We start from the raw sequence: 127,414 nt of genomic DNA on the forward strand, positions 1-127,414 counted from the left end.
GCTCCGCTTGCTCTGTCCAGATGAATTTCTTCTTCTTGGAGCTGAGCGTGTCGGTGATGGCCGCTGTCTGCATGGCAAATCCCTTGATGAACTTGCGGTAAAAGTTGGCAAAGCCGACAAACCGCTGGACTTCCTTCCGATTGCATGGGCTTTTCCAGTCCAAAACTGCGCGAACCTTGGCGCTGTCCATGGCGAGCCCCTTGTCCGACAACTTGTAGCCCAGGAAATCCACCTCCGTCACGTCGAACTGGCACTTCTCCAGTTTGGCGTACAGCCTGTGCTCCTTCAGTCTCTGCAGAACTTCCCTGACATCCCTCTCGTGCGCCTCTCGCGATTCTGAAAAAATCAGGATGTCGTCCAGGAAGCATACGCACTTCTTGTAAAGGAGCCCCGCCAGCACGTGATGCATAAAGGCTTGGAAAGTGTGAGAGCCATTTTGTAATCCGAAGGGCATAACTCTGTATTCGTAGGTGCCCAGTGGCGTGAACATGGCCGTCTTCCACTCGTCGCCGTCGCGCATGCGAATCAGGTTGTACGCGCCACGTAGATCCAGCTTGGTGAAAACGCGTCCTTTCCGCACCGTCGCGAGCAGGTCGTCTATCTTGGGCATGGGGAAAGCTGAGGGCTTGGTTTTCGAATTTAAGATTCTGAAGTCCACCACCAGCCTCCGTTGGGGCGTGTCCCGCTTCTTCACAAAGAATACGGGACTGCCTCCCACCGCTTTCGACTCCCGGATGAACCCACGCTTCAAATTGTGATCTATGAACTCCCTGAGTTCTTGCAGTTCATCCTCAGACATGGAGTACAGTTTCCCAGTTGGCAGCGTCGCCCCCGGCAGGAGGTCAATCTTGCAATCATAGGGTCTGTGAGGGGGTAGCTTGTCCGCCTCCTTCTCGCAGAATACCTCCAAAAACTCCGCATACTTGTGGGGTACTGCTTGCAGCGTGCCCAACTGTAACTGCGGATCCTCCTCTTCCCCTTCCGGGCTGGGTATAATGCAGTGTTCTGCACAGTAGGAGGAGCCAAAAGTCAGTTGGCGCTGGTACCACGCCAATGCTGGGCTGTGTCTGTGCAGCCAACTCATGCCTAATACTATAGGCGTGTCGGACAGTTGGGTGACATTGAAACTGATGACTTCCCGGTGATTCCCAATTTGCATCACCATAGGCGGCGTCTGCTGCACCACCTGCCCCCCTAGCAGTTCCCTGCCATCCACCGTGACAACCTTCAGGGGCAGTGTGGCTGGCAGTAATGCTACGTTGTGTTGTTGAATGAACTCCAATCCTATAAAGTCTGCGTTACTGCCAGAGTCAATTGTAATAGGCACTTCTAAGGTGAGTCCATTGGGCAGCTGAAGCGATGCGGTTAGCTGCACCACTGGCTTGGGCGGGAGGGGGTCTGTGGGCTGCAAAATCTCTGGGGACTTCCTCACTGACTCGTCTGGCTGGGCCCCAGTGCCTCCTCTTCCAGCCAGACTTGGTCGTTTCCCTGCTGTGGTGCTCTCTGCTGAGTTGTTTCCAATACTGTCACTGAAGCTGCAGTGTGCTTGAGAATCCTCTGGGGACACTCTTTCGCCATGTGCTCTGCACTCTCACATATGTAACACTTCCTGTTCCTTCTAGGCAGCTTCGATTTTACTGCTCCCGGCGTTAAGGCTCTGGTAGCTGAGTGAGCCCTAGCACCGCCAATCTCCATCTGCTCCTCGCCCCCTCCCTGTGGAGGCGTGGACTGCGCACGCGCTGCATCTCTGGGCAAGAGGGAGGGCACTCTCGCTGGTGAGCGTCCCCAACGCCCTTCTTCTTTGCTCCACGGGCGTTCTTCCTGCCTCACCCCAATAGACAACGCTCTTTCAACCACTTGTTGAGTGGTTGTGGGTCTCTCTCCCCTTGCCATCTCATCCTTGATCTGTGCATTCAGACCCTCCCAAAAAAGGTCTCTAACCGGCGGAGAATCCTTATCCCAATTCAGCGCGTTGACCAATGCAAAAAACCGGGAATGATACTGCCTTACGCTGGCTTTCCCTTGTCTTAGCCCAAATATGTCCCTCCGGGCAATGTCAAGGTCTATTTTGGATAAGAAACAGGAGTCCATCGCCTTAATGAACGCATCTGCGCTTTGGAGCGCTGGATCCTTATCCCTCCACAAGTTGCGCAGCCATGCTTTCGCGTCCCCATGCAAATGAGACAAAATAAACCCCACTTTCTCCCGCTCATCTCTAAAGTCTCTTTCCAGCAGCTGCAGCGCAAACAGCACATCTGCTCGGAAATTGGGGTACTGCTGCAAATTCCCATCAAAATGAGATACAATGCTGCCTCCTCTCTTCCCCAAACCGATCCCCTCGGATCTGGGTACTGGGATCCCCTGCTTTACAAGCCCTTCCAACCTGGCTTGAAGATCTCTGCAGGCAGCTGCCGCTTCTTCCTCTCTCTTCCTGGAAGCGATTATTTCAGCGTTGAGTAGTGTCACCGCTTCTTGCAGGGAAGCTATTTTCTGTTCTGTAGTCATCTTGCCTGACTCTTGTGAGCTCGCAAGGCACCAGTCTTCTACCCTCCCTGCCTCGCTTCCTTAGCGATGCTTGAGGCGAAGAAAACCGATGATACTTGAGACGAGGCTTACTGTCAGAGACTGCCTCCCGGTCTCAGCTCACAGAAGACCAACGCTAGCCATTAGAACTGTACAGAAGTCTTTATTGACATTTAGTTTCCATTTTCAAGCACTAGCGTGCGTCTCTACGTCTAGACCCTAGACCAGCGAAGCCTCGTCTGAGTCTCCGCCCCCTGTACACCAGCTTAAGACTCTAGCCTTACTCCACCTTCTACGTTTCTCCTTCCTCCTCTGGGTCCTACTACCCCCCTGGGTGCCTTCCTTCCTGGATGCCTCGGAAGCGGACCCTTCGGACTCCTCCCCTTCTCTCCGGCGGGCTTTGGGACCCGGCTCTCTCTCCGGACTGCCCATTGCGCCCCCCTCTTGTACATTTGAACTTGGCGCGCGCGCGCTGCCCCTGACCTTCCTTTTGACCGTTACCTCGCTCTCTGATGCAGGCGTGGCTAACCCTGACTCATGTCCTTCCGCTGACGGAAGGCTGCCTGCTGCCGATGTTTGGGACTCCTCCCCCTTACTGCTCTCCGGTGGGGAAGCTGGTCCCGATTTCCATCTGCTGCTCTCTGAGTCCCCTCTGGCCCCTCCTTCCTGGGGTGTTCCCTCTGGCAACCCCCTGGCTCTGACCACTGGGGCCCCTTTCTGTGAATCCTCTGATTCACTGGAGAGACTTAGAGACCTCGGATGGCTACCCTCGCTGACTTCTCCCTCAGATTCCTCTCCCTCGGTCTCTACTTCCTCCCTTTCCTGTCCCTCTGCTCCTGAACCCCTGACAGGAACCCTCTCATAATTTGAGTGTGGACTTCATACATATCAATGTAACAGGTGAAGACACACTTCTTCCAGGATGCTTTGACTTTTGTAATTAAATTTTGTAATTAAATTAAATTATTTTTGATTAAAATAATCATTTTAAGTGTTTGAGTCACACAGTTACAGTTTTGTGTTATTTATAAGATTATTTAGGTTCAACATATCTTGCCTCTTTCCATACATAAGCTTTTAATTATTAATATTCCCTCTTGGTACTTCTGCCACCCTCAGAAACCTGGGGGATGGTAGTCTAGGAAAGGGAATTATGTGTGGCAGTTCTCAAAATATGTCCCCTTCCCCACAGTGGGATGTCAAACAACCTCATTTATAGTTACTATGGATTGGTGAAAATGCACCGCTTTAACCTGGCCACTGTTAACAATTTTCGAGTCAAACCATTTCTATTGTTCGACGCACATTCCTTTGTTTTGTTTTTAAATATTTTATTGATTTTAATGACTTTTTATGTTTTGATTTAATAACATATATATGGACTATATATATGTTGCTCACTGTTTTGTTGGCCTTTGTTGGCGCTGGGCTCCCGCGGCTTGCAGGGAGTTGCCTGCATGCCGAAGGCTGGGAGCCCTGAGCTCAGCGTGCCCAGGCTTCGTGCAGCTCTCCGCAAGGCGCGGGAGCCCGGCGCCAGGCTCCCACGGCTTGCGGAGAGTTGCCTGTTCTGGGGGCTGGGGTTGGGGGAAGCTCGGGCTTCCCCCGCCCCAGCCCCGCACCTGGGGGAAAAATAATTTCCCCACCCTTTATTTCCCCCCAAAAAAAACTAGGTGCGCCTTATGGGACGGTGCGTCCTATAGGGCGAAAAATATGGTAAATAAACCATACCATACCATAATATGAGCCAAGGACTCAAGTTCTAAAAGTCCACTGCATTTGTAATACTTTCTAGTGTTCGCAATATTTCCTAAAACATTATATTTTAATATTTATGGACAGACCCGGCCCATTTCTATATGTAATGATCATTGCGGTTCAGGTTATAGTCGGACCAAGAAGGAAGGGAAGCCATTTTGTTGCTATGATTGCATTCCATGTCCAGAAGGAAAGATTTCCAACCAGGAAGGTAAGAAAGGTTAAAAAATGCACACAGATTCACCCTTAAAATGAGCTGAGTAACAGCTGCAGAATCAGAAAGTGTGGAACCACCCATTCGGGTCAGCGGTTATTCTATTGAATTCCATCAAAATACTGAAGTAGTTAACAAAGTGCACAAGTATTTGCATTATTCCACAGAAATGACATTGAGTCAGAAATGATAAAATGTGGGGGGGGGGGGGGAGCGGTGTGGCCTTGTCTTTGTGAGCCAACAGAGACTTTGGCGAGTCAAATAAAAAAGAGGGATATAAAGCAAAAAGACTGTGGAAGCCTTCCGACCACCTCTGACTCTCTTTAAGAGCGTGTAATTAATATCTTCCTTCCTTCCTTCCTTCCTTCCTTCCTTCCTTCCTTCCTTCCTTCCTTCCTTCCTTCCTTCCTTCCTTCCTTTCTTTCTTCAGACATGGATGACTGTTTTCAATGTCCAGAAGATCAGTAAACAAACATTGGCCAGTCTTCCAAAAGATAGAAGCTTCCTGTATTATGGTGAACCTCTGGGAATCAGTTTAGTCACGTTTGCTCTTTTATTGACTTTCACTACAACTTTGGTGCTTAGGATCCTCATCAAGCACAAAGAGACTCCCATAGTCAAAGCCAACAATCGGACCCTCACCTATGTTCTCCTCATAGCCCTCATTCTCTCCTTCCTTTGTCCTTTGCTATTCATTGGCCAGCCCACAAAAATAATCTGCACCCTTCGACAAACTGCTTTTGCAGTGATCTTCTCAGTAGCAGTGTCTTGCATCTTAGCAAAAACAACTATAGTAGTTCTAGCTTTCATGGCTACCAAGCCAGGCTCCAGAATGAGGAGATGGGTGGGGAAACATCTGGCCATCTCCATTGTTCTTTTCAGCTTCCTCATTCAAATGATGATTTGTAGTGCCTGGCTGATAGTTGCTCCCCCACTCCCTGATTTAGACAAGCACTCAATGACTAAAGAAATTGTACTGCAATGTAATGAAGGATCAGTCACCATGTTCTACTGTGTCCTAGGCTTCATGGGAATGCTGGCCCTTGTCAGTTTCACTGTGGCTTTCCTAGCTAGGAAGTTACCAGACAGTTTTAATGAAGCCAAGTTCATCACCTTCAGCATGTTGGTGTTTTGCAGTGTGTGGCTGTCCTTTGTTCCTACCTACCTGAGTACCAAGGGGAAGTACATGGCGGCTGTGGAGATCTTTTCTATTTTGGCCTCTAGTTTTGGGTTACTAGGCTGCATCTTTTCCCCCAAATGCTATATCATTTTGCTGAGGCCAGAGTTAAACAGCAGGGGACAGCTTATCATAAGAAAGAATTAAAGCTTGAACAAGTCTATTTGACAAAACTGTTCCCCAAATCCAATAGAGCAGCCCCTGTAGCTCTTCTCCCTGGACTTTCCCCTGAAAAAGTACTCTGATACCAACAAGGAACACAGACAACTCTGTGGGCATGAACCATAGCAGAGCCATCCTTCCAAGTTCATTCTTCTCTGAATTTGATGTTCTTTCCCCCTCATACTAAAGTTTAAAAAGGAACACTTCTGTACAAATATTTTAAATTATGAATTAAAAGCTAAGGGTTGCATTTCAGACTACTAAAGATATTGTTGTAAAATGCATCATATTTTATAAGTGATTTAAAAACCATGGAAGCGTAGTTCCAAGTAACTACTATGTGTAGGGTTGCAGTCATGCCACATGGCTGGTGTGAATCCAGGTCTGCTCATCCTGACTACACCATACTACATTTTGGGATCTCCATTGGTTCCAAGGTCTTCTATTATGGACTTCTAACTCCTAACTTCAACAATACATCACTGGTCCCTTATTATCTAATGAAAGGAAATTAAAAATCACAGTCCTGAATATGTGACAAACACATTTCCTTCAGCAGTTCCACAGGGAATCCCTAGCACTGAATACCTACATTTCTCCTTGGTTATTAACAGAGCTATAATTAAATCTGCTGCTCCTCAAAAAAAATCCCTCTGTATTTTCACTGGCAACTGGCAACATAACACAAAGGATAGTGCAACATAACCAGAATTACTTAAATAGAGTCTGGGATACTCCCAGATTGCATCCTATCAGGAAACTCAAATGAGACATTTTTTATCTTGCAGAAGCTGATTATACTATTGCCAGAGAAATCATGGTTTCTGTGTAGAAGAAACAGTTGCCCTTGCATGGATGGTGGTTTTAGTGGTCTTGCTGCTGAAACTGATTTCTTACAATGCATGTCAGGCTCACATAGGAAAATGCAGGCTTCAAAGTCCACACCGTCCACTTCAAATGTACCATCAGCCAGGAGAGTTCCTCATTGGTGGTATTGTTCTCCATGGTGGCTTCATCTCCTCTGCAGCAACATTCGCTGAGGAACCCCCACCAGCGCTGCCTGAAGATCTTGTGTAAGAACTAAGCCACTCATTCATTACAGCAGAGGAACGGTCAAACCTAGAGTTGTGACCTCAGCATAATGAATGCAAACTTCTACCCATTTACCTAGGGATAAACACTTTTGATTTCAGTGGGACATATGCTGATGTAAAAATACGTTGGAATGTCTTCTGAATTAAGAGAATACTCTATAAGTTCCCATTTCTCAATAGGGAAATGAATATAAATGTATTGAAATGTATATATTCGCCCTTTTGAACAACCGATTTTGATAGACTATCTGAGCAGGAGTGTTAGTGAGAATGAATTAAAAAATTTTTTTACAGAAACTGATTGCTCTTATTGTTTCATTTCCTGATCTTTGGTAAAGTTTGTTTCACAATGACAGCATATACAGTGGTACCTTGGGTTAAGTACTTAATTCGTTCTGGAGTTCCGTTCTTAACCTGAAACTGTTCTTAAACTGAAGCACCACTTTAGCTAATGGGGCATCTTGCTGCCGCCGCACCGCCAGAGCATGGTTTCTGTTCTCATCTTGAAGCAAAATTCTTAACCCGAGGTACTATTTCTGGGTTAGCGGAGTCTGTGACCTGAAGCGTATGTAACCTGAAGCTTATGTAACCTGAGGTTCCACTGTAATATGAAGTATAGAATCGTGTGAATTACAACCACCATCTCTGCATCATGAATAAGGAAGGGGTCGTTGCAGGAGAAAGCTCAGACATTTTGTAAATGTCAGGAAAAGACTTCAGATGTTTCATGGAAAAACCCCAGGGGTTCCAATGTTCCTATGGGCACCAAATTAGCAACCCCTGGTATAGATACCATTGGTCTTAACAGGCCTTAACTGAGGCAAAACTAACAAAATGAATTTCAGTAGGGACAAATGTCAGGTTCTGCACTTAGGCAGGAAAAACCAGCTGTACAAATATAAGATGGGGAACACCTGGTTTGCCAGTGCTATGTGTGAAAAGTCTGCATCAACAGAAGTATAGCACCCCAATAAAAAAAACAGACAGAAGAGCTCTCTTCTGCGCTGCACAGAACACACCTGGTATATTGTGTTCAGTTGTGTTCAGCACAATTTCAGAAGGATACTGACAAGCTACAACATGTGCAGAAGGGGTTGACACATATGATCAAGGGTCTGGAAGCCAAACCTTATGAGGAAAAGTTGAGGGGGTTTGGTATGTTTAGTTATGAAAATAGGAGACTGAGGGGATATAGGATAGCCATTTTCAAATATCTCAAGGGCTGTTACCAGGAAGATGGAGCAAACTTGTTTTCTCTTGCTCCAGAGGGTAGGACCTGAACCAATGGATTCAAGTTGCAAGAAAGGAGATTCTGTGTAAACATGAGGAAGAACATGCTGATTATAAGAACTGTTCAGCAGTGGAATGGACAGGGAGTACTATTGTTAATCATATCTGTTCCTTCTGATACTGTTTGCAAATCTCATTCTAGGGTGGTGCCTAAGCTTTACCAGCACATTGTGGCCTTGGCATTTGCAGTCAAGGAGATCAATGAAGACCCTCAAATCTTACCCAATATCACCTTGGGTTTTCACTTGTATGACAGCTATAACAATGCAAGGAGCACATATCTCGCCACACTGCTGCTTTTATCCAGGGTGGAGAAATTTGTCCCAAACTATATATGTGATGTTGAAAATAATCTGGCTGGGGTCATTGGGGGACTTGATTCTGAAATCTCCTTTTATGTGGCAACAGTTTTGGATATCTATAAGATTCCACAGGTAAGACACCCATGTACCATACCTCTCTAAGCTTGCATTGAAAATGCGGCTGAATTCATAGCACCAGTTCAGAGTGTGTCACCAGTTCAGGGCGAGGATGAAATTGGGGGCAGAACTATGCACACCACCCTCACCAGCCATTTTTGGATTTGCAGCATTTCCTGCTTGATGAGAAGGGTATCTCAATTGAGTTGCAGGGGAAGCGGGGGAATTGGTAATAGGATTAAAATTCACAAGTATTTCCAAGTACAATAATTATTTGTCTTCACAACACCACACCCAATATGTGAATATTTTTTTTGGGGGGGGGGGCTTTCAAATTAAACACACTCTGGAGTTATGGCAAATTACAGATACAGTTCAGTTCTGCATGAGAAGAGCAATAGTATTGAGCAGCTGGTTCCAAAGTGAAATAAATGTTCATAGATGAAGTCTGAGAAGTCTTGAAGGAGAAAAGGCAGAAATGGCAGTTCTGCTGTGTGTTGGGCATGTGCTTTGTGAAGACAAAAGAAGCTCCAGAGAAGAAATGTGTATCTGACCCAAGTGGCAGTTCTGAAGTGGCTGCAGTAAATAATGTCTAACGCAGTCTTAGGCAATCCTTTGTTTAGGACATCGTGTATCCCTCCATTCAGTTTAACCCTGACTGACAGGATTCACCACATGATAATGTATATGAATACAGTGGTACCTCAGGTTAAGAACTTAATTCGTTCCAGAGGTCCATTCTTAACCTGAAACTGTTCTTAACCTGAGATACCACTTTAGCTAATCGGGCCTCCCGCTGCTGCCGAACAATTTCTGTTCTTATCCTGAAGCAAAGTTCTTAACCTGAGGTACTATTTCTGGGTTCACAGAGTCTGTAACCTGAAGCGTCTGTAACCTAAAGCATCTGTAACCCGAGGTACCACTGTAGTTTGAAAGAACTCTGGAAATATTACTTTGTCTCTTCTCTTCCTCCATTTAATTTTTAGCTCATTTATGGCTCTGCTCCAGTGATGAATGATAAAAGCCCAGGGCTTCCCTTCTACCAGATGGCAGCCTCGGAAGCCCTTCAGTATGAGGGAATTCTCTCTTTGCTTCTGCATTTCAGGTGGACGTGGATTGGAGTCATTGCAATGGACAATGAAAATGGAGAAAGATTTGTGCAAACCATTTCGCCAATGTTTACCAAGAGTGGTGTCTGCTTTGAATTCATAGAAAGAATCCCCAATTTTAGTTTTCTTTCTGAAGTTGCTGACATGCTACAACAGGGTGCAACAATAAGCCAGAAAATTTTTATCAGCAATGCTAACGTAGTGGTTGCCTCTGGAGAATCTTACTCCATGGCAACTTTTATGGTGCTTTCACACATATCAAAACATGATGACAAGACCAAGTATGTAAAAAGTAAAGTATGGATAACAACAGCCCAGGTTGAGTTTGCTACATTCGTCTTTCAAAGGTACTGGGATGCAGGAATATTCAGTGGTGCTATATCCTTTGAAATTCACTTCAGAAACTCACCAGGATTTCATCAGTATGTTGTGCACAGAAACCCTTCCAGCACAGATGGGGACGGTTTTATCAGGGAATTCTGGCAACAGGCCTTTGAATGTGTATTCCCAGAAAACACTGCAGACAAGGCAGAGGGGAATATTTGCACTGGAGAGGAGAAGCTGGAGAACCTTCCTGGGTCTCTTTTTGAAATGAGCATGACAGGCCACAGTTACAGCATCCACAGTGCTGTCTATGCCATGGCCCATGCTTTACATGCCATGTCCACATCCAGACTCAGACACAGAGGAATTGCATATGGAGGGAGAGGGAAGAATCCGAATCAACCATTTTGGCAGGTAAAGGCTGAACTTCCACAACTGGCAAAGCCCTGCTACTTCCTGTCACTTTTGGGGTTCCCAAAATCCTATCAGCTTGCTCTTTCCTCTCAGAGTTCAAGCATTTGCACTAGTGTATGTGGAAGAAGAACCCAGAATGGACATTATAATTCTGCAGACAGAGTAGGAGGTGGCACTGATATGATGGTATCCTAGATGATTTCCTCATATATTTTTCTGCTTGCAAATGGCTGTAGAATCTATAGGGAAGGGAAATGATGGTTGTGTCCTTCTTTGAGCAGTTATTGCCCCATGCTTGAGGAGAAAGCATTTGTTATGATGGAAGCTTTGCAACCCAATGAGATCCCATGCCATTCATAGATTGGAAGCAGTGGTAATGGTTGAGAGAGATGTTCAGCACTCCCTCTATCCAATATCAACCAAATCCTTCCTTAGAGCTGGTGGCCACAAACCACTGACGTGTCTTCTGAGATGCTCAGGGAGGGAAGGACAGAGAGAGAGAGAGAGAGAGAGAGAGAGAGAGAGAGAGACAGAGAAAGAAAGAAAGAAAGAAAGAAAGAAAGAAAGAAAGAAAGAAAGAAAGAAAGAAAGAAAGAAAGATTGCTGCTTAAACATTTTTAATTTTTGGACAATCAGAAAAAGAATGATTCTAAGGAAGATTGAGAGAGATGCATGTGTGTGAAAGAAAATTGGTTGACTCTCTCCATGCTTGGGCCTGAATCCACTGACAATTGACTAAATCACCCCCACCATTTGTTGTAGGTTTTTCCCAGAGAGAAAAAATGCTCCTCCCTGCATTAGACTGCAGTCTTTTCTAAACCCCTTTCTTTTCTGCTTTCAATCTAGCTCCATCACTTTCTGAGAAGCATCTCATTTAACAATACAGCAGGAGATGTGGTCTTCATCAACCAGAATGGAGAGGCAGCATCAAGCTTGGATATTGTGAATTGGATCATATTCGCCAACCAAAGTTTGCACCAAGTGAGAGTTGGGAGGATAGATCCACAAGCTTCTCCAGACCAATCATTACTCCTTGATGAAGATGCTATCACATGGCACAGCTGGTTTAACCAGGTAGGGTTGCATTGTTTGCTAATTCAAAAGAGATTCAGTATTGAATAAGCAATCATTATCAACCTGCAGGTCTACTCACTGTTTTTTGAGCCACAAGTTGAGGAGTGGTTTATGACCAAACCAATGAGGTACCAGATTAAGAGCCAAAATCTTACAGCTAGAAGACACACATGGATTAAAGGCAAATATTTTATTATGGAGGTTACAAAACAGAAGAACACTTTTACTACAAAATACAGTTAAGCAAGGCTAACAGTGTAAATATGCCTTAGGGGATCCTAATTCAAACTGAAATACAGTGGTACCTTGGGTTACAGACGCTTCAGGTTACAGACTTTGCTAACCCAGAAATAGTACCTTAGGTTAAGAACTTTGCTTCAGAATGAGAACAGAAATCGTGCAGCAGCAGCGTGACAGCAGTGGGAGGCCCCATTAGCTAAAGTGGTGCTTCAGGTTAAGAACAGTTTTGGGTTAAGAACGGACCTCCAGAACGAATTAAGTTCTTAACCTGAGGTACCACTGTAACAAAAAATAGATCATCTCACCCTAATCTCAACCATTCACAGACCTGACTACAAGAGCATCCATGCAAATGTGGTTTTTGCATCACACAATTCATCATCTGAATGTGGGTCATTAGGTCAATTACCAGTTTTTCTTTGAAAGGGCGTGGATATAGTAGGGCATGTTTTCTTCCAGTCAAATGGAGCCTCTGTGTACATTTCCCCAGCACAAGAGGGTATACATGCTCAGAGACCATGAAGCTATAACGTGGATTTGGAATCAGATGGGTCCAAGAATAAATGTACCCACTGGCACCAAAATCAGTTCTAGAGCTGTCTACCAAGTGGACAAAATACTTAAAAGCAACAATCATAACAAAATAAACAGGGAAATTAGAGTAACTTCAAAGTGTATTTTAATGGACAGAAAAATATTTACTTAACAGATGGGGCACTGCACACACTACAGCAATATAGAGGGAACATCATATAATTTCAAACATTAATATTAATAATAAGAAAAGACGAAATGGCTCTTTGTATAGTCATTACATATTATGTATGTAATGTATGAAATGCTGTGTCAGCTTAGTAACATAGAGAAAGGACCAAGAACATAAAGGATTCCAAATTCATTAGTTTCTTGGTGAACCTTCTGCTGTTTCATTTATGGAATAGAGTCAACCTCTTTCTGTCTGTACTGAGAGATGTCTTCCAGGATCCAGCAAGAAAGTGAAGGAGGGGCAGCCACCTTGCTGCTACGATTGCATCCCATGTGCTGAGGGGAAGATTGCAAACCAAGATGGTAAGAGAAATAAATAGTTAAATAGATCCAGATTCAGTACTTAGCATTGAAAGCTGCTGTAAGGATGGATGACTTAATTTTCAAAAGAGGAGATGATCTACTGTGTGTGAGATCCTGCTACTTTGTGACCATTGCCCTTCAGATAGCCTTAATATGTTAATCTAATGGGAATGACTCTGCATTGAGAGTAGCAAGGTGGTATGTGGTTCAAATCATATCTAGAAGGGGCTTTTCATTCCTTTTGACTTACACAGGCTACACCCAGGCTAGTGTAATGATATGTTCCAAAATCATGAGGAGGAATGGCCCTGGCTCTGCAATTTACAGACCAATATCTCTGAACCTATTAAATGCAACAATACCACGTTACAGAGCATCAGACAGTATTAAACTTATGTTTGAAGGTGAACAGAGCTCTTTTCTTCTCAGACAGATAGTCAACATTTCAGGAAGCTGACGTGATATGAACTAAAGGTCATTTCCTTAATTTTTTCCAGATATGAATGACTGTCATAAATGCCCAGACAAAGACTATCCAAGCAAGAACCGGGATACATGTCTACCCAAGGATATCAGCTTCTTGTCTTATGAAGAACCTTTGGGCATCAGTTTAGCCTGTTTCTCTCTTTCCCTTTCCTTGATCACAGCTCTGGTACTAGGTACATTTATAAAACACCATGACACACCCATTGTCATTGCAAACAACCGAAACCTCACCTACACTCTCCTCATCTCTCTCCTGCTCTGCTTCCTTTGTGCATTGCTCTTCATTGGCCGACCTGAGAAGGTGACATGCCTCCTCCGACAAACAGCTTTTGGTATCATCTTCTCAACTGCTGTTTCTTGTGTCCAGGCAAAAACCTTCACGGTGGTTTTGGCCTTCATGGCTACAAAACCAGAATCCAGGATGAGGAAATGGGTGGGGAAAGGACTAGGCCACTCCATTCTCCTTTCCTGCTCCATAGTCCAAGTAGGCATATGTACTGTGTGGCTGGCAACCTCTCCCCCATACCCAGATGTGGACATGCACTCCGTGATGGAAGAAATCATACTCGAATGTAACGAGGGGAGTGTGGCAATGTTTTACTTTTATCTATATGAGCTGCCTGGCAACTGTGAGTCTTGTTGTGGCTTTCCTCACCAGGAAATTACCGGACAGTTTCAACGAAGCCAAGTTTATCACTTTCAGCATGTTGGTCTTCTGCAGTGTTTGGCTGTCCTTTATTCCCTCCTACCTGAGCACCAAGGGAAAATATATGGTAGCTGTGGAGATCTTCTCCATCTTAGCCTCTGGTGGTGGGCTGTTGGGCTGCATCTTTTCCCCCAAATGTTATATAATCATTCTGAGGCCTGAGCTGAACAATAGGGAACAGCTAATAAGGAAGAAAAATTAAAGAAATAATAACTGTCCTTTGCTGTATCTTGTGATTTTTTTCTTTGTGAGCAGTAGAAAATTTGCAAACACATGTTCAGGAGCTGCCTTATATGGTTTTTTCTAGACGTGTTGATTGTTGATAGCCATTCATAAATATAGAATATTGCATTCACGCCGGAGAAAAGTGTGAGCTGGGGATTAACCTCTGATGCTCTGAAAAAGCTGCCTTAATGCTGTAATGTTTTTAACACTTGATTGGAAGCAGCCCAGAGTGGCTGGGGAAACTCAGCCAGAAGGGTGGGGTTTAAATAATAAATTATTATTATTATTATTGGGAGACCAAGAAGCTGTCAGGTCCCAGGAATCCTGACAAAGTTAAGTGACATGACTGGAAGAATCAAATTCTCACCCCCAAAACACATAAAAACCCCAAGGGCATGGGGTTTGCCAAAGCCTCCCTTTTGTAATTATCACTGAGGTGGCTATAATTTATGACTGAGATGAGTTTTTATCTTTGCTGGTGGAAATTTACATTCTGTGATTGAGCTGCTTTCTGGCTTTTAATAGAAGGGAAGAGAAGTCGATCATGAATGGGCTGAAGTCAGAATAAAATGTATGCGCTAATTAAAAATGTTTTAAACAGGCTTCTGGTTCCGGCTGCCTTGATGGAGCCAGCTCCCACCATAATGGGAGATCATTGGCAAAGATGAAACAAGGATGATTGAGAGTAATTAACCTTGCAAACTCTCTCCCAGGATTGGGAAAATGGGCTGCACTCGCAGATCATCTCGGTACCTGGCTCCCACTCCAGCATGGAATGCGGGAGGCAGGGAGGCACTGAGTGCAAAAGGTATCCCTTTCTTGTTGGTATCCCTCCTATGACACCATTAAGGAGCAGAGGTTCTTCTGTTCATTAGAGATTATTTTGTTACATAAAGGACTCAGCAAACCCACCAAGAATACCAAAAACTTTTTTTGTAGCAAGTGAAGATGAGGGGAAACGGGAATACAGATATGGATTACAATTCCAAAGAGAACTAAATAAAATAAAATGGAATAATTTTTAAAGGGCTTGGAATTCATAACAACTGGGTGGAGTTAACTTTCACTTTATCTCTGGCTGAGCGGAGAAAAATTGGAGCTTAAGGACTTGCCAAGGCTTTGCCAGGTTGCCAGATCACTCTTCTGTGAGTAATAATAGCTATGGGATTTTTTTTGCTGGACGGAGAAGGGAGAACCTGGAGATGTGCCAGGGCTTTGGCGGGGAGGCTACTCCTTTTCCTAGACTGAAAAGAAATGGTGAAGAGCAGTGACAGAGCTTTGCTACTACATCCAGAGGTGTTGAAAAAAGAAGAGATTTCTTTAGAACGACATCGAGACAACAATGCCACAAGGCATGATGGGGATCAGGAATAACCAAGATAGACATATGATTTGGCAAGGACAAAGGGGAATAATTTGGTTAAAATAAATACCAAACACAGGAAGAATAAAGGAGAGCTTCACTTGCAGATTCATAAATTATTAAATGTGTCAACACGAATTGAAGTTAAAAAGATTGTAGTTTTGGATAAGGGATTATTATTAAGATTGGATTGTAAGTGGACTGAATAACAGTTTGGAAGCAGAATTAAAGGGAATTATTAAACCTTGAAATTTAGCACATGGGGGGGCCACCTAAATTGGGTAACTGGCTATCTGATTGATTGGTATTTGAATTGGTATTGTAATTTGGTCTTGATATAATAAAGCTTACATTCGATTTTTGTAACTGAAAAATAATAAAAAATATTGCAAAAAAGGAGAGGGAGTGTTTTAAACAAAGGAGTTCTGTATGCTAAGAAATTTCATTTTCTTCTTTTTATCAGTGAAAGTGTAGTCAAGAAATTGAAAGTAACTTTACCACTTCATGTTTCCTCTGTGGGAAATAAAGTGGGAAATATAAGAGTTAACTCTGTGAAAATCTCAAGGTGAAGATGGAAGATTTAATGCATATTTATTCACCATTTTATGCATCTCAGCTCTGAGCTCCTTCACTTGCTCATTCAATAATTGCTACATGATGCCAACACTCAGTGGGGATGTTCAACAGTATATTTGCCACCCTAGCAGTCTCTGCCTTGAACACTTGTGTCTCTCTCCTTATCAGAGGAGCACATTCCTTCCCACAGTTTCCCACAGATTTCAGTTTCACTTTGAAGCCAGCACTTTCACAAAAGGGATGAAGCGTTAAAAATAATACAAAATGAAAAGTTAACAATCAGAACACCTTTCCCTATTAATAATCTTTCTTAGTTGGAAATAATAAAAAAATGCTTTTTGTTTTGTTTTCAACCTGTTAAAAATGACCTCTTCTTGAGCTAGCTGTCACCTCACATACCAAGCGAAATTTCCAATTAGCAGACTGATCACATGTCATAATTTATCACCATCCTTAACCACCACATAGTTCTATCTAACAATGGAGTGTCAACAGTAGATGACTAGCCAACCATCTTTGCTCCCAGAAGTCTTCACTCTCTTGGTCTCCCGTTCAGAATGACTCTGAGAAGACTTTTACTGAAAAGCAATAAACATGTTTTCTTTAGTAATATTGCAAAGAATCTAGAACACAAGTCAAGTGATTACCTCACCTGTAATTATCCCATTATTCATAATAGCATCCTTCCCATACCCTCAGGACTTATCCTGGCCATATGCAAAGGAAGGTCTCATTAATAACTATTCAGAGCTGGTTATATAGACACACAGAGACTCATCAGTGTGGTGACCCCTTTTTATATATTGTACTATTCTGGCTTTGCATCATCTGAGGGAGTGACCGTTCAAGTCAGGCTTTGCTACTCAGGATCCTTTGAATAGCAATGGCAGAATAGTTAATTTTTTGCCAGAAATAAAGAATCCCTTGCAAGATGGTAGTATTTTTATTGCAGGTGGTATTACTGCCGCTACAGGGTTTGTGCAAGTTTCTTCCTCTTCCTCTGTGTTCTGTCAGAGAGCCAGTCCGTATTCTTCACAAATATTACCAGGCAGGTGACCTCATCGTTGCTGGTATTATTTCTCAGATCTATATCTTTTCAGACACCATGACCTTTGAAAAATACCCAGCTCAGGAACTTTCAGATGACCATATGTAAGTAGTTGAATTTTTAAAAGCCATGTTCTAAAATGATGCTATTCACAGCCAACCTTGTCATTGGAGTTGGACTTCTACTGGATATACTCAGTGGGCTGGCAAATTATTGGAGTTTCAGTGGTTCTACCAATTCATTTAATCTACCCCCATTGATCTTGTGTTTACGCATGTAATTCTAATATTTGTCTGCACATGGCCATCCTGTTTTGCTATGAGACACCATGCGTAAGTAGTGAATTCATGCAGCACGGGAGTTTAACAAGCAATTTTTATTTCTCTTCTATTTTTGATGTTGCTGGCAGATTTAAAGTGGTTTGACTGCAATATGAAGTCACATTTTGAATGGCACCTTTAAAAAAGAAATCTTACGATTCACTTGGGGTTCTGAAAAATTCCTATATTGATTAAGCCTGTAAACAAAGATATAAGAAATCAGAACAAAATAGGTATTTTTTCCAAGACATCTTAACATAAAGTGTGATTTTAATTCAAAGGGCACTGCATACATCCAGTACATGAAGTCATATGGATGTTCCTTGCTCATCCCCCTCTAGTCTGCAGGATTATCCTTGAAGTTTCACCCTAGTATTCTGCCTGACAAGATAGCTTTTCTAAAGATATGTCTATCACTGCTGAATTTTCATGATGATTTTTTAGGATAAATGCAACATGATGTGATCATGCAGAAAATTAAATTAGGAAAAAAGAAATGACAGATTGCTTCATCTCTAACACACAAATACACACAAAGAGAAACCATGAAGGAGTTGCTAGGGCTGTGCAGCAGATTCAGACAATGTTTGAATCTTGAAATGAATCAGGCAAATTTGGGTGGACCTGGACTTTGACTGAGTTAGGTGGAAGCAGCCCTAGACTGCCCCAGGTTGGGTCTGGCCTCTAGGAAGCCTCTGGGACAGTCAGAGTCAAGGTGTCAGGTGTCTTGCCCAACAAACCCTATCATAGAATATGATTTTGAGAACAGCAGCAGCAGCTGGGAAGAGATGAGTTCAGGGATATAGTATATTTTTTAAAAAAAATAGTTTCATATGTTTTGTGTCTTTGTTTCTCAATTGATCCTTTTACATGATTTTGTATGTTTTCAGTATTTTATGCATTTTGACTGGCTGTTATTTTTATTGATTATAGATTGGTATTTATTGTGATTGTTGTGCAAACTGTATTTATTATTGACTGAAGTTTAATTTTACTGTTTCCTATAAGATTCCGATGGATTGTTGAATATTGCTTTGTTTGATATAAATTGTTTATTTTAAAGTTATTGTGACTTTTATATTGGATCAGATTGTTACTATTAATGTTTGATGTTTTATGATGTTTTCCTGTGTTGGGAGCCAACCAGAGTGGCTGTGGCAACCTAGCCAGATGGGCAGAGTACTATATAGATTAACATTATTATTATTATTATTATTATTATTATTATTATTATTATTATTATTATTATGTTCCCTATATCTAATCTTATGACAATATACTGTGGTGCACCCTTCAACTCTCAATACAGGATAATGACTCAGCTCTACCAGCAAATCCTGGCCTTGGCATTTGCTGTAAAGGAGATCAATGGAAATCCCTGTGTCTTGCCCAATGCTACTCTCGGATTTCACATGTATAATAGCCATTTTAGTGAAAAGTGGACCTTTCAAGCTTCAATAGAACTTCTCTCAAGAAGGGCCAAATTCATCCCTAACTACAAGTGTGATGCTGAGAATACGCCAGTTGCAGTCATTGGAGGACCAAACTCTTATATTGGACCCCAAATGGCACCCATCCTGTGTACCTACAAGATACCACAAGTAAGATTTATATGTGGAACATAAATACACATGTTTAAGAAGCCATTTGAACTTCTCTTGCATTTCAGACATTATGCTATTTGTCTTCTAATATTCCTGTTTAATACGTAAAGCCAAAGATATAAATTGTAGAGCGAATCCATATGCTTTCAGGACACCAAAAGAGTGATTTCAATTCTACAGACACTTTTACGGATTCAACAGAAGTTATGGTCATGCTTGTCCTAGCCTATATCAGTTTTACAAGAAGGTGTTTGAATGTGTCTCTTTCCCAGCATTTTGAACATAGTCAAAGTGGTTTTGTTAAAGTCACTCTAGCATTCCCTCTGGCAAACTAATTGTTTGTCCATGCAATCTACAGTCGGTTCACAGCCATGCTAATAATTCTTATACAATTTTTTGTAGACATCGCAAATCCATAGTGAGGGTGGAGCAGAGGATCTAGCTGGTGGGTCACACCTTGAGTCTCCCCATTCCATAGACCACCTTCATAGGGACAGAGGTGCCCATCTGTCACCTGATATTTATCAAGCAGCTTCTTGAACTTTCCCATCCCTGATATAGTATATAATGTGAAAACATGAAAATGTGCTTATGGCTTGTCGAAGATGGCATGTTGAACCAATCTTGAAGGCCTGTTAGAACAGAGGTTTCGTGCTACAGATCTGTGGTGTGCAAAGTGAGAGTTTAACACAATTTAATGTATTTAAACCCATAGCTATACTCCATTCCAAGATATGTACCAAGCTCATTTGAATCTAAGGAGAATTCCCAGCATATGAATTCCCCTCGTATGAAATGTGTGTACTTTAAGCTTGGTGGGTGTAAGAATAAGTAGGTGTGCATTCAGTGTGTTCTACATTGTTTCAAGAAAAGGTTAGAGAATGTCTTCCATAGCTGATTCTATGATCTTAATTTCACTGAGAAAACTTTGAGGCAAGTATGTCATAGACCAGATTCCTGATGATGAGAGGATGGCACAAGGTACATTTGCAGACTTCCATACCATACTTAATTTTGTCACAATGAATAGGCACCAGAACATCAGTAGAAAGCAGGGCCAGAATAGAAGCACTCAGCTATTTTATCCCTATGCCTATCACCCTGTTTAACTTTATCACAAATTTCCAACAAGTGATCCACCATGTTGAGTAAACTTACTGTATTGCCTCCTGCTTATAAGGCATATTTTCTAAGCCTGTGACACGATTGCAAATTCAAATGTGGAGTGGCTATAAGTTTATGTTCAGATATAATCACATTTTTCCAAATCTAACCCAAATCTCTCTTACACTTATTATCTTAATATTTTTGAAATATTATTTAGCTCATATATGGCTCTGCTCCAGTCATGAATAAAAAAACTGAACGGATTTTCTTCTACCAAATGTTCCCAAATGTGAACCACCTATACAAAGGGATTCTCCAATTACTCTTGCATTTTGCATGGACATGGATTGGGATGCTTTCTCAGGATGAGGACACTATAGAGAAGTTTAAAGAGGACATGTTCCCATTGTTTTCCAAAAGGGGCATCTGCTTTGACTTCATAGAGAAATTCCCCAAACAAACTTCTTCCAGTGATTTTGGTGACATGCTAGAAGAGGGCTTGAAATCTATCAAAGTTGTTATGGAAAGCACTGCCAAAGTTGTGGTTGTATATGGAGAAATTCAGAGTATAATGGCAATGAGATCAATGCACCAGCTTTTACACTTTGCAAATATATCAATGAACATCCAGACAAAAGTCTGGATTATGACAGCTCAGATGGATTTCACATCATTTCCGATACAAAGAAGTTCAGACATAAATTTCCTCCATGGTGCTATATCTCTTGCAATTCACTCAAAGGAGGTGTCAGGATTCCATAAATTTATTCAGCATAGGAACCCTTACTCAGAAAACAATGATGGTTTCATAAAGGACTTCTGGGAAGAATCATTCAGCTGCACATACCCCAATTCTTTTGTAGACAAGATGAACAAGAAAGTCTGCACTGGGGAGGAGAAGCTAGAGACCCTTCCCGCATCTGTTTTTGAAATGTCTATGACCGGAAATAGCTACAGCATCTACAATGCAGTCTATGCAGTGGCACGTGCATTCAGTACAAGGCATTCATCCCAAGTCAAACACAGAGCAATGGCAGATGGAGTAAGATTGGACCAACAACCATGGCAGGTAATGTCCTGCTCACACTTTTAAAGATTGGGGTATACTCCCATATTTGTAGGTGGAAGGATAAACCATCCATCCTGGAAGGATAAACCATCCATCCTGTTGTGGCATTCTGTATCCCCCTTCCTGTTGGGCCCATTCCTGTTCTGCCTCTGTGTAGATGGGCTTTATTTGCTCTAAATCAACTGCAGTAGGAAGAAGAGATGCTGTTATAGAGGCATTTGGCGGTGGTAGCAATGCTGCCCGTTTTGCAGCCAGATCTGCGAATTGATTTCCCCTAGCTATCTTTGTGGTTGGTTTGCTGTGGCCTCGGCAATGTATGACCGCAACCTTCCTCGGAGCCCACACAGCTTCCAAAAGCGCTTCTAATTCCGGGCCATATTTCAGCGCTTTTCCTTCTGCCCCAATGAGCCCCCTTTCCTTCCACAAGGCTCCGTGGGCATGTAATGTTAAAAAAGCAAACTTTCAGTCTGTGTAGATGTTTGCTCTACAACCAGCTGCCAGCTGAAGTGCTCTGGTTAAAGCCACAATTTCCGCCTTTTGCGCTCCTATGCATTCTCATTTTCATATTCCTCCAATTGCGCTAATCCAACAAAATCTCTGCTACTTCCTCTGTTCCTCACATATCTTCCTGCTTGCATCCTTCCTCGCTGCGATCCCCATACACGTCCACGTTCCCTCTGATCCCTGAATCCCTGAACGAGCTGGCTCCTCCTTCCACTCCCTCTGTCTGTGTCTGCCAGACTGATATGTCCTGGTTGAATTTTTCCTCGGGAGGGGAGGGTAACGTTTTTTGATCTAAAGCAGCTGTTTGGGTTTGCTGGGAAGGCAAGTCTGGAAGGCTAGGCACATCCAGCGATGCTTGAGGAGGCGGGGCTGCCTGTGAAGCACCGTTTGTGGCTTGCAGAGAATTATTTATTGCTGGCTGAGATAGGCTGGGCATAGGGATCTGTTGGGTTTGTCCTGCCATTGCAATTTGGCTTGGCAATGCTTGCCTTGAAGGCGGCTGTATTGCTTGATTTGTGCTGCTATAATTGTATGGCGGTGGGGGAATTCCCTCCTCCTCTAAGGGTCCAACATAAATTTTCCTGTCAGCTGCAGAAGGAGTTAAGGGTTTCCTGGCTTCCTGTCTTACAGCGAAAATTTCACAGCTGTTGCTTTCTCTTTTTATCCTGAGCCAGTCTGGATTTTTCAAACAAACAGTAGTCCATTTTGAAATATAATAAAACTGCTCCTTTAGTAATTCTGGTCTCTGCATTATTGAGTCCATAACTGCTTGACATGGCTCAATCCTGAAGGTACCTGCCCGTGGCCAAATTTTGACCTGCTGGGGCCAAATCTGTTGGCAATATTTCTTTAAAACCTCCTTACTTGGTTTGACCTCTCCTGGTTCTTCTGGGAAAACCTTCTTAAAATTTTCTAACATGCATTCTAGGGGTGTACAGGCTTGAACTGATTTTGAACATTTCCCCCCCATAGTTCTTTGCAAAAACTTTCCCTCTTCACCAGGCAAAGCTTTCAGCTAGGCAGTTCAAAAATAGGACAAAACCACAGCACACTCTTCCTTTTTTTTCTTTCTTACACAGTCTTACTCATTCAACCACAAGTCCCGGGACATTCTCTCATTTAATCAGACACACACCAGAGCCCTATTCGCCCCCCTTTGCCTGCGGCGAAACAACTTTGCAGAGAATCACACACACATACAGAGTTTTTTCTTTTCCTTAACCCCCCCCACAGCTGTTTTGTTTCCAACCTTTCCTGCAGAACCTCCTCCCTCCTTGGCTGACCCAGCTTCTCCTCCTTCACCCTTGTGGGAAACCTTTCCCTTTAACGGGAGGTTACTAGTGGGTCGCCTGAGTGTTGATCAAGCACTCATTTTATCTCAACTCACCGTGAGTTCCTTTCGTGGCGCGCCTTTCCTGTTGGGTCATGTTCAGATTCTCCCTCGGTCCTCGCCCCGTCCGTCTTGTCGGGAGTCCGCGCCGGAGGTGATTGCCTCTCTCCTTCGGAAATGATGTCCGATTGGCGCCTGGAGCGAAGCCAAAAGATTCTCCGGAACGTCCTCCCGCCAAGAACCGGGGGCCGGCTCTTTTTGGGTAAAAAAAAACCCTACTGGCCTGTCTGATCCGAGTCACGGCACCAAATGTAGCAAAGGTGTACTCGTTGTGAGGTTAAAATAAGGATCAGCCAGAGGCAGCAATTGGAGAATAAGAAGGTGAGTTTATTGCCAGGCAATAAGGACCCAGTTGGAATATTTTCCAAAGAACTGGGACCCCGATTAACAGAAATCCAGAGGTCTTTATACCTGAGCAAATCACAGCAAATCATAAATCACGAGACAATCATGAAGGACTCACAATATTGTCAGCGAGAATCAGCCAATCAGCAAGCGGTTGTCACGCTACCTGACCCTTGGTCAGCACCGGGTTCTAGTTCTGCTTTCCGATGCTTGCAGTGATGCTCAGTCTAACCTTTCCCCTAGTTCTCTGACAGGACCGGAGCTTGGACATTTTGTGGTTTTGCTCTTCCTGTTCTGTGGATTAATTTAGCTTGTATCTGAGGGGAATTTTGTACCAGAATCTCTGATTCACGTTTTACCCTTGTCCAGGGTGCACAGATGTTTAGGGGAAAGGTCAGCTCCTAACTTTGCTGTCTCAAGCAGTTTGCAATTCAAGCAGTTTGCAATTAGCTAAGGCACAGCTTCAAAATGGATTTTTGTACTGTAATCCTTGATTCGTGTAAGCATATATTGAATATATTGGTTACTGATAACTTGATTATATGGATAGCATAGGGGTAGCCCTTTTCCCTTGCTTCACAACCAGTGGCATACAAAGGGGGGGCAGAGGGGGCGGGTCACCCCGGGTGTCACCAAGGGGGGTGACAAGATGGGCCACTGCCTCCCCCCAGCTGTGGGGCAGCAAGGGGCGTGTGCACAGTCAGTATGGGCGCAGCTCGCACGGCATGCGTGTGGGCTGCCACTTGCGCACGGCGTGCATACAGGCTTTCATATGGCTGCCTCTCACATGGCGTCTGTACAGGCTGTCATGCAGGCGCAGTCCGATCAGGCTGCCGGGCAGTTCGCCCCGCCCCTCGATGTTCTGCCCCTGGTGACGGAGAGGGTGCAACAACTTCCTATTGCGTGCATCTCCACCCAAGACCTCTAGCAATTATTCGCTGATTTTATGGCAAGCAGAGATAGGTGAGACTTAGAAAGCTCTTTTCAGTTTAACTCAAAATTTCTCTGTGGTAGAACAAGGGAGGAAAGACCTGATGTATGAGCTAGGAAAAAGTATCATTTCCATTCTGCAATTCAGGTCAGTTGTATCCCCTTGTATTCCTGGGAGTTGAGTGAACACATTGAGGGAGCAAACACAGAACAAGAATGCCACATCCTATGAAGAACCAGCTTCTCGCCCCTCCTTTGATGATTTTCACTTCGACATTGATCCAACAGGCCAATGGCCCATCAAAATTACGACGATGATTATTCATTTCATTTCATTTCTGTACCACAACTGGGAATTCGCAGACATTTCCTCTTTTGTGGGTCCTACATTCCCATGTGGAGGAAATTTTATATGGGCTGTTGCTCCATGGCACTGTCTCAAGTCCATTCCTGCTTCTTAGGGGCAGCAACCCCGGACATTTTGCCACCTCCAACAATAAAGTTAGACACAGCACTATTTTATTTTATTTTATTTTATCTTATTTTATGTTATTATTTTATTTTATTATATCTTATTTTATGTTATTATTTTATTTTATTATATCTTATTTTATGTTATTATTTTATTTTATTTTATTATATCTTATTTTATTATTTTATTTTATTTTAATTTTGCACCATGGCCTTCTGTGCCAGCTAATATTTCCCTTCCACCAACCATGCTTTAGCAGATTATTGATCTTCCCATCAGCTGCTTGTGACATTAGCACTGGTTCTTTTGCTACAGCCATTCCAGATTAACCTAGCAATGGTATCTATGTGCATGTGTTTAAACTATCTCTTCAAGTCTAAAAACCAGGAGGAAAACTCAAAGTTTCCTCTCCTCATTTTAGTGAGCACCTTTTTATTTTGGTGATTATGGGGTAAGTGGGTAGGTATGGATTCTTCAATTTTTTCTAGGGGAGGAATTACTGGAAACGCAGAGGAGAAAGGACATTTTCATAGTTGCCACAACATCCCTCCTGCACTGTGCTGTATTTGGAACAAGGGAGCGGGTGGCGCTGTGGTCTAAACCACTGAGCCTCTTGGGTTTGCCAATTGTAAGGTCGACAGTTCGAATCCATGCAACGGGTGAGCTCCCGTTGCTCAGTCCCAGCTCCTGCCAACCTAGCAGTTCAAAAGCATACCAATGCAAGTAGATAAATAGGTACTGATGTGGCAGGAAGGTAAATAGCATTTCCATGTGCTGTAGGACGGTGTCCCACTGCGCCAGAAGTGGTTTAGTCACACCGTCCACATGAACCAAAAAGCTGTCTGTGGACAAAGACCGGCTCCCTTGGCCTGAAGCAAGATGAGCGTCGCACCCCATAGTCAAGTTTTACTTAACCATCCAGGTGTCCTTTACCTTTACCTTTACCTTTTACCATTACTTGGAAGGGCATATGGCATAATCAAGCACTATCTCAGGGGCACTGTGGGAAATAAATACATCTCCTGGCATTTTAGGAGGTTTACTATCATTTCTACCAGGATTAGCCTACATACATCCTTTCAAGGAAACATAATCCAAAATCTTCATGTCTGATAGATTATAACCTTGATGTGCATTTGCATCCTTTGCACCTTTTAAGTACAGCCTTCTATTTTCCCCCCTCATATATTAGCTCCACCATGTTCTCAGAAGTATTTCTTTTAACAACAGTGTGGAGGAAACAGTTTCCTTTGATCAAAACGGGGAATTGTTTGCTGGATTTGATATTATAAACTGGATCACATTTCCAAACCACTCCTTCCTCAGGGTCAAAGTTGGAAAGATTGATCCAATGGTTCACCAGGACAATGTCTTCATCATTAATGAGGATGTCATCGTATGGCCCAACCAGTTTAAACAGGTAGTGACTGTGCATATTTTGGGATCTATTGAATAATTTCCTCAATGTTCAAAAAGTCACATTGTCTCCAGTTTTTGAAGTGGATGTTAGAATGCTGGAGACAAATGTACAGAATTCAAGCAACACTGTCGCAATGCATATTTTGTCTCATGTTTTCTTAATGTGGGCAAAGGGCTCCAGTTATAGGGAAGTTCACCACATAAACACGACGTGCTCTCAAGAATTCATTATATTTCCATATGACAGTATCAACCCATTCCTTCACTGCAAAGAAATAATAATGAAATCAAAGCTCCACAACCTGTTTTTGGATTTTTTTAAAAAACTACTTTATCATTTATTAACAGATATGCCCCATTTCCATATGCAATGATCACTGCAGTTCAGGTTATAGAAGAGCTAAAAAAGAAGGGAAGGCATTTTGCTGCTATGATTGCTTTCCATGTCCAGAAGGGAAGATTTCAAACCAGAAAGGTAAGAAATGTCATATGTAGATGTGTTCTGTTTAACAGGTGCCACCTATTTAACACATGGATACTATTTATTTTATAAATAGATCGGCTACAATCCAGCTTGCTCCCATCAGCCTTTTAAATGCTTAAACTAATTGCTCTAACATTCAAAATGGTAAAATCTTAGCACACACAAAGCATATGTAAAGGGCTAATGGCAAGAACCGTAGAACTCTGTGATGTCATACACTCTGTGGCAGTTAGTTGAACGGTCTTAACAGTTAGAACAGGAGGTTTGTTGTGTGCTGCTGCTGTCTGCCTAAGAGTTATCTGAAGAAGTGTGCATGCACACAAAAGCTTATACCCTGAACTAACTTAGTTGGTTTCTAAGATGCTACTGGACAATTTTCTTATTTTCTTATTTTAGATAGATTAAACTGTTACATAGATTAAACTGTTAGCAATCTAAGTATCACCTACCTGCACTGAACATAACAATCTGCAACTGCAAGAATATTAAGTCAAAGTTATTTGTTCTTTAAACTTTATACAGAGAGTGTCTTGTGTAGTTTTTATAGGAGGGAAAATAGAAATAATAAAAGGGTCAAACAATCCAGGGCTGTCTTCCACATATTTCACATGAGGTAACTTGGGTGACTGAAGAGAATATCAGACAAATTCATAGATGATAAGCATATTAGTGGGTTGGATCAGTTGAAACAAAAAGACTGTGCAAGCCCCACAAATCACGACGTGTGACACGTTCAGCCGCTAGCAGGATGGCTGAGATTTGTTTATATTTCTGGATTTGCTTGGGACCCATGAGAAAGCAGAATTTCTATTATAATTACAGTGATACCTCAGGTTAAGTACTTAATTGGATCAGGAAGTCTGTTCTTAACCTGAAGCGTTCTTAACCTGCACTTTCCCATTGAAAGTAATGGAAAAGGGGATTGATCTGTTCCAGACAATAAAAATCGCCTCCTAAAACAGCAATTTAACACAAATTTTAGTGTCTAACAAGACCATTGATTCATAAAATGAAGGCAAAAATCAATGTACTTTACTATAAAATAAATAAGACAGTATTGTAGATGAAAAAATTTTTTTAAAAAAATTCTTACATGCACTGATGATAGTCATTGTTTGGATGGGGTTTTTTTATCCATTTCTGCAGTCACACAATTAACCAGTGGCTGAACTGGGCTCCACATGATCCCCCAAACAATGGCAGAAGGCAGAGTCCTCCAGAAGTCCCCCAAACGAAGGAACAAAGCAGAGACAAAGGCACAGGGCAGACTCACATAAACAAATCCCAAACATGGCTAGGTGCTACACCTGGGGATGGGGCAAGGGTTGGTAAAGGACTTTTTGGCCCAGGCCCGTCTTTCTTTTCTTAACAGCTTCACAGTTCTTGGTCTTCGTTAGGTAAGTGCTTCTTACCTAACTTTGGGGCTGGGATGCGACCCCCTGGGCATCCTCCTGATGTCAGGGCCTGGCTCCGGGGATTTGCAGAGGCCTCAGAGAGCTCCCGCTGCTGGAGCCCAGTCATGGAGGCTCCGTAGGCCCCGCGGATGTCTGGGCTTGGCTCTGGGCAGCGGTGAGGCCTCCAAGAGCTTGGGACACTTACTTCTGGGTTAAAAACATTTGTAACCCAAAACACCATAACTCAAGGCATTCATAACCAGAGGTACCACTGTACTACAAAATTAACATTTGATATTTCAAGTTCACTACCCACATTCAGGAACAGAATGCCATACTTAAATATCATATTATATCTATTTTTCATATTTGATTTCAGACATGGATGACTGTTTTCAATGTTCAGAAGATCATTATCCAAACATTGGCCAAGATGGATGCCTCCCAAAATACATAAGCTTCCTGACTTACAATGAGCCTCTGGGGATTATATTGACCACGTTTGCAGTGTTTTTTTCTTTAATCACAACTTTGGTTCTTAGAATATTCCTCAAGCACCAGGACACTCCCATAGTCAAAGCCAATAATCGGAACCTCACCTATGTTCTCCTCTCCACTCTCCTCCTCTCCTTTCTTTGTGCTTTGCTCTTCATTGGCAAACCAGATGAAGTGACATGTCTCCTACGACAAACTACTTTTGGTGCAATCTTCTCAGTGGCAGTTTCCTGTATATTAGCCAAAACCACAATAGTAGTTCTAGCTTTCATGGCTATCAAACCAGGCTCTAGGATGAGGAGATGGGTGGGAAAACAAGTGGCAACCTTTATTGTTCTTTCCAGCTTCCTTGTTCAGACTGTTTTTATTACGGTGTGGCTGGCAACCTGTCCCCCATTCCCAGATGTTGACATGCACTCAATCAATGAAGAAATTGTACTAGAATGCAATGAAGGGTCAAATACCATGTTTTACTCTGTTTTGAGCTTCATGGGTTTCCTGGCCATTGCCAGCTTAACTTTGGCTTTCCTAGCTAGGAAGTTGCCCGATAGTTTTAATGAAGCCAAGTTTATCACTTTCAGCATGTTGGTCTTCTGCAGTGTGTGGTTGTCTTTTGTCCCAACTTACTTGAGCACAAAAGGGAAACACATGGTGGCTGTGGAGATCTTCTCCATCTTGGCCTCTAGTGGTGGCTTACTGTGCTGCATCTTTTTCCCAAAATGCTTTGTCATTTTGCTGAGGCCAGAACTGAACAGCAGGGGACAACTAACAAGAAGAAATAAAGAATAATCAAGTACCTCATCAAGTCAACTGACACACCTGTAATCTTACTGATTTCAATTGCATCAAAATAATTGATGATTGACAGATACATTCCAATTCACAAATGATGTTTTTTGAGTTGCAACGAGTGATATAAATATGCAGTTCTCAACACACTGGGTGATAACCATTGTTACACATACTCAGAGTACATCCACATAAATATAACCCATAACTCCCTTGAATTTAATGGTCATGCTCTGAGTATGACTTGGATTAGACATCACCCTTTCAGAATAATATGGGAATACATTATAATTATTATTGCTTTGAAGTAAAATTTTCTAAATATCAATAGCTCACTAAAAAGAATAAAAGAAGGGGCCTAGCATCTGTCTCTCCCACTTAAGAAAAGGCTTTGGCTGAGATATGATAAACATGTTTTCTTTAAAATATTGCACAGCATCTGTGATTCAAAGCAAGTGATTACCTATCCTGTAATTATTCAGAATTACATTTTCTATCCTGCCCTAGGGTCCTCTTCTGTCCACATGCAAATGTTGAAACTAAGACTGGAGGGTCTTATTAATAACTATGAACTCTATTTGGTTGGGTCTATAGACATACAGAGACTCATGAGTCTGGCTTTGAATCAGCTGTGTGAGTGACAATTCAAGTTAGGCTTTGCTGCTCAGGATCACGGGAATGGCAGTAACAGAAGAGGTGAACTTGTGCCTAAATAAAGAGTACCTTTCAAGATGGTAGTGTTTCGATTGCTAGTGCTCTTACTGTTGGTGCATGGGATGTGCAAGTTTCATCATATTCCTCAATGTTCCATCAGGGTACCTATCCCTATTCTTCACAAATATTATCAGTCAGGAGACCTCATCATTGCTGGCATTATTTATCAGATCTACATATTTTCAGATACCCTATCCTTTGAGAAACACCCATCTCAGGAATTTTCAGATGACCATATGTAAGTAGGTGCACGTTTCATCCAGATTTACTAGAAGTCAGAATAAATAAAAACACCTTATTGAATTTTTTCTTCTGTAGCTGTATTAAAAAAATTGATTTACCCATTTCAAACACTCATTTCTTTTATTCCAAATTTTATTGAAGAATTTTAAAACATTTACGAAGCTTAAAATATTGGCTTACACGACAAACACTTGTACAAATGTCCAGTCTTGCCTGCAGACATCCACGTGGCATCAAAACAGGCTTGAAACATGTATTACATTACAAATTAAAATTCTAAAATTCATGAACCAGTTTACTTTTATAAGTCTGTGAGATGTGAGATTGCAACCTGTTTTTGTACAGTATCTGAAATGGATACTGAACTGAAAAGTAGTCAATGTTCTAATCTGAAGTAGATTACCTTTGATGCAGCATCTAACTCTCAATACAGGGTGCTGACTCACCTCTACCAGCACATCCTGGCCTTGGCATTTGCTGTAAAGGAGATCAATGAAACTCCCCAGAACTTGCCCAACGTCACCCTGGGCTTCCACATTTATAAAAGCCATTTCAGTGCAAGCTGGACCTACGAAGCCTCAATGGAGCTTCTCTCAAGAAGGGCCGAGGTCATCCCTAACTATAAATGTGATGCTGAGAGCATTCCAATAGCAGTCATTTGGGGACCTAACTCTAATGTCTTCACATGGCACCCAGCCTGTCTACCTACAAGATACCACAAGTAAGATCTGAATACATTCACACCTGAATTTCACCAAATTCATGCTTTCAGAAGCAATACATGAAATGCAGCCATTCTTTGAAAGTCCCACTTCTCCGGATTTTGCAAAGCAGTTCTCCAATCAAATAATGTGTCAAAAAATGCACAGATTAAGGTAAAGTGTGCATAAAAAATGGACATTAGTAAAAATATCCTTCAAATGCATTGTATTTGTAAATATTGCTTTACAAAGATGTGCATGTTAGGCAAAATTTGAATACAACAAGTTTTGTGTTTTAGGAGAAATTTTCATGAAGCTTAAAAAAACACACGCCTCATTCATGCAGTTAAATAACTTAAATAGGACTCACCAGCCCTAGAAAGAGGTGTGAAGGCCACTCCCTGCAAGGCCCTACTGAAGAGGCTCCTCATGAGGCCAGAGGAACATTACCTGGCTGTTATTTGATTGTTTCAATATGCTGTAAACCGCTTTGAGATTCTTATTAAAAATATAAAGCGGTATAGAAATAAATAAATAAATAAATAATAAAAAGAAACCTAAGAGAGATATTGAGAAATATTGACAAATCCTCCCAATCTTAAAACACACACACAGGGAAAGAGAAATCAGTAAGGAGTTGCAAGGGTTGGGGGTCAGATTTAGCCAAAGCACAAATCCTGAACGGGACCAATTTGAATTAGTTAGAAACAGTCCCAGATTTGGTCTGGCCTGCAGGAGTGATCGGGGGCTGTTGGGGCATGGTCTTGGTAGGAAGAATGAGATTTGTGTTCTCATGGCTGTACAAACCAGCGGATTGAAGCACACAATAAAACTGAGCAATTATATACGCTAGGCTCAGTATCTGGTGAGTTGAGGTTTCAATCCTGCTAGTTGCAGGGACCTACTTCCTCAGCGTGTTCTTTGCAGGAAATGCACAGGGAAAGTAGACTCCAGTAGGTGAACAGATAATTCAGTCCTGCAGACTGCAGGATCTACTTAACCATTATGGTCCCAGCCAGAAATGTGCAGAAGAAAGAAAGCACAAGTACACACAAGTAATTGTTTCATATTGAAAACCATTCTTCTTTTTTTCTTTTTTTTAAATATATATATAAAAAACCTTAGCTCATATATGGCTCTTCCCCAGTCATGAATAAAAAGTCTAAAGGAGTTTTCTTCCAAAAAATGTTCCCAAATGGGGACCATCAATATAGAGGAATTCATAGAATCATAGAATCATAGAGTTGGAAGAGACCACAAGGGCCATCGAGTCCAACCCCCTGCCAAGCAGGAAACACCATCAGAGCACTCCTGACATATGGTTGTCAAACCTCTGCTTAAAGACCTCCAAAGAAGGAGACTCCACCACACTCCTTGGCAGCAAATTCCACTGTCGAACAGCTCTTACTGTCAGGAAGTTCTTCCTAATGTTTAGGTGGAATCTTCTTTCTTGTAGCTTGTATCCATTGCTCCGTGTCCGCTTCTCTGGAGCAGCAGAAAACAGCCTTTCTCCCTCCTCTATGTGACATCCTTTTATATATTTGAACATGGCTATCATATCACCCCTTAACCTCCTCTTCTCCAGGCTAAACATGCCCAGCTCCCTTAGCCATTCCTCATAAGACATCGTTTCCAGGCCTTTGAATTATCCAGTTACTACTGCATTTCCAGTGGACATGGATTGGAGTGGTTTCTCAAGTTAGGGAAAATACAGAAGGTTTTATAGAGAATGTACTTCCAGTGTTTTCCCAGAGTGGCATCTGCTTTGACTTCATAGAAACATTCCCAAAGCTAACATCTTCCAGTGGAATCACAGACATGGTGGGGGAGGGCTTTCACGCTATCAGTGTTATTATGGGGAGCACATGGTTGTACATGGAGAAATTCAGACAATGATGGTATTGAAAATGGTGCCCCAGATTGTAAAATTTGAGCATATACCAATGAGGACCAAGGGTAAAGTCTGGTTCATGACAGCCCAGATGGATATCACATCATTTCCATTCCAAAGAAATTGGGACATAAGTTTCCTTTATGGTTCTTTGTCCCTTGGAATTCACTCAGTGGATCTGTTAGCTTTCCAGAAGTTCCTTCAGATCAAGAACCCAAGCACAGAAAAAGAAGATGGTTCTATCAAGGACTTCTGGGAAATGTCATTTAACTGTTCATTCCCCATTTCTGTGACAGATAATATAGGTGGGCAAATCTGCACTGGGGGAGAGGAGATGGAGGCACTTCCTGTGCCTGTTTTTGAAATGAGAATGACAGCTCATAGCTACACCATCTACAATGCAGTCTATGCGGTGCACATGCTTTGCACATCAGACAGCCATCCTAATTCAAGCTCAGGGGAATGACAAAGGAAGTAAGATGGGAGCTTCCAAATCCACAACCGTGGCAGGTAATGTCCTGAAGATATTTCCATATATTTTGGTGGGGAACAAATGGGTGAGTTTCTCAAGCTTCCATGAGTTTAACATAAACTTATTATCGGAGAAAAACTTTACAATAAATCTAGCCTTTGTTTCCTCCCCCCCCCCCTGCTGCAAATCTCTCTGTAGTTTGTTAAAGAATTTCTTACCATCCCTTCACCTGTGGACCTGTGCACTTTTTGGGGAAGGAGTTTCATAACTTGGTGCTGCTCTGAATCTTTTGCCTTCAAAGCATGTACCATCAGTCTCAGAGCAACATGCTCTGGCACCAGCAGTGACGAACAGGCAGAGGCGTGGCTGTTGCGGGTCGCGGAGGCGTAGTGCATGTCGCAGTGTGTGTGCAATGTGCTTTACGGGGGGTGGCGCACAGCGCGCATCCCAGGGGTGTGTGGTGAGCAGTGCACGTTCCCGGGGGCGGCACAGATGGCACCCTCCGGATGGCACCTGGGGCAGCCTGCTGCCCCCGCCCCACCTTTGTCCTCAAGTGGGTACCATACCACTGAGCCAAAGCTCTTCCCAAGGTGCCTTACTGGTTAAGTATCTCCTTCTACAGCACACTGTGTGGAAGCTATAGCTAAGGTGTAAATGAACAAACTTGACAAGACAACGATCATTATATATCTAAAAATTTGTACAGCTTATAAAAGTTTAAGCTGAAACTTGGCATATACTATGTACGGTGGTACCTCGGGTTAAGTACTTAATTCGTTCCGGAGGTCCGTTCTTAACCTGAAACTGTTCTTAACCTGAAGCACCACTTTAGCCAATGGGGCCTCCTGCTGCCGCCGCGCCACCAGAGCACAATTTCTGTTCTTATCCTGAAGCAAAGTTCTTAACCCGAGGCACTGTTTCTGGGTTAGCAGAGTCTGTAACCTGAAGCATATGTAACCCGAGGTACCACTGTATTCTCATTAGCTTTGCCAATATCACAAGCAGCAACAGCATCAGAATTGCTAATCTATAATCAATTAAAAACAGCAAATCACAATGCATAAAAGTGTTCCTGAACTCCTCTCTTTCCTGCTGCTGCTGCTGCTGCTCTCAAAGTCATGTTCTGGGAAAGACTCCCAGGGCTGGATGGTGATAGTGCTGCAGATGTAGACAATATTCCTTGATGTTTTAAGTTTTAAGTGACCTTTTGCTTTTTCTAACATTAGCTTGCAAAAAGCTTTCATGGAATCATAATCCCGTGCCTTGGTTATACTTTCACCCTGTTTATGATAACATAGTTTGAGCTTTTATATGTATCTTCCATCTTATTTTCATTATTTAGCTCCATCAGATTCTCAGAAGTATTTCATTTAACAACAGTGCAGGAGAAAAGGTGCGTTTTGACGCAAATGGTGAATTAATTGCTGGCTTTGACATTATAAACTGGTTCATGTTTCCAAATCAGTCCTTTCTTAGAGTCAAAGTTGGGAAGATAGACTCCCTGGGTATCCAGGAAAAACCGTTCACCATTCATGAGGATGCCATTGTATGGCCCAACCCATTTAACCAGGTGGGTTCTCTGAATCTTTCAGGGTTCATTCCATCACTTGTCCCATAGTTGTTTCTCAGCATTCTGTAAATTTATTTAGCCCAATTCAAACTATGGCTTTCAATCTGAACATTCCCATTGTAGTTGAATAATAGTGTGCCAATTAATGTTCATTCTGGGGGTGGCAGGGAAGACTGGCAATTCCACTCACCACTGAATAATAATAATAATAATAATAAATTTTATTTATATCCCGCCCTCCCCAGCCGAAGCCAGGCTCAGGGCGGCTAACAACACCAAATAGTGCGACATTATAAAAACATTATAAAAATTAATTAAAATCAAGATTGATGGCAGCCATAAAGTTTTGTAAAGGTTGCCAAAGGAGGGAGTCAGGCTGCGCCCTAACCAAATGCCTGGCGGAACAACTCTGTCTTGCAGGCCCTACGGAAAGATGTCAAGTCCTGCAGGGCCCTTGTCTCTTGTGACAGAGCATTCCACCAGGTTGGAGCCGCAGCCGAAAAGGCCCTGGCTCTAGTTGAGGCCAGCCTAACCTCTCTGTGGCCTGGGACCTTCAAGGTGTTTTTGTTTGAAGACCGTAAGTTCCTCTGTGGGGCATACCAGGAGAGGCGGTCCCGTAGGTACGAGGGCCCTAGGCCGTATAGGGCTTTGAAGGTTAAAACCAGCACCTTAAACCTGATCCTGTACTCCACCGGGAGCCAGTGCAACTGGTATAGCACCGGATGAATGTGATCTCTAAGCGAAGACCCCGTAAGGAGTCTCGCTGCGGCATTCTGCACCCGCTGGAGTTTTTGGGTCAGTCTCAAGGGCAGCCCCACGTAGAGCGAGTTACAATAATCCAGTCTGGAGGTGACCGTCGCGTGGATCACAGTAGCTAGGTCAGGGCGAGAGAGGTAAGGAGCCAACTGCTTAGCTTGGCGGAGATGAAAAAATGCCGCCTTTGTAATAGCTGCAATCTGCGCCTCCATGGAGAGGGAGGTATCGAAGATTACACCCAAACTCTTAACGGACGGTGCTGGCACTAATTGCACCCCCGCAAGAGATGGGAGTTGCCCCCTCATTCCCGTATCATCCCGTCCCAGCCAGAGGACCTCTGTCTTCGAAGGATTTAACTTCAACCGGCTCCCACGTAACCATCCAGCCACAGCTTCCAAGCATCTGATCAGTGTGTCTGGGGCCGAGTCAGGATGGCCATCCATCAGCAGATAGAGTTGGGTGTCATCAGCATACTGATGGCAGCCCAGCCCAAAACTCCGGACAAGCTGGGTGAGGGGGCGCATAAAGATGTTAAAAAGCGTTGGGGAGAGAATCGCACCCTGAGGCACTCCACACACCAAGGAGTGGCGCGATGACAATTCCCCCCCAAGCGCCACCCTCTGTCCCCGACCAGAGAGAAACGAGCGCAGCCATTGAAGGACTGTGCCCTGGATCCCCACGTCGGCAAGGCGGTGGTCCAGAAGTTCGTGATCGACCATGTCAAAAGCTGCTGACAAGTCTAGAAGAATCAGCAGCCCCGACCCGCCTCGATCCAGCTGTCTACGAAGATCATCTGTTAGGGCAACCAGAGCCGTCTCGGTCCCATGACCAGCGCGGAAGCCGGACTGGAATGGATCCAGAGCCGATGTTTCATCCAGAAACCCACCAAGCTGTTCAGCAACCGCTCTCTCAATCACCTTACCCAGGAACGGAAGATTCGAAACCGGGCGGTAATTGGATAGATCTAAAGGATCTAATGATGTTTTCTTTAAGAGCGGGCGCACCACTGCCTCCTTCAGTTCCCCTGGGAATGTCCCTGTGCCAAGGGACAAATTGATGATATCCCCCAGGAGAGCCCGCACCTCGTCTGGACACGCTCTAATCAGCCAAGACGGGCACGGGTCAAGAGGACAGGTGGTGGGCTTTCCAGCTCGGAGGAGTCTGTCCACATCGGCTGGGGATATCCGGTCGAATACTGGACCCGAGGGCAGTCGAGGGGCCTCCAGTTCCTTTATTGTATCCAAATTGGCAGGGAGGTCATGGCGGAGCAACAAGACCTTCTCCGCAAAAAAGCTCGCAAATGCCTCACAGCTGTGTGTCAAATTGTTATTTAAATTTGGCTGTCCTTCGAGGGACGTTAAAGACCGAATTATACTAAATAATTGTGCCGGGCGAGAGCTAGCGGATGCAATGGAGGCCGAGAAGTAGGACTTCTTAGCGGCCTTCACAGCCATCTCGTAGGTTTTCATAAAAACCCTATAAGATGTTCTTGAAGCTCCGTCACGGGCACGCCGCCATACTCGCTCTAGCCGTCTGAGGTCCCGCTTCATTTTCCGGAGCTCCTCGGTAAACCAGGGAGCCCGGTTTCTGCGGGGTCGCAGAGGGCGCTTAGGTGCGATCTCATTGATGGCTGCCAGGAGATGGGTATTCCAGCCCTCAACAAGCTCAGTCAATGAGTCGCCAGGGGGAGAAAGGTCCCGCAAGGCTTGACGGAATCTATCAGGGTCCATCAGCCTCTGCGGGCGAGCCCAAATCGGCTCGCCACCTAAGCAGGGTGGGGGTGGAACGTCAATCCTGGCTTTCAGAGCGTAGTGATCAGACCATGGCACCTTCATCGAAGGACACATGATCACATCTATACCAGCGCCAAAGATCAAATCCAGCGTGTGGCCTGCTTGATGTGTGGGGCCCGAAACAAACTGGGAGAGCCCTAGTGTCGCCATGGAAGACACCAGGTCCAGAGCCTGTGAGGAGGGAGTGGCATCAGCATGGATGTTGAAGTCCCCCAATACCAATAGGTTAGGGAACTCCAAGGCCCAGCCGGCCACCGCCTCCAGCAGGCCTGACAGGGTGGCTGCTGGTGCGCTAGGTGGCCGGTACACCAGCCAGACAGCCAAGCTCACCTCGGAGCCCCACACTAGGCCAACACATTCAATGCCGGGGATCGATGGTGATGGTAGAGCCCTGAAAGAACAATCTTCCCGGATTAATAATGCCACCCCTCCCCCCCGGCCCACAGTCCGCGACTGGTGGAGGACGGAGAAACCCGGGGGCGCCATCTCTCGTAAAGTAACAGTATCCCCTTCGCGCACCCAGGTCTCCGTCACACAAGCCAGGTCGACCCCCTGCGAGATGAAGAAATCTCGCAGGGTGGCGGTTTTGCTGCCTATAGACCTGGCATTGCACAACACCAGTGACGGAGGTGAGTAATCTTTGCTCACCCTACCCTCGTCTCTCGGGATGGGGCGCAGATTGGAAGGGGTACGAGCATATCCATATCTCGATCCCCTTCGCCTATGACATCTGCCCCCACCGCCATACCTCCCTCGCCCCTCCATGAATTACATGTGTTCTAACTATATGCAAAATGTATATATGTATGTATCCCCAAAATGGAACACTCTCATAATTTGAGTGTGGACTTCATACATATCAATGAAACAGGTGAAGACACACTTCTTCCAGGATGCTTTGACTTTTGTAATTAAATTTTGTAATTAAATTAAATTATTTTTGATTAAAATAATCATTTTAAGTGTTTGAGTCACACAGTTACAGTTTTGTGTTATTTATAAGATTATTTAGATTCAACATATCTTGCCTCTTTCCATACATAAGCTTTTAATTATTAATATTCCCTCTTGGTACTTCTGCCACCCTCAGAAACCTGGGGGATGATAGTCTAGGAAAGGGAATTATCTGTGGCAGTTCCCAAAATATGTCCCCTTCCCCACAGTGGGATGTCAAACAACCTCATTTATAGTTACTATTAATTGATGAAAATGCACCGCTTTAACCTGGCCACTGTTAACAATTTTCGAGTCAAAACATTTCTATTGTTCGACGCACATTCCTTTGTTTTGTTTTTAAATATTTTATTGATTTTAATGACTTTTTATGTTTTGATTTAATAACATATATATGGACTATATATATGTTGCTCACTGTTTTGTTGGCCTTTGTTGGCGCTGGGCTCCCGCGGCTTGCGGAGAGTTGCCTGCATGCCGAAGGCTGGGAGCGCTGAGCTCAGCGTGCCCAGGCTGCGTGCAGCTCTCCGCAAGGCGCGGGAGCCCAGCGCCGGGCTCCCACGGCTTGCGGAGAGTTGCCTGTTCTGGGGGCTGGGGTTGGGGGAAGCTCGGGCTTCCCCCGCCCCAGCCCCGCGCCTGGGGGAAAAATAATTCCCCCCCCTTTATTTCCCCCCCAAAAAACTAGGTGCGCCTTACGGGACAGTGCGTCCTATAGGGCGAAAAATATGGTAAATAAACCATACCATACCATAATATGAGCCAAGGACTCAAGTTCTAAAAGTCCACTGCATTTGTAATACTTTCTAGTGTTCGCAATATTTCCTAAAACATTATATTTTAATATTTATGGACAGACTCGGCCCATTTCTATATGTAATGATCATTGCGGTTCAGGTTATAGTCGGACCAAGAAGGAAGGGAAGCCATTTTGTTGCTATGATTGCATTCCATGTCCAGAAGGAAAGATTTCCAACCAGGAAGGTAAGAAAGGTTAAAAAATGCACACAGATTCACCCTTAAAATGAGCTGAGTAACAGCTGCAGAATCAGAAAGTGTGGAACCACCCATTCGGGTCAGCGGTTATTCTATTGAATTCCATCAAAATACTGAAGTAGTTAACAAAGTGCACAAGTATTTGCATTATTCCACAGAAATGACATTGAGTCAGAAATGATAAAATGTGGGGGGGGGGAGCGGTGTGGCCTTGTCTTTGTGAGCCAACAGAGACTTTGGCGAGTCAAATAAAAAAGAGGGATATAAAGCAAAAAGACTGTGGAAGCCTTCCGACCACCTCTGACTCTCTTTAAGAGCGTGTAATTAATATCTTCCTTCCTTCCTTCCTTCCTTCCTTCCTTCCTTCCTTCCTTCCTTCCTTCCTTTCTTTCTTTCTTCAGACATGGATGACTGTTTTCAATGTCCAGAAGATCAGTAAACAAACATTGGCCAGTCTAAATGTCTTCCAAAAGATAGAAGCTTCCTGTTTTACGATGAACCTCTGGGAATCAGTTTGGTCACTTTTGCTCTTTTATTGACTTTCATTACAGGTTTTGTGCTTAGGATCTTCATCAAGCACAAAGAGACTCCCATAGTCAAAGCCAACAATCGGACCCTCACCTATGTTCTCCTCATAGCCCTCATTCTCTCCTTCCTTTGTCCTTTGCTATTCATTGGCCAGCCCACAAAAATAACCTGCCTCCTTCGACAAACTGCTTTTGCAGTGATCTTCTCAGTAGCAGTGTCTTGCATCTTAGCAAAAACAACTATAGTGGTTCTAGCTTTCATGGCTACCAAGCCAGGGTCCAGAATGAGGAGATGGGTGGGGAAACATCTGGCCATCTCCATTGTTCTTTTCAGTTTCCTCATTCAAGTGATGATGTGTAGTGCCTGGCTGATAGTTGCTCCCCCACTCCCTGATTTAGACAAGCACTCAATGACTAAAGAAATTCTACTGCAATGTAATGAAGGATCAGTCACCATGTTCTACTGTGTCCTAGGCTTCATGGGAATGCTGGCCATGGTCAGTTTCACCGTGGCTTTCCTTGCTAGGAAGTTACCAGACAGTTTTAATGAAGCCAAGTTCATCACCTTCAGCATGTTGGTCTTTTGCAGTGTGTGGCTGTCCTTTGTTCCTACCTACCTGAGTACCAAGGGAAAGTACATGGCGGCTGTGGAGATCTTTTCTATTTTGGCCTCTAGTTTTGGATTACTGGGCTGCATCTTCTTCCCCAAATGTTATATCATTTTGCTGAGGCCAGAGTTAAACAGCAGGGGACAGCTTATCATAAGAAAGAATTAAAGCATGAACAAGTCTATTTGACAAAACTGTTCCCCAAATCCAATAGAGCAGCCCATATAGCTCTTCTCCCTGGACTTTCCCCTGACAAAGTATTCTGATACCAACAAGGAACACAGACAACTCTGTGGGCATGAACCATAGCAGAGCCATCCTTCCAAGTTCATTCTTCTCTGAATTTGATGTTCTTTCCCCCTCATACTAAAATTTAAAAAGGAACACTTCTGTACAAATATTTTAAATTATGAATTAAAAGCTAAGGGTTGCATTTCAGAGTACTAAAGATATTGTTGTAAAATTCATCATATTTTATAAGTGATTTAAAAAACCATGGAAGCGTAGTTCCAAGTAACTACTATGTGTAGAGTACCAAGGGAAAGTACATGGTGGCTGTGGAGATCTTTTCTATATGGCCTCTAGTTTTGAATTACTGGGCTGCATCTTCTTCCCCAAATGTTATATTGTTTTGGTGAGGCCCGAGTTAAACAGCAGGGGAAAGCTTATTATAAGAAAGAATTAAAGCATGAACAAGTCTATTTGACAAAACTGTTCCCCAAAGCCAACAGAGGAGCCCATATAGCTCTTCTCCCTGGATTTTCCCCTGACAAAGTACTCTGATTAAGGGAAGCAGTGGATCATGTATCCTAGACTCATAGACCAGGGAGGGACCCTAATTCCAGGATGCTGACTACACATTTTGGAAACTACATTGGTTACAAGGTCTTCCATAATGAGCTTCTAACGTCTTCCTTCCCCAATACAATAGTGGTCCCTTATTATCAAGTGAAAGGGAAATTAAAATAACAGTTCTGAATATGGGACAAACACATTTTCTTCAACAATTCCAGAGGGAATTCTAAGCACTGAATGATTAATTACATTGCTTCTTGATCATTAACAGGGCTATAATTTGAGCGGCTGCTTCTCAAAAAACAATGGGGACTTACAGTGGCCACTGGTAAACCTAATGCAAAGTATATTAAATTAATCAGAATTAATCAGTCTTGTGATCCACAAGTCTGATTTTGGATACTCCGACATTGCATCGTCTCAGGAAAATAAACTACCATTTAAACAAGACAATTTTTATCTTGGAGAAGATAAAACAGAGTTTTTGCATAGAACAACCAGTTGCCTTTGTATTGAGAATGGTGGTTTTAGTGTTCTTGCTGCTGGAACTGATTTCTTACAATGTATGTCAGGCTCACATAGCAAAATGCAAGCTCCAAAGTCCACACTGTCCACTTCACATGTATCATCAGCCAGGAGAGTTCCTCATTGGTGGCATTGTTTCCCATGGTGGCTTCATCTCCTCTCCAGCAACATTCACTGAGGAACCCCCACCAGCGCTGCCTGAAGAGCTTGTGTAAGAACTAAGCCACTCATTTATTTCAGTACAGGAATGATCAAACCAAGAGTTTCAGCCTCAGAATATTGACTGAGGCTGCAAACTTCTACCTATATACCTAGGAATAACCACTTTTCATTTCAGTGGGGCATAAGCTGATGTAAAATCCATAAGAATCTCGTGTGAATTAAAAGAATACTGTAGAAGCTCCCATTTCTCAATAGGGAAATGAATATACCGGTAAATGTATTGAAGTGTGTGTGTGTGTGTGTGTGTGTGTGTGTGTGTGTGATAGCCCTTTTGAACAGCTGATTTTGATAGACTTTATCTGAACAGGAGTGTTACTGAGAATGCATTAAAAAAACTTGTTCTGAACCTAAATGCTCATATGGTTTCATTTCCTGGTCTTAGGCTAAAATTTGTTTCACAATGATGGCATATAATATGAAGTATAGAATTCTGTGAATTACAACCACCATCTCTGCCTCATGAGTAAGGAAGGGGTCATTACAGGAGAGAGCTCAGAAACTTTTTAAACGTTAGGGAAAGACTTCAGATGTTTCAGGGAAAGACCCCAGGGGTTCCAATGTTCCTATGGGCACCACATTAGCAACCCCTGGTCTAGATACCATTGGCCTTAATAGAATGGAGAACTTGGACAAAAAAACAAATTGCATTTCTATAGGAACAAATGTCAGGTTCTGCACTTAGGCAGGAAATACCAGCTGTACAAATATAAGATGGAGAACACCTGGATTGCCAGTGCTATGTCTGAAAAGGATCAAGGAGTCAACAGAAGTATAGTGCCAGAATCAAAAGAAGTAATAGAACAGCTCTATTCTGCCATGCTCAAACCACACCTGGAGTACTGTGTTCAGTTATGTTCAGGATATTGACAAGCTGCAACATATGCGGAGGAGGGTGACACGTATTATCAAGGGTCTGGAAGCCAAACCTTATGAGGGAACATTGAGGGGGTTGGGTATGTTTAGCTATGAAAATAGAAGACTGAGGTGATGTAGGATAGCCATTTTCAAATATATCAACGGCTGTCACCAGGAAATCGGAGCAAGCTTGTTTTCTCTTGCTCCAGAGGGTAGGACCAGAACCAATAGATTCAAGTTGCAAGATAGGAGATTCTGTGTAAACATCAGGAAGAACTTGCTGATTATAAAAATTGTTCAGCAATAGAATGGACTGGGAGTTAACTCTACTGAAGTCGATATGATTAACTACTGTGTTGATATGTAAAAGGATATATCAGTTCCTTCTGATATTGTTTGCAACTCTTCTTCTAGGGTGGTGCCTAAGGGTTACCAGCACATCTTGACCTTGGCATTTGCTGTAAAGGAGATCAATGAAGACCCTCACATCCTACCCAATATCACCTTGGGCTTTCACTTATATGACAGCTATAACAATGCAAGAAACACATATTTTGCGACACTGCTGCTTTTATCCAGGGTGGAGAAATTTGTTCCTAACTATATATGTGATGTTGAAAATAATCTGGCTGGGGTCATAGGAGGACTTGATTCTGAAATCTCCTTTTATATGGCAACTGTTTTGGATATCTATAAGATTGCGCAGGTAGGGCACCCATGTACAATATCTCTCTTAGCTTGCATAGAGAAAGAGGCTGAATTCACAACACTAGCTCAGGGTGTATCACCAGCTCAGGGCAAGGGTGAAATTGTAAGCAGAACCATATGCACGACCTTCAGATCCTTGGGAAATAAAGGTGGTACAGAATTAATATAACATAAAATAACCTAAATGAGGGGAAAGAAATTCTGCAGTAGCAGAAAAAAATATGTCGCCCCCTCAATCTCTTACACACATCTCAAGGAAATCCCAAAGGCCAATGATAGGAGACTGGGTTTCTTCATCACCAGCCATGACACCATACCCAATATGTGAATGTTTAGGGGGAAAGACTTTCAAATTAAAAACACTCTGAAGGTATGACAAATTGCAGATATAATCCACTTATGCAGGAGAACAGTGACAGTACTGAGAAACTGGTCCCAAAGTGAAATAATTGTTCATAAATAATGTCTGAGATGTTTTGAAATAGAAGAGGCAGAAATGGTAGTTCTGCTGTGTGTTGGGGTATGAGCATTGTGAAGATGAAAGAACCTAGAGAGAAGAAATGTGCATTCAACCCAAGTTGCGATTCTGACATGGCTACAGTAAATAATGTCCAATGCAGGGGTAGGCAATCCTCTGTTTGGGGTCCCTATACTCAGTTTTGTCCATCATAGAAGACGCTGCCAAATTCTGCAGGGTATAAAAATAAAAATAAAATTGGAACATTGCCCCTCTCTGGTCAACAGAACAAATGCTTAACAAACTGGAATGGGAGATGACCCCAATTTTCAGGCCATCTGCATGTGTGTCTTTAGTATAAATGAGAAAGGAATGCAACACCTGGTGGGTGGCAAAGGGCATATCTGACTAGCAGGATTCATCACATAATGTATATGAATAGTTTGAAAGAACTCTGCAAATATTACTTTGCCTCTTCTCTTCCTCCATTGCCTCTTTAGCTCATTTATGGCTCTGCTCCAGTGATGAATGATAAAAGCCCAGGGCTTCCCTTCTACCAGATGGCAGCCTCGGAAGCCCTTCAGTATGAGGGAATTCTCTCTTTGCTTCTGCATTTCAGGTGGACATGGATTGGAGTCATTGCAACGGACAATGACAATGGAGAAAGATTTGTGCAAACCATTTCCCCAATGTTTACCAAGAGTGGTGTCTGCTTTGAATTCATAGAAAGAATCCCCACTTTTAGTTTTATTTCTGAAATTCCAGGCATGCTAACACAGGGGGCAACAATAAACGAGAAAATCTTTAGCAGCAAAGCTAACGTAGTGGTTGCCTCTGGAGAATCTTACTCCATGGCAACTTTGAGAGTGTTTTCATACTTTTCAGAACATGATGACAAGACAAAGAATGTAGAAAGTAAAGTATGGATAATATCAGCCCAGGTTGAGTTTGCTTCATTTGTCTTTCAAAGGAACTGGGATGCAGGAATATTCAGTGGTGCTATAGCCTTTGAAATTCACATTAGAAACCCACCAGGATTTCATCAGTATGTTCTGCACAGAAACCCTTCCAGCACAGATGGGGACGGTTTTATCAGGGACTTCTGGCAACAGGCCTTTGAATGTGTATTCCCAGATAACACTACAGACAAGGTGGAGGGGAATATTTGCACCGGAGAAGAGAAGCTGGAGAGCCTTCCTGGTTCACTTTTTGAAATGAGCACGACAGGCCACAGTTTCAGCATCCACAGTGCTGTCTACGCCATGGCCCATGCTTTACATGCCATGTCCACATCCAGACTCAGACATAGAAGAATGGCATACAAAAAGAAAGGGAAGAATCTGAATCAACAGTTTTGGCAGGTAAAGGCTGAACATCCTCAACTGCGAAAGCCCTGTTACTTCCTGACACTCTATGGGTTCCCAAAATCCTATCAGCTTGCTCTTTCCTCTCAGAGTTCAAACATTTGCGCAAGTGTATTAGGAAGAAAACCCAGAACTGAATTTAGAATTCTGCTGACAGAGTAGGAGGTGGCACGGATATGGTGGTATCCTAGATAATTCCCCACATATTGTGCTGCTGGCAAATAGCAGCAGACCCTATACAAAAGGGACATGGTGGTTGTGTCTTTCTGTGAGTAGGTACCGCCCTGTGTTTCAGGATAAAGTATTTGTATGATGGAAGCTTTGCAGCCAAATGAGATTCATATATAGCAGGCACGTCCAACAGGTAGATCATGACCTACCAGTAGCTCACTGGCCGTCTGTTGAAGATCACAGGTAGATCAGTGGCTCCCCTCCAATGAAGCTCAACAACTTTGGCTTCCCTAACAAAAGCTCAACATTTTTGGCCTGATCTGCCAAAAATGGTCCTTCCTCCCCCTCTAGAAATGCTCAACAACTTTGACCTGAACCCCCAAAAGGGGGTAGATCACTGCCAGTTTTTAATTCTGTGAGTAGATTGCAGTCTCATGGGAGTTGGCCACCCCTGATATATAGGAAGCAGTGGTAATGGTTGGGAGAGATGTTCAGCATTCCCTCTATCCCGTATCAACCAAATCCTCACTTAGAACAGGTGGTTGCGCACCACTGCCATGTCTTCTGAGATTTTTCTGGGAGACCAGGGAGGGGGACAAACTTCTCTACTCATACATATTTAACTTGTGGGCATTCAGAGGGAGAAGGGTTGTAAGAAAGATTGAGAGAGATGCATGTATATGAAAGAAAATGGGTTGGCTCTCTCCATGCTTAGACCTGAATCCACTGACAATTGACTAAATCACCCCCACTATTTTTTGTAGGCTATTCTCATAGGGAAGCTTCACCATGCATTAGACTGCAGTCTTTTCCAAACCCCTGTCTTTTCTGTTTTCAATCTAGCTCCATCACTTTCTGAGAAGCATCTCATTTAACAATACAGCTGGAGATGTGGTCTTCATCAACCAGAATGGGGAGGCAGCATCTAGCTTGGATATTAACAACTGGATCATATTCACCAACCAAAGTTTTCACAGAGTGAGAGTTGGGAGGATAGATCCTCAGGCTCCACCAGACCAATCATTCATCCTTGATGCAGATGCCATAACATGGCACAGTTGGTTTAACCAGGTAGGGTTGCATTTTTTGCTAATTCAAAAGAGATTCAGTATTGAATAAAGACTCTCCTCCCTGGAAGAGAGGGGAGTGGTTGTGGGCGGAAGCCCGAGCACCTCCCCTAGCAGGGGGCGTTTGCCCCCTGCCTCCTCCTCTCACCTGGCTGGTGCCCACGCCCCTCGGCAGGCACCCAACCAGGTGCCTCCAAGGGGGCGTGTACAGCAGCCTTTTGCTGCGGCACCAGCCTCTCCTCGGCCTCATTCTTCTCCGCTGTCCCGTCGCGAGTCATCAGCTAGGAGTCATCACAGTCATCACAGGGAAGAGCCACGAGGTTTGGAGTCGGGGGGGTCTGTGTGTGTGGAGGCTGCCTGGTTCCTGGCTTGCCTTTTAACTTTAGGAGGCTTGCGAGCGCTCATTGCTTTATTGCTTTTAAAAACCCAGGCATCCAGGTTTGCCTTGCTGTGTCTTTTCCGTGTAAAAACCTACATTTAACCTTCTATTTCCCCCCACTCCTGGTGCTTGATTTGTTTGTGTGGTCTGAGTGTGAATTGCCTTTCTTAAGCTGCAGCTTGTTCCCTTGCCCAGCACGTGCCCCCTGCAAGGTCTGAGTGACCCACCCTCCACTCCCTTTGAGCTCAGGGTCTTAGTCATTGGCCTTGCTATGGACCTTAGGTTGGTCGCCCTGGTTGTCCAGGGGGCCTGGTAGGAATTTTTCCATTTGGCATTAGGCTTTTTGGTTTTTTCGCCTACCTCGTAGCAATCGTCACAACTTTTGTGGTATTGGTGGGTAGGTTAGGCATTGGAATAATGTGTTGTGGTGTGTCGAAGGGCTAGGTGTGGCCATCGCCTATGCCTTCAATTTTTGGGTATTCCGTTAAAGGAATCTGGCGGTCGTGTACTCTGTCCGATGCCTGCTTGGCGGGGGGAGATGGCACGACCCTCGGTGACATCAGGGGTGAGCCTATAGTTGGATTAGCATCAACAGGCTCCACCTACTGGTGAATAAACCCACTTGTTTTAGACATCCAATGCCTAAGCCAATACCTTTTCACTGCTGTAATCAATAAAGTTGTGGCCTTTTCTTGCCCATTAACCTTATATCACGTGTCCTTGCGTATTCATTTCACACTGCGGGGGTCGGGTCCTCGAACCACAAGCAATCATTATCCACCGGCAGGTCTTCTCACTGCCTTTAGAGCTGCAAGTTACTGAGCTGTGTATGATCAAAGCATCCAGCTACCAGATTAAGAGCCAAAAGATTACTGCTAGAAGCCACGCAAGGAATGAAGGCAAATATTTTATTAAGGAGGTTACAAAACTATATTTTAACTATGAAATGAAGTTAAGCAAGGCTAAGAGTATAAATATGGCTTCGGGGAATCCTACTTCAGACGAAAATAGCAAAAGTTCAGTTGTCTCAGCCTAATTCCAACCATTAACAGTCCCCACTGCAAGCTGCATCCATGCAAATGTGATTTTGCATCACACAATCATTCATTTGAATGTCGGTCATTCAGCCAATTAGAGCCTCTGGTTACATTTCTCCACCACAAGAGGGTATGCATGCTCACAGAGATGAGAGTAAATGTGTGAAGAGTAAGAGACAGAGCATTAGGAATAGATGAATCAATTTATAAAAAGATAGATCTCAAAATCTGTTTTCAAAGGTATATTTTTTTTCTTAACATGCTGAGAATTGTATTACAACATTCCAAGAATTCTCATAGGCATTGCATTGCTTCAATCCAGTTCATGTATTTGTCCAGAATATTTTTAATGGAATTCAAAAAGATTGAATTTAACAACAACAACAACAACAAACAATACCCCCACCTGGGTGGGTTTTCCTAGCCACTCTGGGTGGCACATTCAAAACTCTTCCTTAGGCAGCATCTAATGGGTCCACTGGCACCAAAATCAGTTCTAGAGCTGTCTACCTAGTGGACAACATACTCAAAAGTAACAATTATAACAAAATTAACAAGGAAACTTCAAAGTGTACCTTAATGGACAGAGCAATCTTTGCAGAACAGATGGGGTACTGCACATACCAGAGCAATGTCAAGGGAATATCACATAACTTCAAAAATTACTATTACTAATACCAGAAGAAGCAATTGCTGTCTGTATAGCCATTACATATTACAGTGGTACCTCGGGTTACAAACACTTCAGGTAAAAAACGCTTCAGCTTACAGATTCCACTAACCTGGAACTAGTACCTTTAAGGGTACTACTTTACTTTACTTCAAGATGAGAACAGAAATCTAGTGGCAGCAGTGAGAGGCCCCATTAGCTAAAGTGGTCCTCAAGTTAAGAATGGTTTCTGGTTAAGAACGGACCTCTGGAATGAATGACATTCTTAACCAGAGGTACCATTGTACTGAAATGCTGTGTCAGTTTAGTAAAGTAGAGAAAGGCCCGATTACTTAAAGGATTCCAAACTCATTGTTCTCTTGCTGATCCTTCTGTTCTTTCATTTACGGAATAGACTCAGCCTCTTTCTGTCTGTACTAAGAGATGTATTCCAGGATCCAGCAAGAAAGTGAAGGAGGGGCAGCCACCTTGCTGCTACGATTGCATCGCATGTGCTGAGGGGAAGATTGCAAACCAGGATGGTAGGAAAAATAAATAGATTAAATAGATCCAGACACAGTACTTAGGATTGACAGGTGTTGTAAGGATGGCTGAGTTAAATGTTCAGAGGTGGAGATGATCTACTGTGTGTGTGATCCTGCCTCTTTGTGATCATTGCTCTTCAGATAGTCTAAATATGCTAATCAAATGAGTATGACAATGATTTGACAGGAGCCGGGTGGTATGTGGTTCAACTTAAATCTACAAGGGGCCTTGTCACTCCTTCTGACTTACACAGACTGCACCTAGGCTAGTGTAATGATACGTTCCAATATCATGAGGAACCATTTACAGACCAATAGCTCTGAACCAATTAAATTCAACAATACCAGACTACAGAGCATCAGACAGTATTAAACATGTGTTTTCATTTGAACAGAGCTCTTTTCTTCTCAGACAGAGAGTCAACATTTCAGGGAGCTGATGTAATATGAGCTAAAGGTCATTTCCTTATTTTTTCCAGATATGAATGACTGTTATAAATGCCCAGACAAAGAATATCCAAGCAAAAACCAGGATACATGTCTACCCAAGGATATCAGCTTCTTGTCTTATGAAGAACCTTTGGGCATCAGTTTAGCCTGCTTCTCTCTTTCTCTTTCCTTGATCACAGCTCTGGTACTAGGTACATTTATGAAACACCACGACACACCCATTGTCATTGCAAACAACCGAAACCTCACCTACACTCTCCTCATCTCTCTCCTGCTCTGCTTCCTGTGTGCATTGCTTTTCATTGGCCGACCTGAGAACATGACGTGCCTCCTCCGACAAACAGCTTTTGGCATCATCTTCTCAACTGCTGTTTCTTGTGTCCTGGCAAAAACTTTCACGGTAGTTTTGGCCTTCATAGCTACGAAGCCAGAATCCAGGATGAGGAAATGGGTGGGGAAAGAACTAGGCCACTCCATTCTCCTTTCCTGCTCCATAGTCCAAGTAGGCATATGTACTGTGTGGCTGTCAACCTCTCCCCCATACCCAGATGTGGACATGCACTCAATGACAGAAGAAATTATACTAGAATGCAATGAAGGATCTGTGACAATGTTTTACTGTGTCCTCATCTACATGAGCTGCCTGGCAACTGTCAGTTTTGCTGTGGCTTTCCTCGCCAGGAAGTTACCAGACAGTTTCAATGAAGCCAAGTTTATCACTTTCAGCATGTTGGTCTTCTGCAGTGTTTGGCTCTCCTTTATTCCCTCCTATCTGAGCACTAAAGGAAAATATATGGTAGCTGTGGAGATCTTCTCCATCTTAGCCTCTGGTGTTGGGTTGCTGGGCTGCATCTTTTCTCCCAAATGTTATATAATCATTCTGAGGCCTGAGCTGAACAATAGGGAACAGCTAATAAGGAAGAAAAATTAAAGAAATAATAACCTGTCCTTTGTTGTATCTTGTGCTTTTTTCTTTGTGTACACTAGAATATTTGCAAATACATGTTCAGCAGCTGCCTTATATGGTTTTTTCTAGACGTGGTAATTAATGATTGCCCATCATAAATATTGACTATTGAATTCACTCCGGAGAAAAGTGTGAGCAGGGGATTAACCTCTGATGCTCTGAAAAAGCTGCCTTAATGCTGTATTGTTTTTAACACTGGATTGGAAGCTGCCCAGAGTGGCTGGGGAAACTCAGCCAGTTGGGCAGGGTATAAATAGGTAAAGGTAAAGGTACCCCTTATGGAATGTTGTGGCTGTCAGCTCCCAGGAATCCAGACAAAGTTAAGTGACATGATTGGTTTGCAAAAGCCTCCCTTTTGTAATTATCTCTGAGGTGGCTATAATTTATGACTGAGAGTAGTTTTTCTCTTTGCTGGTGGAAATTTACATTCTGTGATTGAGCTGCTTTCTGGCTATTAATAGAAGGGAAAGGAAGTTGATCATTAATGGGCTGAAGGCAGAATAAAATGTATGCTCTAATCAAAAATGTTTTAAACAGGCTCCCAGTTCCGGCTGCCTTGATGGAGACAGCTCCCACGACAATGGGAGATCGTTGGCAAAGATGAAACAAGGATGATTGAGCGCAATTATCCTTTCAAACTCCCCCGTGAAACGGGGGAAGCAGGCTTCACTCACGGATCATCTGGGTACCTGGCTCATGCTCCAGCATGGAATGTGAGAGGCAGGGAGGCACTGAGTGCAAAAGCACTTTGCCTGTCAGTCTCCCTCCTATGACGCCATTAAGAAGCAGAGTTTCTTCTGTTCATTAGAGATTATTTGGGACTAATGTACAGACGTGTGTGGGAAAAGATGGGATAAGATCACAAACTGCCGAATTGTAACAACTACAAGGTCGTTAAGATTTGATTTAGAAAAAAGACTTCTTTCAATGCAAACAACGGTATGTGGGGGTGGGGGGACCCTATGGATTCTTTCTATTTCTTTTGTTACATAAATGACTTGGCAAACCCACCCAGGAGAACTTGGAGATGTGCCAGGGCTTTGGCGGGGTGCCACGCTACTCCTTTTCCTAGACTGAAAAGAAATAGCAAAGAGCAGTGACGGAGCTTTGCAACTACATCCAGAGGTGTTGAAAGAAGAAGAAGAAGAGATTTCTTTAGAACGACATCAAGACCACAATGCCACAAGGCATGATGGGGATCAGGAATAACCAAGATAGGCATAACATTTGGCAAGGACAAAAGGGAATGATTTGGTTAAAATAAATACCACACACAGGAAGAATAAAGGAGAGCTTCACTTGCGGATTCATAAATTATTAAATGTGTCAACTCGAATTGAAGTTTAAAACATTGTAGCTTTTGTATAAGGGATTATGAGGCCAGAGGAACATTACCTGGCTGTTGTTTTATTGTTTCAATATGCTGTAAACCGCTTTGAGATTCTTATTAAAAATATAAAGCGGTATAGAAATAAATAAATAAATAAATAAATAAATAAATAAATAAATAATAATAAAAAGAAACCTAAGAGAAATATTGAGAAATATTGACAAATCCTCCCAATCTTAAAACACACACACAGGGAAAGAGAAATCAGTAAGGAGTTGCAAGGATTGGGGGTCAGATTTAGCCAAAGCACAAATCCTGAACTGGACAAATTTGAATTAGTTAGAAACAGTCCCAGATTTGGTCTGGCCTGCAGGAGTGATCTGGGGCTGTTGGGGCATGGTCTTGGTAGCTCATATATGGCTCTTCCCCAGTCATGAATAAAAAGTCTCAAGGAGTTTTCTTCCAAAAGATGTTCCCAAATGGGGACCATCAATATAGAGGAATTATCCAGTTACTGCTGCATTTCCAGTGGACATGGATTGGAGTGGTTTCTCAAGATGGGGAAAATACAGAAGGTTTTATAGACAATGTACTTCCAATGTTTTCCCAGAGTGGCATCTGCTTTGACTTCATAGAAACATTCCCAAAGCTAACATCTTCCAGTGGTACCACTGACATGGTGTGGGAGGGCTTTCACTGTGTCAGTGTTATTATGGGAAGCACTATGAATGTTGTGGTTGTACATGGAGAAATTCAGACGATGATGGTATTGAAAATGGTGCCCCAGATTTTAAAATTTGAGCATATACCAATGAGGACCAAGGGTAAAATCTGGTTCCTGACAGCCCAGATGGATATCACATCATTTCCATTCCAAAGAAATTGGGACATAAGTTTCCTTCATGGTTCTCTGTCCCTTGGAATTCACTCAGTGAATCTGTTAGCTTTCCAGAAGTTCCTTCAGATCAAGAACCCAAGCACAGAAAAAGAAGATGGTTTTATCAAGGACTTCTGGGAAATGTCATTTAACTGTCCATTCCCCAGCTCTGTGACAGATAATATAGGTGGGCAAATCTGCACTGGGGGAGAGGAGATGGAGGCACTTCCTGTGTCTGTTTTTGAAATGAGAATGACAGCTCATAGCTACACCATCTACAATGCAGTCTATGCGGTGGCACATGCTTTGCACATCAGACATTCATCCCAATTCAAGCTCAGGGGAATGACAAAGGAAGTAAGATGGGAGCTTCCAAATCCACAACCGTGGCAGGTAATGTCCTGAAGATACTTCCATATGTTTTGGTGGGGAACAAATGGATGAGTTTCTCAAGTTTCCATGAGTTTAACATAAACTTATTCTCAGAGAAAAACTTTACAATAAATCTAGCCTTTGTTTCCTCCCCCCCTCTGCTGCAAGTCTCTCCGTAGTTTGTTAAAGAATTTCTTACCATCCCTTCACCTGTGGACCTGTGCACTTTTGGGGGAAGGAGTTTCATAACTTGGTGCTGCTCTGAATCTTTTGCCTTCAAAGTATGTACCATCAGTTTCAGAGCAACATGCTCTGGCACCAGCAGTGGTGAACAGTCAGAGGCGTGGCTGTTGCGGGCCACGGAGGCGTAGTGCATGTCGCAGTGTGTGTGCAATGTGTTTTGTGGGGCGTGGCGCACAGCGCACATCCCAGGGGTGTGTGGCGAGCGGTGCACGTTCCTGGGGGCGGCACAGATGGCACCTGGGGCAGCCTGCTGCCCCCGCCCCACCTTCGTCCTCAAGTGGGTACCATACCACTGAGCCAAAGCTCTTCCCAAGGTGCCTTACTGGTTAAGTATCTCCTTCTGCAGTGGTACCTCGGGTTAAGTACTTAATTCGTTCCAGAGGTCCGTTCTTAACCTGAAACTGTTCTTAACCTGAAGCACCACTTTAGCTAATGGGGCCTCCTGCTGCCGCCGCGCCGCCGGAGCAAGATTTCTGTTCTCATCCTGAAGCAAAGTTCTTAACCCGAGGCACTGTTTCTGGGTTAGCGGAGTCTGTAACCTGAAGCCTATGTAACCCGAGGTACCACTGTATTCTCATTAGCTTTGCCAATATCACAAGCAGCAACAGCATCAGAATTGCTAATCTATAATCAATTAAAAACAGCAAATCACAATGCATAAAAGTGTTCCTGAACTCCTCTCTTTCCTGCTGCTGCTGCTGCCCTCAAAGTCATGTTCTGGGAAAGACTCCCAGGGCTGGATGGTGATAGTGCTGCAGATGTAGACAATATTCCTTGATGTTTTAAGTTTTAAGTGACCTTTTACTTTTTCTAACTAGCTTGCAAAAAGCTTTCATGGAATCATAATCCCGTGCCTTGGTTATACTTTCACCCTGTTTATGATAACATAGTTTGAGCTTTTATATGTATCTTCCATCTTATTTTCATTATTTAGCTCCATCAGATTCTCAAAAGTATTTCATTTAACAACAGTGCTGGAGAAAAGGTGCGTTTTGACGCAAATGGTGAATTAATTGCTGGCTTTGACATTATAAACTGGCTCATGTTTCCAAACCAGTCCTTTCTTAGAGTCAAAGTTGGGAAGATAGACTCCCTGGGTATCCAGGAAAAACCATTCACCATTCATGAGGATGTCATTGTATGGCCCAACCCATTTAACCAGGTGGGTTCTCTGAATCTTTCAGGGTTCATTCCATCACTTGTCCCATAGTTGTTTCTCAGCATTCTGTAAATTTATTGACCCAATTCAAACTATGGCTTTCAATCTGAACATTCACATTGTAGTTGAATAATAATGTGCCAATTAATGTTCATTCTGGAGGTGGCGGGGGAGACTTTGGCAATTCTACTCACCACTGAATTCCTTGTGTTCTAACTATATGCAAAATGTATATATGTATGTATCCCCAAAATGTAACCCTCTCATAATTTGAGTGTGGACTTCATACATATCAATGAAACAGGTGAAGACACACTTCTTCCAGGATGCTTTGACTTTTGTAATTAAATTATTTTTGATTAAAATAATCATTTTAAGTGTTTGAGTCACACAGTTACAGTTTTGTTATATTTATAAGATTATTTAGGTTCAACATATCTTGCCTCTTTCCATACATAAGCTTTTAATTCCCTCTTGGTACTTCTGCCACCCTCAGAAACCTGGGGGATGGTAGTCTAGGAAAGGGAATTATCTGTGGCAGTTCCCAAAATATGTCCCCTTCCCCACAGTGGGATGTCAAACAACCTCATTTATAGTTACTATGGATTGGTGAAAATGCACCGCTTTACCCTGGCCACTGTTAACAATTTTTGAGTCAAACCATTTCTATTGTTCGACGCACATTCCTTTGTTTTGTTTTTAAATATTTTATTGATTTTAATGACTTTTTATGTTTTGATTTAATAACATATATATGGACTATATATGTTGCTCACTGTTTTGTTGGCCTTTGTTTGCGCTGGGCTCCCGCGGCTTGCAAGAGAGTTGCCTGTTCTGTGGGCTGGGGTCAGGGGAAGCTCGGGCTTCCCCCGCTCCAGCTCCGCGCCTGGGGGGAAAATATTTTTTCCCCTTTATTTCCCCCCCAAAAAACTAGGTGTGCCTTATGGGACGGTGCGTCCTATAGGGCGAAAAATATGGTAAATAAACCATACCATAATATGAGCCAAGGACTCAAGTTCTAAAAGCCCACTGCATTTGTAATACTTTCTAGTGTTCGCAATATTTCCTAAAACATTATATTTTAATATTTATGGACAGACTCGGCCCATTTCTATATGTAATGATCATTGCGGTTCAGGTTATAGTCGGACCAAGAAGGAAGGGAAGCCATTTTGTTGCTATGATTGCGTTCCATGTCCAGAAGGAAAGATTTCCAACCAGGAAGGTAAGAGGTTAAAAAATGCACACAGATTCACGCTTAAAATGAGCTGAGTAACAGCTGCAGAATCAGAAAGTGTGGAACCACCCATTCGGGTCAGCGGTTATTCTATTGAATTCCATCAAAATACTGAAGTAGTTAACAAAGTGCACAAGTATTTGCATTATTCCACAGAAATGACATTGAGTCAGAAATGATAAAATGTGGGGGGGGGGGAGCGGTGTGGCCTTGTCTTTGTGAGCCGAGCCAACAGAGAATTTGGCAAGTCAAATAAAAAAGAGGGATATAAAGCAAAAAGACTGTGGAAGCCTTCCGACCACCTCTGACTCTCTTTAAAGGTAAAGGTACCCCTGCCCGTACAGGCCAGTCTTGACAGACTCTAGGGTTGTGCGCTCATCTCACTCTATAGGCTGGGAGCCAGTGCTGTCCGCAGACACTTCCGGGTCACGTGGCCAGCGTGACATCGCTGCTCTGGTGAGCCAGCGCAGCACACGGAACACCGTTTACCTTCCCGCTAGTAAGTGGTCCCTATTTATCTACTTGCACCCGAAGGTGCTTTCGAACTGCTAGGTTGGCAGGCGCTGGGACCGAACGACAGGAGCGCACCCCGCCGCAGGGATTCGAACCGCCGACCTCTCGATCGGCAAGTCCTAGGTGCTGAGGCTTTAACCCACAGCGCCACCTGCGTCTCTTTAAGAGCGTGTAATTAATATCTTCCTTCCTTCCTTCCTTCCTTCCTTCCTTCCTTCCTTCCTTCCTTCCTTCCTTCCTTCCTTCCTTTCTTTCCTTCTTTCCTTCTTTCCTTCTTTCCTTCTTTCCTTCTTTCTTCAGACATGGATGATTGTTTTCAATGTCCAGAAGATCAGTATCCAAACATTGGCCAGGATAAATGTCTTCCAAAAGATAGAAGCTTCCTGTCTCACGGTGAACCTCTGGGGATCAGTTTGGTCACGGTAGCTCTTTTATTGACTTTCACTACAACTTTGGTGCTTAGGATCTTCATCAAGCACAGAGAGACTCCTATCGTGAAAGCCAACAATCGGACCCTCACCTATGTTCTCCTCATACCCCTCATTCTCTCCTTCCTTTGTCCTTTACTTTTCATTGGCCAGCCCACAAAAATAACCTGCCTCCTTCGACAAACTGCTTTTGGAGTCATCTTCTCAGTAGCAGTGTCTTGCATCTTAGCAAAAACAACTATAGTGGTTCTAGCTTTCATGGCTACCAAGCCAGGCTCCAGAATGAGGAGATGGGTGGGGAAACATCTGGCCATCTCCATTGTTCTTTTCAGTTTCCTCATTCAAATGATGATGTGTAGTGCCTGGCTGATAGTTGCTCCCCCACTCCCTGATTTAGACAAGCACTCGGTGACTAAAGAAATTGTACTGCAATGTAATGAAGGATCAGTCACCATGTTCTACTGTGTCCTAGGCTTCATGGGAATGCTGGCCATGGTCAGTTTCACTGTGGCTTTCCTAGTTAGGAAGTTACCAGACAGTTTTAATGAAGCCAAGTTCATCACCTTCAGCAGGTTGGTCTTTTGCAGTGTGTGGCTGTCCTTTGTTCCTACCTACCTGAGTACCAAGGGAAAGTACATGGCGGCTGTGGAGATCTTTTCTATTTTGGCCTCTAGTTTTGGGTTACTGGGCTGCATCTTTTCCCCCAAATGTTATATCATTTTCGTGAGGTCAGAGTTAAACAGCAGGGGACAGTTTATCATAAGAAAGAAATAAAGCATGACCAAGTGTATTTGATGTGGCATATAATAGATGGACTAGAGCAGACCATGTAGCTCTTCTCCCTGGACTTTCCTCTTACACAGTACTGTTATTAAGGGAAGCAGTGTCTCGTGTAACCTAGACTCATAGAGCTGGAAGGGACCCCAATTCCAAGATGCGGACTAATGTTTTGGAAGCCCAATTGGTTACAAGGTCTTCTTTAATGAGCTTCTAACTTCTAACTTCATCAATACACCACTGGTCTTTTATTATCTAATGAAAGGGTAATAAAAATAACAGTTCTGAATAGGTGACAAACACATTTTCTTCAGCAATTCCAGAGGGAATTCTTAGTATTGGGTGAATAACTACATTCCTGCTTGATAATTAACAGGGCTATAATTTGAGTCTGATTTTGGATACTCCCAGATTGCGTCGTTTTGGGAAAATAAACTACCATTTAAACAAGACAATTTTAACTCAGAAAAGGTGGTTTCTGCATAGAACAGTTGCCTTTGTATTGAGAATGGTGGTTTTAGTGGTCTTGCTTCTGGAACTGTTTTCATACAAAGTATGTCAGGCTCATATAGCAGAATGCAGGCTTCAAGATCCACACCGTCCACTTCACATGTATCATCAGCCAGGAGAGTTCCTCATTGGTGGCATTGTTTCCCATGGTGGTTTCATCTCCTCTCCAGCAACATTCACTGAGGAACCCCCACCAGCACTGCCTGAAGAGCTTGTGTAAGAACTAAGTCAGTCATTCATTACAGTATAGGAATGATCAAACCAAGAGTTTCAGCCTCAGAATATTGACTGAAGCTGCAAACTTCTACCCATTGACCTAGGAATAACCACTTTTCATTTCAGTGGGGCATAAGCTGATGTAAAATCCATAAGAATCTCGTGTGAATTAAAAGAATACTGTAGAAGCTCCCATTTCTCAATAGGGAAATGAATATACCGATAAATGTATTGAAGTGTGTGTGTGTGTGTGTGTGTGTGTGTGTGTGTGTGTCTGAGATAGGCCTTTTGAACAGCTGATTTTGATAGACTTTATCTGAACAGGAGTATTACTGAGAATGCATTAAAAAAACTTGTTCTAAATGCTCATATGGTTTCATTTCCTGATCTTAGGCTAAAATTTGTTTCACAATGATGGCATATAATATGAAGTATAGAATTCTGTGAATTACAACCACCATCTCTGCCTCATGAGTAAGGAAGGGGTCATTACAGGAGAGAGCTCAGAAACTTTTTAAATGTTAGGAAAAGACTTCAGATGTTTCAGGGAAAGACCCCAGGGGTTCCAATGTTCCTATGGGCACCACATTAGCAACCCCTGGTCTAGATACCATTGGCCTTAATAGAATGGAGAACTTGGACAAAAAAACAAATTGCATTTCTATAGGAACAAATGTCAGGTTCTGCACTTAGGCAGGAAATACCAGCTGTACAAATATAAGATGGAGAACACCTGGATTGCCAGTGCTATGTTTGAAAAGGATCAAGGAGTCAACAGAAGTATAGTGCCAGAATCAAAAGAAGTAATAGAACAGCTCTATTCTGCCATGCTCAAACCACACCTGGAGTACTGTGTTCAGTTATGTTCAAGATATTGACAAGCTGCAACATATGCAGAGGAGGGTGACATGTATTATCAAGGGTCTGGAAGCCAAACCTTATGAGGGAACATTGAGGTTGTTGAGTATGTTTAGCTATGAAAATAGAAGACTGAAGTGATGTAGGATAGCCATTTTCAAATATATCAACGGCTGTCACCAGGAAATTGGAGCAAGCTTGTTTTCTCTTGCTCCAGAGGGTAGGACCAGAACCAATAGATTCAAGATAGGAGATTCTGTGTAAACATCAGGAAGAACTTGCTGATTATAAGAATTGTTCAGCAATAGAATGGACTGGGAGTTAACTCCACTGAAGTCAATATGATTAACTACTGTGTTGATATGTAAAAGGATATATAGTTCCTTCTGATATTGTTTCCAACTCTTCTTCTAGGGTGGTACCTAAGGGTTACCAGCACATCTTGACCTTGGCATTTGCTGTAAAGGAGATCAATGAAGACCCTCACATCCTACCCAATATCACCTTGGGCTTTCACTTATATGACAGCTATAACAATGCAAGAAACACATATTTTGCGACACTGCTGCTTTTGTCCAGGGTGGAGAAATTTGTTCCTAACTATATATGTGATGTTGAAAATAATCTGGCTGGGGTCATAGGAGGACTTGATTCTGAAATCTCCTTTTATATGGCAACTGTTTTGGATATCTATAAGATTGCGCAGGTAGGGCACCCATGTACAATATCTCTCTTAGCTTGCATAGAGAAAGAGGCTGAATTCACAACACTAGTTCAGGGTGTATCACCAACTATGGGCAAGGGTGAAATTGTAAGCAGAACCATATGCACCACCTTCAGATCCTTGGGAAATAAAGGTGGTACAGAATTAATATAACATAAAATAACCTAAATGGGGGGAAAGAAATTCCGCAATAGCAGAAAAAAATATGTCACCCCCTCAATCTCTTACACACATCTCAAGGAAATCCCAAAGGCCAATGATAGTAGACTGGGCTTCTTCATCACCAGCCATGACATCATACCCAATATGTGAATGTTTAGGGGGAAAGACTTTCAAATTAAACACACTCTGAAGGTATGACAAATTGCAGATATAATCCACTTATGCAGGAGAACAGTAACAGTACTGAGAAACTGGTCCCAAAGTGAAATAATTGTTCATAAATAATGTCTGAGGAGTTTTGAAATAGAAGAGGCAGAAATGGTAGTTCTGCTGTGTGTTGGGGTATGAGCATTGTGAAGATGAAAGAACCTAGAGAGAAGAAATGTGCATTCAACCCAAGTTGCGATTCTGACATGGCTACAGTAAATAATGTCCAATGCAGGGGTAGGCAATCCTCTGTTTGGGGCATGGTGTGTCCCTCTAATCAGTTTTGTCCATCGTAGAAGACGCTGCCAAATTCTGCAGGGTATAAAAATAAAAATAAAATTGGAACATTGCCCCTCTCTGGTCAACAGAACAAATGCTTAACAAACTGGAATGGGAGATGACCCCAATTTTCAGGCCATCTGCATGTGTGTCTTTAGTATAAATGAGAAAGGAATGCAACACCTGGTGGGTGGCAAAGGGCATATCTGACTAGCAGGATTCATCACATAATGTATATGAATAGTTTGAAAGAACTCTGCAAATATTACTTTGCCTCTTCTCTTCCTCCATTGCCTCTTTAGCTCGTTTATGGCTCTGCTCCAGTGATGAATGATAAAAGCCCAGGGCTTCCCTTCTACCAGATGGCACCCTCGGAAGCCCTTCAGTATGAGGGAATTCTCTCTTTGCTTCTGCATTTCAGGTGGACATGGATTGGAGTCATCGCAACGGACAATGACAATGGAGAAAGATTTGTGCAAACCATTTCCCCAATGTTTACCAAGAGTGGTGTCTGCTTTGAATTCATAGAAAGAATCCCCAATTTTAGTTTTATTTCTGAAATTCCAGGCATGCTAACACAGGGGGCAACAATAAACGAGAAAATATTTAGCAGCAAAGCTAACGTAGTGGTTGCCTCTGGAGAATCTTACTCCATGACAACTTTGAGATTGCTTTCATACTTTTCAGAACATGATGACAAGACAAAGAATTTGGAAAGTAAAGTATGGATAATATCAGCCCAGGTTGAGTTTGCTTCATTTGTCTTTCAAAGGTACTGGGATGCAGGAATATTCAATGGCGCTATAGCCTTTGAAATTCACATTAGAAACCCACAAGGATTTCATCAGTATGTTCTGCACAGAAACCCTTCCAGCACAGATGGGGACGGATTTATCAGGGACTTCTGGCAACAGGCCTTTGAATGTGTATTCCCAGATAACACTGCAGACAAGGTGGAGGGGAATATTTGCACCGGAGAAGAGAAGCTGGAGAACCTTCCTGGATCACTTTTTGAAATGAGCACGACAGGCCACAGTTTCAGCATCCACAGTGCTGTCTACGCCATGGCCCATGCTTTACATGCCATGTCCACATCCAGACTCAGACATAGAAGAATGGCATACAAAAAGAAAGGGAAGAATCTGAATCAACAGTTTTGGCAGGTAAAGGCTGAACATCCTCAACTGCGAAAGCCCTGTTACTTCCTGACACTCTATGGGTTCCCAAAATCCTATCAGCTTGCTCTTGCCTCTCAGAGTTCAAACATTTGCGCAAGTGTATTAGGAAGAAAACCCAGAACTGAATTTAGAATTCTGCTGACAGAGTAGGAGGTGGCACGGATATGGTGGTATCCTAGATAATTCCCCACATATTGTGCTGCTGGCAAATAGCAGCAGACCCTATACAAAAGGGACATGGTGGTTGTGTCTTTCTGTGAGTAGGTACCGCCCTGTGTTTCAGGATAAAGTATTTGTATGATGGAAGCTTTGCAGCCAAATGAGATTCATATATAGCAGGCATGTCCAACAGGTAGATCATGACCTACCAGTAGCTCACTGGCCGTCTGTTGAAGATCACAGGTAGATCAGTGGCTCCCCTCCAATGAAGCTCAACAACTTTGGCTTCCCTAACAAAAGCTCAACATTTTTGGCCTGATCTGCCAAAAATGGTCCTTCGTCCCCCTCTAAAAATGCTCAACAACTTTGACCTGAACCCCCCAAAAGGGGGTAGATCACTGCCAGTTTTTAATTCTGTGAGTAGATTGCAGTCTCATGGGAGTTGGCCACCCCTGATATATAGGAAGCAGTGGTAATGGTTGGGAGAGATGTTCAGCATTCCCTCTATCCCGTATCAACCAAATCCTCACTTAGAACAGGTGGTTGCGCACCACTGCCATGTCTTCTGAGATTTTTCTGGGAGACCAGGGAGGGGGACAAACTTCTCTACTCATACATATTTAACTTGTGGGCATTCAGAGGGAGAAGGGTTGTAAGAAAGATTGAGAGAGATACATGTGTATGAAAGAAAATGGGTTGGCTCTTTCCATGCTTGGGCCTGAATCGACTGACAGTTAACTAAATCACCCTCACCATTTGCTGTAGGTTCTTTCCAGAGGGGAAAAATGATCGTCCCTGCATTAGACTGCAGTCTTTTCTATACCCCTTTCTTTTCTGCTTTCTTTCTCTGTTTTCAATCTAGCTCCATCACTTTCTGAGAAGCATCTCATTTAACAATACGGCTGGAGATGTGGTCTTCATCAACCAGAATGGGGAGGCAGCATCTAGCTTGGATATTAACAATTGGATCATATTTGCCAACCAAAGTTTTCACAGAGTGAGAGTTGGGAGGATAGATCCTCACGCTCCACCAGACCAATCATTCATCCTTGATGCAGATGCTATAACATGGCACAGTTGGTTTAACCAGGTAGGCTTGCATTTTTTGCTAATTCAAAAGAGATTCAGTATTGAATAAGCAATCATTATCTACCTGCAGGTCTACTCACTGTATTTAGAGCTGCAAGTTACTGAGTTGTGTATGACCAAAGCATCCAGGTACCAGATTAAAAGCCAAAAGATTACTGCTAGAAGCCACACAAGGAATGAAGGCAAATACTTTATTAAGGCGGTTACAAAACTATATATTTTAACTATAAAATGAAGTTAAGCAAGGCTAAGAGTGTAAATATGGTTTCGGGGAATCCTACTTCAGACGAAAATAACAAAAGTTCAGTTGTCTCAGCCTAATTCCAACCATTAACAGTCCCCACTGCAAGCTGCATCCATGCAAATGTGATTTTGCATCACACAATCCTTCATCTGAATGTCGGTCATTCAGTCAAATGGAGCCTCTGGGTACATTTCTCCAGCACAAGAGGGTATGCATGCTCACAGAGATGAGAGTAAATGTGTGAAGAGTAAGAGACAGAGCATTAGGAATAGATGCATCAATTTTTAAAAATACGTTTTCAAAGGTATATCTTTTTCTTAACATGCTGAGAATTGTATTACAGCATTCCAAGAATTCTCATAGGCATTGCATAGCTTCAATCCGGTTCATGTATTTGTCCTGAATATTTTTAATGGAATTCAAAAAGAATATTTTTAATGGAATTTAACAACAACAACAACAACAACAACAAACAATACCCCCACCTGGGTGGGTTTTCCTAGCCACTCTGGGTGGCACATTCAGAACTTTTCCTTAGGCAGCATCTGATGGCACCAAAATCGGTTCTAGAGCTGTCTACCTAGTGGACAAAATACTCAAAAGTAACAATAATAACAAAATTAACAAGGAAACTAGAGTAACTTTAAAGTGTACCTTAATGGACAGAGCAATCTTTGCAGAACAGATGGGATACTGCACATACCAGAGGAATGTCAAGGGAATATCACATAACTTCAAAAATTACTATTACTAATACCAGAAGAAGCAATTGCTCTCTGTATAGCCATTACATGTTACAGTGGTACCTCGGGTTACAAACGCTTCAGGTTACAGATTCCGCTAACCTGGAACTAGTACCTTTAAGGGTACTACTTTACTTTACTTCAGGATGAGAACAGAAATCTAGTGGCAGCAGTGAGAGGCCCCATTAGCTAAAGTGGTCCTCAAGTTAAGAACGGTTTCTGGTTAAGAGCGGACCTCCGGAATGAATGACATTCTTAACCAGAGGTACCACTGTACTGAAATGCTGTGTCAGTTTAGTAAAGTAGAGAAAGGCCCGAGTACTTAAAGGATTCCAAACTCATTATTCTCTTGCTGATCCTTCTGTTCTTTCATTTACGGAATAGACTCAGCCTCTTTCTGTCTGTACTGAGAGATGTCTTCCAGGATCCAGCAAGAAAGTGAAGGAGGGACAGCCCCCTTGCTGCTACGATTGCATCCCATGTCCAGAGGGGAAGATTGCAAACCAGTATGGTAGGAAAAATAAATAGATTAAATAGATCCAGACGCAGTACTTAGGATTGACAGGTGTTGTAAGGATGGCTGAGTTAAATGTTCAAAGGAAAAGATGATCTACTGTGTGCGTGATCCTGCCTCTTTGCGATTATTGCTCTTCAGATAGTCTAAATATGTTGATCAAATGAGAATGACAATGATTTGACAGGAGCCGGGTAGTATGTGGTTCAACTTAAATCTACAAGGGGCCTTGTCACTCCTTCTGACTTACACAGACTACACCTAAGCTAGTGTAATGATACGTTCCAATATCATGAGGAGCCATTTACAGACCAATAGCTCTGAACCAATTAAATTCAACAATACCACACTACAGAGCATCAGACAGTATTAAACATGTGTTTTCATTTGAGCAGAGCTCTTTTCTTCTCAGACAGATAGTCAACATTTCAGGAAGCTGATGTGATATGAGCTAAAGGTCATTTCCTTATTTTTTCCAGATATGAATGACTGTTATAAATGCCCAGACAAAGAATATCCAAGCAAGAACCGGGATGCATGTCTACCCAAGGATATCAGCTTCTTGTCTTATGAAGAACCTTTGGGCATCTGTTTAGCCTGCTGCTCTCTTTCTCTTTCCTTGATCACAGCTCTGGTACTAGGTACATTTATAAAACACCATGACACACCCATTGTCATTGCAAACAACCGAAACCTCACCTACACTCTCCTCATCTCTCTCCTGCTCTGCTTCCTGTGTGCATTGCTCTTCATTGGCCGACCTGAGAAGGTGACGTGCATCCTCCGACAAACAGCTTTTGGCATCATCTTCTCAACTGCTGTTTCTTGTGTCCTGGCAAAAACCTTCACGGTGGTTTTGGCCTTCATGGCTACAAAACCAGAATCCAGGATGAGGAAATGGGTGGGGAAAGGACTAGGCCACTCCATTCTCCTTTCCTGCTCCATAGTCCAAGCAGGGATATGTACTGTGTGGCTGGCAACCTCTCCCCCATACCCAGATGTGGATATGCACTCTGTGATGGAAGAAATCATACTAGAATGCAATGAAGGATCTGTGACAATGTTTTACTGTGTCCTCATCTACATGAGTTGTCTGGCAACTATCAGTTTTGCTGTGGCTTTCCTTGCCAGGAAGTTACCAGACAGTTTCAACGAAGCCAAGTTTATCACTTTCAGCATGTTGGTCTTCTGCAGTGTTTGGCTGTCCTTTATTCCTTCCTACCTGAGCACCAAGGGAAAATATATGGTAGCTGTGGAGATCTTCTCCATCTTAGCCTCCGGTGTTGGGTTGCTGGGCTGCATCTTTTCCCCCAAATGTTATATAATCATTCTGAGGCCTGAGCTGAACAATAGGGAACAGCTAATAAGGAAGAAAAATTAAAGAAATAATAACCTGTCCTTTGTTGTATCTTGTGCTTTTTTCTTTGTGTACACTAGAATATTTGCAAATACATGTTCAGCAGCTGCCTTATATGGTTTTTTCTAGACATGGTAATTAATGATTGCCCATCATAAATATTGACTATTGAATTCACCCCAGAGAAAAGTGTGAGCAGGGGATTAACCTCTGATGCTCTGAAAAATCTGCTTTAATGCTGTATTGATTTTAACACTTGATTGGAAGCTGCCCAGAGTGGCTGGGGAAACTCAGCCAGATGGGCGGGGTATAAATAATAAATTATTATTATTATTATTATTATTATTATTATTATTATTATTATTATTATACCAAGAAGCTGTCTGCTCCCAGGAATCCAGACAAAGTTAAGTGACATGATTGGTTTGCAAAAGCCTCCCTCATTATCTCTGAGGTGGCTATAATTTATGACTGAGAGTAATTTTTCTCTTTGCTGGTGGAAATTTACATTCTGGATTGAGCTGCTTTCTGGCTATTAATAGAAGGGAAAGGAAGTTGATCATTAATGGGCTGAAGGCAGAATAAAATGTATGCTCTAATCAAAAATGTTTTAAACAGGCTCCCAGTTCCGGCTGCCTTGATGGAGACAGCTCCCACGACAATGGGAGATCGTTGGCAAAGATGAAACAAGGATGATTGAGCGTAATTATCCTTTCAAACTCCCCCGTGAAACGGGGGAAGCAGGCTGCACTCACAGATCATCTGGGTACCTGGCTCATGCTCCAGCATGGAATGCGAGAGGCAGGGAGGCACTGAGTGCAAAAGCACTTTGCCTGTCAGTCTCCCTCCTATGATGCCATTGGCTGCTATGAAACTAGGTATTTTTTATCCATTGGAAGAAAAACTCAAAGAAAAATGCTACATTGGTATTTCCTTATTAGGGTGTGTATTCTGTGTGAATGAAGAACATGCAGACTACAAATAACTTTTGACCAGCAAATATTAAACATACAAAACACCTCATCCAGATTTCCTAGAGGTCAGAATAAATGAAAACCCCTTATTGAATTATGTCTTTTCTACATGTATTAAAACTACTGATTCACATACTGTTTCATGATCTAGTCTTTTACACCTGGGAAATGTGAGATTACAAACTATTTTTGAATTGGATACTGAACTGAAAAGAAGTCAATGTTATGATCTGAAGCAGATGAACTGTAATGTGGCATGTAATTCTCAATACCGGCTGCTGACTCACCTCTACCAGCACATCCTGGCCTTGGCATTTGCTGTAAAGGAGATCAATGAAACTCCCCAGATCTTGCCCAACATCACCCTGGGCTTCCAAATTTATAACAGTCATTTCAGTGCAAGCTGGACCTATGAAGCCTCAATGGAGCTTCTCTCAAGAAGGGCCAAGGCCATCCCTAACTATAAATGTGATGCTGAGAGCACTCCAATAGCAGTCATAGGGGGACCAAATTCTAATGTCTGACTTCATATGACAATCATCCTGTGTACCTACAAGATACCACAAGTAAGATGCAAATTCATTCACATCTGAATTTCACCTAATTCACACAATACATGAAATGCAGCCATTCTTTGAAATTCCCCCTTCTCCAGATTTGGCAAAGCAGTTCTCCAATCAAAAAATGTGTCCATAAATGCACAGATTAAGGTAAAGTGTGCATAAAAAATGCACATTAGTAAAACTATCCTTCAAATGCATTGTATTAGTGAATATTGCTTTGCAAAGATGTGCATATTAGGCAAAATTTGCATACAACAAGTTTTGTGTTTTAGGAGAAATTTTCATGAGGCTTAAAAAGAAATCTAATTGATGTGGTTAAATAAGAAACTTAAGAGAAATATTGACAGATCCTCCCTTTCCTAACACACTGATGGGTCAGATTTAGCCAAAGCCCAAATCCTGAATTGGACAAATTTGGGTGGAACTAGATGAGTTAGGTCTAAACAGTCCCAGATTGGGTCTGGCCTGCTGGAGTGATCTGGGGATGTTGGGGCATGGTCTTGGTAGGAAGAATGAGATTTGTCTTCACATGGCTGTAGCAAGCAGTGCATTGAAGCACACAGTAAAACTGAGCAATTATATACCCTAGGCTGAGCATCTGGTGAGTTGAGGTTTCAATCCTGCTAGTTGGAGGGGCCTACTTCCTCAGCGTGTTCTTTGCATGAAATGCACAGGGAAAGTAGACTCTAGTAGTTGAACACATAATTCAATCCTGCAATCTGCAGGAGCTACTTAACCGTTATGGTCCCGGCCAGAAATGAACAGAAGAAAGAAAACAAAACTACACACAAGTAATTGTTTTATATTGAAAACCATTCTTCTCTTCTCATCTTTTTTTATATATATAAAAAAACCTTAGCTCATATATGGCTCTTCCCCAGTCATGAATAAAGAGTCTCAAGGAGTCTTCTTCTACCAAATGTTCCCAAATGGGTACCATCAATATAGAGGAATCATCAAGTTACTGCTGCATTTCCAGTGGACGTGGATTGGAGTGGTTTCTCAAGTTAGGGAAAATACAGAAGGTTTTATAGACAATGTACTTCCAATGTTTTCCCAGAGTGGCATCTGCTTTGACTTCATAGAAACATTCCCAAAGCTAACATCTTCCAGTGGTACCACTGACATGGTGGGGGAGGGCTTTCACTGTGTCAGTGTTATTATGGGAAGCACTACGAATGTTGTGGTTGTACATGGAGAAATTCAGACAATGATAGTATTGAAAATGGTACCCCAGATTGTAAAATTTGAGCATATACCAATGAGGACCAAGGGTAAAGTCTGGTTCATGACAGCCCAGATGGATATCACATCATTTCCATTTCAAAGATATTGGGACATAAGTTTCCTTCATGGTTCTCTTTCCCTTGCCATTCACTCAGTGGATCTGTTAGCTTTCCAGAAGTTTCTTCAGAACAAGAACCCAAGCACAGAAGAAAAAGATGGTTTTATCAAGGACTTCTGGGAAGAGTCATTTAACTGTTCACTCCCCAGTTCAGTGGAAGATAATATAGGTGGGCAAACTTGCACTGGGGAGGAGAAGATGGAGGCACTTCCCAGGTCTGTTTTTGAAATGAGAATGACTGCCCATAGCTACACCATCTACAATGCAGTCTATGCGGTGGCACATGCTTTGCACATCAGACAGTCATCCCAATTCAAGCTCAGGGGAATGACAAAGGAAGTAAGATGGGAGCTTCCAAATCCACAACCGTGGCAGGTAATGTCCTGAAGATACTTCCATATATTTTGGTGGGGAAATATGGGCGAGCTTTCTCAACCTTCCATGAGATTAACAAGAAATTTCTTTTTGGAGAAAAGCTTTACAATACATCTAGTATTTGTCCCGTCCCCCCTCTGCAGTACCCCATCCCAGAGATTGACAAATCTCCCCATAGTTTATTAAAGAACTTCTTACCATCCCTTCACCTGTGGACCTGTGCACTTTTGGGGGGATGGAGTTTCATAACTTGGTGCTGCTCTGATATTTTGTCCAGTATTTAATTCAACCATTCGTTGAGGGGAAGAGGAGAGGTGAATGGCACCATTTATTTCATCAAGACTTTGATTTGTTTTAAATTAATCTGTTCTTTATTTGAGAAGGGCATGCCTGACACATTAGCTCGCCCAAAGCTTTCAAGATGTCATAATCCCGTCCCTTGAATGTATTTTCACTATGTTGTATGATAACATAGTTTGAGCATTTATATGTATCTTCCATCTTATTTTCATTATTTAGCTCCATCACATCCTCAGAAGTATTTCATTTAACAACAGTGCAGGAGAAAATGTGTGTTTTGACACAAATGGTGAATTAATTGCTGGTTTTGACATTATAAACTGGCTCATGTTTCCAAATCAGTCCTTTCGTAGAGTCAAAATTGGGAAGATAGACTCCCTGGGTATCCAGGAAAAATCATTCACCATTCATGAGGATGCCATTGTATGGCCCAACCCATTTAACCAGGTGGGTTCTCTGAATCTTTCAGGGTTCATTCCATCACTTGTCCCATGGTTGTTTCTCAGTATTCTGTAAATTTATTTAGCCCAATTCAAACTATGGCTTTCAATCTGAACATTCATGTTGTAGTTCCATAATAATGCGCCACTTAATGTTCATTCTTGGGGTGGCAGGGAAGACTTTGGCAATTCCACCCTCCATTCAATTACATGCATTCTAACTATAGGCAATTTTGGCTTCACACACTAATCCCAAAATGTAACCCTCTCATAATTTGAGTGTGGACTTCATACCTATCAATGAAACAGGTGAAGACACATTTCTTCCAGGACGCTTTGACTTTTGTAATGAATTTGAGTCGCACAGTTTTGTGTTATTTGTAAGATTATTTAGGTTCAACATATCTTGCCTCTTTCCATACATAACCTTTTGAGTATTAAGATTCCCTCTTGGTACTTCTGCCACAATCAGAAACCTGGGGGATGGCAATCTAGGAAAGGGAATTATCTGTGGCAGTTCCCAAAACATGTCCCTTTCCCCAAAGTGTCACGTCAAACATCCTCATTTATAGTTACTATGGATTGGTGAAGATGCACCTCTTTACCCTCTCCACAGTTAACAATTTTGGGGTCAGACCACCTCTATTGTTTGATGCACATTCCTTTGGTTTGTTTTAAAATATGTCATTGATTTTAATGCTCACTGTTTTGGTGGCATTGGCTCTAAAAAGTGTTATATAAATAAATAATAGCGTACCATAATATGAGCCAAGGACTCAAGTTCTAAAAGCCCACTGCATTTGCAATACTTTCTAGTGTTCGTGATATTACCTAAAACATTATATTTTAATATTTATGGACAGACTCGGCCCATTTCTATATGTAATGATCATTGCGGTTCAGGTTATAGTCAGACCAAGAAGAAAGGGAACCCATTTTGTTGCTATGACTGCGTTCCATGTCCAGAAGGAAAGATTTCCAACCAGGAAGGTAAGAAAGGTTAAAAAATGTTTTCTATAGATGTATGTATACCACCTATTTCATAGATTATTTTGATCTGGTTATGTATATCAATAGGTTTCTTTTTTAACAGTGATTTCCTTGATGTTTAAAATATTGCCCCAATTCATGGGCAATTGATTTGAAATCCATTATAAGTGAACTACAAGCCTATTTTTAATACAGTGTTGTATCACTATTTAGTTATGTTTAGAGAGAACCATTTGAATAAATGGGAAATCACATAAACAAGTACCACTGATTTCACTGGATCTTCAGTAAGCATTTCTGAATCTGAATCAGATCCATTGGCACTTGAAGCTGATCAGCTTCACCATGCACACAGATTCACCTTTAAAATGAGCTGAGTAACAGCTGCAGAATCAGAAAGTGTGGAACCACCCGTTCTGGTCAGCTGATATTCTATTGAATTAGATCAAAATACTGAAGTAGTTTACAAAGTGCACAACTGTCAGGGGCTCAGGAGCAGAGGCACAGGGGAGAGAGGAAATGGAGAGCGAAGGGGAAGAATCTGAGGGCAGTGGAGGGGAGAATGACAGTGACCCGAGAGATTCCGTGAGCCTCTCCAGTGAATCAGAAGATTCCCAGAAGGGGGCGCCGATGGTCAGGGCAAGGGGGGTCCCAGGGGGGACGCACCAGAAGCAAGGGGCCAGCGGAGACTCCCAAAGCAGTAGCTGGAGATCAGGACCAGCTTCCCCACCAGAGCGTAGTGGGGGGGAAGAGTCCCATGGGTCAGAGCCAGCGTCTCCTCCAGCAGGGAGGGAAGAGGAGTCAGGGCTGACCACGCCCCTGTCGCAGAGTGGGCGAACGGAGGGAAGGTCAGACCCAGATAGCATCCCCAAAGGGGAAAGCAGCAACAGAAGCAGTGTAACGGTCAGGAGGAAGGTGACCGGGTGGGCGTGTGCGCCAAGTTCAAATGTGCAGGCGCACGGGGCAGCAGAAAGCCCGGAAGGGGAACCAGGTCTTAAAGCCCGCCGTAGGCAGGGGGAAGACTCAGGGGACTCAGCGTCAGAAGAGTCTAGGAAGGGCGAGACCCCAGGGGACAGGCGGACCCAGAGGAGGAAAGAGCAAAGGAAGAGGTGGAGCAAGGCTAGAGTCTTAAACTGGTGTCTGGGGGGAGGAGACTCAGACGGAGCTTCGGCGGTCTAGAGTTTAAGACGTAGAGCTGCGCGCCGCGGCTGTGAAAGAGAAACTGAACTTCAATAAAGACTGTTTTATATAACAACTAACTGGCGTTGGTCCTCTGTGAGCTGGGACCTGAGGCAGCTCTGACAACAAATATTTGCATTATTCCAAAGAAATGACATTGAGTCAGAAATGATCAAATGTGGGTGGGGGGAGAGAGGTGTGGCCTTGTCTTTGTGAGCCAACAGAGCCCACCACCTCTGACTCTCTTAAGAGTGTGTAATTAATATCTCTTTCTTTCTTTCTTTCTTTCTTTCTTTCTTGCTTGCTTGCTTGCTTGCTTGCTTGCTTGCTTGCTTTCTTCAGACATGGATGACTGTTTTCAATGCGCAGAAGATCAGTACCCAAACATTGGCCAGGATATATGTCTTCCAAAAGATATAAGCTTCCTGTCTTATGATGAACCTCTGGGGATCAGTTTGGTCACGTTAGCTCTTTTATTGACTTTCACTACAGCTTTGGTGCTTAGGATCTTCATCAAGCACAAAGAGACTCCCATAGTCAAAGCCAACAATCAGACCCTCACCTATGTTCTCCTCCTAGCCCTCCTTCTCTCCTTCCTCTGTCCTTTGCTATTCATTGGCCAGCCCACAAAAATAACCTGTCTCCTTCAACAAACTGCTTTTGGAGTCATCTTCTCAGTAGCAGTGTCTTGCATATTAGCAAAAACAACTATCGTGGTTCTAGCTTTCATGGCTACCAAGCCAGGCTCCAGAATGAGGAGATGGGTGGGGAAACATCTGGCCACCTCCATTGTTCTTTTCAGTTTCCTCATTCAAATGATGATGTGTAGTGCCTGGCTAATAGTTGCTCCCCCACTCCCTGATTTAGACAAGCACTCAATGACTAAAGAAATTGTACTGCAATGTAATGAAGGGTCAGTCACCATGTTCTACTGTGTCCTAGGCTTCATGGGAATGCTGGCCCTTGTCAGTTTCACTGTGACTTTCCTAGCTAGGAAGTTACCAGACAGTTTTAATGAAGCCAAGTTTATCACTTTCAGCATGTTGGTCTTTTGCAGTGTGTGGCTGTCCTTTGTTCCTACCTACCTGAGTACCAAGGGAAAGTACATGGTGGCTGTGGAGATCTTTTCTATTTTGGCCTCTAGTTTTGGATTACTTGGCTGCATCTTTCCCCCCCAAATGTTATATCATTTTGCTGAGGCCAGAGTTAAACAGCAGGGGACAGCTTATCATAAGAAAGAATTAAAGCATGAACAAGTCTATTAGATGTAGCAAATCATAACTGGACTACATCTCCTTGTATTCATTTTGTATTCATTTTCACAGAATGCCTCAACCCAACAAAGCCAACCGCAGATGAAGTGGATGGACTATATGGAATTGGCAGAAATGACTGGCAGAATCCAAGACCAGGGAGAAGAGTCGGTGGAAGAAGACTGGAAAAAGCTTAAAGACTATTTACAGAAATACTGTAAAATTAATGAATGTTAGAAAAATGTTGGAATGAAGTTATATGGCTTTAGTAGAAATGTTATAAGGAATTAAGTATAAATAGATCAATAGAGTATTAAAGGGAAAAATAAGGTTAGAATTTGTTAAGATAATTAAAAGATAGAAAGCAGAGGAAGATGGAAAGGAATTGCTGAAACAATGAACAGAAGTGGAATACAAAAAGGGAGGTGTGAGGAGGTCACTGAAATAAGTGAATGAAAGATAAGATACTGAAATTGTTTGATGTCTTTTTAATTGTTTTTGTTTTATTTTGTTAGTTTAAGGTGTTATGTAGTGTTTTTGTAATGTATTGTATTGTTCTTTTTTCTTTTTCTTTTCTCATTGTGTCTGTTTAAATTGTTGGAAAAGTAATAAATATTATTTTTTTTAAAAAAAAAACCAACAAACCCTGACAAAGTACTCTGATTAAGGGAAGCCGTGGGTCATGTATCCTAGACTCATAGACCAGGGAGGGACCCTAATTCCACGATGCTGACTACACATTTTGGAAACTACATTGGTTACAAGGTCTTCCATAATGAGCTTCTGACGTCTTCCTTCCCCAATACAACAGTGGTCCCTTATTATCAAGTGAAAGGGAAATTAAAATAACAGTTCTGAATATGGGACAAACACATTTTCTTCAACAATTCCAGAGGGAATTCTAAGCACTGAATGATTAATTACATTGCTTCTTGATCATTAACAGGGCTATAATTTGAGCGGCTGCTTCTCAAAAAACAAGTGGCCACTGGTAAACCTAATGCATATATTAAAATTAATCAGAATTAATCAGTCTTGTGATCCACAAGTCTGATTCTGGATACTCCGACATTGCATCGTCTCAGGAAAATAAACTACCATTTAAACGAGACAATTTTTATCTTGGAGAAGATAAAACAGAGTTTTTGCATAGAACAACCAGTTGCCTTTGTAATGAGAATGGTGGTTTTAGTATTCTTGCTACTGGAACTGATTTCTTACAATGTATGTCAGGCTCACATAGCAAAATGCAGGCTCCAAAGTCCACACCGTCCACTTCAAATGTATCATCAGCCAGGAGAGTTCCTCATTGGTGGCATTGTTTCCCATGGTGGCTTCATCTCCTCTCCAGCAACATTCACTGAGGAACCCCCACCAGCACTGCCTGAAGAGCTTGTGTAAGAACTAAGCCACTCATTTATTACAGTACAGGAATGATCAAACTAAGAGATTCAGCCTCAGAATATTGACTGAGGCTGCAAACTTCTACCCATATACCTAGGAATAACCACTTTTCATTTCAGTGGGGCATAAGCTGATGTAAACTCCATAAGAATCTCGTGTGAATTAAAATAATACTGTAGAAGCTCCCATTTCTCAATAGGGAAATGAATATACCGGTAAATGTATTGAAGTGTGTGTGTGTGTGTGTGTGTGTGTGTGTGTGTGTGTGTCTGAGATAGCCCTTTTGAACAGCTGATTTTGATAGACTTTATCTGAACAGGAGTGTTACTGAGAATGCATTAAAAAAAACTTGTTCTGAACCTAAATGCTCATATGGTTTCATTTCCTGATCTTAGGCTAAAATTATTATCAAGGGTCTGGAAGCCAAACCTTATGAGGGAACATTGAGGGGGTTGGGTATGTTTAGCTATGAAAATAGAAGACTGAGGTGATGTAGGATAGCCATTTTCAAATATATCAACGGCTGTCACCAGGAAATCGGAGCAAGCTTGTTTTCTCTTGCTCCAGAGGGTAGGACCAGAACCAATAGATTCAAGTTGCAAGATAGGAGATTCTGTGTAAACATCAGGAAGAACTTGCTGATTATAAGAATTGTTCAGCAATAGAATGGACTGGGAGTTAACTCCACTGAAGTCGATATGATTAACTACTTTGTTGATATGTAAAAGGATATATCAGTTCCTTCTGATATTGTTTGCAACTCTTCTTCTAGGGTGGTGCCTAAGCTTTACCAGCACATCTTGACCTTGGCATTTGCTGTAAAGGAGATCAATGAAGACCCTCACATCCTACCCAATATCACCTTGGGCTTTCACTTATATGACAGCTATAACAATGCAAGAAGCACATATTTTGCGACACTGCTGCTTTTATCCAGGGTGGAGAAATTTGTTCCTAACTATATATGTGATGTTGAAAATAATCTGGCTGGGGTCATAGGAGGACTTGATTCTGAAATCTCCTTTTATATGGCAACTGTTTTGGATATCTATAAGATTGCGCAGGTAGGGCACCCATGTACAATATCTCTCTTAGCTTGCATAGAGAAAGAGGCTGAATTCACAACACTAGTTCAGGGTGTATCACCAGCTCAGGGCAAGGGTGAAATTGTAAGCAGAACCATATGCACGACCTTCAGATCCTTGGGAAATAAAGGTGGTACAGAATTAATATAACATAAAATAACCTAAATGGGGGGAAAGAAATTCCGCAATAGCAGAAAAAAATATGTCACCCCCTCAATCTCTTACACACATCTCAAGGAAATCCCAAAGGCCAATGATAGTAGACTGGGCTTCTTCATCACCAGCCATGACATCATACCCAATATGTGAATGTTTAGGGGGAAAGACTTTCAAATTAAAAACACTCTGAAGGTATGACAAATTGCAGATATAATCCACTTATGCAGGAGAACAGTGACAGTACTGAGAAACTGGTCCCAAAGTGAAATAATTGTTCATAAATAATGTCAGAGATGTTTTGAAATAGAAGAGGCAGAAATGGTAGTTCTGCTGTGTGTTGGGGTATGAGCATTGTGAAGATGAAAGAACCTAGAGAGAAGAAATGTGCATTCAACCCAAGTTGCGATTCTGACATGGCTACAGTAAATAATGTCCAATGCAGGGGTAGGCAACCCTCTGTTTGGGGCATGGTGTGTCCCTCTAATCAGTTTTGTCCATCGTAGAAGACGCTGCCAAATTCTGCAGGGTATAAAAATAAAAATAAAATTGGAACATTGCCCCTCTCTGGTCAACAGAACAAATGCTTAACAAACTGGAATGGGAGATGACCCCAATTTTCAGGCCATCTGCATGTGTGTCTTTAGTATAAATGAGAAAGGAATGCAACACCTGGTGGGTGGCAAAGGGCATATCTGACTAGCAGGATTCATCACATAATGTATATGAATAGTTTGAAAGAACTCTGCAAATATTACTTTGCCTCTTCTCTTCCTCCATTGCCTCTTTAGCTCATTTATGGCTCTGCTCCAGTGATGAATGATAAAAGCCCAGGGCTTCCCTTCTACCAGATGGCAGCCTCGGAAGCCCTTCAGTATGAGGGAATTCTCTCTTTGCTTCTGCATTTCAGGTGGACGTGGATTGGAGTCATTGCAACGGACAATGACAATGGAGAAAGATTTGTGCAAACCATTTCCCCAATGTTTACCAAGAGTGGTGTCTGCTTTGAATTCATAGAAAGAATCCCCACTTTTAGTTTTATTTCTGAAATTCCAGGCATGCTAACACAGGGGGCAACAATAAACGAGAAAATCTTTAGCAGCAAAGCTAACATAGTGGTTGCCTCTGGAGAATCTTACTCCATGACAACTTTGAGAGTGTTTTCATACTTTTCAGAACATGATGACAAGACAAAGAATGTAGAAAGTAAAGTATGGATAATATCAGCCCAGGTTGAGTTTGCTTCATTTGTCTTTCAAAGGTACTGGGATGCAGGAATATTCAATGGTGCTATAGCCTTTGAAATTCACATTAGAAACCCACCAGGATTTCATCAGTATGTTCTGCACAGAAACCCTTCCAGCACAGATGGGGACGGTTTTATCAGGGACTTCTGGCAACAGGCCTTTGAATGTGTATTCCCAGATAACACTGCAGACAAGGCAGAGGGGAATATTTGCACCGGAGAAGAGAAGCTGGAGAGCCTTCCTGGGTCACTTTTTGAAATGAGCACGACAGGCCACAGTTTCAGCATCCACAGTGCTGTCTACGCCATGGCCCATGCTTTACATGCCATGTCCACATCCAGACTCAGACATAGAAGAATGGCATACAAAAAGAAAGGGAAGAATCTGAATCAACAGTTTTGGCAGGTAAAGGCTGAACATCCTCAACTGCGAAAGCCCTGTTACTTCCTGACACTCTATGGGTTCCCAAAATCCTATCAGCTTGCTCTTGCCTCTCAGAGTTCAAACATTTGCGCAAGTGTATTAGGAAGAAAACCCAGAACTGAATTTAGAATTCTGCTGACAGAGTAGGAGGTGGCACGGATATGGTGGTATCCTAGATAATTCCCCACATATTGTGCTGCTGGCAAATAGCAGCAGAACCTATACAAAATGGACATGGTGGTTGTGTCTTTCTGTGAGTAGGTACCGCCCTGTGTTTCAGGATAAAGTATTTGTATGATGGAAGCTTTGCAGCCAAATGAGATTCATATATAGCAGGCATGTCCAACAGGTAGATCATGACCTACCAGTAGCTCACTGGCCGTCTGTTGCAGATCACAGGTAGATCAGTGGCTCCCCTCCAATGAAGCTCAACAACTTTGGCTTCCCTAACAAAAGCTCAACATTTTTGGCCTGATCTGCCAAAAATGGTCCTTCCTCCCCCTCTAAAAATGCTGAACAACTTTGACCTGAACCCCCCAAAAGGGGGTAGATCACTGCCAGTTTTTAATTCTGTGAGTAGATTGCAGTCTCATGGGAGTTGGCCACCCCTGATATATAGGAAGCAGTGGTAATGGTTGGGAGAGATGTTCAGCATTCCCTCTATCCCGTATCAACCAAATCCTTCCTTAGAACAGGTGGTTGCGCACCACTGCCATGTCTTCTGAGATTTTTCTGGGAGACCAGGGAGGGGGACAAACCTCTCTACTCATACATATTTAACTTGTGGGCATTCAGAGGGAGAAGGGTTGTAAGAAAGATTGAGAGAGATACATGTGTATGAAAGAAAATGGGTTGGCTCTTTCCATGCTTGGGCCTGAATCGACTGACAATTAACTAAATCACCCTCACCATATGCTGTAGGTTCTTTCCAGAGGGGGAAAAATGATCGTCCCTGCATTAGACTGCAGTCTTTTCTATACCCTTTTCTTTTCTGCTTTCTTTCTCTGTTTTCAATCTAGCTCCATCACTTTCTGAGAAGCATCTCATTTAACAATACGGCTGGAGATGTGGTCTTCATCAACCAGAATGGGGAGGCAGCATCTAGCTTGGATATTAACAATTGGATCATATTTGCCAACCAAAGTTTTCACAGAGTGAGAGTTGGGAGGATAGATCCGCAGGCTCCTCCAGACCAATCATTCATCCTTGATGAAGATGCCATAACATGGCACAGTTGGTTTAACCAGGTAGGGTTGCATTTTTTGCTAATTCAAAAGAGATTCAGTATTGAATAAGCAATCATTATCTACCTGCAGGTCCACTCACTGTATTTAGAGCTGCAAGTTACTGAGTTGTGTATGACCAAAGCATCCAGGTACCAGATTAAAAGCCAAAAGATTACTGCTAGAAGCCACGCAAGGAATGAAGGCAAATACTTTATTAAGGCGGTTACAAAACTATATATTTTAACTATAAAATGAAGTTAAGCAAGGCTAAGAGTGTAAATATGGTTTCGGGGAATCCTACTTCAGACGAAAATAACAAAAGTTCAGTTGTCTCAGCCTAATTCCAACCATTAACAGTCCCCACTGCAAGCTGCATCCATGCAAATGTGATTTTGCATCACACAATCCTTCATCTGAATGTCGGTCATTCAGTCAAATGGAGCCTCTGGGTACATTTCTCCAGCACAAGAGGGTATGCATGCTCACAGACATGAGAGTAAATGTGTGAAGAGTAAGAGACAGAGCATTAGGAATAGATGCATCAATTTTTAGAAATACGTTTTCAAAGGTATATCTTTTTCTTAACATGCTGAGAATTGTATTACAGCATTCCAAGAATTCTCATAGGCATTGCATAGCTTCAATCCGGTTCATGTATTTGTCCTGAATATTTTTAATGGAATTCAAAAAGAATATTTTTAATGGAATTTAACAACAACAACAACAACAACAACAACAACAACAACAACAACAACAAACAATACCCCCACCTGGGTGGTTTTCCTAGCCACTCTGGGTGGCACATTCAGAACTCTTCCTTAGGCAGCATCTGATGGCACCAAAATCAGTTCTAGAGCTGTCTACCTAGTGGACAACATACTCAAAAGTAACAATTATAACAAAATTAACAAGGAAACTAGAGTAACTTTAAAATGTACCTTAATGGACAGAGCAATCTTTGCAGAACAGATGGGGTACTGCACATACCAGAGGAATGTCAAGGGAATATCACATAACTTCAAAAATTACTATTACTAATACCAGAAGAAGCAATTGCTCTCTGTATAGCCATTACATATTACAGTGGTACCTCAGGTTACAAACGCTTCAGGTTACAGATTCCGCTAACCTGGAATTAGTACCTTTAAGGGTACTACTTTACTTTACTTCAGGATGAGAACAGAAATCTAGTGGCAGCAGTGAGAGGCCCCATTAGCTAAAGTGGTCCTCAACTTAAGAACGGTTTCTGGTTAAGAACGGACCTCCGGAATGAATGACATTCTTAACCAGAGGTACCACTGTACTGAAATGCTGTGTCAGTTTAGTAAAGTAGAGAAAGGCCCGAGTACTTAAAGGATTCCAAACTCATTGTTCTCTTGCTGATCCTTCTGTTCTTTCATTTACGGAATAGACTCAGCCTCTTTCTGTCTGTACTGAGAGATGTCTTCCAAGATCCAGCAAGAAAGTGAAGGAGGGACAGCCCCCTTGCTGCTACGATTGCATCCCATGTCCAGAGGGGAAGATTGCAAACCAGTATGGTAGGGGAAATAAATAGATTAAATAGATCCAGACACAGTACTTAGGATTGACAGGTGTTGTAAGGATGGCTGAGTTAAATGTTCAGAGGTGGAGATGATCTACTGTGTGTGTGATCCTGCCTCTTTGTGATCATTGCTCTTCAGATAGTCTAAATATGCTAATCAAATGAGAATGACAATGATTTGACAGGAGCCGGGTAGTATGTGGTTCAACTTAAATCTACAAGGGGCCTTGTCACTCCTTCTGACTTACACAGACTGCACCTAAGCTACTGTAGTGATATGTTCCAATATCATGAGGAGCCATTTACAGACCAATAGCTCTGAACCAATTAAATTCAACAATACCACACTACAGAGCATCAGACAGTATTAAACATGTGTTTTCATTTGAGCAGAGCTCTTTTCTTCTCAGACAGTCAACATTTCAGGAAGCTGATGTGATATGAGCTAAAGGTCATTTCCTTATTTTTTTTCCAGATATGAATGACTGTTATAAATGCCCAGACAAAGAATATCCAAGCAAGAACCGGGATGCATGTCTACCCAAGGATATCAGCTTCTTGTCTTATGAAGAACCTTTGGGCATCAGTTTAGCCTGCTGCTCTCTTTCTCTTTCCTTGATCACAGCTCTGGTACTAGGTACATTTATAAAACACCATGACACACCCATTGTCATTGCAAACAACCGAAACCTCACCTACACTCTCCTCATCTCTCTCCTGCTCTGCTTCCTGTGTGCATTGCTCTTCATTGGCCGACCTGAGAAGGTGACGTGCATCCTCCGACAAACAGCTTTTGGCATCATCTTCTCAACTGCTGTTTCTTCTGTTCTGGCAAAAACCTTCACGGTGGTTTTGGCCTTCATGGCTACAAAACCAGAATCCAGGATGAGGAAATGGGTGGGGAAAGGACTAGGCCACTCCATTCTCCTTTCCTGCTCCATAGTCCAAGTAGGCATATGTACTGTGTGGTTGGCAACCTCTCCCCCATACCCAGATGTGGATATGCACTCCGTGATGGAAGAAATCATACTAGAATGCAATGAAGGATCTGTGACAATGTTTTACTGTGTCCTCATCTACATGAGTTGTCTGGCAACTATCAGTTTTGCTGTGGCTTTCCTTGCCAGGAAGTTACCAGACAGTTTCAACGAAGCCAAGTTTATCACTTTCAGCATGTTGGTCTTCTGCAGTGTTTGGCTGTCCTTTATTCCTTCCTACCTGAGCACCAAGGGAAAATATATGGTAGCTGTGGAGATCTTCTCCATCTTAGCCTCCGGTGTTGGGTTGCTGGGCTGCATCTTTTCCCCCAAATGTTATATAATCATTCTGAGGCCTGAGCTGAACAATAGGGAACAGCTAATAAGGAAGAAAAATTAAAGAAATAATAACGTGTCCTTTGTTGTATCTTGTGCTTTTTTCTTTGTGTACACTAGAATATTTGCAAATACATGTTCAGCAGCTGCCTTATATGGTTTTTTCTAGACATGGTAATTAATGATTGCCCATCATAAATATTGACTATTGAATTCACCCCAGAGAAAAGTGTGAGCAGGGGATTAACCTCTGATGCTCTGAAAAATCTGCTTTAATGCTGTATTGATTTTAACACTTGATTGGAAGCTGCCCAGAGTGGCTGGGGAAACTCAGCCAGATGTGCGGGGTATAAATAATAAATTATTATTATTATTATTATTATTATTATTATTATTATTATTATTATTATTATTATTATTATACCAAGAAGCTGTCTGCTCCCAGGAATCCAGACAAAGTTAAGTGACATGATTGGTTTGCAAAAGCCTCCCTCATTATCTCTGAGGTGGCTATAATTTATGACTGAGAGTAATTTTTCTCTTTGCTGGTGGAAATTTACATTCTGGATTGAGCTGCTTTCTGGCTATTAATAGAAGGGAAAGGAAGTTGATCATTAATGGGCTGAAGGCAGAATAAAATGTATGCTCTAATCAAAAATGTTTTAAACAGGCTCCCAGTTCCGGCTGCCTTGATGGAGACAGCTCCCACGACAATGGGAGATCGTTGGCAAAGATGAAACAAGGATGATTGAGCGTAATTATCCTTTCAAACTCCCCCGTGAAACGGGGGAAGCAGGCTGCACTCACAGATCATCTGGGTACCTGGCTCATGCTCCAGCATGGAATGCGAGAGGCAGGGAGGCACTGAGTGCAAAAGCACTTTGCCTGTCAGTCTCCCTCCTATGATGCCATTGGCTGCTATGAAACTAGGTATTTTTTATCCATTGGAAGAAAAACTCAAAGAAAAATGCTACATTGGTATTTCCTTATTAGGGTGTGTATTCTGTGTGAATGAAGAACATGCAGACTACAAATAACTTTTGACCAGCAAATATTAAACATACAAAACACCTCATCCAGATTTCCTAGAGGTCAGAATAAATGAAAACCCCTTATTGAATTATGTCTTTTCTACATGTATTAAAACTACTGATTCACATACTGTTTCATGATCTAGTCTTTTACACCTGGGAAATGTGAGATTACAAACTATTTTTGAATTGGATACTGAACTGAAAAGAAGTCAATGTTATGATCTGAAGCAGATGAACTGTAATGTGGCATGTAATTCTCAATACCGGCTGCTGACTCACCTCTACCAGCACATCCTGGCCTTGGCATTTGCTGTAAAGGAGATCAATGAAACTCCCCAGATCTTGCCCAACATCACCCTGGGCTTCCAAATTTATAACAGCCATTTCAGTGCAAGCTGGACCTATGAAGCCTCAATGGAGCTTCTCTCAAGAAGGGCCAAGGCCATCCCTAACTATAAATGTGATGCTGAGAGCACTCCAATAGCAGTCATTGGGGGACCTAATTCTAATGTCTGTCTTCATATGACAATCATCCTGTGTACCTACAAGATACCACAAGTAAGATGCAAATTCATTCACATCTGAATTTCACCTAATTCACACAATACATGAAATGCAGCCATTCTTTGAAATTCCCCCTTCTCCAGATTTGGCAAAGCAGTTCTCCAATCAAAAAATGTGTCCATAAATGCACAGATTAAGGTAAAGTGTGCATAAAAAATGCACATTAGTAAAACTATCCTTCAAATGCATTGTATTAGTGAATATTGCTTTGCAAAGATGTGCATATTAGGCAAAATTTGCATACAACAAGTTTTGTGTTTTAGGAGAAATTTTCATGAGGCTTAAAAAGAAATCTAATTGATGTGGTTAAATAAGAAACTTAAGAGAAATATTGACAGATCCTCCCTTTCCTAACACACTGATGGGTCAGATTTAGCCAAAGCCCAAATCCTGAATTGGACAAATTTGGGTGGAACTAGATGAGTTAGGTCTAAACAGTCCCAGATTGGGTCTGGCCTGCTGGAGTGATCTGGGGCTGTTGGGGCATGGTCTTGGTAGGAAGAATGAGATTTGTCTTCACATGGCTGTAGCAAGCAGTGCATTGAAGCACACAGTAAAACTGAGCAATTATATACCCTAGGCTGAGCATCTGGTGAGTTGAGGTTTCAATCCTGCTAGTTGGAGGGGCCTACTTCCTCAGCGTGTTCTTTGCATGAAATGCACAGGGAAAGTAGACTCTAGTAGTTGAACACATAATTCAATCCTGCAATCTGCAGGAGCTACTTAACCGTTATGGTCCCGGCCAGAAATGAACAGAAGAAAGAAAACAAAACTACACACAAGTAATTGTTTTATATTGAAAACCATTCTTCTCTTCTCATCTTTTTTTATATATATAAAAAAACCTTAGCTCATATATGGCTCTTCCCCAGTCATGAATAAAGAGTCTCAAGGAGTCTTCTTCTACCAAATGTTCCCAAATGGGTACCATCAATATAGAGGAATTATCCAATTACTGCTGCATTTCCAGTGGACATGGATTGGAGTGGTTTCTCAAGATCGGGAAAATACAGAAGGTTTTATAGACAATGTACTTCCAATGTTTTCCCAGAGTGGCATCTGCTTTGACTTCATAGAAACATTCCCAAAGCTAACATCTTCCAGTGGTACCACTGACATGGTGGGGGAGGGCTTTCACTGTGTCAGTGTTATTATGGGAAGCACTACGAATGTTGTGGTTGTACATGGAGAAATTCAGACAATGATAGTATTGAAAATGGTACCCCAGATTGTAAAATTTGAACATATACCAATGAGGACCAAGGGTAAAGTCTGGTTCATGACAGCCCAGATGGATATCACATCATTTCCATTCCAAAGAAATTGGGACATAAGTTTCCTTCATGGTTCTCTTTCCCTTGGAATTCACTCAGTGGATCTGTTAGCTTTCCAGAAGTTTCTTCAGAACAAGAACCCAAGCACAGAAGAAAAAGATGGTTTTATCAAGGACTTCTGGGAAGAGTCATTTAACTGTTCACTCCCCAGTTCAGTGGAAGATAATATAGGTGGGCAAACTTGCACTGGGGAGGAGAAGATGGAGGCACTTCCCAGGTCTGTTTTTGAAATGAGAATGACTGCCCATAGCTACACCATCTACAATGCAGACTATGTGGTGGCACATGCTTTGCACATCAGACATTCATCCCAATTCAAGCAGAGGGGAATGACAAAGGAAGTAAGATGGGAGCTTCCAAATCCACAACCGTGGCAGGTAATGTCCTGAAGATACTTCCATATATTTTGGTGGGGAAATATGGGCGAGCTTTCTCAACCTTCCATGAGATTAACAAGAAATTTCTTTTTGGAGAAAAGCTTTACAATACATCTAGTATTTGTCCCGTCCCCCCTCTGCAGTACCCCATCCCAGAGATTGACAAATCTCCCCATAGTTTATTAAAGAACTTCTTACCATCCCTTCACCTGTGGACCTGTGCACTTTTGGGGGGATGGAGTTTCATAACTTGGTGCTGCTCTGATATTTTGTCCAGTATTTAATTCAACCATTCGTTGAGGGGAAGAGGAGAGGTGAATGGCACCATTTATTTCATCAAGACTTTGATTTGTTTTAAATTAATCTGTTCTTTGTTTGAGAAGGGCATGCCTGACACATTAGCTCGCCCAAAGCTTTCAAGATGTCATAATCCCGTCCCTTGAATGTATTTTCACTATGTTGTATGATAACATAGTTTGAGCATTTATATGTATCTTCCATCTTATTTTCATTATTTAGCTCCATCACATCCTCAGAAGTATTTCATTTAACAACAGTGCAGGAGAAAATGTGTGTTTTGACACAAATGGTGAATTAATTGCTGGTTTTGACATTATAAACTGGCTCATGTTTCCAAATCAGTCCTTTCGTAGAGTCAAAATTGGGAAGATAGACTCCCTGGGTATCCAGGAAAAATCATTCACCATTCATGAGGATGCCATTGTATGGCCCATCCCATTTAACCAGGTGGGTTCTCTGAATCTTTCAGGGTCCATTCCATCACTTGTCCCATGGTTGTTTCTCAGTATTCTGTAAATTTATTTAGCCCAATTCAAACTATGGCTTTCAATCTGAACATTCATGTTGTAGTTCCATAATAATGCGCCACTTAATGTTCATTCTTGGGGTGGCAGGGAAGACTTTGGCAATTCCACCCTCCATTCAATTACATGCATTCTAACTATAGGCAATTTTGGCTTCACACACTAATCCCAAAATGTAACCCTCTCATAATTTGAGTGTGGACTTCATACCTATCAATGAAACAGGTGAAGACACATTTCTTCCAGGACGCTTTGACTTTTGTAATGAATTTGAGTCGCACAGTTTTGTGTTATTTGTAAGATTATTTAGGTTCAACATATCTTGCCTCTTTCCATACATAACCTTTTGAGTATTAAGATTCCCTCTTGGTACTTCTGCCACAATCAGAAACCTGAGGGATGGCAGTCTAGGAAAGGGAATTATCTGTGGCAGTTCCCAAAACATGTCCCTTTCCCCAAAGTGTCACGTCAAACATCCTCATTTATAGTTACTATGGATTGGTGAAGATGCACCTCTTTACCCTCTCCACAGTTAACAATTTTGGGGTCAGACCACCTCTATTGTTTGATGCACATTCCTTTGGTTTGTTTTAAAATATGTCATTGATTTTAATGCTCACTGTTTTGGTGGCATTGGCTCTAAAAAGTGTTATATAAATAAATAATAGCGTACCATAATATGAGCCAAGGACTCAAGTTCTAAAAGCCCACTGCATTTGCAATACTTTCTAGTGTTCGTGATATTACCTAAAACATTATATTTTAATATTTATGGACAGACTCGGCCCATTTCTATATGTAATGATCATTGCGGTTCAGGTTATAGTCAGACCAAGAAGAAAGGGAACCCATTTTGTTGCTATGACTGCGTTCCATGTCCAGAAGGAAAGATTTCCAACCAGGAAGGTAAGAAAGGTTAAAAAATGTTTTCTATAGATGTATGTATACCACCTATTTCATAGATTATTTTGATCTGGTTATGTATATCAATAGGTTTGTTTTTTAACAGTGATTTCCTTGATGTTTAAAATATTGCCCCAATTCATGGGCAATTGATTTGAAATCCATTATAAGTGAACTACAAGCCTATTTTTAATACAGTGTTGTATCACTATTTAGTTATGTTTAGAGAGAACCATTTGAATAAATGGGAAATCACATAAACAAGTACCACTGATTTCAGTGGATCTTCAGTAAGCATTTCTAAATCTGAATCAGATCCATTGGCACTTGAAGCTGATCAGCTTCACCATGCACACAGATTCACCTTTAAAATGAGCTGAGTAACAGCTGCAGAATCAGAAAGTGTGGAACCACCCGTTCTGGTCAGCTGATATTCTATTGAATTAGATCAAAATACTGAAGTAGTTTACAAAGTGCACAACTGTCAGGGGCTCAGGAGCAGAGGCACAGGGGAGAGAGGAAATGGAGAGCGAAGGGGAAGAATCTGAGGGCAGTGGAGGGGAGAATGACAGTGACCCGAGAGATTCCGTGAGCCTCTCCAGTGAATCAGAAGATTCCCAGAAGGGGGCGCCGATGGTCAGGGCAAGGGGGGTCCCAGGGGGGACGCACCAGAAGCAAGGGGCCAGCGGAGACTCCCAAAGCAGTAGCTGGAGATCAGGACCAGCTTCCCCACCAGAGCGTAGTGGGGGGGAAGAGTCCCATGGGTCAGAGCCAGCGTCTCCTCCAGCAGGGAGGGAAGAGGAGTCAGGGCTGACCACGCCCCTGTCGCAGAGTGGGCGAACGGAGGGAAGGTCAGACCCAGATAGCATCCCCAAAGGGGAAAGCAGCAACAGAAGCAGTGTAACGGTCAGGAGGAAGGTGACCGGGTGGGCGTGTGCGCCAAGTTCAAATGTGCAGGCGCACGGGGCAGCAGAAAGCCCGGAAGGGGAACCAGGTCTTAAAGCCCGCCGTAGGCAGGGGGAAGACTCAGGGGACTCAGCGTCAGAAGAGTCTAGGAAGGGCGAGACCCCAGGGGACAGGCGGACCCAGAGGAGGAAAGAGCAAAGGAAGAGGTGGAGCAAGGCTAGAGTCTTAAACTGGTGTCTGGGGGGAGGAGACTCAGACGGAGCTTCGGCGGTCTAGAGTTTAAGACGTAGAGCTGCGCGCCGCGGCTGTGAAAGAGAAACTGAACTTCAATAAAGACTGTTTTATATAACAACTAACTGGCGTTGGTCCTCTGTGAGCTGGGACCTGAGGCAGCTCTGACAACAAATATTTGCATTATTCCAAAGAAATGACATTGAGTCAGAAATGATCAAATGTGGGTGGGGGGAGAGAGGTGTGGCCTTGTCTTTGTGAGCCAACAGAGCCCACCACCTCTGACTCTCTTAAGAGTGTGTAATTAATATCTCTTTCTTTCTTTCTTTCTTGCTTGCTTGCTTGCTTGCTTGCTTGCTTGCTTGCTTGCTTTCTTCAGACATGGATGACTGTTTTCAATGCGCAGAAGATCAGTACCCAAACATTGGCCAGGATATATGTCTTCCAAAAGATATAAGCTTCCTGTCTTACGATGAACCTCTGGGGATCAGTTTGGTCACGTTAGCTCTTTTATTGACTTTCATTACAGCTTTGGTGCTTAGGATCTTCATCAAGCACAAAGAGACTCCCATAGTCAAAGCCAACAATCAGACCCTCACCTATGTTCTCCTCCTAGCCCTCCTTCTCTCCTTCCTCTGTCCTTTGCTATTCATTGGCCAGCCCACAAAAATAACCTGTCTCCTTCAACAAACTGCTTTTGGAGTCATCTTCTCAGTAGCAGTGTCTTGCATATTAGCAAAAACAACTATCGTGGTTCTAGCTTTCATGGCTACCAAGCCAGGCTCCAGAATGAGGAGATGGGTGGGGAAACATCTGGCCATCTCCATTGTTCTTTTCAGTTTCCTCATTCAAATGATGATGTGTAGTGCCTGGCTAATAGTTGCTCCCCCACTCCCTGATTTAGACAAGCACTCAATGACTAAAGAAATTGTACTGCAATGTAATGAAGGGTCAGTCACCATGTTCTACTGTGTCCTAGGCTTCATGGGAATGCTGGCCCTTGTCAGTTTCACTGTGACTTTCCTAGCTAGGAAGTTACCAGACAGTTTTAATGAAGCCAAGTTTATCACTTTCAGCATGTTGGTCTTTTGCAGTGTGTGGCTGTCCTTTGTTCCTACCTACCTGAGTACCAAGGGAAAGTACATGGTGGCTGTGGAGATCTTTTCTATTTTGGCCTCTAGTTTTGGATTACTTGGCTGCATCTTTCCCCCCAAATGTTATATCATTTTGCTGAGGCCAGAGTTAAACAGCAGGGGACAGCTTATCATAAGAAAGAATTAAAGCATGAACAAGTCTATTAGATGTAGCAAATCATAACTGGACTACATCTCCTTGTATTCATTTTGTATTCATTTTCACAGAATGCCTCAACCCAACAAAGCCAACCGCAGATGAAGTGGATGGACTATATGGAATTGGCAGAAATGACTGGCAGAATCCAAGACCAGGGAGAAGAGTCGGTGGAAGAAGACTGGAAAAAGCTTAAAGACTATTTACAGAAATACTGTAAAATTAATGAATGTTAGAAAAATGTTGGAATGAAGTTATATGGCTTTAGTAGAAATGTTATAAGGAATTAAGTATAAATAGATCAATAGAGTATTAAAGGGAAAAATAAGGTTAGAATTTGTTAAGATAATTAAAAGATAGAAAGCAGAGGAAGATGGAAAGGAATTGCTGAAACAATGAACAGAAGTGGAATACAAAAAGGGAGGTGTGAGGAGGTCACTGAAATAAGTGAATGAAAGATAAGATACTGAAATTGTTTGATGTCTTTTTAATTGTTTTTGTTTTATTTTGTTAGTTTAAGGTGTTATGTAGTGTTTTTGTAATGTATTGTATTGTTCTTTTTTCTTTTTCTTTTCTGATTGTGTCTGTTTAAATTGTTGGAAAAGTAATAAATATTATTTAAAAAAAAAACAACCAACAAACCCTGACAAAGTACTCTGATTAAGGGAAGCCGTGGGTCATGTATCCTAGACTCATAGACTGAGGAGGGACCGTAATTCCACGATGCTGACTACACATTTTGGAAACTACATTGGTTACAAGGTCTTCCATAATGAGCTTCTGACGTCTTCCTTCCCCAATACAACAGTGATCCCTTATTATCAAGTGAAAGGGAAATTAAAATAACAGTTCTGAATATGGGACAAACACATTTTCTTCAACAATTCCAGAGGGAATTCTAAGCACTGAATGATTAATTACATTGCTTCTTGATCATTAACAGGGCTATAATTTGAGCGGCTGCTTCTCAAAAAACAAGTGGCCACTGGTAAACCTAATGCATATATTAAAATTAATCAGAATTAATCAGTCTTGTGATCCACAAGTCTGATTCTGGATACTCCGACATTGCATCGTCTCAGGAAAATAAACTACCATTTAAACGAGACAATTTTTATCTTGGAGAAGATAAAACAGAGTTTTTGCATAGAACAACCAGTTGCCTTTGTAATGAGAATGGTGGTTTTAGTATTCTTGCTACTGGAACTGATTTCTTACAATGTATGTCAGGCTCACATAGCAAAATGCAGGCTCCAAAGTCCACACCGTCCACTTCACATGTATCATCAGCCAGGAGAGTTCCTCATTGGTGGCATTGTTTCCCATGGTGGCTTCATCTCCTCTCCAGCAACATTCACTGAGGAACCCCCACCAGCGCTGCCTGAAGAGCTTGTGTAAGAACTAAGCCACTCATTTATTACAGTACAGGAATGATCAAACTAAGAGATTCAGCCTCAGAATATTGACTGAGGCTGCAAACTTCTACCCATATACCTAGGAATAACCACTTTTCATTTCAGTGGGGCATAAGCTGATGTAAACTCCATAAGAATCTCGTGTGAATTAAAAGAATACTGTAGAAGCTCCCATTTCTCAATAGGGAAATGAATATACCGGTAAATGTATTGAAGTGTGTGTGTGTGTGTGTGTGTGTGTGTGTGTGTCTGAGATAGCCCTTTTGAACAGCTGATTTTGATAGACTTTATCTGAACAGGAGTGTTACTGAGAATGCATTAAAAAAAACTTGTTCTGAACCTAAATGCTCATATGGTTTCATTTCCTGATCTTAGGCTAAAATTTGTTTCACAATGATGGCATATAATATGAAGTATAGAATTCTGTGAATTACAACCACCATCTCTGCCTCATGAGTAAGGAAGGGGTCATTACAGGAGAGAGCTCAGAAACTTTTTAAACGTTAGGAAAAGACTTCAGATGTTTCAGGGAAAGACCCCAGGGGTTCCAATGTTCCTATGGGCACCACATTAGCAACCCCTGGTCTAGATACCATTGGCCTTAATAGAATGGAGAACTTGGACAAAAAAACAAATTGCATTTCTATAGGAACAAATGTCAGGTTCTGCACTTAGGCAGGAAATACCAGCTGTACAAATATAAGATGGAGAACACCTGGATTGCCAGTGCTATGTCTGAAAAGGATCAAGGAGTCAACAGAAGTATAGTGCCAGAATCAAAAGAAGTAATAGAACAGCTCTATTCTGCCATGCTCAAACCACACCTGGAGTACTGTGTTCAGTTATGTTCAGGATATTGACAAGCTGCAACATATGCGGAGGAGGGTGACACGTATTATCAAGGGTCTGGAAGCCAAACCTTATGAGGGAACATTGAGGGGGTTGGGTATGTTTAGCTATGAAAATAGAAGACTGAGGTGATGTAGGATAGCCATTTTCAAATATATCAACGGCTGTCACCAGGAAATCGGAGCAAGCTTGTTTTCTCTTGCTCCAGAGGGTAGGACCAGAACCAATAGATTCAAGTTGCAAGATAGGAGATTCTGTGTAAACATCAGGAAGAACTTGCTGATTATAAGAATAGAATGGACTGGGAGTTAACTCCACTGAAGTCGATATGATTAACTACTTTGTTGATATGTAAAAGGATATATCAGTTCCTTCTGATATTGTTTGCAACTCTTCTTCTAGGGTGGTGCCTAAGCTTTACCAGCACATCTTGACCTTGGCATTTGCTGTAAAGGAGATCAATGAAGACCCTCTCATCTTACCCAATATCACCTTGGGCTTTCACTTATATGACAGCTATAACAATGCAAGAAGCACATATTTTGCGACACTGCTGCTTTTGTCCAGGGTGGAGAAATTTGTTCCTAACTATATATGTGATGTTGAAAATAATCTGGCTGGGGTCATAGGAGGACTTGATTCTGAAATCTCCTTTTATATGGCAACTGTTTTGGATATCTATAAGATTGCGCAGGTAGGGCACCCATGTACAATATCTCTCTTAGCTTGCATAGAGAAAGAGGCTGAATTCACAACACTAGCTCAGGGTGTATCACCAGCTCAGGGCAAGGGTGAAATTGTAAGCAGAACCATATGCACCACCTTCAGATCCTTGGGAAATAAAGGTGGTACAGAATTAATATAACATAAAATAACCTAAATGGGGGGAAAGAAATTCCGCAATAGCAGAAAAAAATATGTCACCCCCTCAATCTCTTACACACATCTCAAGGAAATCCCAAAGGCCAATGATAGGAGACTGGGTTTCTTCATCACCAGCCATGACACCATACCCAATATGTGAATGCTTAGGGGGAAAGACTTTCAAATTAAAAACACTCTGAAGGTATGACAAATTGCAGATATAATCCACTTATGCAGGAGAACAGTGACAGTACTGAGAAACTGGTCCCAAAGTGAAATAATTGTTCATAAATAATGTCTGAGATGTTTTGAAATAGAAGAGGCAGAAATGGTAGTTCTGCTGTGTGTTGGGGTATGAGCATTGTGAAGATGAAAGAACCTAGAGAGAAGAAATGTGCATTCAACCCAAGTTGCGATTCTGACATGGCTACAGTAAATAATGTCCAATGCAGGGGTAGGCAACCCTCTGTTTGGGGCATGGTGTGTCCCTCTAATCAGTTTTGTCCATCGTAGAAGACGCTGCCAAATTCTGCAGGGTATAAAAATAAAAATAAAATTGGAACATTGCCCCTCTCTGGTCAACAGAACAAATGCTTAACAAACTGGAATGGGAGATGACCCCAATTTTCAGGCCATCTGCATGTGTGTCTTTAGTATAAATGAGAAAGGAATGCAACACCTGGTGGGTGGCAAAGGGCATATCTGACTAGCAGGATTCATCACATAATGTATATGAATAGTTTGAAAGAACTCTGCAAATATTACTTTGCCTCTTCTCTTCCTCCATTGCCTCTTTAGCTCATTTATGGCTCTGCTCCAGTGATGAATGATAAAAGCCCAGGGCTTCCCTTCTACCAGATGGCAGCCTCGGAAGCCCTTCAGTATGAGGGAATTCTCTCTTTGCTTCTGCATTTCAGGTGGACGTGGATTGGAGTCATTGCAACGGACAATGACAATGGAGAAAGATTTGTGCAAACCATTTCCCCAATGTTTACCAAGAGTGGTGTCTGCTTTGAATTCATAGAAAGAATCCCCACTTTTAGTTTTATTTCTGAAATTCCAGGCATGCTAACACAGGGGGCAACAATAAACGAGAAAATCTTTAGCAGCAAAGCTAACATAGTGGTTGCCTCTGGAGAATCTTACTCAATGACAACTTTGAGAGTGTTTTCATACTTTTCAGAACATGATGACAAGACAAAGAATGTAGAAAGTAAAGTATGGATAATATCAGCCCAGGTTGAGTTTGCTTCATTTGTCTTTCAAAGGTACTGGGATGCAGGAATATTCAATGGTGCTATAGCCTTTGAAATTCACATTAGAAACCCACCAGGATTTCATCAGTATGTTCTGCACAGAAACCCTTCCAGCACAGATGGGGACGGATTTATCAGGGACTTCTGGCAACAGGCCTTTGAATGTGTATTCCCAGATAACACTGCAGACAAGGCAGAGGGGAATATTTGCACCGGAGAAGAGAAGCTGGAGAGCCTTCCTGGGTCATTTTTTGAAATGAGCACGACAGGCCACAGTTTCAGCATCCACAGTGCTGTCTACGCCATGGCCCATGCTTTACATGCCATGTCCACATCCAGACTCAGACATAGAAGAATGGCATACAAAAAGAAAGGGAAGAATCTGAATCAACAGTTTTGGCAGGTAAAGGCTGAACATCCTCAACTGCGAAAGCCCTGTTACTTCCTGACACTCTATGGGTTCCCAAAATCCTATCAGCTTGCTCTTGCCTCTCAGAGTTCAAACATTTGCGCAAGTGTATTAGGAAGAAAACCCAGAACTGAATTTAGAATTCTGCTGACAGAGTAGGAGGTGGCACGGATATGGTGGTATCCTAGATAATTCCCCACATATTGTGCTGCTGGCAAATAGCAGCAGACCCTATACAAAAGGGACATGGTGGTTGTGTCTTTCTGTGAGTAGGTACCGCCCTGTGTTTCAGGATAAAGTATTTGTATGATGGAAGCTTTGCAGCCAAATGAGATTCATATATAGCAGGCACGTCCAACAGGTAGATCATGACCTACCAGTAGCTCACTGGCCGTCTGTTGCAGATCACAGGTAGATCAGTGGCTCCCCTCCAATGAAGCTCAACAACTTTGGCTTCCCTAACAAAAGCTCAACATTTTTGGCCTGATCTGCCAAAAATGGTCCTTCGTCCCCCTCTAAAAATGCTGAACAACTTTGACCTGAACCCCCCAAAAGGGGGTAGATCACTGCCAGTTTTTAATTCTGTGAGTAGATTGCAGTCTCATGGGAGTTGGCCACCCCTGATATATAGGAAGCAGTGGTAATGGTTGGGAGAGATGTTCAGCATTCCCTCTATCCCGTATCAACCAAATCCTTCCTTAGAACAGGTGGTTGCGCACCACTGCCATGTCTTCTGAGATTTTTCTGGGAGACCAGGGAGGGGGACAAACCTCTCTACTCATACATATTTAACTTGTGGGCATTCAGAGGGAGAAGGGTTGTAAGAAAGATTGAGAGAGATACATGTGTATGAAAGAAAATGGGTTGGCTCTTTCCATGCTTGGGCCTGAATCGACTGACAATTAACTAAATCACCCTCACCATATGCTGTAGGTTCTTTCCAGAGGGGGAAAAATGATCGTCCCTGCATTAGACTGCAGTCTTTTCTATACCCTTTTCTTTTCTGCTTTCTTTCTCTGTTTTCAATCTAGCTCCATCACTTTCTGAGAAGCATCTCATTTAACAATACGGCTGGAGATGTGGTCTTCATCAACCAGAATGGGGAGGCAGCATCTAGCTTGGATATTAACAATTGGATCATATTTGCCAACCAAAGTTTTCACAGAGTGAGAGTTGGGAGGATAGATCCGCAGGCTCCTCCAGACCAATCATTCATCCTTGATGAAGATGCCATAACATGGCACAGTTGGTTTAACCAGGTAGGGTTGCATTTTTTGCTAATTCAAAAGAGATTCAGTATTGAATAAGCAATCATTATCTACCTGCAGGTCCACTCACTGTATTTAGAGCTGCAAGTTACTGAGTTGTGTATGACCAAAGCATCCAGGTACCAGATTAAAAGCCAAAAGATTACTGCTAGAAGCCACACAAGGAATGAAGGCAAATACTTTATTAAGGCGGTTACAAAACTATATATTTTAACTATAAAATGAAGTTAAGCAAGGCTAAGAGTGTAAATATGGTTTCGGGGAATCCTACTTCAGACGAAAATAACAAAAGTTCAGTTGTCTCAGCCTAATTCCAACCATTAACAGTCCCCACTGCAAGCTGCATCCATGCAAATGTGATTTTGCATCACACAATCCTTCATCTGAATGTCGGTCATTCAGTCAAATGGAGCCTCTGGGTACATTTCTCCAGCACAAGAGGGTATGCATGCTCACAGAGATGAGAGTAAATGTGTGAAGAGTAAGAGACAGAGCATTAGGAATAGATGCATCAATTTTTAAAAATACGTTTTCAAAGGTATATCTTTTTCTTAACATGCTGAGAATTGTATTACAGCATTCCAAGAATTCTCATAGGCATTGCATAGCTTCAATCCGGTTCATGTATTTGTCCTGAATATTTTTAATGGAATTCAAAAAGAATATTTTTAATGGAATTTAACAACAACAACAACAACAACAACAACAACAACAACAACAACAACAACAAACAATACCCCCACCTGGGTGGTTTTCCTAGCCACTCTGGGTGGCACATTCAGAACTCTTCCTTAGGCAGCATCTGATGGCACCAAAATCAGTTCTAGAGCTGTCTACCTAGTGGACAACATACTCAAAAGTAACAATTATAACAAAATTAACAAGGAAACTAGAGTAACTTTAAAATGTACCTTAATGGACAGAGCAATCTTTGCAGAACAGATGGGGTACTGCACATACCAGAGGAATGTCAAGGGAATATCACATAACTTCAAAAATTACTATTACTAATACCAGAAGAAGCAATTGCTCTCTGTATAGCCATTACATATTACAGTGGTACCTCAGGTTACAAACGCTTCAGGTTACAGATTCCGCTAACCTGGAACTAGTACCTTTAAGGGTACTACTTTACTTTACTTCAGGATGAGAACAGAAATCTAGTGGCAGCAGTGAGAGGCCCCATTAGCTAAAGTGGTCCTCAACTTAAGAACGGTTTCTGGTTAAGAACGGACCTCCGGAATGAATGACATTCTTAACCAGAGGTACCACTGTACTGAAATGCTGTGTCAGTTTAGTAAAGTAGAGAAAGGCCCGAGTACTTAAAGGATTCCAAACTCATTGTTCTCTTGCTGATCCTTCTGTTCTTTCATTTACGGAATAGACTCAGCCTCTTTCTGTCTGTACTGAGAGATGTCTTCCAGGATCCAGCAAAAAAGTGAAGGAGGGGCAGCCCCCTTGCTGCTACGATTGCATCCCATGTCCAGAGGGGAAGATTGCAAACCAGTATGGTAGGAGAAATAAATAGATTAAATAGATCCAGACACAGTACTTAGGATTGACAGGTGTTGTAAGGATGGCTGAGTTAAATGTTCAGAGGTGGAGATGATCTACTGTGTGTGTGATCCTGCCTCTTTGTGATCATTGCTCTTCAGATAGTCTAAATATGCTAATCAAATGAGAATGACAATGATTTGACAGGAGCCGGGTAGTATGTGGTTCAACTTAAATCTACAAGGGGCCTTGTCACTCCTTCTGACTTACACAGACTGCACCTAAGCTACTGTAGTGATATGTTCCAATATCATGAGGAGCCATTTACAGACCAATAGCTCTGAACCAATTAAATTCAACAATACCACACTACAGAGCATCAGACAGTATTAAACATGTGTTTTCATTTGAGCAGAGCTCTTTTCTTCTCAGACAGTCAACATTTCAGGAAGCTGATGTGATATGAGCTAAAGGTCATTTCCTTATTTTTTTTCCAGATATGAATGACTGTTATAAATGCCCAGACAAAGAATATCCAAGCAAGAACCGGGATGCATGTCTACCCAAGGATATCAGCTTCTTGTCTTATGAAGAACCTTTGGGCATCAGTTTAGCCTGCTGCTCTCTTTCTCTTTCCTTGATCACAGCTCTGGTACTAGGTACATTTATAAAACACCACGACACACCCATTGTCATTGCAAACAACCGAAACCTCACCTACACTCTCCTCATCTCTCTCCTGCTCTGCTTCCTGTGTGCATTGCTCTTCATTGGCCGACCTGAGAAGGTGACGTGCCTCCTCCGACAAACAGCTTTTGGCATCATCTTCTCAACTGCTGTTTCTTGTGTCCTGGCAAAAACCTTCACGGTGGTTTTGGCCTTCATGGCTACAAAACCAGAATCCAGGATGAGGAAATGGGTGGGGAAAGGACTAGGCCACTCCATTCTCCTTTCCTGCTCCATAGTCCAAGCAGGGATATGTACTGTGTGGCTGGCAACCTCTCCCCCATACCCAGATGTGGACCTGCACTCTGTGATGGAAGAAATCATACTAGAATGCAATGAAGGATCTGTGACAATGTTTTACTGTGTCCTCATCTACATGAGCTGCCTGGCAACTGTGAGTTTTGTTATGGCTTTCCTCGCCAGGAAGTTACCAGACAGTTTCAACGAAGCCAAGTTTATCACTTTCAGCATGTTGGTCTTCTGCAGTGTTTGGCTGTCCTTTATTCCTTCCTACCTGAGCACCAAGGGAAAATATATGGTAGCTGTGGAGATCTTCTCCATCTTAGCCTCCGGTGTTGGGTTGCTGGGTTGCATCTTTTCCCCCAAATGTTATATAATCATTCTGAGGCCTGAGCTGAACAATAGGGAACAGCTAATAAGGAAGAAAAATTAAAGAAATAATAACCTGTCCTTTGTTGTATCTTGTGCTTTTTTCTTTGTGTACACTAGAATATTTGCAAATACATGTTCAGCAGCTGCCTTATATGGTTTTTTCTAGACATGGTAATTAATGATTGCCCATCATAAATATTGACTATTGAATTCACCCCAGAGAAAAGTGTGAGCAGGGGATTAACCTCTGATGCTCTGAAAAATCTGCTTTAATGCTGTATTGATTTTAACACTTGATTGGAAGCTGCCCAGAGTGGCTGGGGAAACTCAGCCAGATGGGCGGGGTATAAATAATAAATTATTATTATTATTATTATTATTATTATTATTATTATTATTATTATACCAAGAAGCTGTCTGCTCCCAGGAATCCAGACAAAGTTAAGTGACATGATTGGTTTGCAAAAGCCTCCCTCATTATCTCTGAGGTGGCTATAATTTATGACTGAGAGTAATTTTTCTCTTTGCTGGTGGAAATTTACATTCTGGATTGAGCTGCTTTCTGGCTATTAATAGAAGGGAAAGGAAGTTGATCATTAATGGGCTGAAGGCAGAATAAAATGTATGCTCTAATCAAAAATGTTTTAAACAGGCTCCCAGTTCCGGCTGCCTTGATGGAGACAGCTCCCACGACAATGGGAGATCGTTGGCAAAGATGAAACAAGGATGATTGAGCGTAATTATCCTTTCAAACTCCCCCGTGAAACGGGGGAAGCAGGCTGCACTCACAGATCATCTGGGTACCTGGCTCATGCTCCAGCATGGAATGCGAGAGGCAGGGAGGCACTGAGTGCAAAAGCACTTTGCCTGTCAGTCTCCCTCCTATGATGCCATTGGCTGCTATGAAACTAGGTATTTTTTATCCATTGGAAGAAAAACTCAAAGAAAAATGCTACATTGGTATTTCCTTATTAGGGTGTGTATTCTGTGTGAATGAAGAACATGCAGACTACAAATAACTTTTGACCAGCAAATATTAAACATACAAAACACCTCATCCAGATTTCCTAGAGGTCAGAATAAATGAAAACCCCTTACAGTGGTGCCCCGCAAGACGAAATTAATTCGTTCCGCAATTTTTGTCGTCTAGCGAATTTTTCGTCTTGCGAAGCACGAAATCCCATAGGAATGCATTGAAAATCAATTAATGCGTTCCTATGGTCAAAAAAAGTCCAAACAAAGCCAAATTTGGTACAACAACAGTTTATTAACTGCTCTTTAAAGTCACACATACTGTAAAGAGCAGTTCAAAAATTGAAGGGAAAATAAATTAACTTTATAAACAAAACATGTCTTTGTTTTTAGACAAAGAAAACAAAGTCGCGAGACGTTTTCGTCTTGCGAAGCAAGCCCATAGGGGAAATTCGTCTTGCGAGGCAAATCGAAAACGGAAAAACCTTTCGTCTAGCGAGTTTTTTGTCTTGCGAGGCATTCGTCTTGCGAGGTACCACTGTATTGAGTTATGTCTTTTCTACATGTATTAAAACTACTGATTCACATACTGTTTCATGATCTAGTCTTTTACACCTGGGAAATGTGAGATTACAAACTATTTTTGAATTGGATACTGAACTGAAAAGAAGTCAATGTTATGATCTGAAGCAGATGAACTGTAATGTGGCATGTAATTCTCAATACCGGCTGCTGACTCACCTCTACCAGCACATCCTGGCCTTGGCATTTGCTGTAAAGGAGATCAATGAAACTCCCCAGATCTTGCCCAACATCACCCTGGGCTTCCAAATTTATAACAGCCATTTCAGTGCAAGCTGGACCTATGAAGCCTCAATGGAGCTTCTCTCAAGACGGGCCAAGGCCATCCCTAACTATAAATGTGATGCTGAGAGCACTCCAATAGCAGTCATTGGGGGACCTAATTCTAATGTCTGTCTTCATATGACAATCATCCTGTGTACCTACAAGATACCACAAGTAAGATGCAAATTCATTCACATCTGAATTTCACCTAATTCACACAATACATGAAATGCAGCCATTCTTTGAAATTCCCCCCTTCTCCGGATTTTGCAAAGCAGTTCTCCAATAAAATAATGTGTCCAAAAATGCACAGATTACGGTAAAGTGCATTAAAAAAATGCACATTAGTAAAAATATCCTTAAAATGCATTGTATTAGTGATAATGCTTTGCAAAAATATGCATATTGGGCAAAATTTGCACACAAGTTTTGTGTTTTAGGAGAAATTTTCATGAGGCTTAAAAAGAAATCTAATTGATGAAGAAGAGTTTGGATTTGATATCCCGCCTTTCACTCCCTTTAAGGAGTCTCAAAGCGGCTAACATTCTCCTTTCCCTTCCTCCCACACCAATTGATGTGGTTAAATAAGAAACTTAAGAGAAATATTGACAGATCCTCCCATTCCTAACACAGTGATGGGTCAGATTTAGCCAAAGCCCAAATCCTGAATTGGACAAATTTGGGTGGAACTAGATGAGTTAGGTCTAAACAGTCCCAGATTGGGTCTGGCCTGCTGGAGTGATCTGGGGCTGTTGGGGCATGGTCTTGGTAGGAAGAATGAGATTTGTCTTCACATGGCTGTAGCAAGCAGTGCATTGAAGCACACAGTAAAACTGAGCAATTATATACCCTAGGCTGAGCATCTGGTGAGTTGAGGTTTCAATCCTGCTAGTTGGAGGGGCCTACTTCCTCAGCATGTTCTTTGCATGAAATGCACAGGGAAAGTAGACTCTAGTAGTTGAACACATAATTCAATCCTGCAGTCTGCAGGAGCTACTTAACCGTTATGGTCCCGGCCAGAAATGAACAGAAGAAAGAAAACAAAACTACACACAAGTAATTGTTTTATATTGAAAACCATTCTTCTCTTCTCATCTTTTTTTATATATATAAAAAAACCTTAGCTCATATATGGCTCTTCCCCAGTCATGAATAAAGAGTCTCAAGCAGTCTTCTTCTATCAAATGTTCCCAAATGGGGACCATCAATATAGAGGAATCATCAAGTTACTGCTGCATTTCCAGTGGACGTGGATTGGAGTGGTTTCTCAAGTTAGGGAAAATACAGAAGGTTTTATAGACAATGTACTTCCAATGTTTTCCCAGAGTGGCATCTGCTTTGACTTCATAGAAACATTCCCAAAGCTAACATCTTCCAGTGGTACCACTGACATGGTGCAGGAGGGCTTTCACTGTGTCAGTGTTATTATGGGAAGCACTACGAATGTTGTGGTTGTACATGGAGAAATTCAGACGATGATGCTATTGAAAATGGTGCCCCAGATTGTAAAATTTGAGCATATACCAAAAAATGGAGGATATAGCAGGGGAATTATCAATCAAGATAAAAGACTTAGCAACCCGAACAAAATCCCTAGAAGACTCAAATAAAAGAGTGCTAAAAGAAACCAAAGACCAGAAAAAAGAGGTCGAGAAACTTAAAGAGAATTTTGGGGAGCTGAGTAAGAGCCAGGACCAAGTCTTAGACAATTTAGCCATGATAGAAATGAAACAAAAACAGTCAAATCTAAAATTTAGAGGAGTAGGGGAAGAAAGGGAGGAAGACATTAAGGGAAAAATGATCAAGGAACTGGCAACATGGCTAGCTCTGACAGAAGAGGAGGTTGCGCAAACAATAGAAAATGCCTTCAGAATCAAAATGAAAACTAAACAAAACAGACTGAAAAAGATTCCAGGAGACTGTCTAGTGATTTTCAAATCAGTAGAGATGAGGAATATAATTCTGAGAGAAAGCTATCAGAGGAGACTGATAATCGACGGAAAACCAATTATCATCTTTAAAGAAATTCCAATCAGGCTCCTTCGTAAGAGAGAGGGCTACAAACAAATAGTAAACATACTAAAAAGGAATGGTATAAAACATAGGTGGGAATTCCCAGAGGGGATTTCTTTTTTTTACAAAGGGAAGAGGTTTAAGATCACAGACAGCCAGGAAGTCAGTAAATTTTTACGCAGATATGAAAAAGATTTCGGAGAGACAGAGGAGAGAGTGGGAGGAAGAGTTGCGGAGAGAGAGAGGAGGGACGGCATAGGACTGGAGGGGAGGGGGGAGGAGGGAGGAGGGACGGGGGGAGGGGGTGGAACGGATAAGGAAGAGGAGGAGGAGGAAGAAGAAGGGGTTGAGGAAGAAGAAGAAACAGAGGACAAGCTAACCCGAATCTAAACTAGTTAGAACTCTAATTGATAATTTACTGACCCAACAATGAATCTAAAAATACTAACATGGAATGTAAATGGCATGAACGAAAAAACTAAAAGGAATAAAATTGCAAATGTGTTGAAAAAGAAAAAATTGGATGTAATCTGTATGCAAGAGACCCACGTAGCCAGAAAGCATAAGCATGTTTTAGTAAATAAGAATTTGGGAATAGAATTTATAAACTCCACGATAGGGAAGAAAAAAGGGGTAGTAACGTATGTCAAGGAAAAATGGGAACCCAAACTGATATATAAAGATGAAGATGGAAGGATACTGGGGGTCCAAATCAATTTCCAGGGGGAAAAGATTAACGTGGTAAACATCTATGCTCCAAACTCAAACAAAGCAGAGTTCTTCAAAAAATTAGAACAAGTGTTGCTAGAACTTGAAAATAACAAAACGGTGCTATTAGGAGACTTTAATGCTGTCCCGATATGGGAAATAGACAGACAAACGGAAAAGGGAAAACATAAACAGGGGAAATTACCGAACTCATTCCAAGACCTAGAAGAAAATATGGCCTTAATGGACGCATGGAGATACAAGCACCCAACAGAAAAACAGTTTACCTTCTTTTCGGAAGTGCATAAAAGTTGGAGTAGAATAGATCAAATATGGATCACGAGGGATCTTTCATTAAGGACCACAAAATGCGAGATACAACCAAGAACCTTTTCTGACCACAATTCATTAATATTAGAATTAAAAGGGACAACCCAAGGAGGCTTCAGATGGAGACTGAATGAATGGTTGTTAGATGACGATGAGGTCATTGAGAAAGCTAAAGCCACCTTAAAAGAGTACTTTGACTTTAACCTTAACAGTGGAACAAACATAGAAGTGGTGTGGGACGCTAGTAAAGCGGTTTTAAGAGGCCTCTTCATTCAGCAAAACAATTATAAGAAAAAAATAAGGCAGCAAAAGATGGAAGAAATTTTGAAACAATTAAAGGAGAGCGAGAAAAAATTGACAGCAAACCCAAAAGATGAACAAAGTTTACAAACAATAAAATTATTACAAACACAATATTCAATGTTGACGAATCAAGAGATTGAAGGTAAAATAAAGATAATGAGGCAAAGATATTTCGAGTCAGCGAACAAAATCGGGAAATTCTTAGCGTGGCAATTAAGGAAAAAACAAAAACAGAACGTGATTAATAAGATAAGGGTAGGGGATGAACTGATCGCGGATCCGAAAAGAATACAAAAAAACTTCCTCAACTTCTATGAATCGCTGTACAAGAAAGGAGAAGAAGACCTAATCCAAATAGAACGGTATTTAGAGAAATGTAAAGGGAAGACCATAACAGAAGAAGAAAGACACCAATTAAATAAACCCATAAATATGGAGGAGATACAAAACGCGATGAAAAAGATGAAATTGGGGAAGGCACCGGGGCCGGATGGCCTATCGGCCAAATATTACAAGGTCTTGGGAAACCAAATGTTAACTGCGCTATGTAACACCATGAACAACATCCTAAGAGGAGGGAAAATTCCAGAGTCTTGGAGAGAAGCCTTTATAACATTAATTCCCAAACCAGACACAGATAAATTGAATATTAAAAACTATAGGCCAATATCCCTGCTAAATAACGACTACAAAATCTATGCTGACATCATGGCAAGCAGACTGAAAAAATACTTAACAAATTCAATTCACAAAGACCAAGCGGGGTTTTTACCTAACAGGTTTCTAAGAGATAACGTGAGGCACGTCATTGATGTAATAGAATATCTAGAAATCAAAAATGAGATACCTGCAGCGTTAATCTTTATAGACGCAGAAAAGGCGTTCGATAACGTCTCTTGGTCCTTCTTGCTAAAAACCATGGAAAGGGCAGGGATAGAGGGTGAATTCCTGAAAGGAATACAGGCGATATATTCAAACCAATCTGCCAAGCTCGTGATAAATAACAACATTACAAGTAGATTTAAAATAGAGAAAGGAACGAGGCAGGGGTGCCCTCTTTCCCCACTCTTGTTCATAATGGTTCTGGAAATTTTGGCGAATAAGATAAGAGCGAAGCCGGAGATACAAGGGATTAAAATTGGCTCAAAAGAGTATAAACTTAAAGCCTATGCGGATGATCTGATTATATCTTTGGGAAAACCACAAGAAAGCATCAGCAAAGCCCTGGAGACATTGGAGGAATATGGGAAATTTTCGGGATTCAAATTAAACAAAGCCAAAACAAAGATGTTGACAAAAAATTTGGATAATGATGAAAAGGAGAAATTAGAGAGAGAATTTGGAATTAAAGTGGTCAAAAAAGTAAAATACCTAGGAATTTGGCTTACATCGAAGAATATAAATTTAATCGAAGACAACTATTCGGCAACATGGAACAAAGTCAAAAGAGATCTGGACGTGTGGAGCAGAATTAAACTTTCATGGCTGGGCAGGATGGAAGCTATAAAAATGAATATATTACCCAAGATGCTGTTCTTATTTCAAAACATTCCGGTTATAAGAGGATCCAAAATATTTAAAGAATGGCAAAAAACTCTCGCGAGATTCATATGGCAAGGCAGAAGGCCTAGGATCAGATTTAAACTGCTTACAGATAGAAAGGAGAGAGGAGGACTTGCTGTTCCCAATTTAAGACTCTATTATGAAGCAACCTGCTTATGTTGGGTTAAAGACTGGATAACTCTGGAGAATACTGATCTACTGGACCTAGAAGGAGTAGACAATAGGTACGGCTGGCATGCCTACCTTTGGCTAAACAAAGGGAAGGTACATAAAGGATTTGCGAGCCACATCATTAGAGGCTCCCTTTATGAAGTCTGGGAAAAAAACAAAAAATTGTTAGAGTGGAAAACACCTTGGTGGCTATCCCCTACAGATATTTTATCAATCAAGAAGATAAATTTGGAAGAACAAAAACTGACATACGAAGACTTATTAATAAGATCTCAGGACAACTGGAAATTAAGACCTTATGAGGAGTTGAAGGAGAAGTTGAAGGACTGGCTACAGTATCATCAGATTAATGCATTATGGACAGAAGACAAAAAATTAGGAATGAATGAAAAAAAATCCAAATTTCAAATTGAAATAATTGAAAGTAAATCCAAATTAATATCCAAAATGTATAACATCTTATTAGAATGGGATACAAAGGATGAAGAAATTAAGGAAGTCATGGTTAAATGGGCGATAGACTTGGGGCACAATATTGAATATGAAAAATGGTTCAAACTTTGGAATGAGGGAATAAAATTTACGGCAAGCGCTGCAATTAGAGAGAACCTAGAGAAAATGGTATACAGATGGTATTTAACACCGGAAAAAATAAACAGGATGTACAAGACGGGTAATAAGAAATGTTGGAGATGTAGAATAAAAGAAGGTAATTTTATACACATGTGGTGGACATGTGAGGAAGCAAAAAAGTTTTGGAACCAAATATATGATGAATTAAAAAAAATACTAGGATACACATTTTTGAAAAAACCCGAGGCATTCTTGTTGGGGATGGTGGGAAAAGAAATACGGGATAAAGATAGAACCTTATTTCAATATTCAACAGCAGCGGCCAGAATGTTAATCGCTCAAAATTGGAAAGGTACAAATTTACCAACAGTAAAGGATTGGCAATCAAAATTATATGGCTTCATGGAATTGGCAAAGATGACACAAAGAATTAGAAATCAAAAAAAAGCAAAGTTAAAAGAGGAATGGACTAAATTTTCAGTTTATATGGAAGGCAATCTTAGAAACTTACCAACTATAGCAGGTTTATTATAAAACTTCTGATGTGCAAACCAAAAACCAACACCAGCAGTAAATTATAACGTATAAAAATAAAACCCGAAATCAATACGGAAGGAAGTAAAGGTCGTTTGTTAAGTGTAGTAGGTAATTTCGGGTGTTTTTTTTCTTTTTGCTTTTTTGTGTTTTTGGCTTTCGCTATTTCCTATGTTTTGTCTTATGTACTGTATTCTGTGTATTTTCTTTTCTTTTTTTTTTTTTTCTCTATTGTAAAAATTTTTTTTTGTTGGTGTATTGACAAAGGAAACTCAATAAAAAGATTTAAAAAAAAAAAAAAAAAAGAAAATGGTGCCCCAGATTGTAAAATTTGAGCATATACCAATGAGGACCAAGGGTAAAGTCTGGTTCATGACAGCCCAGATGGATATCACATCATTTCCATTCCAAAGAAATTGGGACATAAGTTTCCTTCATGGTTCTCTGTCCCTTGGAATTCACTCAGTGGATCTGTTAGCTTTCCAGAAGTTTCTTCAGAACAAGAACCCAAGCACAGAAAAAGAAGATGGTTTTATCAAGGACTTCTGGGAAGAGTCAGTTCACTCCCCAGTTCAGTGGCAAATAATATAGGTGAGCAAACTTGCACTGAGGAGGAGAAGATAGAGGCACTTCCCATGTCTGTTTTTGAAATGAGAATGACTGCCCACAGCTATACCATCTACAATGCAGTCTATGCAGTGGCACATGCTTTGCACATCAGACATTCATCCCAATTCAAGCTCAAGGGAATGGCAGACGGAGTAAGAAGGGAGCTTGCAAATCCACAATCTTGGCAGGTAATGTCATGAAGATACCTCCATATGTTTTGGTGGGGAAATATGGGCAAGCTTTCTCAACCTTCCATGAGATTAACAAGAAATTTATTTTTGGAGAAAAGCTTTACAATACATCTAGCATTTGTTCCGTCCCCCCTCTGCAGTACCCCATCCCAGAGACTGGCAAATCTCCCCACAGTTTATTAAAGAACTTCTTACCATCCCTTCACCTGTGGACCTGTGCACTTTTGGGCGGATGGAGTTTCATAACTTGGTGCTGCTCTGATATTTTGTCCAGTATTTAATTCAACCATTCGTTGAGGGGAAGGGGAGAGGCGAATGGCACCATTTATTTCATGAAGACTTTGATTTGTTTTAAATTAATCTGTTCTTTGTTTGAGAAGGGCATGCCTGACACATTAGCTCGCCCAAAGCTTTCAAGAGATCATAATCCTGTCCCTTTCACTATATTGTATGATAACATAGTTTGAGCATTTATATGTATCTTCCATCTTATTTTCATTATTTAGCTCCATCACATCCTCAGAAGTATTTTATTTAACAACAGTGCAGGAGAAAATGTGCGTTTTGACACAAATGGTGAATTAATTGCTGGCTTTGACATTATAATCTGGCTCATGTTTCCAAATCAGTCCTTTCGTAGAGTCAAAATTGGGAAGATAGACTCCCTGGGTATCTAGGAAAAACCGTTCACCATTCATGAGGATGCCATTGTATGGCCCAACCCATTTAACAAGGTGGGTTCTCTGAATCTTTCAGGGTTCATTCCATCACTTGCCCCATGGTTGTTTCTCAGTATTCTGTAAATTTATTTAGCCCAATTCAAATTATGGCATTCAATCTGAACATTCATGTTGTAGTTCCATAATAATGTGCCACTTAATGTTCATTCTTGGGGTGGCAGGGAAGACTTTGGCAATTCCACCCACCATTCAATTACATGCATTCTAACTATAGGCAATTTTGGCTTCACACACCAAAATGTAACCCTCTCATAATTTGAGTGTGGACTTCATATATATCAATGAAACAGGGGAAGACACATTTCTTCCAGGAGGCTTTGACTTTTGTAATGAATTTGATTAAAATAATCATTTTAAGTGTTTGAGTCACACAGTTACAGTTTTGTGTTATTTATACGATTATTTAGGTTCAACATATCTTGCCTCTTTCCATACATAACCTTTTGAGTATTAAGATTCCCTCTTGGTACTTCTGCCACAATCAGAAACCTGCGGGATGGCAGTCTAGGAAAGGGAATTATCTGTGGCAGTTCCCAAAACATGTCCCTTTCCCCAAAGTGTCACGTCAAACATCCTCATTTATAGTTACTATGGATTGGTGAAGATGCACCTCTTTACCCTGGCCACAGTTAACAATTTTGGGGTCAGACCACCTCTATTGTTTGATGCACATTCCTTTGGTTTGTTTTAAAATATGTCATTGATTTTAATGCTCACTGTTTTGGTGGCATTGGCTCTAAAAAGTGTTATATAAATAAATAATAGCGTACCATAATATGAGCCAAGGACTCAAGTTCTAAAAGCCCACTGCATTTGCAATACTTTCTAGTGTTCGTGATATTACCTAAAACATTATATTTTAATATTTATGGACAGACTCGGCCCATTTCTATATGTAATGATCATTGCGGTTCAGGTTATAGTCAGACCAAGAAGAAAGGGAACCCATTTTGTTGCTATGACTGCATTCCATGTCCAGAAGGAAAGATTTCCAACCAGGAAGGTAAGAAAGGTTAAAAAATGTTTTCTATAGATGTATGTATACCACCTATTTCATAGATGATTTTGATCTGGTTATGTATATCAATAGGTTTGTTTTTTAACAGTGATTTCCTTGATGTTTAAAATATTGCCTGCCCCAATTCATGGGCAATTGATTTGAAATCCATTATAAGTGAACTACAAGTCTATTTTTAATACAGTGTTGTATCACTATTTAGTTATGTTTAGAGAGAACCATTTGAATAAATGGGAAATCACATAAACAAGTACCACTGATTTCACTGGATCTTCAGTAAGCATTTCTAAATCTGAATCAGATCCATTGGCACTTGAAGCTGATCAGCTTCACCATGCACACAGATTCACCTTTAAAATGAGCTGAGTAACAGCTGCAGAATCAGAAAGTGTGGAACCACCTGTTCTAGTCAGCTGATATTCTATTGAATTAGATCAAAATACTGAAGTAGTTGACAAAGTGCACAACTATTTGGATTATTTCAAAGAAATGACATTGAGTCAGAAATGATCAAATGTGGGTGGGGGGAGAGAGGTGTGGCCTTGTCTTTGTGAGCCAACAGAGCCCACCACCTCTGACTCTCTTAAGAGTGTGTAATTAATATCTTTTTCTTTCTTTCTTTCTTTCTTTCTTTCTTTCTTTCTTTCTTTCTTTCTTCTTTCTTTCTTCAGACATGGATGACTGTTTTCAATGCACAGAAGATCAGTACCCAAACATTGGCCAGGATATATGTCTTCCAAAAGATATAAGCTTCCTGTCTTACGATGAACCTCTGGGGATCAGTTTGGTCACGTTAGCTCTTTTATTGACTTTCACTACAGCTTTGGTGCTTAGGATCTTCATCAAGCACAAAGAGACTCCCATAGTCAAAGCCAACAATCAGACCCTCACCTATGTTCTCCTTATAGCCCTCGTTCTCTCCTTCCTTTGTCCTTTGCTATTCATTGGCCAGCCCACAAAAACAACCTGTCTCCTTCGACAAACTGCTTTTGGAGTCATCTTCTCAGAGGCAGTGTCTTGCATCTTAGCAAAAACAACTATCATGGTTCTAGCTTTCATGGCTACCAAGCCAGGGTCCAGAATGAGGAGATGGGTGGGGAAACCACAGGCTACCTCCATTGTTCTTTTCTGCTCCCTGATTCAAGCCATTATTTGTAGTGTGTGGCTGGCAACGTCTCCCCCATTCCCAGATTTGGATATGCACTCTGTGGCTAAAGAAATAGTTTTGGAATGTAATGAAGGGTCAGTCACCATGTTCTACTGTGTCTTGGGCTTCATGGGAATGCTAGCCATGGTCAGTTTCACTGTGGCTTTCCTAGCTAGGAAGTTACCAGACAGTTTTAATGAAGCCAAGTTTATCACTTTCAGCATGTTGGTCTTTTGCAGTGTGTGGCTGTCCTTTGTTCCTACCTACCTGAGTACCAAGGGAAAGTACATGGTGGCTGTGGAGATCTTTTCTATTTTGGCCTCTAGTTTTGGATTACTGGGCTGCATCTTTCCCCCCAAATGTTAAATCATTTTGGTGACGCCAGAGTTAAACAGCAGGGGACAGCTTATCATAAGAAAGAATTAAAGCATGAACAAGTCTATTAGATGTAGCAAATCATAACTGGACTACATCTCCTTGTATTCATTTTGCTTCTTCTCAGAATGCCTCAACCCAACAAAGCCAACAGATGAGCCCATGTAGCTGTTCTCCCTGGACTTTCCCCTGACAAAGTACTCTGATTAAGGGAAGCCGTGGGTCATGTATCCTAGACTCATAGACTGAGGAGGGACCCTAATTCCATGATGCTGACTACGCATTTTGGAAACTACATTGGTTACAAGGTCTTCTATAATGAGCTTCTAATTTCTTCCTTCCCCAATACAACAGTGGTGAATAAGGGTAATAAAAATAACAGTTCTGAATATGTGACAAACACATTTTCTTCAGCAATTCCAGAGGGAATTCTTAGCACTGAATGAATAATTACATTGCTTCTTGATGATTAACAGGGCTATAATTTAAGCTGCTGCTTCTCAAAAAACAATGGGGACATACAGTGACTTCTGGTAAACCTAATGCAAAGTATACTAAAATTAATCAGAATTAATCAGACTTGTGATCTACAAGTCTGGTTTTGGATACTCCGACATTGCATCGTCTTGGGAGAATAAACTACCATTTAAACAAGACAATTTTTATCTTGGAGAAGATAAAACGTAGTTTCTGCATAGAACAACCAGTTGCCTTTGTATTGAGCATGGTGGTTTTAGTGTTCTTGCTGCTGGAACTGATTTCTTACAATGTATGTCAGGCTCACATAGCAAAATGCAGGCTCCAAAGTCCACACCGTCCACTTCAAATGTATCATCAGCCAGGAGAGTTCCTCATTGGTGGCATTGTTTTCCATGGTGGCTTCTTCTCCTCTCCAGCAACATTCACTGAGGAACCCCCACCAGCACTGCCTGAAGAACTTGTGTAAGAACTAAGCCACTCATTTATTATAGCACAGGAATGATCAAACTTAGAGTTTCAGCCTCAGAATAATGACGGAGGCTGCAAACTTCTACCCATTTACCTAGGGATAACCACTTTTCATTTCAGTGGGACATATGCTGATGTATAATCCCTAAGAATCTTGTGTGAATTAAAAGAATACTGTAGAAGCTCCCATTTCTCAATAGGGAAATGAATATAAATGTATTGAAATGTGTATATATTTGTATGTCTGAGATAGCCCTTTTGAACAGCCGTTTTTGATAGACTTTATCTGAACAGGAGTGTGAGAATCAATTAAAAAAACTGTTCTGAACCAAAATGCCCATTTCATTTCATTTTCTGATCTTAGTCTAAGATTTGTTTCACAATGATAGTATATATTATGAAGTATAGAAATCTGTGAATTACAACCACTATCACTGCCTCATGAACAAGGAAGCTGTCATTGCATGACAGAACTGAGAAATACTGTAAATGTTAGGGAAAGACTTCAGATGTTTCAGGGAAAGACCCCAGGGGTACCAATGTTCCAGTGGGCACCACATTAGCAACCCCTGGTCTAGATGCCATTGGCCTTTACAGATTGGAGAACTGGGGCAAAACTAACAAAATGAACTTCAGTCGGGACAACTGGCAGGTTCTGCACTTAGGCAGGAAATATCAGCTCCACAAATCTAAGATATTGAAAACCTGGCATGCCAGTAGCACATGTGAAAAGGATCAAGGAGTCTGCATCAACTGAAGTATAGCAAGCCAATCAAAAGAAGTAATAGAGAAGCGCTATTCTGCCATGCTCAGACCACACCTGGTGTACTTTGTTCAGTTGTGTTCAGCACTATTTAAGAGGGATATTGACAAGCTTCAACGTGTGCTGAGGAAGGTGACAAACATGATCAAGTGTCTGGAAACCAAACCTTCTGAGGGAACATTGAGGGGGTTGGGAATTTTTAGCTATGAAAATAGAAGACTGAGGGGAAGTAGGATAGCTATTCTGAAGTATCTCAAGGGCTGTCACCAGGAAAACGGAGCAAGTTTGTTTTCTAAAAATCTGGAAGAACTTGCTGATTATAATAACTGTTCAACAATGGAATTGACAGGTAGTTAACTCCACTGAACACAAAATGATTAACAACTGTGTTGATATGTAAAAGGATATATCAGTTCCTCCTGATGCTATTTGCAACTCTCATTCTAGGGTGGTGCCTAAGCTTTACCAGCACATCGTGGCCTTGGCATTTGCAGTCAAGGAGATCAATGAAGACCCTCACATCTTACCCAATATCACCTTGGGCTTTCACTTATATGACAGCTATAACAATGCAAGGAGCACATATCTCGCCACACTGCTGCTTTTATCCAGGGTGGAAAAATTTGTTCCTAACTATATATGTGATGCTGAAAATAATCTGGCAGGGGTCATTGGGGGACTTGATTCTGAAATCTCCTTTTATGTAGCAACTGTTTTGGATATCTCTAAGATTCCACAGGTAGGACACCTGAGTACAGTACCTCTCTTAGATTGTATAGAGAAAGAGGCTGAATTCACAGCACCTGTTCAGGGTTTATTACCAGTTCAGGGTGAGGATGGAATTTGGAGCAGAACCAGTTCCTTGGAAAATACAGAAGGTACAGAATTAAAATAAATTAAAATTACCTGAATAAGGGGAAAGAAACGCTGCGATACAAGAAAAAATATGTCATACCCCCAATCTCTTACACACACCTCAAGCACACTGATATCCCAAAGACCACTGAATGTTTAGGGGGAAAGGGCTTTCAAATTAAACCCTGCAAGTATGCATAAGTTTTTGTTTTTTGTTTTTTTTTTTTAAAGGAACAATGCCCCCCCCCCATCAACAGAACAAATATTTAACAAGCAGGAATGGGAGATGATCCCATTTTTAGGCCATTTGCATGTGTATCTTTTGTATAAATGAGAGAGGGCAGGCAACCCGTGATGGGTGGCAAAGGGCATGTCTGACTAACAGGATTCATAACCTGATGTATATGAAAAGTTTGAAAGAACTCTGCAAATATTACTTTGTCTCTTCTCTTCCTCCATTTACTTATTTATAGCTTATTTATGGTTCTGCTCCAGTGATGAATGATAAAAGCCCAGGGCTTCCCTTCTACCAGATGGCAGCTTCGGAAGCCCTTCAGTATGAGGGAATTCTCTCTTTGCTTCTGCATTTCAGGTGGACGTGGATTGGAGTCATTGCAACAGACAATGACAATGGAGAAAGATTTCTGCAAACCATTTCCCCAATGTTTACCAAGAGTGGTGTCTGTTTTGCATTCATAGAAAGAATCCCCAATTTTAGTTTTATTTCTGAAATGTATGGCATGCTACAACAGGGTGCAACAATAAGCCAGAAAATTTTTAACAGCAAAGCTAACGTAGTGCTTGCCTCTGGAGAATCTTACTCCATGGCAACTTTTAGATGGCTGCCAAACCTATCAGAACACGATGACATAAAAAATAATGTAAAAAGTAAAGTATGGATAATATCAGCCCAGGTTGAGTTTGCTTCATTTGTCTTTCAAAAGAACTGGGATGCAGGAATATTCAATGGTGCTATATCCTTTGAAATTCACTTCCGAAACCCACCAGGATTTCATCAGTATGTTCTGCACAGAAACCCTTCCAGCACAGATGGGGATGGTTTTATCAGGGAATTCTGGCAACAGGCCTTTGAATGTGTACTCCCAGATATCACTGCAGACAAGGTGGAGGGGAATATTTGCACCGGAGAAGAGAAGCTGGAGAACCTTCCTGGATCACTTTTTGAACTGAGCATGACAGACCACAGTTATAGCATCTACAGTGCTGCCTACGCCGTGGCCCATGCTTTACATGCCATGTCTTCCAGACTCAGGCACAGAGGAACGGCATTCAGAGTGAGAGGGAAGAATCCAAATCAACAGTCTTGGCAGGTAAAGGCTCAACATTCTCAATTGGCAAAGCCCTGTTACTTCCTGACACTTTTTGCGTTCCTAAAATGCTTTCAGCTTGATCTTTTCTCTCAGAGTTCAAACATTTGTGGTAGTGTATTAGGAAGAAGCCTGGCGTGCTCTGGTCCATTGGGTCACGAAGAGTCGGACACGACTAAAAGACTAAACAACAACAATTATGAAGAAGACAGCATCTTAAAAAGTAGTGACATCACCTTGCCAACAAAGGTCCGTATAGTAAAAGCTATGGTTTTCCCAGTAGTGATGTATGGAAGTGAAAGCTGGACCATAAAAAAGGCTGATTGCCCAAGAATTGATGCTTTTCAATTATGGTGAATTTGAATTATGGAGAATTTGAACTATGGTGAATTATGGTGCTGGAGGAGACTCTTGAGAGTCCCATGGACTGCAAGAAGATCAAACCTATCCATTCTGAAGGAAATCAGCCCTGAGTGCTAACTGAAAGGACAGATCCTGAAGCCGAGGCTCCAGTATTTTGGCCACCTCATGAGAAGAGAAGACTCCCTGGAAAAGACCCTGATGTTGGGAAAGATGGAGAGCACAAAGAGAAGGGGACGACAGAGGATGAGATGGTTGGATAGTGTTCTCGAAGCTACCAGCATGAGTGTGACCAAACTGCGGGAGGCAGTGGAAGACAGAAGTGCCTGGCGTGCTCTGGTCCATGGGGTCACGAAGAGTCAGACACGACTAAACGACTAAACAACAACAAATTAGGAAGAAGAACCCAGAACTGAATTTATAACTCTGCAGGCAGAACAGGAGGTGGTACGAATATGATATCCTAGATGATTCCCCACATATTGTGCTGCTTGCAAATGGCAGTAGACCCTATAGGAAAGGGAAGTGATGACTGCGTCCTTCTCTGAGCAGCTATTGCCCTGCATTTGAGGAGAAAACATTTTTATGAGGGAAGCTTTGCAGCCTACTGAGATGCCACTGCATTCACAGATAGGTAGCAGTGGAATGGTTTAGAGAGATGTTCAGCATTCTCTCTATCCCATATTAACCAAATCTTTCCTTAGAGCAGGTGGTCACACACCACTGGCGTGTCTTCTGAGATGTTCAGGGAGACGAGGGAGGGAGGGAGGGAGGGAGGGAGAGAAACCTCTCTACTCATACATATTTAACTCATGGGCTAAATGAAGGGTTGTAAGAAAGACTGAGAAAGAGGCATGTGTTAGAAAGAAAACCGATTGGCTCTCTCCTTGATTTGACCTGAATCCACTGAGAGGTGACTGAACCACCCCCCCACCACTTGCTGTAGGTCCTGCCCAAGGGGGGGGGGGGATGCTCCACCCTGCATTAGACTGATGTCTTTTCCAAACCCCTGTCTTTTCTGTTTTCAATCTAGCTCCATAACTTTCTGAGAAATATCTCATTTAACAATACAGCAGGAGATGTGGTCTTCATCAACCAGAATGGAGAGGCAGCATCTAGCTTGGATATTGTCAATTGGATCATATGCACCAACCAAAGTTTGCACCGAGTGAGAGTTGGGAGGATAGATCTGAAGGCTCCTCCAGACCAATCATTACTCCTTGATGAAGATGCCATAACATGGCACAGTTGGTTTAACCAGGTAGGGTTGCATTGTTTTCTAATTCAAAAGTGATTAAGTATTGAATAAGCAATCATTATCCACCTGAAGGTGTACTCACTGTTCTTTGAGCCGCAAGTTGAGGAGTGGTGTATGACCAAACTATTGAGGTACCAGACTAAGAGCCAGAGGTTTACTGCTAGAAGCCACACATGGATTTGGCAAGGTGGCCGGGTTTATATTAAATAAGAAAAAAACCAAAGTAATGGTTAAGAATATGGACCAGAGTGTAATAGAAGCAATGCAACGAGAAACAGGGATTGAAGTGGCGAAGAAGGTAAAATATTTGGGAATATGGTTAACTTCAAAAAATATTGATTTATTTCAAAACAATTATACACCGGTGTGGAATGGAATTAAAAAAGATCTGGAGGTATGGGGAAGGATGAAACTCTCTTTTTGGGGTAGAATCTCAACGATCAAAATGAGCGTGCTTCCAAAGGTGTTATTCTTATTTCAAATGATTCCTATAATCAAAGGGACAACGATCTTTAAAGAGTGGCAAAGAGTAATTTAAAGATATATTTGGCAGGGTAAAAAGCCTAGAATACAATTTAAGTTATTAACAGATGCGAAGGAAAGAGGAGGCTTTGCCCTGCGAGACTTGAAATTCTATTACGAAGCGTCTTGTCTCTGTTGGTTGAAGGCATGGATAAAATTAAAAAATAACAAACTGTTAGACTTAGAAGGATTTGATAACAGATTTGGATGGCACGCATATTTATGGTTGGAGAAGAAGAAAAGTCATAAGAGTTTTGAGAATTATATCTTCCGGAGATCTTTAATAGAAATATGGGATCGGTATAAAAATGTATTAGAACCTAAAGTCTCACACGGGTTGTCTCCATTAGAGGTTATGAGTGTAAAGAAAATTAATATGATAGGGAATTGGATTACTTACGGTGATTTAATAATTAAAGAAGGGGGGAAATGGAAAATGAAGCCATATGAACAAGTAAAAGAACATGTGTTTGATTGGTTGCATTATTTCCAGGTAAATGAAATGTTTAAAAAGGATTTTAAAGAGAGTGGATATACAGAAAAAGAATCAAAATTTCAAACAGAGATAATAAATAATGATTATCAAATCAAATCAAATTTTATTAAATGGTCACAGACCAGATTAACTCGTACAGCTTGTCAGTGAAACATAACACCGGAAGAAACAAAGGACAATTTCAATACAGATTAGGCCATAACAGCAATTTAAAATTAGACAGCATAAATAAAATTAAGTATTTGCCTTCGCCTGCATATTGACATTGGAAAGCTCTTGTTTCCTGCGCCTGATAGCGGCTACACAAAATTTGGCAACGTTAATCGTAATTTCAGGAACCTTATCTTCTACCAAGGCTCTCATACGGTGGAGTTCTGGTTCATTTTTAAGCTTTTGTAGAACTGGGGCAATAAAGGTCAGGCGTAGGTCCTCGTAGTAACTACAGTGCAGCAATACATGCAGACTTGTTTCCACTTCCGATGAGCCACATGGGCAAACACATGACTCATATGGTTTGCCCTCATATCTGCCTAGCAGCAGAGCAGAGGGCAAAACGTAAAATCTGGCCAGGGTAAAGGAGTGTCTGTACTTAGGTATTTGTAAATCAGCCAGATAATTTGCAGGTGAGAACCCTCTCCCAAAGTCTCTAATTGTGGCATGTTTATCCATTTTGCCCATATGACATTGCAGCTCTATGTCCCTAATGCATTGGAGCACTTGACTTCTGGCTCTCTCATATCCTGCCGCTATCAAGATCTGCGGGGAGAATCCCAAGCTTCTTATCTTTTCAAACAGGGAAGCTTTCCAGGTAGAATGAAAGGTGTCTAAGAGTGTTAAAGGAGCCAAACCGGCCGGGGAAAAAATAAGTTTTAACCAGTAGTGTATCTTTAGAATCCACAACCGCGCGTTAACGGGTGGTTGTCCAACTTCTAAGCGGACAGCTATATTAGATACACAGGGGGGGATCCCCAATAAACACCGATAGAATTTTGTTTGAAATGCCTCCATAGGCGCAAAATTTTTAAAACTGCAAACCTGGGATCCATAAGTGAGTTGTGGGAGTATTTTTGCAGCGAAAACCTGGGAGGCCGCCGGAACGTATTTACCCCCTTTCCCGTGGAAAAATCTTGTAAGGGCTTTATTGGCCCTTCCTGCGTTGGCAATGGCATTTTTCATCTGTTGGTGCCACGAGACCCTTTCCTGAAAAGTTATTCCCAGGTATTTGAAAGTTGCTACCTGGTCGATAAGTTGACCATTAATTCTCCATTTGTGTTTCCTTCTTTTTTTTGAAAACACCATAATTTTAGATTTGCTGTAATTTATTGATAGTTGTTCCGCTTGACAATAGTCAGCAAGTGATCTCAAAAGCTTCCTCAAGCCAACACAGGAAAAGGAGAGTAGGACTGCGTCGTCCGCATACAGAAGCACCGGGAGGGGCATACCTGCCAGTTTGGGAGGGTGGGCATTTTCTTTCGCCATATTTACTGCTAGAGAGTTGATATAGAAATTAAATAGCATTGGCGCGAGGACACATCCTTGTTTAACCCCATAGTGCGTTTGAATTTCTTTAGTTAGATGGCCTGACCAATCGCATCTTACCCTCACCCTGGTGTTTTCGTATAAACCACGGATAAGGCGTAATAAGCGTTTATCTATGTTTGTAGCGCCAAGCTTTTCCCAGAGTCTATCCCTTGGTATTAGATCAAAAGCCGATTTAAAATCCACAAAAGCTGCATATAAAGACCCCCCTTTTCTAGAGTATTTGTCTGCCAAGTGTTGAAGGATAAGGGCCTGGTCTATAGTTGAACGCTTTGCTCTAAAACCAGCTTGAGCTTCTGATAGAATATGCTCTCTTTCCATCCACTCCACTAATTTATCACATAAATGAGCAGCGTACAGTTTGCTAATAATACTTAGTAGACTAATTGGTCTGTAGTTAGCTGGCTCAGTTCTGTTTCCTTTCTTGAATATTGGAATGATGATGGCTAAACCCCAGTCCTCGGGGATAATAGCTGCTTGATTTATACTAGTGAACAAGGCGGCTAGCACAGGGGCCCACCATTCAACATTTGCCTTAAGAATTTCTGGTGGGATATTGTCAGCACCTGGGGCTTTCCCTGATTTAAGAGATTGAATAAGGCCAGTAATTTCTTCTGTGGTTACAGGGGGCCATTCCTTGCCAAATTCACTTGAAGCAGGAAGCAGAACTGGGACCAGTTGATTTGATGAATATAATGAGAGGAAATAGGCCTCCCATGCTCCAGCGGGTATAGAATATTCGATTTCAATCGGGGGGTCTCTCCAGCTCTTTGCAATTATTTTCCAAAACATGGCAGAATCTTTCCTTTGGGAGGGCTCCACTAGGCACTGCCATTCCTCCCTTCGTGCCTGGAGCTTTTTCTTGTTAATCAAAGCTTTATAACTGCGTTTTAACTCAAACCAGTCTAATGGAAGCGAAGGTAAGTTCGCTGATCTATAGTTCCTGTACTTATCCAGCAGGAGGCGTTTCATAGCCGTGCATTCTTGGTCAAACCAAGGTTTGGATTTATTAGAGTGTAGAGATTGCCGTGGCGTTTTTTTGTTGGTCAGATAAGGTTGTAGGGACGAAATCAGTTCCCGGAACATGTCTAATCTAGCCTCAGGAGTTGGGGAATTAACGAGGTTCTCCTTTCTAGCAAGAAAAGTATCTGAGTGAAGTCTTTCCAATATTTCATCACTCAATTTGCTGGACCATTTAATACGTGAGTATCTTAGCTCCATGTTTTCGAAACATGGGGCTACAAGTTTATCAGAGCAAAATAAATCTTTTCTTACATCCAGTATTAAACAAAGCGGTAGATGGTCGCTGTCAACCCTCTCCACCACTTTACATTCCCGTGCTCTGCTCAAAAGGTTAGATGACACCAGGACGTAATCGATAGTGGAGGCTCCCATGTTGGATATAAATGTAAATTCCCCCCTAGGTTCTCTGTCGACACGACCATTTAATACAGTCAGATCCAGATTGTTGGAAAAACGTAGAAGGCATAGGCCTGCGTAGTTGCAGCCCTTGTCTTTTGAGAGCCTTGGGGGAATAGAATGGGCTTCTTCAGAAATGGGAGGTACGTCATGGAAATGAGCATATAACGCTTCGTCTGATTGGCCAATTCTGGCATTTAAATCCCCAGCCAGCAGCACTGCTGCTGCAGGAGTTTGGTTCATTAGCTCATCGACATATGATTCTAGCCTATGCCAGATATTTTTGATAAGCGGCTTGCCTCTTTGGGGAGGGGCATATATATTAATCAATAGAAGTGTGTAATATCTGCATTTCATTAATAGTGCCATAGCCACACTGCTCAGAGGCTCCAGCTCGACGAAAGATGCTCTCAGCCTTGTGGATATTAGAATGCCTAGCCCACCCTTAACTCGTCCCCCTTTGTTGCTTGGTGAACCTGCGAGCGAAAATGAGGCAAAACCATTTACATCTAAACCTTCTGTTAGCCATGTCTCTTGCAGGAAGACTATATCATGATCTTGAATAAAATTGACAAATGATTGGTCAGTCGCCTTGTTGAGCCAACCAGCAATGTTCCATGATAAAAATTTAAAATTGGCTTTATCGCAGTCGAGTCTTTGTCAATTATTAGCTAACGTACCTTTAGGGTTTACCGCTTTATGTATCGGTCGCCTATCGTCTTTGTATGGCGGGCTATCCAGCCGCTCTATGATTTCAATAGGTGGATGCAAAGTGCTCACGTTTGTGAACACCGGATCTTTATTATGCATAGATTCCTTCTGTGGATATTCTGTTGCGGCCTGATTTTGGCCCAATTCTGTTTCATCTAGGTATCTCATTTTGTCCCATACATCTGATGGGGTCACCTTAGGGATATTTCTCCTTCGGGGGGGTGATGGAGTGCTCTCCTTGAAGGGTGGCACATTCTCTCCTGGTGGAAAGTTAATCTCTGCTTTAATCTGAAGGTTACGTGTTGTAGTCTTTTTTTGGTCCCCCTTACTAACCTCGTTGCCTGAAGCTCTCTCGGCCAGCTTATCTCTTAGCTTGTCTAGTCTTCCCAAGATGTCAGTTTGTATTAATGGTGGGAACATCCAGAATTGGTCAATTAGGATATTTTCTTCCATAGTAAAGAAGTCCTCACCTTTGCTCACAAGGTATTGCGGATTCTGTTTGTCAGGCCAGAATTTTGAGAGTTGTTTCCCCTTTCTAAGATTTGCCTGCTTAGTTTTCAAAAGGGGGCTCAAAGGAGCCTTATTTTCAAAGAGCCTAAGTATTGTTATCCATGCTTTTAAAAAGGCAGGTCTTGACCTAAAAATAAACTTGGCCAGGTTCTGATCCCTAAAAGTGGTCAGTGCTCTCACTGAGTGACCATCATAATGTAGATATTCCACTGAGGTGATATCATTAGAATTAACCATTCCTGGCAGTATGTCATTTAGGCTAGATACAAAGTTCATTATTTGCTGTTTCCCTGTGAGGAAGCCCTTAGGCTTCGGGAAGTTCGTGAGTACCAATTTTGGGGGATTTAGGATCAAATTCCAATCTCTTTCCTGACTGGAGGCTTGCCAGGTCTGAAGGGGGGTATCATCTCTACTGAACGCTTCCTCTTCCCCACTGTTCGATTTGCTTAGTGTTTTATTACCTTCATAGGTAGAGGCCTCTATTTCCGCAGCATCAGGTTTGTTAAATAGTTGGTTATCCAGGGACTGAATTGTTACTTCTGCCTTCTCACTTGCTACTGGAGTCAGCCTTGGCGGGTCCTCTTTAGCCGGTTGCTGTGTAAATATCTTTGTTTCTCTCTCTTTACCCTTCTTTTTGCTGCCCCGTGTGGTTGATTTATTTGGGGCCGAGGGAAGGAGTTTAAACAATTTCTGCCAATGTATGCTTCGATTACTGTGGGTATACTTGGCTTTCCTTGTTGTTTTGATATTTTTACTTTTCTTCACTTTTACCCTTGAGTTATGTCTTTGCAGATTCTTATTTGTTACTGGTTTGTTCGTCCCCACTAGCTCAACTGTTTTATGTTCTTGGGGCATATCATTTAATTTCATCTCTTTTAATTGAGGTGTAAAATTTTCTACTAACGTCAACAATGGCCCATTTGTTATTGTTAGATAATTTTTTATGTTGGCTAGATCAGTACTTATTGCTAGGGAATAATCCAAAGGGCGGCCGTCACTCAATTCTGTTTGAGAGTATTTTGAAATAGATATCTGGTTTTGATGGGTTGGTGTAATTTCTTCCGTGGGCAGCTATTCCTTAGTAATAGAGGTATTTCCCTCCTGAAGTTCCTCGGCTAAAGCTAGTTCTTGCGCTAGGCTGCATGGGGAGTTAATATTTCCAGTATCTTGATATGTCTCTTTAGAATAAGATGTCCAATCAAGAACAGTAAGAGAGGGGGGCATTACTTCATCAAGAATTAACTCTTTTTGTGGACTCTTACCCTCCTCCATCTTAGGAAAGTAATTTGTGATTTTGCTTTGTCTTTTACCAGGGCCCGGTGGGCTGATTGCCGAGTCAGGCAGTATACCCAACTCCTTATATGTTCTTCTAGTAAAAACCATGGTAGAAGTTGTCTTGATATAGAGAGAGGGCAGTTTACCCCAGGTGCAACTGCCTTAAATTGGGGGACAAGTGGGGGTATCAATCTATATTCCCACCTGCTCTCTGCAGCAGCTTCCTGATATGCTCATCAACAGCCTCAGTATATTTCTCTATTTGAGTTCTCTGCTTTTAGATCTTGGCGATTGTCCTAAGCTTGTAGTTTTCGCCTCAATCATGCGACCAGCGCTGTTTCACAAATGCTGCAACCTAGTCAGGATATAATAGTAAAACAATGCTGCCAAAGGGACAGCAGTAATAAAACGGCTAAAAACTACATTAAAATTAAAATTGCCTTATTTAGGCAATTAATGTGCAATTAATGTGCAGCTGGGAAAGGATAATAGTGGAGTTTGGCTATAGCGCATGTACAGCTATGATCACCTTGTATTTTGGGCCCTAGCTTAGTCTTTAGAGGCCATCTCCCACCGCCCTATACTGAACGAAGGATATCCAAGAGCCCCGGAAGGGAAACTTTCTGTGGGCTGGTTCACTGATTCCTTCTAAGCAGTCTTTCAGAGGCCTACCACATAAGGCAGGGCACAGGACGATATCTTGCTGAAGCCGGTTTTCCAAACCTCCAGAGGGGTCCTATCCGATACACTGTTGTAGAGTTATTGTGTAAATTAAAAACTTCCTGTAAAAAAACTCAGGGTGCCTTCACCAGGAGTCTCTGAGGGTATACAGTGGTGCCTCGCAAGACGAAATTAATTCGTTCCGCAAGTCTCTTCGTCTTGCGGTTTTTTCGTCTTGCGATGCACGGTTTCCCATAGGAATGCATTGAAAATCAATTAATGCGTTCCTAGGGAAACCGCCTTCAGACCAGGTCCGGGGACAGTCTGTCCCCCGACCTCTTCTGAAGGCTGGGGGGGGGGGACAAGGGCTTTTCTTCCCACTGCCAGCCTTCAGAAGGCTGTTCTGAAGGCTGGCGGTGGGAAGAAAAGCCCTTCTTCCCACCTCCCGCCCCGCAAGCTCCGGGGACAGGAGGGCTTTGCTGCCGACCGCCAGCATTTTAAAAGCCCCTGCTGTCCCGGGGCGATTTTAAAATGCTGGCGGGTGGGAGCGAAGTCTCCGCTGCCCCGAGGAGATTTTAAAATGCTGGGGGTCGGCAGCGAACGCTTCGCTCCCGCCCGCCAGCATTTTAAGATCGCCCGGGGCAGCGGAGAAGTCTCCGCTGTCCCGGGAAGGCAGGCGGGGGGAGCAAAGACTTTTGCCCCCGCCTGCCTTCAGAAGAGGTCCAGGACCTCGTTCCGATGACCGGCGGCGGGGTGACAGGTTCCCGCCCCCCCCGCCCCGCTTCGGAGCAGCGTTCCGAAGCGGGGCGGCTGGGGCAGGTGTTCCCGCCCCCCCGCCCCGCTTCGGGGCAGCGTTCCGAAGCGGGGCGGCTGGGGCAGGTGTTCCCGCCCCCCCGCCCCGCTTCGGGGCAGCGTTCCAAAGCGGGGCGGCTGGGGCAGGTGTTCCCGCCCCCCCCGCCCCGCTTCGGGGCAGCGTTCCGAAGCGGGGCGGCTGGGGCGGGTGTTCCCGCCCCCCCGCCCGGCTTCGGAGCACCGGGAGAAGTGATCTCCCCGCAGCCCCTTGCTTCAAAAGAGGTCCGGGGGCAGCGGGGAAGAAGCGCTGCGCTTCCCGCTGCCCCCGCACCTCTTTTGAAGCAAGGGGCTGCGGGGAGATCGCTTTTCCCCGCAAACCCTTGCTTCAAAAGAGGTCCGGGGGCAGCGCGAAGCGCTTCCCGCTGTCCCCGGACCTCTTTTGAAGCAAGGGGCGGTGGGGAGAAGCGATCTCCCCGCAGCCCCTTGCTTCAAAAGAGGTCCGGGGGCAGCGGGAAGCGCTTCCCGCTGTCCCCAGACCTGGGGCTGCGGGGAGAAGATCGCTTCTCCCCGCCGCCCCTTGCTTCAAAAGAGAAGACCCGCTGTCCCCTGGGCAAGCTTCGTTTTGCGAAGCAAGCCCATAGGGAAATTCGTCTTGCGAGGCAACTCGAAAATGAAAAAACCTTTCGTTTTGCGAGTTTTTCGTCTCGCGAGGCGTTCGTCTTGCGGGGTACCACTGTAAATGCTGGTCTCTTCAGAACAGTTTGTTAAAATGAAGAGTCTTTCCAGCTGCTGCACTTCCTCTTCAGCTGCTAAGCAGGAATGCTGTCCCCAGCTAGATCACACAGCCCCCCAGCTGGGCGGGGGTCAGTCAGTTCAGTTAACCCCCGAATCTCCAAGCTTTATCTTTCTCTGTGTTCAGCAGAGCTGGGTGTCTATGGGCCAGTCTCAAAGCAGGGCTCACAGTCGTGTCTCTCCTTACCCTCCTTCTCCAGGCACCGTTGGTCGGGTAAGCAGTTCACAGTTCTGTCTTTAGACCTCTTCTCTCTCTGCTCTCAGTTCAGGCAGCAGCGTTCTCTCCTCTCTGGCAACCTTGACCGGGCAGCTGATAAGGAGGGAGGGAGCAGGCTGGAACAAGCTGAAGACAAGCTGGGGCAAGCTGAAGCTCGCAGAGCCAACAGGAATTATAAAAGTGCTCAGAGTCTTTAAAATGTTTTCCGTTTGTAAGAAATTGGCAATAATGATTATAAGATTGGAGCCAAGATGGCGTCGAGGCAAGTCACGCTCTCCGGCGCTCACTTTTATTCTTTTAAAACCTTATCTTAATTGCCCTCCGGATGCAAATTTCTAATGATTATAAGATAATGTCAAAAATGTATAAAATATTGTTGGAATGGCAAACGATGGATGAGGAGGTAAAGTCGGTTATGATACATTGGGCCAGAGACTTTGGTTATAATATACAATTGGTTGATTGGGAGAAAGTATGGAATGAAAATATGAAATTTACTGCATGTACTGCGTTAAAGGAGAATATTATGAAAATGGTATATAGATGGTATATCACACCGGTTAAGTTAGCAAAAATGTTTAAAACATGTAATAAGTGTTGGAAATGTAAGGAAAAAGAAGGATCGTTTTTCCATATGTGGTGGGAATGTAAGAAGGTAAAGGGTTTCTGGGAAATGATACATAATGAGTTGAAGAAGATGTTTAAATACACATTTGTAAAGAAACCAGAAGCCTTTTTGTTAGGAATAATAGGAAGAGAGATAAATAGAAGGGACCACAAACTTTTTCAATACGCAGTAACAGCGGCAAGAATATTAATGGCCCAAAAATGGAAACAAGAGGAGTTACCGACCCTTGAAGAGTGGAGAATGAAACTTATGGATTATGCAGAATTGGACAAATTGACTGGGAAGATCAGATATCAATGGGATCACAAGTTCATCGAGGACTGGGGAAAGTTTACAGATTATCTGAAAAGCATATGTGACGAACAGACAACACTAGTGGGTTTTAAAGAGGCTCTGTGAAGGTTAAAGAGGTATTGTAAAAAAGAAATAGAATTGAAAGGATAATATTAAATGGCAATACTAAATATAGAGAATGTGTAAAAATGGAAAATATGGATGATTGGTGGAGAAGCCGGTGGAAGTCCAAAAAGTTGAAATTTGTGAATAATGTTTGAGATGGCGAATTTGTAAAAGGAAAAATTTAATAAAAATTATTATATATATATAAAAAAGAAGCCACACATGGATTAAAGGCAAATATTTTATTAAGGAGGTTACAAAACAGAAGATACAATGTAAATATGCCTTAGGGGGGTCCAAATTCAGACAAAAATAACAACAGCTAAATTGTCTCAGCCTAATCCCAACCATTCACAGACCACACTACAAGCTGCATCCACGCAAATGTGGTTATTGCACCACAGAATCCTCCATCTGAATGTGGGTCATTAGGTCCAGATCAAATATCAGTTTTTCTATGGAAAGGCCTGGAGACAGGAGGGCAGGTTTTCTTTCAGTCAAATAGAGCCTCTGGGTACATTTCCTTAGCACAAGAGTGTATACATGCTTAGAGACCATGAAGCTACAAAGTGGATTTCCTCACAGTCATTGTGATCTTGAAGCAACCTTACATCTAACATTGCAGACAAGTGGTGAGTTGGACTATTGAAATGGATTATTATTTTCCGTTGGAAGACTTCAACCACAATCCTAAGTAAAAAAGAAAACTATTGTAAATTAAACAAAAGCAATTGGGATTCCTTTACACTTATTAAATACTGATTTAATAAGTATTGAAAGATGATGTAAGAATTGAATAGCCCCAGAGTTTTGTCTTTCTTGCTAGAAAGGTGGGGAAATGAGGTGGTTGGGGAAAGGAGGCATAATAATACTAAAGGAAGAAATCAAGGACAGCAGCAGATGCAGGAGACCACTAGTCTTCTAAGGGGGCCAGTGGAAGAGATGGAAGCAGGAGAAGTGGTGAAGATTGAGAGAGTGAAGGAAGGACAAAAGAAGAAAGGTGTGAAGAGCAAGAGACAGAGCATTAGGAATGTAGGCATCAAACTTTTTAAAAGACTGATCTCAAAATATCTTTTAGAGGTACATTTTGTTTATAGCATGCTGAGAAAAGTTTTACAGCATTCCAGGGAGTGTCATAGGTCTTGGATAGCTTCATTCTAATTCATGTATTTGTCCAGAATATTGCATAATAATAATAATAATAATAATAATAATAATAATAATAATAATACTCCACAACCTGAGTAGGTTTTCCCAGCCACTCTGGATGTCTTATTCTGAACTCTTCCCCAGGCAGCATCTGATGGGTCCAAGTATAGGTGTAGCCACCGGCACCAAAATCAGTTCTAGAGCTGTCTACCTAGTGGATAGCATACTCAACATTAACAAAATTAACAGGGAAACTAGAGTAACTTCAAAGTGTACTTTAATGGACAGGGCAATCTTTGCAGAACAGATGGGGTACTGCACATACCAGAGCATTATCAAGGGCATATCAC

General features: G+C 42.1%; 7 protein-coding genes and 4 pseudogenes across 7 annotated transcripts; all 11 read left to right on the plus strand.

Moving 5' to 3' along the window:
- The window catches only part of LOC144325295 (vomeronasal type-2 receptor 26-like), an 11,478-nt pseudogene extending 5,662 nt beyond the window's left edge, over positions 1-5,816 (plus strand).
- An 870-nt stretch (positions 5,817-6,686) lies between these two features.
- LOC144325296 (vomeronasal type-2 receptor 26-like) lies at positions 6,687-14,257 on the plus strand (annotated as a pseudogene).
- Positions 14,258-26,088: 11,831 nt separating this feature from the next.
- On the plus strand, positions 26,089-29,700 carry LOC144325264 (vomeronasal type-2 receptor 26-like). Its single transcript, XM_077917987.1, has 3 exons — positions 26,089-26,428; positions 26,776-26,902; positions 28,685-29,700. The coding sequence occupies exons 1-3, from the start codon at positions 26,360-26,362 to the stop codon at positions 29,587-29,589; spliced, it is 1,101 nt and encodes a 366-aa protein (XP_077774113.1). The 5' UTR covers positions 26,089-26,359; the 3' UTR covers positions 29,590-29,700.
- A 3,412-nt stretch (positions 29,701-33,112) lies between these two features.
- Positions 33,113-40,979, plus strand: LOC144325297 (vomeronasal type-2 receptor 26-like; annotated as a pseudogene).
- A 2,085-nt stretch (positions 40,980-43,064) lies between these two features.
- On the plus strand, positions 43,065-50,966 carry LOC114583303 (vomeronasal type-2 receptor 26-like). Its single transcript, XM_077918089.1, has 6 exons — positions 43,065-43,189; positions 43,623-43,914; positions 44,874-45,734; positions 46,752-46,979; positions 49,456-49,582; positions 50,065-50,966. The coding sequence occupies exons 1-6, from the start codon at positions 43,065-43,067 to the stop codon at positions 50,964-50,966; spliced, it is 2,535 nt and encodes an 844-aa protein (XP_077774215.1).
- A 1,799-nt stretch (positions 50,967-52,765) lies between these two features.
- Positions 52,766-57,935, plus strand: LOC114593287 (vomeronasal type-2 receptor 26-like). Its single transcript, XM_077918090.1, has 4 exons — positions 52,766-53,602; positions 54,759-54,986; positions 56,082-56,208; positions 57,034-57,935. Exons 1-4 carry the CDS (start codon positions 52,766-52,768, stop codon positions 57,933-57,935), a joined length of 2,094 nt encoding a protein of 697 aa, XP_077774216.1.
- A 7,365-nt stretch (positions 57,936-65,300) lies between these two features.
- LOC144325298 (vomeronasal type-2 receptor 26-like) lies at positions 65,301-66,202 on the plus strand. The gene has a single exon (XM_077918091.1). It carries the CDS (start codon positions 65,303-65,305, stop codon positions 66,200-66,202), a length of 900 nt encoding a protein of 299 aa, XP_077774217.1. The 5' UTR covers positions 65,301-65,302.
- A 2,396-nt stretch (positions 66,203-68,598) lies between these two features.
- On the plus strand, positions 68,599-73,589 carry LOC144325299 (vomeronasal type-2 receptor 26-like; annotated as a pseudogene).
- A 6,039-nt stretch (positions 73,590-79,628) lies between these two features.
- Positions 79,629-82,058, plus strand: LOC144324898 (vomeronasal type-2 receptor 26-like). Its single transcript, XM_077918092.1, has 3 exons — positions 79,629-79,634; positions 80,550-80,676; positions 81,157-82,058. The coding sequence occupies exons 1-3, from the start codon at positions 79,629-79,631 to the stop codon at positions 82,056-82,058; spliced, it is 1,035 nt and encodes a 344-aa protein (XP_077774218.1).
- A 1,201-nt stretch (positions 82,059-83,259) lies between these two features.
- LOC144325300 (vomeronasal type-2 receptor 26-like) lies at positions 83,260-89,448 on the plus strand. The gene is made up of 4 exons (XM_077918094.1): positions 83,260-83,586; positions 84,443-85,303; positions 86,907-87,033; positions 88,547-89,448. The coding sequence occupies exons 1-4, from the start codon at positions 83,260-83,262 to the stop codon at positions 89,446-89,448; spliced, it is 2,217 nt and encodes a 738-aa protein (XP_077774220.1).
- Positions 89,449-97,509: 8,061 nt separating this feature from the next.
- Positions 97,510-98,411, plus strand: LOC144325301 (vomeronasal type-2 receptor 26-like). The gene has a single exon (XM_077918095.1). It carries the CDS (start codon positions 97,512-97,514, stop codon positions 98,409-98,411), a length of 900 nt encoding a protein of 299 aa, XP_077774221.1. The 5' UTR covers positions 97,510-97,511.
- The last annotated feature ends 29,003 nt before the right edge of the window (positions 98,412-127,414 follow it).

This window comes from Podarcis muralis, chromosome 13 (assembly GCF_964188315.1).
Source record: "Podarcis muralis chromosome 13, rPodMur119.hap1.1, whole genome shotgun sequence".
NCBI classification, from domain to species: Eukaryota; Metazoa; Chordata; class Lepidosauria; order Squamata; family Lacertidae; genus Podarcis; species Podarcis muralis.

Coding starts and splice junctions, on each gene's coding strand:
- LOC114593287 (XM_077918090.1), top strand. CDS start 52,766: ATGAATAAAAAGTCTCAAGGAGTTTTCTTCCAAAAGATGTTCCCAAAT. Junction 54,987..56,081: donor GGCCCAACCCATTTAACCAG/GTGGGTTCTCTG, acceptor ATTTATGGACAG/ACTCGGCCCATTTCTATATG. Junction 56,209..57,033: donor AAAGATTTCCAACCAGGAAG/GTAAGAGGTTAA, acceptor TTCTTTCTTCAG/ACATGGATGATTGTTTTCAA.
- LOC144325300 (XM_077918094.1), top strand. CDS start 83,260: ATGAACTGTAATGTGGCATGTAATTCTCAATACCGGCTGCTGACTCAC. Junction 83,587..84,442: donor GTACCTACAAGATACCACAA/GTAAGATGCAAA, acceptor AAAAAACCTTAG/CTCATATATGGCTCTTCCCC. Junction 85,304..86,906: donor CAAATCCACAACCGTGGCAG/GTAATGTCCTGA, acceptor ATTTATGGACAG/ACTCGGCCCATTTCTATATG.
- LOC144325298 (XM_077918091.1), top strand. CDS start 65,303: ATGAATGACTGTTATAAATGCCCAGACAAAGAATATCCAAGCAAGAAC.
- LOC144325301 (XM_077918095.1), top strand. CDS start 97,512: ATGAATGACTGTTATAAATGCCCAGACAAAGAATATCCAAGCAAGAAC.
- LOC114583303 (XM_077918089.1), top strand. CDS start 43,065: ATGGAGAACACCTGGATTGCCAGTGCTATGTCTGAAAAGGATCAAGGA. Junction 43,190..43,622: donor ATGCTCAAACCACACCTGGA/GTACTGTGTTCA, acceptor CTCTTCTTCTAG/GGTGGTGCCTAAGGGTTACC. Junction 43,915..44,873: donor ATATCTATAAGATTGCGCAG/GTAGGGCACCCA, acceptor TTGCCTCTTTAG/CTCATTTATGGCTCTGCTCC.
- LOC144325264 (XM_077917987.1), top strand. CDS start 26,360: ATGGTTCACCAGGACAATGTCTTCATCATTAATGAGGATGTCATCGTA. Junction 26,429..26,775: donor GGCCCAACCAGTTTAAACAG/GTAGTGACTGTG, acceptor ATTTATTAACAG/ATATGCCCCATTTCCATATG. Junction 26,903..28,684: donor GAAGATTTCAAACCAGAAAG/GTAAGAAATGTC, acceptor ATTTGATTTCAG/ACATGGATGACTGTTTTCAA.
- LOC144324898 (XM_077918092.1), top strand. Junction 80,677..81,156: donor GAAGATTGCAAACCAGTATG/GTAGGGGAAATA, acceptor TTTTTTTTCCAG/ATATGAATGACTGTTATAAA.